We start from the raw sequence: 121,896 nt of genomic DNA on the forward strand, positions 1-121,896 counted from the left end.
CCCTTGGGTCATTTCTTCTTTCTGGCTATTAGAAATAGTGCTGTTGAAAATATCCACTTTCTGGTGTTTGAGTGGCTGTGTGTTTTCCTTCTCTTGGACATCTATGTAGGAGTGGAACTGATGGGTCATACGGTGATGCAGTGTTTAACCTCTTAGAGAGATGCCATGTTGTTTCCTGAAGTGGTTGTGCCACCTGGAGACGGGACAGGTCATGAGGGTTCTAGTCCACTGGGTGTGACATCTCTTTTAATTTGCTTAGAGAATAAGAGGTGGATGCTCCCCATGCTTGCCACCATTCTTATTTCTCTCTTATTTAAATCTGTGTGTGTGTGTGTGTGTACATGTGTGTGTGTACATGTGTTTGTGTGTGTGTGTGTATGTGTGTGTGTGTGTGTACATGTGTTTGTGTGTATATGTGTGTGTGCATATGTGTGTGTGCATGTGGGATCCACATGTATGTGGGAGGGGGTGCCTGTGCACATGTTTATGGAGGCCAGAGGCTAATCTGAGGCTCTGCCCACCTCAGTCTCTTATGTTTTGAGACAGTCTCTCACTGGCTTGGAACTCAGTCAAGTATGCTAGAATGGCTCATCAAGGAGCCCCAGAGATCTGCTTGTCTCCCTGTCCCTAGGGCTAGAGTTGCAAGCCATGTCCTCCACTCCCTGCTGTTATCTATGAGTTCTGGAAATCATAGTAAATTCATGCTCACAAGGCAAACACTTCACCAAGAGTGAGCTATTTCTCCAGACCCACGCCCTTTGCTTTCTGTCTTTTGTCATTGAGTTTATTCTTTTTTTAAACTTTTTTTATTAAATTTTTTAATTTATTTTACATACCAACCACAGTTTCCCCTCCCTCCTCTCCTCCTGCTTCCTCCCCCCACCTCCTTTCTACCTGCCCCCCATCCACTCCTCAGAAAGGGGAAGATCTCCCATGGGAGTCAACAAAGCATGGCATATCAAGTTGAGGCAGAACCAAGCCCCTCCCCTGCATCAAGGCTGATTGAGGCACTTCACCTTAGGGAATAGATTTCAAAAAGCCAGCTTGTGCTCCAGGGACAGATCCTGGACCTACTGCTAGGGACCCCACAAACAGACCAAGCTACAAAATTGTCACCCACATGAAAAGGGCCTAGGTCCCATGCAAGCTCCCTAGCTGTCAGTCTAGAGTTGGTGAGCTCCCATGAGCTCAGGTCAGCTGTCTCTGTGGATTTCCTATCATGAACTTGACCCCCCTTGCTCATGTAATTCCTCTTCTCTCTCTTCAGCAGGACCCCTGGAGCTCGGCCCAGTGCTTGGCTGTGGATCTCTGCGTCTGCTTCCATCAGTTGCTGGATGAAGGCTCTCTGATGACAATTATGGTAGTCACCAGTCTGATTACAGGAGAAGGCCAGTTCAGGCCCCATCTCTGCTATTGCTAGGACTCTTAGCTGGGTCCTCCTTGTGGATTCCTGGGAGTCTCCCTGGTACCAGGTTATTCTTAGGAGCACACACTTCAGACCACTTCTAGACAGCAAATGCAGTGTCAGGCTTGGCGGCACCTGCCTTTAGCCCCTTTATCCCAGTATTAGGGAGACAGAGGCAGAAGCATTTCTGTGAGTTTGGGGCCACTCTGATCTACACAATGAATTCCAGGGCAGCCAGGGCTACATAGTGAGACCCTGTTTCAAGTAACAACAATACCAACAACCCCCCTCCATGTGAATTGCCATTGTATTATATTTTTTAGTTTAATGACAAGGAAGAAAGTCTATCCATGTTCAGGACATATGCAAGCTTCTGAATTCTTCTCACCTACAGATGATCTAGTCTGAGTGAAGAACCCACAGATAAGGAGATCCGATTGCAGATACAGATCTAGAAGCCTAGACAGAGATCTTTGGGTTCTGCAAAATCTGTCTGCTCAAAATAAGATTACCAGTCAGTTTTTAGAAGGAGTTGGGGCTTCCTCATAGGCAGGCACCACCCTAAACTGCCCTGGTTTACTTCCCTGTGCCTCCTCCAGCATCCCTGTGATGCTGGGGAGATAGGATGTTCCCTGAGAGGAGCCTCAGCCATAAGTCAGTGAGCACCTCAGGGTCTCCCAGAATGCTAAACACTTCCCCACAGTGAGGGAAGGGGAACGAACCACCTATCTGGGTTCCAGGCTTCCAATCTGTTTCCTTTAAAACCAGCCAAGTTTGCACTCTATGGGAACCTCTTAAAGACAGTGGAGTTTATCCCATTGAAATTGAGTCTGTAAATGCAAAACATTAAGAAAACACGACGAATTGGTATTTGATATTCCTATATTTCAATATTCCTTTGATATTCCAATATGAAATTTAAACTGCTGGGGTTTTATGCATTCTTTGTCTTTCCTTTGATTCGGCTCAACTCACTGCTTTGAGTGGGTCCTGCTTTAATCACCCGACCATGTACGTACGTCTTGCCGGAGGAGGGGTTGGGTATAGCCATCTGGGCCCAGAAAACGACTGCCTTCTACATCTTCCTGCTGGGACCCGTCCGAGGCACCGGCAGGCCCCCAGGGAGAGGCAGACCCCCTGGCCTGGCTCCAGAGCAACCGCTTGAACCTCTACCTTAAATGTAAAGATTAACAGAAGAGTGCCTGCAGGTGCCAGGGGACAAGTTCCTAGGACATCTGATGAGCAGTTGATCTGGACTGTGCGGCATGCCAGCTGCCAGACTCTAAGCTGGACAAACAGAGAGACACCTGAGGGGAATGTGTCACTGGCTAGGCAGCCTTAGGCCTCCACGGAAGTGAACCTCCACGACCACGGTGACAAGGATGTCACAAGTGTGATGATGACGGCAGCGAAGGTCCACATCAATGAGCCACTTACTGTATGTCTGGCATGGTGCTGCCCCCTTAGAGGGACTGTCACTCACTGTATGTCTGGCATGCTGCTGTCCCCTTACTCACACAATCTCAGTCATGCATTTCTCCAAAGTGGGCTATTGAGCTCTGGACTTGGCACTTCCAGTTGGACTGGCCCAGGAGGGACAGACAGGCACTGAGGAGAGCCACCGGCAGAGCTGGGGAACGGTGCAGGGCGACGCCAAGGGGCGGCTGACTTTTGCAGGCAGCTGGCTGGCCTTGGGTAGGACCCTTGGGCTTTTGACTCAGGCACATCTTCCAAGGTTGATTTGGTCACTTTGCTGAAAGCAGGCCACACCCAGGGCAGCTCACACCCAGGATGCCAGATGAGGGTGATGCCTCAGATTACCAGTGGAGCTCTCCCTCTGCCAGTGAACATTCTGGACGCAAAACTCTGTTTCAGTCTAGTCAATAGTTTACAGCAGCCATGAGGAGGTGGGAGGACCGCAGTAGCCAGCAACAGCTTGCTGCTAGTGGCCCCACAAGCCTCGGCCACATGAGTGCAGGGAGCAATGACTCTCCAGCGACTCCCATTAGGGACAAATCCATGATGAGTACAGGCAGAGGTGTCATCACCCAGGACATATGCCTGGGTTGGAGCCCATGTACTTCAATAGCAAGTGACCCTGACAGAGGAGGTAGAGACACCTGGCTAGATGCCGGTAAACTCTGCTATAATTTGGAGTGTGTGTGTGTGTGTGTGTGTGTGTGTGTGTGTGTGTGTGTGTGTGAAGACCAGAGGTCAATATTGTCTTCCTTGGTTATCTACTTTATTTTTTTGAGAAAGGATCTTTCCAGCTAGACTGACAAGCCAGTGAGTTTCAGGCATCCTTCTGTGTCTGCCGCTCCAGTGCTGGGGTTACAGACTAGACCCTGACTTTTTACCTGGGTGTTGGGGATCCAAACTCAGGTCCTCATGCTTATGTGACAAACACTGTAGTGACTGACACACACACACACACACACACACACACGCACACGCACACGCACACGCACACGCACACACACATATGCACTCACACTGTTAAAAGACAGAGTCTTTCTCTGTAGCCCAGCCTTGCCTGGAACTCCATATAGCCCAGGCTGGCCACAAACTCAAAGCAATTTCTTTGCCTCAGCTCCCTGAATGAGATTACAGGCCTGACTCCCCAGGCCTGATTATAAATACTTTTATTAACCCCATTTTCTGTAGGGTCAGGGAAAAGAGTCGGAGGTGTCAGTCGGGGAACATACACGACCCTCACTCAGCAATATCTGCTTACCATGAACCATGTGTCCACTGTGGTGCCATTCAGGGAGAGGGGCAGATATAAATAACTATGCAGTCTCTGTTCCCAAGAGAGCTGTGTCAGCCGCACACTGCCACACCCCTGGCCCTGAGTGGTAGCTGCTGCCAAGAAGCCAAGCAGAGCAGGGAGAGAGATGGGATCTCCTGGCCCAGCCAAGATGGCCAGAGAAGCTTCCTCAGAAGGGGAACATCTGTTTGAGGTGTCATTTGCTGCACCTAAATTGGTTTATATAAAAGTCACTATCGATTGTTAAGGAAAAATTAGTAAGTGTCAGCAGAAGGATTGCCTGGATCCCTCCAGGCCTTTTGGTATCTTCCCAAGGCCACGGCAGACCCATAGGCCATGGTTTGAAGAGCCGAGCCACCCAGATGGATGCACTTTTTTCCTTTTTGGGGGGTATGGGGGTGCATATGTATGTCAGTCACTGTGTGTGCATTTGAAACCACAGGTTGACATCAGCTTCCTCAATCACTCCCCACCTCAGTTTTTAAGGCAGAATCTCTCACTGAACCTGGAACTCACCGATTTGGGTAGTGGGTCAGCAAGTCTCTTGGATCTTCTTATGATTCTAGAATTACAGGTGCATGCTGTCAATCTTGGATTTTTAGGTGGGTGCTGGGGATCCCAACTGAGGTCTTTACACGTGTACAGCAGGCACTTTACTGACTGAGCTACCTCCCAGGCCCAAGATGGGCAGGTCTTTGAGCATAAAGGAACACCATGGGCTTCATTGACCTAGCAGTCCTAAGTTCTACCAAGGGTCAGGAGAGCAGGAAGCCCAGTCTCCCAAAACCAAAGGCATCAGGGTTCCCCCCAAGAGGCTGCCATGGCCGTGCACAGGCCTCTCCTTTGAATAACAGAACAGGTGAGTGTTGGTCCTCACAGTTACTCAGCAAGCCCCGAGCCTCTGAGCCATTCCCTTACCCCCTCGAATTGATGTTTGGATTCTCCAAGACTCATACATGCTTCTGTCTTGATGCAAAGGAGGATGCAGCTCCATCACTGACCTGCCCACCCACAGCCCACAAATCTTAATGGCCTCTGCAATGAATCCTTTCCGGAAACCCTTTTGGTTGCCTTTACCCAAATCCACCAAAGACATTACTATACACAGCAACTATGCCTTTATTAACTATATATGACTCCTCAATCCTGGAGCTACAGAGAGGAAGGTATGCCCACAGACATGTAAATACCCATCAGGCTGTGTGGCTCCATCACTACCAGGACACCAGGTGTGTTACCAACAATGCTCTGCAAGCCACATTTTCCCTAAGGAATTGGTCTCAATAGCAAAGTTTAGATATTTAATAAACCATGTTGTAAACAGATGTGCTGTCATCTGGGCTTTGTTATTCTTAGCACAGGCCAAAGGTATTTTGTAGAATTCTTAAGGGGCCTGGGATTTTAGAATGGCAAATGAGCATTGGCTCCAACTGTGAGTGTATGAGGGTGTTGCACAGCCAGGTGTGAGGCTAATGTAAGCATATGAGTGTGGAGAAGAAGAGTTCCTACATTCACACCTACCGAGGAAGTTGGCCTGATGTTTGCTTTGAAGCCAAGCCCTCAATTATGACAGTACTTGCTGGCACCTCCTTCTGATAGAAACCTGTTTGATCTACACTGACAATCCATTGGCTGGCAGCACCACTTGGCAGTGATCTTGGCACATCCTCTGGATACCTTCTGGAAGCTTCCAGACCAGCATCCTTGGAGTCACCTGCACTTGCATGTTACAGAGATAGCTTTCCTCATGAGCTGACCTCTGTGGGCTTCAAAGATTATTTTGGAACTACCTTCTCTCGGCATTCACAGTAGAGAAGGGAGTGGGGGTTCAGCTCTGGCCTGGATGTTGGCTATCACTGGTTCTATAAAGGCTGGTTCTATCAATGGTTTGATCTTCTATGCGGGTCACTAAGAAACGCTGCACAAGCACCCAGAGAGTGTTTTGTTTCCCAGCATCTGTGTGCTCTCCCAAGTAGCACCCCCAACTTACCTCAGGAACTTTCGCTTTGCCAGTTTGGCTGTTTGGAACAAGAATCCTAGGGTTTGGAGACAAGGTGGGCAGGAGGCTTACTCAACATGAAGTTGCCACAAAACTTCATCTGACAAGCACAGTGTCGTCCAAGTACAACAAGGAGAGGCAGCTTACATGGAGGTGTGTGAGGAGTTTATCAGGAGCCTTAGCCATGGAACTGTGGAGGCCAAGAACTCCCACTATTTGAGGTCTGTGAGCTGAGAAGAGCTGTGATGTCATTAGGTCCCTGGCCAATGGCCTAGGAGCTAGGGCCAGGTGGGTTATATATGCTTTAGAAGATAAAGGCCTGAGAATGTGAGACTCCACTGCTTAAGTTCACAAGAAGGTAAATATCTCATCTCAATGAGTGGGAGAGGAGGAAGGAAGGAAAAAGAGAAGAGAGAGGGGAAGTGAGAGAGAGAAAGAAAGATAGCCTTTTTTCTTTCCTCTGACCTTCTGTCTGGACCCTCAGTGGATTGTATAGCACCTGCCCACACTGGTGAGGGCATATTTTCCTTCTCTACCCATGCACACAACAAGCTTCCAAAGACATCCTCCCAAAGAAAGACTTGCCCAAAAAGAATGTTGTGCCAGATACCTGGGTACCCTTAGCCCAGCCAAATAAATATGTGACATTAGCCATCACAGATGCTCACACTCTTCTGAGTAAGGAAAGAATGTATTAGAGTGTGGGTGGAGGTGATGTGTGTGTAGTGTATGCGAGTGTATTTGTGGGAGTGCAATGAGAACATGGTAATTGCCTTAGTTAGTGTTTCTATTGCTGTGAAGAGGCACCATGACCAGGGCAACTCTGATAAAAGAAAACATTTAATTGGGCAGGCTGACATCTTCAAATGTTTAGTCCATTATCAGCATGGTGAGACATGGTGGTGTACAAACAGACATGGTGCTGGAGAAGGAGCTCAGAGTCACACATTTTGACCTGCAGGCAACAGGAAGGGGTCTGAACTAGGCAAAACTTGAGCATAGGAGACCTCAAAGCCCACCCCCACAGTGATACACTTCCTCCAACAAGTCCACACCTACTCCAACAAACCACACTTCCTAATAATGCCACTCCCTATCAGCTTATGGGGGCCAATTACATTCATACTACCACAGTAATACCTGGCACTGAATGTGGGCTTGGGTGCTTATACATGTGTGGATGTGTTTCATGGTAGGTGGGAGGCTAGTATGTGCATATGGGTATGGAGGAAAAGAAAGAAGCTGGGACAGAGGGAACATGGCTGTTACATACTCTGATCCAGCCAGCCAGATGAAAGCTCAAATAGCAGCTCCCACTTTGTTTGGCCCCCACATTCCCCCAAAGCCTTTAAAAGGTTGAGAGCGTCTTAGCTACTGTCCTATTGCTGTGAAGAGACATGACCAAAGAAACTCTTTTAAAAAGCATCTAATTGGGATCTTTTTCACAATTTTAAACGGCTAGTCCATCAATAATTGTCATGGTGAGAATCAGATAGGCATGGCATTGGAGCAGTAGCTAAGAGCTTTATAGCCTGATCTTATCTGCAGGCAGGGGAGAGAGAGAGAAAAAAAGAAGAAGAAGAAGCAGAAGAAGCAGAAGAAGAAGAAGAAGCAGAAGAAGAAGAAGAAGAAGAAGCAGAAGAAGCAGAAGCAGAAGCAGAAGCAGAAGAAGAAGAAGAAGAGGAAGAGGAAGAGGAAGAGGAAGAGGAAGAGAAGAGATGGGGCCTGGCATGGGGTTTTGAAACTTCAAACTCCACCTCCAATAACATACCTCCTCTGACAAGGTCACACCTCCTAATCCCTCCCAAACAGTTCCACCAACCAGTGACACAGCATTCCAAATGTGTGAGCCTATGAGGGTTACTCTCATTCCAAACATGGGCAGAGGGGTGGAGGAGCAGCAAGTGGAGCTGGTGTATGAACTACCATGCCATCCAGATGTCCTCTCCTTAAATAGGCAAGACAGCTCACACTGTAGCCTGGGCGACTGTCCCCAGAGCCAAGGGCTCAAGGATGGAGCTGTGGCCTGTTCAGAGAAACACCTCTCCCCTCATGCCTGCACCTCCAGAGACAGTTGCTCAGGAGAGGAAATGGATCATCTCTCTTCTGAATGAGGAATGCTGGGGGCAGAGCCAGGCTTATCAGGCTGTAGGCTAACAGCTTCCACACTCAAGAGCCCAGGTTGAGCGGTACACCATCATTCAGAAGACAGCCTGGCCCAAACCAACTCGAGCACTGGACTCATCATTTACTTCCCTCTAGTCAGCGAGGGCCTGTGTCCTCCAGCCTCTCAAGTGTTTACCAGGCAGAGGGGGGAAAAATCAAATGTTCCTGGGAACAAATTTGGCTCAGGACAAGGCAGGGGTCCAGAGCCCTTGCTCCCAGGGTGATTTTAAAGCAAAGAGTACGCATCTGTGGCCATGTCTCATGGGCGGGCATGGGTAAGGACAATGGAAGGGCACAGAACCGAGAGGTGGGAGACCCTGGGGCCACCGTGCGACCACCCCATTCTACTTCCACTTTGACCTGCTTCCAATAGCCTGAGGCCTGTTCCTTCCATATGACTGTGACACAGATGAGAACAGTTAGTCAGCTCTTAGACAATCAATTTACCCTGTCTGGCTCAAAACCATCAAGGACTCTGGAACATAAAAAGACACATCCAGGGCTGGGGGCATCATACAGTTGGTAGAATGCCTGCCAAGTGTACAGTAGCCTGGGTTTGCTCTCCAGCACCCCATAAGCTGGATGTAGTGCTGCACACCTGTAATCCTAGCACTTGGGAGGTGGGATTAAGATGTCCAAGGTCAGGGCTGGTTAAGAGTGGTTAAGAGTAGGTGCTGCTCCTATGGATGACTCAAGTTCTGTCTTCAGTACTCACTCACAGAGGATGGCTTACTACTGTCTGTTACTCCAGCTCCAGGGGATCCAACTCCGGCCTCTACGAACATCTATACTTATGTGCACACTCACATCCATATACATAATTGAAAACATAAAAACAAAATCTTTTTTTTTTTACTCAAAGGTCATCCTCAGCTACATAGCAAACTTGGGTAACCTGAGACACTAGCTAAGAGAGAGAGAGAGAGAGAGAGAGAGAGAGAGAGAAAGAAAGAAAGAAAGAAAGAAAGAAAGAAAGAAAGAAAGAAAGAAAGAGGGGAGGGGAGGAGAAGGGAGAGGAGGGAAGGGAAGGATGGGCAGAAAGGAAGAACACCTAAAGGACTTGGGGTGTCGCTTCTTGAACAGAGTTTATGTCTAGCACACAGGAAGCCCGGGCGGTGTTCAGTCTCTGGCAGGTGTGGCGGCAGATGTCTGCAGTTGCAGCATTTTGGAAGTGGAGGTAGGGAGACAAGAAGTTCAAGGTCATCCTTGGCTACCTAGTGAGTTTAAGGCTAGTCTGGCCTATCTGAGACATTAATTCAAAAAAATAATAATAATAATACAGAATGTAATGGAAAGAGATACAGACAGTACAGGCTGGCAGGCAGCAGCCACGCTAAACGGGACACTCTGCTCTTAGGGACAAAAGAGCAGGCCAGGTGATCCAAGCAGTGTTTCCATTCCAACAGAGCCATAAAATGGAAAACAGATGGAAATGGGCTTCTCTGGGTGAAGAAGGGGGCACCCAGGGGTGCCCTGTGACATACTATGTTTCTACTACTGTGATAAAACACCATGATCAAAAGCAACTTGGGGGAGAAAGGATTTGTTTCCTTTTCCAGAGTGTAGTCAGTCCATCATCCAAGGAAGTCAGGGCAGGAACCTGGAGGCAGGAACTGATGCAGACAAAGGCCATTAAGTACCACCACTTACTGGCTTGCTCCCTATGGCTTGCTCAGCCTGCTTTCTTTTAGCACCCGGGACCACCAGTCCAGGGCTGGCACTATCCATATCCACAATGAGCTGGGTTCTCCTAAATCAATCTCAATTAAAACAAAACAAAACAAAACAAAACAAAAACCTTCCACAGGCTTGCCCATAGGTCAATCTGTGGTGGTATTGTGTTCCCAAAAATATCGTGTACCCTAATGAACTTATTTGGGGTCAGAGACAGAACAGCCACAATATTAAACATAGAGGATAGGCAGTGGTAGCACATGCCTTTAATCCTACAATTCAAGAGGCAGAAATCCATCTGTTCAAGGATACAGCCAAGCATGGTGACTCATGCCTTTACTCCCAGAAAGCGAGCCTTTAATCCCAGGGAGTGATGGTAGAAAGGAGAAAGATATATAAGGTGTGAAGACCAGAAACTAGAAGCATTTGGCTGGTTAAGCATTCAGGCTTTGGAGCAGCACAGTTCAGCGCAGCACAGTTCAGCTGAGATTCATTCTGGTTAAGGACTCAAAAGTTTCCAGTCTGAGAGGAAACAGGATCAGCTGAGGAACTGGCAAGGTGAGGTAGCTGTGGCTTGTTCTGCTTCTCTGATCTTCCAGCAGTCACCCCAATAACTGGCCTCAGGTTTGATTTTAATTAACAAGTCCTTTTTTTTTTTTTTTTTAAGATTTTATTTATTTATTGTATATGCAGGCTAATGTCTGCATGTATCCTTGCAGGCCAGAAGAGGGCACCAGATCTCATTACAGATGGTTGTGAGCCACCATGTGGTTACTGGGAATTGAACTCAGGACCTCTGGAAGAACAGCCAGTGTTCTTAACTGCTGAGCCATCTCTCCAGCCCCAATAAGTCCTTTTAAGATTCATGCTACACCAATCTGGTGAGGACATTTTCTCAGTTGAGGTTTTCCCTTCCCAAATGACTCTGGCTCATGTTGGCAAAACATCAGTGAACACACAAACACACACACACACACACACACACACACACACACACACACACACACACACACACACATCCTCAATACTTTTATCCATGCAGCCGCTGTAAGGCACCGTGTTCTGCATTTTGGAACTCTCTGGGCCTCTCTCCAGGACCCACATACTAGTCTGGAATCCCTGGGGCTGCAGTTCTGTCTTTCACAGGACAGTAGCAAACCCAGCCAGAACTAAAGGAGCCCTCCATTTGCTTGGATGGTGACAGGAGTCCCTGTGCTTCTAGGACACACTGCAATGCACCAGATGCTGTCCCATGATACCCCCACCACACACCCCTATTTCCAGAGTTAATTTCCTGATCTGTGAAGTCCCCGTAGTACTGGAGACTCAGGACTGGTATCATCTAATCTCCTCCAGTCTATAGCATGGACCCTGGGGTCACCACATGTCACAGACTACAAAGAGTGTCATCCCAAGATTCAGGCCCCATTAGACACTGTTACCCTATTACCCATCCTCCACCTCCCTGAAGGCCTGTCCTTGGGAAAATTAGAGACCTGTCCAGTGTGTTCCCACCTAGAGACCTGAGACCAGGAGGGACGCCCTAGTAAACAGCTGACCACGCTTTAGAATGTCTGCAAGGTGGTTAGGTCATAGTCACTTGAGATACATAGCACAGCTGACTCAAGAAGAATTCAGACCACAAAGACCTGAGAATGAGGCTCCATCCAACCCTGAACTCCAGCACTTAGGACCCCAAGGGGCTGCCCCTCTAGCAGGTCCCCCACCCTGTGCTGTGTACCACCCACCTACCTGCCTTTTGACAACCCCTAGAGCACTCACACCAAGTACTTACTACTCATGCACATCTAGCAATGCTGACCTCCCAATGCAAGACATGGAGATCATGAGAGGGAGTGGTCTTCTATGTGCACACAGAGTGACTGACCAGCAGAAGTCTTTGCATGTAAGAACTAGCTTTGTCACAGGGGCTGGATCAGATGCATGGGGACACCTCTGAGCTTAGCACCATTACCACCAAGACCTTGCTGAGGAAGTCATGTGCTAACAAATAATGAAGAGTCTCCATCTAGTTCAGAAGCCTTGGGCAGCCAAGAGAGGCCACTGAGGACCCAAAAACCTTCAGTGGGGTTCTGTCTGGCATGCTCAGCCTCATTCATAGTGACTCAATACATCACAGCCAAGAGTTTTGTCTGTAGGAAGCCAGCACAGTTGGATCCCCTGCATACAGAATGTCATCTGAAAGATTTAATGGTGGTTTCTGGAGCAGGGAGGGGCACAAGGAAGCCATGATGTCAAGTGCACCCGGATGGAGGATGTGTCTTGACTTCAGAAACAGAAAAAGACAGGAAGAAAAGAGAAAGACCAGCCATCTAGAAGAAAGAAAATATGGAGGTCTCCGCCCTGCCAGCCTGCAGACCTGTGGTTTCTATGCCCTTCCCTGGAGATGTGCTTTTTGAAGCTCCAAAGATGGACGTGTAGTGCAACTGCAAACTCTGAAAGTGTAAGGATGCACAAGTCCTATGAGCCACCCACCTCTCGGCTATTGTGGACCACTCATCCCTGGCACCACGTCTCACGTCCTTGCAGAGCCTTCCCACCACCACCAGGCCCTGCCCACATGTTCCTGAGGGAGGAGACACTAAAGGAAGTTCAAGGAATACCCCTACGTAGAGCACCCTCTCTGTGCCCCATGGTCTGCTACCTACTGTGTGGAGAAAGCTACATAAAGAAGGTGATTGAAGATGACTATGACACCCTGCTGCCCCTACATCGGCCTCTGTGAGGAAACAACGTGTGTGATGTCCTGCAGGCCCTTGCTAGAGCTCTGGTAGACTGTGACTGTATCCTACTCATTCCACCACCGAAGACACAGAGGCCGGGTGACGCTAAGTGTCAGGGACAGTCTGAATTAAGCCCCTCCCCCCGGAGCCTGTCCTTGCTCTCTGTCTCAGGTCCCCCTTTTCTCTACAACCCATGGATCACACAGACACCAGCAGAAACATCAGTTTCTCCCCAGAAATAATCCAGCCTGGCACTCCACACCCTCTGCTCATGTCTGCTCTACCTCCCACCTGACCACTCAGTCCACATTGCTTCATTTCTCCTGTAACGATCTTAAACCACACCATCATGGCCACGGTCACAGGAGGTTACGATGATTTACAGCCAGTTTGGCTATTGTAAAGTATAAACCAGAAAATGTCCTCCCCTGTTTAAAATCCCCCAGTGGCTTTCTATGACCACATCAACTCTTATAAAGGAAAGCATTTAATTGGGGCTGGCTTACAGTTCAGCAGTTTAGTCCATTGTCAGCATGGCAGGAAGCATGGTGGCATGCAGGCAGACATGGTGCTAGAAAGCTAGCTGAGAGTTGTACATCCAGATTGGCAGACAGCAGGAAGAGAGTGCCACATTGGGCCTAGCTTGAGCATCTGAGACCTCAAAACCCACCCCCACCCTCCCAGTGACACACTTCCTCCAACAACCCTACACCTATTCCAACAAGGCCACACTTCCTAATGGTGCCACTCCCTATGAGACTATGGAGGACATTTTCACTCAGACCACCAGAGATGCCCTTCTCCTCCACCAGCCAGCTCCTCATCTTGTTCACTTCCCCGGGCAAGATCACCACAATTGTCCCATCCAGTGCTACAGCTGTTTCCAGAGTGACCCCAAATCTTCATTCTTAAAAACCTTCACCAAAAATTAGAACCATGTCTTTTTCTCTGTCAAATATATAAGCCCTACCCTGAGTCACTGCTCACAGATACTGGGAACTGGTCGAGGTACTATTTTGTTCACTTTCATAGTCCTGAGGGTTCACACAGTCTGTGCTACACTGTAGATGTGTGGGTTGATGAATAGGAACAACCCTAAGTCCTCAGCCTGAGGTTTCCCTTGCTAACGGCACAAGGCTGGTGTCCTTTCTTATCACTGTGTCTTAACGGCTCCCCATGGAATCGAGTGGACCATTTTAATGGAATTTGGATTAAATAAACTATCAAATTCTTACCATGGGTTACTACTACTCATGAATAAAAAAGAACCAACCATTGATCCATATGAGAATGTGGGTGATCACAACGGAATTTTACAAAGTGGAAAATGCCCATGCCCAGGACTAACATGTTGTGTTGAGTCCATTGATTCGACATTCCCAAACGAGTCAAATTACAGGGATGGAGAAAAGAACAGCGGTCTCAGGGATTAGACATGGCGGGCGGGCGAGGCTGTGGAAAGGAAGCGCAAGGGAGCCCCTTCATCATGGCGGGAGGGTCTGCGTACTGGCAGTGGTTATGGGAATCTATACATGGGATAAAATGTCACAGAACTGTACACAAAGATACACCCAAAACGAAACCACATGGAGGCATGTGAGAACGTGTGAAATCCAAGACAGGATGCACTCCAGTTAATTATAGAGTATTGTGAGGGACAATGCTTTGGTTTCAGTGATGCGCCACAGTCACAGAGCTGTCACCCCCTGGGGGAGGCTGAGCGATGGATCCATGGCACCACTTTGTACTATTTTTGCAAGTTCTTACAAGTCTATAATCATTTCAAAAGAAAAAAAGAATCCACATACCACCCAGACTCAGAAACTGCCCCTACCTTCTTAACCTCTGTACTTGGACCACTAGGTGATTTCTACACCTCCATCCGTCATGCCCCCTTATGTCCCTGCTTCTCAATTAGGACACCTGCAGGTGACCAGGGCTGTGGGCCAGTGTTACACACTCCCATAGTCAGAAGGATCTAGCGCATACAGCCATGCCTCTCTGCACAGTTGGACGGGTACATGGGCATTAGGCACCCACACTCTTCCATTTGCAGAGAATTTCAAGGGAGGATCTGGTCTATTTCCAATGTAATCAGAGAGAATTTTTGAGAAAACCCCCATTGATTGGCTATTAGTCATAACCAAGCCTGAACCCCCAACTCTGGGTCTCAGAGTCAGTGGAGAAAATGGCCAGCTGGGAGTCCTACCTTGACTGTAGAGCTACCCTCAAAGATCCAGGGGAAATGGCATTTGATTGAAATGATTTGTCCTCCGTGGCTGGGACTTCCATCATCAGCTATGACAGAGAGGGTCCTGGTTTTAGTTATGGGCAGAAGCATTGCCAGTAATCACCGTATGCCGGCCCAGGATGGATGCTCGGGGAAGCCTGCTTGGCTTTGCGGCTCAGGGATGAGATGGCAAGTCTGGTTTGGGTTGGGTCCAGATTCAGATGGAGGAATCAAAAGAAGAAAATAACTCTCAGCTTGCAGCCACACAGCAAGCTGCAACTCTGCCTACCATCTAGCATAGCCATGTGGGCACAGTGCTGTCTTAACCCTTAGTAAGATCCTAAGCCTCACTTCTCTAGGCAAGCAAATGCTAGCAGACGTGACCGATGTGTTAGTAACCTTTGCGTCACTGGTACTGAGTATCTGGAATAAACAATTTGGGAGGAGGAGGGGAAGGATTTGTTTCAATTCATGGTTTTGGGGGGTTCATTTCAAGGTTGCTTGGCCCCCAGCACTTGGACAGAATGTCATGGCTGGAGGACCGTGTTCAGAGGAGGATCTCACCTCGCGGCAGATAAAAAGCAGAGAGAACAGGGTGCAAGAAGAGCTGGAGAAAATATACCCTCGAGGTCCCACACACAGCCACCTATCCCTCAAGCTAGGCCCCAGATCCTAAAGCTCCTATAAGACCCAAAACACCACCACAAGCTGATGACCAAGCTTTCAACACAGGAGCCCTTTAGAGGAGACACTTCATATCCAGGCAGTCACAGCAGTGATTCCAATAGCTTGGTCTGACAGAGAACACCCAAGTGGGCGAGGAGTCGGTGGGGCTGTCCTGGCTCTGCTGTGGCTCACTGCAGGCATTTTCTTCCCCACCCCTCAGGCCTCGGAGTTCTCAGCTTCAAGTGTCCTGACCTCTGAATGCCTCAGTTGGCCTCAACATTTTCCTACCCCAGAGTCTCCCAGCCATGGCACTGCTCGCCACACTCAAGGAGTTCTCCGTCTTGACGCAGCTGTGGTGTGTTCCCCAGGACTTCAAGCAGCAGACCTGGCTTCTCATTATTAGACACCTTGAGCAAAAATATCCCTAGACACATGTTTTCCAGATCCAGGACTCAACTGCACACCGACCAAGGGGGAACAAGATGCCAGCCCCAGGCCTGGAGTAGGGAGCCCCTGCTCCTCTGCCTTCAGACAGCCTTTTGTGTGGGCACCCACAGTAGGGCCCTCCCCTCCAGGATAACTATTCATCCAGAGCCTGCTTCATTTGGAATTATCTGAAAGCCTCCTTCTCTTCTATTGCACTGAAGGCAGGAGGAGGGCAACTCAACCCTGAGAAGGTGCTGCACCCCCACCCCCATACCTGCCCAGAACCCCAGCCTGACAACTGCAAAGAACAGGGTCCCGGATGGGGAGATGGAGACCTGCAGCCTCTCTGCTGAGTGTACCTTGGGCTCAGCGCCCTTATGCCATCTGGCCCTTCACTTGATAAACTTAGGCCCCTGATGGAATGTCACTGAAAAGCTTTACAGGTGGTTTGATTCTACCAGAGCTCCTGTATCCCCAATGATCCCCCCATCTACCTAAGATGATGGCTGCGGTAGTTTGAGTGTAATTGGTCCACAGAAGCTCATAGGGAGTGGCACTCTTAAGAGGTGTGGCCTTGTTGGAAGAAGTGGGTCACTGTGGGGGTGGGCTTTGAGGTCTCCATTGCTCAGGCTTTGCTCAGTGTGACCCTCAGACCATTCCCTGTTTCCTGCAAGATGTAGGACTTCCAGTTACTTCTCCAGCACCATGTCTGGCTGCATGCCTCCATGTTCCCCACCATGATGATAATGGACTGAACCTTTGAACTGTAAGTGAGCCACCCCAATTCAATGTTTTCCTTTATAAGAGTTGCCATGGCCATGATGTCTCTTGACAGCAATAGGAAACCCAGGACAATAGTCTAGAAAATCCCCTAGAAATAAGAATGAGCCCATACTACGGAAAGGGCCTCCTCTGAATTGACCACGTAGGCCCAGCCTGCCCTCTTCCATCTTTCTCAATGCATTGTCCCAAATGATGCCCACCACCACACTTCTCTGTCCCCCTTAGTCTCATGTGAGGGCTTTGCCTTGTTCACAGATGTGAACCCACCCATTCACCAGAAGGCTCCCACACAGGGGTGCATGTTTGCGGGATGAACACAGGCATGACAGAAGGCCTCTCGTGGAAGTGACTGAAGGAGACGGAGGTTACAAGAGGCCGCTCTCTAAGTCTTGAAGATCCCTGTGAGCTGGTACCATGACAATTTGAGCAGAAGATGACAGCAGAGATGTCACCCCTTGGTGCTGGGGCTTCAGGCCCATGGCACAAGAGAACCTTGGTGAATGCTAGTTGGCCATGTAACTAGGAGGTTGTATCAGTGGTTCTTGCTCATTGGCAGTCTTTGATCCCCAGTATGCTTCCTGCCTTCACCCCTCCATCCTCCTTCCTCTCTCCTCCCTCCTTCCCTTTTTCCTTTCTTCCATGGTTTTCAGAAAGGGAGAGACAGAGACAGAGAGAGGGGAGGGGACCATGTGAATTCATGTGAGAGTTAAGGCATGTGGAGGTCAGAGAAGAACCTCATGTCTCGGCTCTCACCTTTCCACCTCATTTAAGGCAGGGTCTCTTCACCACTGACTGTGTTAGCCAGGCTTCCTGGCCCTCATGCTTCCGGAGGCTCTCTTGTCTCCACCTCTCATTTCCCATGGGGACACTGAGATCACAAACATCTGAGCCACTGAACGTGGCTTTTCTTGGTTTCCAGAGATCTGAACTCAGGTCACCAGGCTTACGTGGCAAATGCTTTACTCACGGAACCATCCCTGGCCTGCTCCGCAAGTGTGTTTATCAACTCTTACGGAGATGTAACTGAATATATTAACCAATACATGAATGCAAACTTGAAGACTATTAAATATATTCCAATATATGTGCATGTCATACACTAGATGATTTCATTAACAGTGTTTTGGTTTTTCTCAGCAAGCCCTTATCACAGTGGTATAATTGTTGGGCAATCATCTGCCATAGTGGTCCCAAACTAAGTGGGACCCCTCTTTGGTCCACAGTTTGACATCGGGATCCCCAGGCTCTTCCAGCACTATGTTCCTTGGAATCATTAGGCCCCTGGTGTCTGGCCCTTTGCTGCATGAGTTTGTTTTGACCCCATCATGTCCCTGACCTCATCCCATGGCAGACCCCCGACTCTTATCTCCAAAGACCTTTGCCTGTGCTTCCTCCTAGCCTTTGCCTCTCCTGTCCCCTGTGCCTAGACCTCCCTTTCTATATTGACATGGTTGTTCCCCCAATTGCTTTGACTTCTCATTCAAATGTTCACTTGCTCACTGAGCACTCCATGGCCACCAAGACACTAACACTCATCCCTCTGCTCCAACTGCTGCTCTTTGGCACAGCACTGGGTTAGTTATCCAGAAACAAAATCCAGGATATCTCTAAAGGGGCTCCCTAGATGGGCCCATGCTACCATAGAAGGGCAAGAACTCTGTAGCCTACCATGGGAAAACACAGTACAAAGTTTAAAGCAGAGGGTGTGGGGAAAAACTTGGGGAGGGCTGACACATCTCTCAGATATTTCCTCTATTCCTCAGAAGAACCTGCTTCATGGGATTTCTTCCTCCACCACAGAAGGTTTGGAAAAACCCAAGTTCAAGTCCCAGAATGGGTTAGATGTATAACCAGGGTCAACAGTGTCTGACCTGTTCCAAAACAGAGACAACAAAAGTACAAGGCAGAGACTCAAACAATCTGGGGGTTGTGACACCTCTCCCAAGCCCACTCAGGGGTCTCTAAAGTCAGGACATTAGGAGCACTGGAAAGACCTAGGCAGCAGGGCCTGACGCTCTAGGGCTACAGGCAAGGTTTAACCCTGCCAACAGAAGCCCAAGGCCCTGCCCTCCCCCTGTTCCCAACCTTCCAAGCTGTCTGCTCCCATCAGGACAGAGCTTCTGACATACAAAACCCAGGCCCTGCCTAGGGCTGGTTTCGGGTTTCTCCAGCACAGTAAATCGGCGTGTTTTTATTTCTCCATCGGTAAACATCTTTCCATCTAATACGTTAACTGCTGCTCACACAGGGCTGTAAAAACAGAGGTCAGAACACAATACGATTATAGTCTTACTTCAATACATTCAACCCGTAATAAAATAAAATCTAACAAACGATCCCGAGGACCCGTTTAGGGGTTCTTTAAGAATTAATGTCTGTCATATGTAAGGGTTCTATTTGGGCATAATATTTTCCACAGCTGTCAAGAGCTATTTAAAAGGCAATATCCTTTTGCTGGCACTTGAGTTAGACTCTGTTTATGCCGTGGGGAGGGTTGTTAATTCTGCGATGTCTGACTCAGAGAGGTGTTTGATTACAGGAGGCCACCACCAACAGGGTGACATATGACATGGCTAGTGCAAGGTTGGGAGCAGGCCCTTGTGGCCATTGAAGTGTGCCTGTAGGGGTTGAAATGGGCACCAGGAGGTATTCTGGTTTCCAAGCTGGTGGGGTGGTAGCAAGAAGAACTGTGGCCTCAAATGAATGGGATGTGACCCAGCCATCCATGGGGTAATGACTGAAAATTCACTCTCCAACTGAAGGTCAGTTTCCCAATTAGGGTGTGGAGAACATGCTTTCTGTCTTACTAGGCAGGATTGCATCCCCCCTGCTGTTTGTAATGTTGAGGTCTTAACTCCAAACAATCATACCACAACTGCACTTAAAGAGGTTGTCAAAGCAAAGTGATTAGGGTTGTCTTAATACAATAAGATTGGTATCCTTTGTAAGAAGAGACCAGCAAACCTGGAGGTACTCACCTGCAGCACACAATGCAGGAAGCTGAGGAGGGGGGATCATGAGTTCAAGGCTGTATAGGAAAGCCCTGTTTCAAAGAGCAAAATAAATAGGGGCCTGGGAAGATTGTTCACTCAGTGATGTGCATGCTACTTAAGCATGAGGACTTGAGTTCAGATCCCCATAACCCTATATACTAAAGGTGAGCATGGTGGCGGCATGTCTGTAACCCCATCACTAGGGGTACAGAGACAGGCAGATCCTTAGGGCTTGCTGGCCAGGTTAGCTTAGCTCCAGATTCAGTGAGAGACCCTGCCTCAAAGAATAAAGTGGGAAACAATCCAGGAAGATACTCGGCACTGACCTCTGGTACACACACAACCAGACAAACATGTACATATACCCCACTACCACCACCATACACACAAACCAAACACAAGGAAGTGAGGAGGCTAGACACAGAGACACCAGAGAAGATCAATGACAACACAGAGAGAAGGTGGCCAATAAGAGAAGAAATTAACCTTGCTGTATCTTGATCCTTGACACCTAGTCTACTAGAATGCCAGCCTACCTGTAGTCCTTCGCTGCGGCAGCCTAGCTCTCTGGGCACAGGAAGTTTCAGGACTGTGTGGACTTCTCAGCATCACAGTTGGCCTGTGGCGGGCACTCCTCCCATGGCTGTGCTTGCATGGCAGGGAGAATGTTGTCATTAGCTTTAGCATCCCTGGGGACAATGCTCTTCCTGTCCTGATCAGCCAAGGAGACCACAGGTGATGTCCTTTCATTTGCCCTCAAAGTTGATACCTCTGTCCTTGTTCCCACCAGTGACATCCAGGTAATGTTTCACTCTCTCCCACTCCAATCCCTTGCATCTCAGAACAAACATTGTTGGCTCCACCAACCCAGGGGGACCCCAACCCAGCCCCCAGGCCACTCCCCTTCCTGCAAGCCTCTCTGTACAGTGGGTGTCACTGTCTCAGGAGAGGCAGAATCCATTCTCTTAGCCACAAACCTCAGAGACCTCCTGTCTCTCCTGCCCCACCCACACCCAGTTCGTTAGGCAATTCATTAGCATGCCCCTTCCCGTTGGCTCCATTCCCATCAGCCCAGAACCCCACGGTTTCCACTCTCTCCAAGGTGCCAAGCCGAGCACAGCCACAGCCTTTCGCCTGTGCTCTCACCTCTGCCTGAACTGCAAATATCTCTTGCAGGTGCTGGAGCATGGGTCTGCACTCAAGCTCAGCACCATGCAAAGCTCTGGAGGCCAAGGTCTGAAGTGGGGTTCCAGGACTAAAACCTGCGTCCACAAGGTTGGTTCCTTCCAGAAGCTCAAGAGCAGAGTGTTCATCCTTGCTTTCTCCAGCTTCCAGCAGCTGCCCACACCCCTTGGGTCATGGTCCCTGCCTCCGTATTCAGACCCTGTAGCATAGCGTCTTCCAGCCCTGACCCCATCTTTATCTTGTCACAGATGAGTTCCTCCCCAACCACACTGTCTCACTCATACCCAGCTCCCAGCCCTGTGGCCACCCAAGGAGGTCTGCCCTGGCCCCTACTCCATCTCTTGGCCTCTATTCCTCTGTGTGTCCAGCTCAGACCTGGACATTGCTAGGACCTCAGTTACTCCCCTGGTCCCCTCCTTAGGAACATGTCAGCTTCTGCTTCCCTCTCCACAAACTGTATACAGTAAGTACTTCATCTGTGCTTGTTATTGTGACTGACATGTGTTTCCGGGTGGAAACACACACACACACACACACACACACACACACACACACACACACACACACACACATCTCCGGAAGTTGTCAGTTGCAGGGTTACACAAAGCACAGAAGCATTTTGCTTGTGAAAACACTTTGGTGCAACTTTCGGACCCACAAAGATATTTTCACTGAACAAGTGTGAGTCTGACCGGGGACTGCCCAGTTCCACTGGCTTGTTTAGCTGCTCAGGGAAATAAATACAAATGGATCTGTGGACACCAGGAGATGAACTCCAACCAAACAAATGTGGCAGTCAGCAGTGCTACTCACCAGGGTGGCAGAATCTCAAACCAGACGACTTGACCTAACATGACTACCCTACAGCCTGAGGGTGGACAAGGCCTCAAGGTTCACTCCTCCCAGAAGGTAACAGGGCCCTCATCAGGAAAAGAAGCTCCCTAAAATCACATGACAACATTTTGTTAGCTTTCTTAACTATCTGACATTAGACACTAAGCACACACTAATAAAGTTTTTTAAAAGATCTATTTTTTATGTGTATAAATGATGTTTTGCCTGTACGAATATGTGTGTACCTCGTGTGTGCTGGTGCCGATGGAGGCCGGAAAAGGCATTTGATCCCTTTTGGAAAGGACTTACAGATAGGTGCAAGCCTCCATGTGGGTGCTGGGAACCAAACTCAGGTCTTCTGGAAGAGCAACCTGTGCTCCTAACTGCTGAGCCATCTCTCCAGCTCACACACTAATTCTTTAAGCAACATAGTCCCCATAACTTTCTAGGGGGTCCTTTCTGTTGATCTGATAGTGTTTTATTGTCAACTTGACAGGATCGAGACTCAGCGAAGAGAAACACCCCTGGGCTCACCTGTGGCAGATTATCTAAGCTGTGTTAGCCTCCGGGCAAAGCTTGTGCAGGATGTCTTGATCATACTGATAAGGAGAGATTGACCAGGATTTAGCATGGGATTCTGGACCAAACAGAGAAAGTGAGCCGGGCATCAGCATGCATCCATCACTCTCTGCCTTCTGATCCCTTCACCTACATCCTTCCCCCTCTGGCCACCTGGTTAATGCTCCTCTTCCAGGAAAGTATCTCCATATCACAGAAAGGTGTACCAAGCTTTTTCTTTTGGGCCACCAACCAGCTCCCAAATCATGACACGGAGTTCTGAATTAGTTCTGAATGCTGGGCCTTAGCTTAGGCTTGGTTCATTCTAGCTCTTTTAATGTAACCTGTTTCTCTTCATCTCCATTTTGCCTCAGGGCTTTTTACTTTCTTTCCTTCTGTACATCTTACTTACATTGTTGCTTCATCCATCTGGCTGCCTGGTGGCTGCCTGGTTTCTGGCCCCTGGAGTGTCCCTCTCCTCCTCATTCTCTCCTCCTTATTTTATAACTCTTGAGCCTAGAGTTTTCCTCCTACTTTTTCTCTCTGCCCACCAGTCCTGCCTATCCTCCTGCCTAGCTACTGGCTGTTCAGCTTTTTATTAAACCAACCGGGTGCCTTAGGCAGCCAAGATGAAATAAATGCAACACAAGCCAGTGTAACACATCTTTACATTGTTAGTAAAGGCAGCAGAAGCAAGTGTAACACACTTTCAGATAGAGTAATATTCCACGGCATAAACAATGTGATACATCTTTGCCTGGTTAAAATAATATCCCAGCACTCGGGAGGCAGAAGCAGGAGGATCTCTGTGAGTTCGAGGCCAGCCTGGGCTACAGAGTGAGTTCCAGGAAAGGCGCAAAGCTACACAGGGAAACTCTGTCTTGAAAAACCAAAATTTAATTAATTAATAATAATTATTATTAACAGAAGAGGCCAGTCCTCCCCATCCTCACACATGCCTGTGTTTGTTAGTCTCAGTACTAGGTCTATGAGGCCTGTTCTCAGCTCTCTGCAATATTGCTGGGAAGGCAGAGGTCAGGTGTCTCCTCATAGCATGTCCTCTGTGTCTGGCACATCTTCTACTGTGAACAAGAAAGAAAAGGTCCAGTACTGACTGGCATTTGTGCCCAAGGACACATCCTGGCTCCCTGTTACCTTACCTCCTTCACCCCACTAGAGCATCCTCAGCACATCTTGAATTTCTTCTACAACAGCCTCCATATCTGGAGGTAGTGGGTGGAGGATACCTCCATCTGGGAAGACCCAAGGATACAGGTTCTGGGAGACATCCTTCACATGAGTAGACATCTGGTCATCTTAGAGACTGGATGCTGACCCAGACAACCTCCTATGTATCATTGCAGAGAGGGGGGAAGCAGCCATCTGCAAACACATCCAGGACTCTCAAGTTAGCTGACAGAGGGAGGGGCTTAGAGTTAGCCCTGCACAGCTCACCCTCCAGCCCAGGCCAAGCTCCCTTCTGCCTGCACATCTCCTCCTGTCCACCACCCTACTTCTCAGATCTCACATAGGTGGGGTGCTGCTGATGAAGGGCCTTTCTAGTCATATCCTCCCATGCTGGGGCCAAATGACTGAGTCAGGAGCAAGTCCACAGTTACCAAAATCTTCAGTAACCAGTCAGTCTGTGTGTAAGGAGGAGATTACGTGTCAGTTGCTGAGCAACAAGAGCCTCCTCTCCCTCCCCAATGTCAATGCATCAGTGTCATGTACCACTATGAAACAGACATTACTGGTGTCATCTTGTCATTTTATTGTAATTATTTATTAAAGCATTCACAAATGTCACAGTACATGTAGCTTTCAGGGACAGCTGGTGAATACTTACCTCTCTAGACACCCAGGTTACCACCTCCCAGGCCAGAGTGTAGCATGTTTCCAGACTCCTGGTGACAATTTGGAGGCTTCTGTAAAGAGTGAGGTTTGGAGCCCAGGAGAGTTCAATGCGAGCCTGTTGTGGTAAAAGTAAAATTCCTGCCAGGTCACTCTGGCCACCAGGTACACAATGCCTCAAAAGAGGTAGGTCTAGAGGGAACAAGGACCAAGGGCTGTCATGCAGGCTGGTGAAATGAGGCTCTGAGAAGGAAGTGGACATGGCAGAGATGGGCCTTCCTCTTCCTTGAGAGGTGCAGTCCCCAGGGCTTGATGGCCTGCAGTGAGAGGGAACCCTTTCATGGAGCACCTGAGTGAGACAGAAAAGAAGAGGAGAATGAATTTAGGGACCCTTCGTTCAGAGCTCTGAGCTCCCCGCTATCAGCATACAATAACAGCATCTCCAGAGCCTGAGCAGGACCGGCTCCTGGGAAAAGGCCACTTGAGTAGGAGATGGCAGAGAAGCAGGCCGGGGAACGTTGCTATTGCCTTCAGTCCTGCCCAGTGTTCTGCAGGGATGGATGGGTGCTGTGGTCAAATGAAGTCTCAGTGTGCAGGGGTGGGTGAAGTGATGCCGCATCCATGCTTTGAACACAGAGGAGAGATAAGATCTTCTCCCCAGCCCTGAATCAAAGACTTAACACTTCTTCAGGATATAAGCCTCAATAGTGAGGCCCTGCCTCCCTCTCCCAGCTTCATCCCAAACTGTCTCCAGAGTCCCAGGCTCATGACCACATCTAAGGGACAACTTTTCTTGTCCAGGGTTCCATGACTTGAGGACACAGAAACCTTGAGATCTGCAAGGCCACCCCAAAGAGGCTCTCAGGCCCTGCACCAGTGAAGGTGAGCTCCAAAGAGACTTTGTCCAAGTGGGCAAGCCCAGGTGGCAATGGGGAATGTGGGGCTGGACTGGAAAGTCCTAGTGAGAATGCTAAGTGGGCAGATACAGCAGAGGCTGAACGTGGACTGGACCACTGATGTCCTGAGGACCCCATAACCAAGGGACCTACAGTGAGTGGCTTCAAACAGCAGAAGGTTCTCAACTCTGCAGCCCTAAAACCTAAAGTCAAAGTGTGGTCAGAACCATACTGAGGGGTGCTTAAGGAACCTGCATTTGACTCCCCCTATTTCTGGTGGCTCCCAGTAAACAATGGTGTTTGTTGCCTAGTGTCAGGCTAAGCCTAAGCCTGGTCTCCATGAGGGACATGGCCTTCACCTCACTGTGCCTTTTCACATGCTTCTAATTAGGACACCAGCCATTGAGTTTAGGGGTCACCTTGACCACATGACCTCATCACAGCTCTATTATGCCCACAGTGGTCCCATTTCAAAGAAGATAAGTACCTAGGGTTCAGATGTCAGGTTATCTTTTAGGGGTACTCAATCCAACCCAAGTCAGAAAAAGCCAGGAATGCTCAGTGAGGTCCCCAAGTCAGCACATTTGGTGGCATATCCCTGGCATTCACACTCAGTTTGTATTCTTACAGGGAAGAGGTCTGCCCTCCCCGTAGCTTCCCAAGACCATCTCACAGTGGTTCCCTGACTGTAAACCACGGCCCATTGGCTGTAAACTGTTTGTAAAGTCTTAAATAAACACAATGAACCTTCTGAAGCTAGTGAATCATCACTTACCCAGCAAACCCCACAGCCCCAAGATTCGAAAAACAAACCAGCAGGCAGAGCCAGCCACCCACAGAGGACCCCAGTGCGTAGTCAGGGCCCCTCCCATGATGACCTTGTCGGAACTAGACCAGAGGTGTAGCTACAGCCCAGGATACAAAGGGTCCAATTGTTATGGGATAATTCAAGTGAAAGGCTTTGCCCCATGATTGGACTGAGCCTACAGTCAGGCCCTTCTCTTTGCTATACTGGAAGCTGAGGTACCTTAGTTTCCCCATTTAGCTTCTAAGTCCATCCAAAAGAAAGCTTTCAAATGATGTCACTTTATAGCCAGAACCACAAAGGTCCAAGATCCAGGCTCTGGTTGAGGTTAGTTCAGTCATTCAGTGGTGGGCTTTTAATAGTGGCCCATAGCGTGTGTGTGTGTGTGTGTGTGTGTGTGTGTGTGTGTGTGTGTGTGTGTGATTTTATTTTTGGAAACAGCTTCTCTTTGTGCCTGGAGCTTGTCGCTTAGGCTAGGCTGTCTGATCAGTGTGTCCTAGGGTTCTTCCTGTCTCCCAGATTTTACGTGATGGGGATCTGAACTCAGGTCCTCATGCTTGTACGACTGGCGCTTTCCCCACTGAGCCGTCTTCCCAGCTCCTATGACTAGTATTTTAAAGTAGAAAACTTCCTATAAAATAGATTGGTGCCAACCGGGTGGCAGTGGCGCACGCCTTTAATCCCAGCACTTGGGAAGCAGAGCCAGGCAGATGTCTGAGTTCGAGGCCAGCCTGGTCTACAAATCGAGATCCAGGACAGGCACCAAAACTACACAGAGAAACCCTGTCTAGAAAAACCAAAAAAAAAAAAAAAAAAAAAAAAAAGGTGTCCTGCCTTCTAGACCCATACCTGGTGGTGGGTGGTGGCCATTACCTTCTGCAAGTCCAGGAACAGCTGGGCTGGGCTCAGTACCTGTTTCGTGAGGAGGTGTATAAGGCTCCCTTTCTCGGGTAGCCTCCTGTTCCTGGGCTGAGGGCCCCTTGTTCCCTCCTTGCTCTTTGCTGCCATTTCCCTCTCCTCTGCCTGAGAAGGGCAGTGACGTGGTCCTCATGCCCACATTTCACAAGTGGGTGGGCTGTCAAGGGGACCAAGTACTCCCAAAGAGCAGAGGGAAGGGAAAAACAGGCTGGAGAGCTAAGACTCCCTCTTACCAACCTTCACAAGAGACCACGTGGGTGGCTTTTCTAGTGTTGTGCTTCTAGAAGTTTCTTCCAAAGGTGGTGAAAACAATGGTTACATCAGCTCGCTGTGCAACCTCATTCCTTTATGTTCGCTGTCTCTGCTTTTAATTCACAAAGCAAGGTGTCACTGTGGTCCCCTCTGCCTCCTCCAAAGTCTAAAAGGATCAGAAGGCTGTAGGGAAGACAACGAGGCCATTCACCTGGTGGTCCCAGCAAGTTCTTCAGGCCTCCTTGAGAGCTGGAACCTGGCCTGTACCCCTAGCTGTGAGGCCTCTGGGAGTCATTCAGCTTCTAAGCCCATCAGTAAACAGCAGCTACTGCAGGGGGATGAGAGGATCAGCAGAAGACCAGGCATGACAAATGGTTCACATGCCGACAGCAGCTTTATTGTCATGGCTGTTTTTCCTGTTACTGCTGGCAGCAGATTGTTCTAGCCTCATCTCAGTCTCCCAGGCCCAGGGCTCCAATGTGGGTAGGTTGTGAGAGGCAGGCAGATTCTGTGAGTTACCAGCAGGGATCTGGGATGCAAGACTGGAAGCAGATGAAGGCCACCGGAGCCCCAGCCACAGTGCTGGACTCTGTAGACAACACAGGCAGGCGTGGCCCTGCCAGGACAGCCTGCAGCCAGCTCCACCCCTGAACAAGGGAGCTGAGCTATGGATACCTTGCTCCACAGCCTCCTAAAGGGTGGACTTCCCTGGCCCTCGTGGTTAGTGTGGGGAGCAGAGTTTGGTGTCTGCAGCTGAAGGAAGAACCAGAGCAGAAAACCACAGCTGCAGCTGCTGCATCCTGACAGCTGGCGGTGAACTGGGACATGATGGGGGTAACAGGACCTCACAAAGCACCAAGGGAGTCCGCTGACTCAGGCTTGTCTTTTCCACACTGGTATAATACACATTCGGGGCCCGAGGATATGGATCAGTGATGAAAGCCCTGGCTGTGCAAGTCAAAGGACCGGAGTTCAGCTCCCTAGAACCCATTTAAAGGCCTGGTAGGTGCAGCAGTCTGTCTGTAATTCCAGCCTCGGAACACGGAGACGGGTGAGTCCTGGGACGAGCTTGCTACCTAGCTCTAGATTTGACTGAGAAACCCTGCCTCGAAGAATAAGGTGGAAGAGTAACAGAGGAACAGTCTTGTCATCAACTTCAGGTCTCCGTACACATGTGCACGAACACCTCATCAACTCGCTGCAAACACACACACACACACACACACACACACACACACACACACACACACCACGCACGCACGCACGCACCTGAGATTGTCATGATATCATTATAAAATGGTGCTCCTTGCTTTATATGTTCTTCCATGGATCCTGAGCATTAGCTATGCACTGTCTACATTGCATGAGTGGGAAACTGAGGCCCAGTGCACTGTGTGACTCACTCTGGAAAATATGGAAGTAGCACACACTAGATAGGGGAACTTTGACAGCAAAGACCACAGAGGCCACCAAGAAGCTGCTCTAAGAGTTTTTACTCAGAGAGACAGATGGGAGTATCAGAGTTGTCCTGAGAGGGAGGGGGGATGGCCAAGACTTGCATGTTAGAGAGGCCACCATGGTGGCTGTGTAGTATAGGGATTGCAGAGGGTTGGTGTGGAACAGGAGAGCTGCAGGGCATCTGCCTCTGGTCTCCAGGGGAGAGAAGGTTGGCCGGGAGGAGGACCAAGCCTAGAGTTCAGATGAGGAAGAATTAGCAAGGACTTGGGGCTTCCTGAGGAGGGGACACATAAGATGAGGGAGTTGACAGACACGGCTTTGGGGGCTCTATCTGGGCACTTCGGGGGATGGGTGGCTTTTATAGAGCAGAGCTGTGACGCTGACTAGTTTTCGGTGCTTCTCTAAGGAGAGACGCTCCAGGGGTCTAGTACTGAGAAGGCTTCCTCTGCGCTGGAGACGTGAGCCTTGGTCACCAAGGCTGCAGGAAGAGAGGAGGCCACCTGGACATGAAGAGGGACAGGAGAGGAAGAGCAGAGCCAGGGATACAGCTAGGGGAACTCACTTCCAGGGCCAGGCAGAGAGGGAGCCTGTGTGGGAGACTGTGGTCCCCAGGCCCCAGTGAGAACCCTTCAGAAGGGACAAGCTAGAGAGAGTAGAACACTTGTTTCCTGACCCTTCCTGGACCTGGCTCTCACTGTAAATATATATTTAAAGATACATTTCTTGGAAACTGGGGAGATGATGGCCCAGGAGATGACTCTATCAATAAATCATCAGCCTCGCAAGTATAAGGGCCTGAGTTCTGTCCCCAGTTTGTGAATAAAATGTCAGGAGCAGTGGTGCATGCTTGTAACCCCCAAGATGGCGAGATGAGCAACAGAGACAGAGGTCTTTGTGAGTTCCATGACCAGCTAGCCTAACCTGCTTGCCAAAGCTCCAGGCCAACGAGAGACCCTGCCTCAAACAAAAAGTGGAAGGCTCATGAGAAATGGCGCCCAAGATTGTCTTCTGACCTCCATATGCACAAGCACACAGGTGTATATGTACACTCATGCGTACATGCAACATAGATGCACACATGTACATGCAATGTTCTTGGTCACTGACACACACAGGTAAGTTGCATGTTACTGTTGGTTTGCAGCTTGCAGAGTTTTTCCATAAGGATCAACCACGTGACCCTTATATAAGTAAAACTAAGTAGGTATAGGGGTCTGGACCCCTGGCTTCTGAAGCTTGCAGCAGCTGGGTAAAAAACTGAATTCATAGAAACTGCACAAGGCAAGGATGACAGCAATAATTTGAGTCCTCTCCTGACTCCCCACAGCTCTGCCTGGCTCTGGAGGCCAAGCAGGGTACTAATTGGTATCCTGAGGTTAAGCACTTTCCCAGAGCCCTGCTCTGCACCCCTCCTGTGGCCTCTCACACCCCTAAACACCAGGCTAGCAGGTTGCACCAAGAGCACATTTCTGCACAAAAACTGATTGGTTTCTGACAAATCCAGCTTGGCCTTTTTTTTAGCACCTACTCATCCCCAGGGGCTGGAAACCAGATACACAATGATTTGCTCCAGACCCACTGGGGGGCAGGGTCGGGGGTTTTTTGGAGGGAACTCCTCCTAGGGAAGGCCTGTAGATGTGATTAGCAGGTGAGGATTCCAGAGGCCAGGAAGTCAGGTGCTGTCAGCACCAGAAAGGCTGAGCTGGTGACCCACTTCCAGCTGGGAGACTAGGCAGGTCTCCCAGCAGGAGGCAGGATGGGTTTCCCGTCTAGAGTCAGATAGACTGCAGGAGAGGCCACTTTTGACTTGTGACTGCACAACCCTTTTCTCTCTACCTACCTGTCCCTGGGCAGTCATTTCCCTGTCTTCCTTACATCTTTCTCATCCTTTTTTTTTTTCTTTTTAGACTCTAGAGGAGGAAGGCACGAATGTTTTACAGCTTTGTCTAATAAATGAAAAAAAATCTGAAATTAGTGAATAGGAAGGACTTTATCTAAGACCACACTGAGTCAATATAACCATTGTCTTCACCACAATTTTCATCTCCAGACCACCATCCAGACCTCCAACACGGTTACCATCATCACCACCATCTTCACCATCACCACCGGTCACCACTGCTCTTATGATCAACATCATCACCACCATTATAATTACTTTTACTATTTTAATCACCACCAACATCACCACCTTCATTATCACCATTATTACCTTCATTATCCATCATCATCATCATCATCACTACTGCTACCACCACCACCACCATCACCGTCATCATTACCGCCACCACCATCCTAACCACTATCACCATCATCACCACTACCATAATCACTCCCTTTACCATCAACATCACCATTACCATCTTTATCACTATCACCATCACTGTCGCCACCACCATCTATTTACCGCTATCCAACCTTATTCCGAAAAGACTTATGCCATCTCAGTCTTGGGTCCCACAAACATCAGGTCTCCAGACTCGAGGAGTCTTCCTTCCATGCCCTGCTCGTCTCTGCATGTCTCTCTGCCGCATGCCACCTCTTCTTCCCCATCCTCCCACACCCTCTGCTCCTCACACCTAGACACTGCTTTCCAAACCCTTCGTGTCTACTTCTTCATCTTGCAGAGAGCATGGCTGCAATCAAAAGATCTTGAGGAGACATTTCAGTCCATGAGAGACAAGGGGGGGGCGGGGGGATGCTGCTTGCGTCTGAAGCCACTGCAGGACACGATGCTCTCCATCCCTCTCCGATTAGCAAGATGGTCACTCTCTCTCCTGGCACTTGGGTCTTCTCAGCTGGAAACGCCTTTGGGGAGAGGAGGTGACAGGTCACACTGGGGAGGATCCTCAGCTGGTTCTCTGTGGTGGGAAGAGAAGGAGACATTCACTGGCTTCCCTGAGAAAGGGGAAAGAAGCATTCTTTACAGTCCCCCACTAATGTGCTGGCCTGGAGCTCTGGGCTGTGCCCACACCGTCCTACTGAGGGAAGAGGGTTCTAGCTGCCAGGCCCTTGATAGCCATTCCTTCTGATTGCCTCTCCCTAGGGCCTTGTCATCGGGGTCAGACTGGCTCCTGCATGGGAGGCAATAGGGCCCAATACCCTCAGGGCCACGCTTACCACAGGGCACTTGCAGCCTTACATCTTCTTTTTGCCCTTCCCCTGCTACATCCCTAACTGTGTGCCACCACCCGCCCTCATTGACTGACCTAGTGCAAGTGGACACTCAGAAATATAGGACTCAACTTCACAAATGGGGTTAGGAATAAACGGGGAAACTCCGTTTGTGCATATCCTTGGGAGAAGTTTAAAAGCCTGCCCCCTCCTCTGCAAGCTTCCTCCCTGGGTAAAGAGAGGAGGGACAGAGATGACTTCAAGCCACCCAAGGGCCCCAGGGAGGGAGTCTAGTGCGCATGTCTCAGCCAAAGGCTGAATTATGCCTGGCAGAGCAAATCTGACAGCCTGGGCTGACTGCCTTTCCCACAGCTGCCTAATGAGGCCCTCTGCGTGGCTGCGGCTGCCAGAAGAGTGGCCAAGGTGATGATGACATCCAGGGGACCAATTTGGTCACTGAATGACTGACCCAGCCATTGTGCCTCATGGAGCAATTATTCCCCAGCCTGCCTGGCAGCTTAGGGCAGCTTTGGGGCTCATAGTTCCCCGGGGCAGGCCCTTTAGGAAGAATGAATCTGAAGCCATTCTAAAATAAATGGAGGCACCCCACTTTGGGATAGAGGTAGCTGGCCATGATACACAGTTGTCTATAAGACAGACCGTGCCATAGTCCTAGACCTGTTCATTTTACATTTGCCCTGCATAAGACCCTGGGCTGAGCTTAATAGTGTGTCTCCAGCTGTTGCTGGGTCCCCTCCATAGTGAGGCTTGTGAAGTTCAGGCGCAGTTCCAAAGTCACTTGTGACCACGTAGGACCAGATTCGTATGTGATTCCACAGCATCCGGCTCACCTCCCAAAACTCATGCTTCCTCCTTGTGTTGTGTGCACTCCACCCCAGGTCCCCTCTCCAGCCCACCGTCTGGCACAAGGGTAGGAGCTCAAAGCCAGTGGGTGGAGCTCAGCCCTGAGTGAGGAAGACCGGTGGAGGGGACTGCCAGAGAAGTTAAGGAGGAATGCAACAGTTTGATAACCATGGTGGGCCAGCTGAGGTTCTGAGTAAGGAGTGACCAGGGGCTGCATCGTAGAGTGGGAGAGGAGAGGGCAGCGTCAAATGGCACAAAAACCCTGGCAGATACCCAGGCTACGGCTGGCAGCCCGAAACCAAACAAAACCCAAACCAAACCAAACAAAAAACCCTGAAGATATATGACAGGAACCAGGCAGGTAGAAAGGAGCTGGTCCCAGAGCAGAGGCCAAGGCTGTGGCAGGGTGTGGATTTGCCCCAGTGTTGGTTCAAAGGCATCGGCCAACCTGCTTGGAGCAGAGCTGGCAAGTAAGGCTGTGAGCCACCCCTTCATTGCCTAGTGATCCACCATTCCAAAGCTGCAGGCCTTGGGACCATTCCTGACCTTCCCCCACCACCAGTTGGCATCTGTGCCCAGTGGACTTCCTGAGTCTGGGCTCTATGCAGGACTCCTCCCACACACACCCCGCCACATAGCCCAAGGGCCTGCCCAGCCTCAAGGACAACCCTCTTTTCAGGGTGATCCCAATTCTGTCTCTCTTTCCCCTTCCACCTCACACTAGAACTCATCCTTCCTTCCTCTCAAATGTTTGGGGACTGCGGAAACTTCTAAGGGGTACACGCTGTGCTCCAGCTGGCTCTTGTGGGCATCTAAGTAAGTCTTCACCCCTTTGGGGGAGTGGTGAGAGAAGAACCTGGAATCAGACTGCACGGAAGAAAGGCAAGGAGAGGATGCTCTCTGGAAGAGTCGACCACACTGGGGCTCGAAGGGTGAGTCGGAGTTTGGAAGATACAGAAGACAGAAGGAAGAAATAAAAAAATAAAAAAGTAAAAAAAAAAAAAAGTGAGAAGCATGAAAAGATGCAGCGTGTGTGGGCAATAACGAGAAGTAGGGAGGTGGAGGTGTGGGGAAGAGAAGGAAAGGTGAGATAGGGCGTCCCCAGGTACTAGAGCAAGAGGAAAGGAGGTTACAGTTCCTCTAACCAAGAGCTAACAGCAGGTCCCAAGTGGATGTCAGCTGCCCACTCCCTGATAACACCATGCCTTCAGCATGCTTGGTCCTCCAAAAACAAAGGCCTTGGCTAGAGATCCCTGGCTGGCCCAGCTTAGCCTTCCTCTGTCCCAGGGCTCAAGCCTGTCGGCCTATCACGGTCATCTTTTTCTGATTCATTCTCTCACTTGATCGTTATCCTCCGACCCTTCCAACGCTTCAGACAGCCCGTCCATTTAATTTTGTAAAACCAAACAGCACGCTGGTTCTCTCAGGATGCACGGCGAGCGTGATACGGTCTGTGGAATGTTTCTCAGAGCAGTGAAAAATTTAATTTTTCCCCCCAGCATCAAGATGTGTCAAACATAATTTATGCCTGGACATAATTCATCCCCAAAGATAAATATTGAAACCCAAGAGAGGAGAGGCAGCTGCAGAATTTGCTGGGGCAAAGGGGGCCGCAGAGTGGGTCCCTCTCCCATCCCGCCACTGACAAGGTGAAAAGCACAGAGGAAACCACAGAAAAGTCGCTTGCCTAGGGTCTGGCCTCAGTCTCCTAAAAATGCTGAGCGATTTATTTTTCTTTTCCTTCTTTTTGTTTTCTTTCTTTTTCTTTTTCTTCTTGTTCTTCTTCTTCTTTTTTTTTTTTTTACAGGCCTCTTTTGTGTCTGTGGACTGTTGCTCTGTCTTGCATAAAATCTCTTGCCATAGAAGTCTTCAATTAAAGTCACCTGCTGGTCTTTGTCAGTTGAACTTGATGCTGTCAAATCAGGCAGAGCTCCTTAAGCCAATACAAGTCATTACAGAGAGTGAATAAGAGCCACGGCAGGCAGGAGCCCTCTGTAATCAATTGATATCTTCCTTTGCTTGGGAGGGGGTGGGGGTCTCAGAGTCCTGCTCCCCGCCGCTGCCCCATCCCCTCCACGGGGGCCTGAACCCCTGGATCCAATTAGACCACAGCTCCGCGGGTCTGAGGGTGCGCTGAAAGGCCATCGGTAGGCGAGCCCATTAATAACTCGCCAGTGCCCTGCGTATTGTAATTGTCAGTCTGCAATTTACAGTAATCCTCCCATGCAAAAACCCAAGTCGCTGCAGCTGATTGGAAATTCATACGCCCGTTTGAAAGAGAAAAACACAAGCTGCATGGGTTAAAAGGCCACAGCGTGCAAGTGTGTGTGTTGAGTGACAGACATTTTAGTACTAGCCTGGGACCATATTTTAAAAGGTCACTGAAAACTCTTGGCTTGGGCTCTCTGACAAACAATGAACGTCCTGGGTATTTATTTGCCATCTCTTTGTTTTTACAGCATGCAGAATAAATGACTTAAATGACGTTGTGCGGGCCTGCATATTGTCATCACAGGTTACAAGTCATTATTAAACTCCGTCAAATCAAACCAAACCCGGTCAAGGCAATGAGACTAAGAGTTATTTGCATTCCTTCTGTCATAAAAAATCATATCCCCTTACTCAAGACTTTCAATTCGTTATTAAATGCAGCCACAAGAGTATTTCAGGTCTGGCAATATAAGCCTAGGGAAACCTTCTTGGTATAACTCAGTGTAACAGCTCAGACCGATCCCACTAAAAAGTCCCAGTTGAGCGTATCTGGGCATTCAATCAAGACATACATATTACTTTTAAATAAGATTAGCCTCTATATTTTGCTGCTTAAGTTAAAACTTTTCATGTCTTTTTCTGCTTTTATATAAACTCCAGCATAATTCTGTTTTAGCAAAATACTTCAAACAAATTAAAAACCTCAAGTCGAATGTGTCCTTAACAAAAAAAAAAAAAAAAAAAAAAAAAAAAACCCTTTCTTAATGGCATTGCAATGCGTTTGCTGACGTTAAAAACACTTTCTCATAGATGGATTTTTCCGCCCCCCCCCCCCCAGTTCCTCGCTTTCGCAATCACAACAGCACAGTATCCTCCTTGGCTCCTATGGCAGAGGGTTCAGCCAGTCACTTTCCACTGATCCACAGTATCCATTAAAACAAAACAAAAAATTGTCCTGTCCTATGACTGCAAGTAGGTTCTGTGTTAATTGGGAAACAAAGTGATCAGCAGGGTATTTGGGAGAGTATAAGGTGGAGATTTGGAGTCCAGTGGAGGCACTGTCCCTACAAAGGATGCTAGTTTAGGACATGGGTCTTAGTTTCGTTTCTGTGGATGTGATAAAATACCATGACAAAAGCAACTTAGGGAGGAAAGCTTTGGTTTAGCTTATAGCTCCAGGCTGCTGTCCATCGCTGAGGGGACACAGCAACTGGAACTCGACGGCCAATCACACGGCATTGGTAGGCAAGAAGCAGAGAGTAGTGACTTAATGAATGCATGCATGCCAGTGAACATCTGGCTTTCTCCACTGCTAGGGTCAGAACCCCACACCTAGGGAATGGTACCACCCAGAGTGGGGGAGACTTTCCACATTGATTAATTAAGATAATCCCTCAAAAACATTCTTAAAAGTCCTTCTCCTGGGTGATTCTAGATTGTGTCAAATTGATAAAAACAATTCTCACATACGAAGACCATGGGCTGTGGTGGCTTTCTGGTCTTGGAAGAGTGGAATGTGAAAGCTACATCCATTCCTAACCAAAAAACAATGGCTATGGCTGCTCTGAGGTATAAGGCTTAGGAAAGACAGCAAAGCTCCCAATGATTTCAGCCTGTTCACTGGGCACGGGGATCCAAAGAAAGAAAGCTGAGCAGTGGCCGTGGCACCTCTGCTGGTTCACATCGATTCACTGTGGTCAAGTCTATCTTGAGTTGACACAGATGGTGACAGGTCATCCTGGTATCTCCTGCCTGCCCAGGGTACATATTCGAACCCTAACATTTCACTGGGGCTGGCGATGACCCTCTTGTCAAACAGTTTGCAGCTCAGGTCCCTTCAGAAGTGAAGCTCACAGAGGTCAGCTTCACTCCACGATGCAGTAGGCGGATGGCAGGCAGGCCTTATCTGACACCCTGCTTGTGAGTATGAGTGGGGCCCAGGAAGGTGATGGCCACCATTGCTGTGGCAGGCCTACCCTCTACAGCAGAGGTGGAAGGGTACGAGTTGGTAATGAGGCGTTCCTGCTCAATGGACTGCAATTCATGGAGATAGAGATAACATAGGTAGACTGATGGAGAAGACTCTTGAAAAGCCAATCCAGACCTTCCTGAGAAGATAGCTATGAAGTTTGGGGACGGGGTGTTTGTGGGCAGGAAGCAGCCAGGTACTTGCATCTAAGAGATGATGGAAGCAACCAGCAGGGGTGGGTCGTGAATGAAGCCAGAGCCCAGGGGAATCCAACACTAGAGGGGAACCTTGAAAAAGCCTTGGAGTCTCTAGAAAAGACCCTAGCTAAGCTGTACTGTGACTCCAGAACAGAGAGAGTGTGAGCTAATATATGTGTCTTCTGAGCCACTAAGCATGGGGGCTTGTTATGGGCCACAGAAAATGAACATGCATGGCGTAATGAACTCCCAACTTCCTGAGCGGCTAGCACACTAAAGCTGTTTCCCAGCCTCATGTGTGGACTCCCTCCTCATATGGCAGTCTAAATATTACATTGCTTTAAGGCCTCTTGTTCTTAAAGACATTTATATAAATAATCCACTTCTTGATTTGGCTGTCACTGCATTCTCTAAAACAAATATCTTTTCCTTTTTAAAGGCCCCGAACAGGCAGCACACTTGACATCAGTATAAAATTCTCTTGTTAAGCCCACAAAAATTAGCACTTATGAGAAAAGCTGAACCTTTAAAAGAAACACCTGACCAAATATTTCATAAGAGCAATACACAGCAAAATCCACAGGGTGGATTCTCTGGATTTACAACCATCAAACTATATTAAAGTTAACAATATCAAGATTTATCCCCTATTAAGTGGAGTCTCGTTTTGGTAATAGCTCACATTTGGTCCCAGAGGATCTCAAATACCTTTGGCCCTTCACCGGTTACTCTGTCATGATTCATAGCAAGGTGCTCAAAGATGTTATGAGACTATGCTGCTATACTGGGGTGTGACGTACCTACCTGGAAATAAGAGTGGTGTGGACCAGCATACAGCATGTGGGGACACAATGCAGAAATGGCACCAGGATCTGGGCCATGCAGGAGAGGAAGGGCACTGAGGGGTAGCCCTCACAGGCTCATGTCCCAGTGGTGTCAAATGTTAGTGTCTGCCTGAGCCCTGTCTCTAAACAGTGCCATCAGAAAAGCTCAATACACAGAACAGATAGAATTGAGACAGCTGCACCACCTCCTCTCAGGTTAGTATCTACCTATAGCTGTCCCCGTTGGCTATACCATGAGGTCTTCGGGAAACTTCTAAAGGTAAGTGCTGGGGCTACATGCAGAGATTGCAGTTGTGTTGTGAATCACTGACTGGGTGGCAGCCTTCTTACATCTGGGAACCCAGAACTGCAAGAAAGCACAGCTTTTGATTGTAGCTTAGGAAGACACAGCCCATCCCCAGAGCTGTAGGAATGTGCGATTGCCCACACTGAAATCGCAACTTTTTTGGGGGGGGGGGAATGGAGAAATTAATTTCGAAGTGAGCAAGCACCTTTGAATAATTCTTCAAAAGTCATTTGGGTTTTGAGCTGGTGTTGCAGCTCAGTGGCAGAGCTCTTGCCTAGCATGCACAAGGCCCCAAACTCAAGCCCCAATCCTGCCAGAAAAATAAAGTCAGTTCTTTATTCTATGATACATGGCATCTTCAGAGTGTGTGCAGCCTTTCATTAAAAAAAAAAAGTGTTATAATATTTGTTCTTTTTTCTATGATAGAATACTTTGAGTACAAGACAGCCCACAGATAAAAGGTTCGTTCTGGCTCACAGTTCAAGCGTGCAGTCGAGCATAGCAGGAAGGAGCCTGAAGCAGCTGGTTATGTGGCGTCCATAGTCAAGAAACCGAAGACAAATGAATGTATGCTAGGGCTCAACTCGCTTCCCCTGTTTTATTCTGTCTGGACCCCTGTGATCAAGGAATGGTCCCACTCACAATTAAAATGGGTCTTAACCACATCAGTTGATGGAATTCCTTGCAGGCAGGCCTTCCAAATGATTCTGCATTCTGCCAAAATGGCAATTAATATCCATAAGCATAGTGAGCAGCCTCCTGAAAAGATGACTCCCATTGCAGTGGCATTAACTACTGTGTGAAGTCCTCTGTGTGAAGAACTGTTTACCCCTCAAAACACAGCATGTCTTCCTCCTTGTGTGGTGGTTTGAATAGGAATGGCCTCCATAGGCTTGTAGCTTTGAATGCTTGGTCATTAGGGATTGGTGCTACTTGAGAAAGGATGAGGTGTGGTCTTATTGGAAAAAGCAGGTCACCGGGCGTGGGCTTTGAGCTTTCAAATGCTCAAGCCAGGCCCACTGTCTCTCTCTCCCTACTGCCTTCAGGTCAGGATGTAGAAATCTCAGCTCCTTCTCCAGCACCATGTCTGGCTACATGCCACCATGCTTCCTGCCTTGCCGACAATACACTAAACATCTGAACCTGTAAGCCAGCCCCAATGAAATGTTTTCCTTTATGAGAGTTACCACGGTCAAGGTGTCTCTCCACAGCAATAGAACCCTAACTAAGACACCTTATTAGTCTTCTGGTACTGTACCCTGATCAGTCCTTACCAACTGTGAGTGTGCCTCCTGGGCCAACTTCACTGTCCAGACAAGGAGACAGAACCCCAAGAGGTCCAGAACCTAGCTGAAGAGTGGCAGAGCAGGGCTCCCCAGGCATGATGTCCATGTTCTCCATTGTTTCTCTATCTCTCTTTGGAGGGTTAAAGTTAAGGTGTCCTGGGACATGTGTGGGCCTCAGATATTCTAGATCCCTAGAGATGCCTGCTGGTTGTCAGCACCTCCCCTTTGTCAACACCAGTGGTCTCTGAGAGCTTCAGTTCTGGAGAGACTCCATCTTCTATTTATAAACCTGACCACAAACTGGCATTCTGGCTTATTGGAGAGACTGACTCAGCCCTTCATACCAGAATAGGTAAATATAATTGAGACACTAGCCAACAAGGGCTGTGGAGAAGGCTCTGTTAGTAAAGAGCTTGCCATGCAAATTAAGGACTTGAGTTGAATCCCCAGGACCCATGTAAAATGCTTAAGACCCCAGTGCTGAAGAAGTGGAGGCAGGGGCTTGCCGACCAGGCCACACTCAGCAAATTCCAGGTCTTGTGAGAGACCTTGTTTCAAAATAGGTAGACGGTGCCTGAAGAATGACGCCTAAGCTTTCCTTCTGGCCTCCATACACAAGCTCATGCACACACATGCTCATGCACACACATGCTCATGCACACACAAGCTCATGCACACACAAGCACACTCTGGCACAAACCTAACCACCAAACAAAATCCAAAGTGCCCTTACAGCCCTCAAGCAAAACTAAAGAAACAACAGAACACAGAAAGCTCACTCCTTTCCGTTAAGCCACTTGCCTCTACTGTGTGGGGCAGAACGGAGAGCTAGGAGCACAATACCTTGGAAGCCCAGGGAGCCAAGCCTGATGTCACCACAAGCTGCACAGAGCAGGCACCAACTTGGGATGTACCCACTTCACACATGTCCCCCACGGGACAGACCAAATCAAGTGTGAAGTTCGAAGCAGAGCCTGAGGGATGCAGCCTGCTTCAGGCCTGCTCCACTCATCCCGGTCAGCTCCTGCCCAGCTCAGTAGCTGTTTCATCAATACATCTGAGACCAATAGAAGCCTCTTGTGCTTGTCTGCTGCCCAGATCCATTCCCCCAAAGAATCCACAGCAAGAGAACAACAGCCCAGATGTTGCTACACAACAAGGTGGAGGCAAGAACGGGGATAACAGGAAAGCGAGAAGTGACTACCCATAGAACTGCTTTGTTCTCAGATGGTAATGTCTAGTGACTTGTCTATAGCACATTTTCCATAGGACATCACTGCCCGCGACAAGGTCAGGATCATGTTATTCACTGCCGTGTCTCCAGGGCTTTGAAGAAGTGAACTGAGCTGCTAGGCAGACAAAGTAAAAAGGAGAGACACCAGCTATAAGATGCAGTACTCAATCAGGCCAAAGCTTTAAGAGCCAAGAATTTTGAGACAGTTCTCTACCGGCTCCTCTCATTTCTAGACGTCAAAGTTGTGTCCAACTGGCCAGGAGGCCCTACTCTTCCCCAAGCCTGCAATGCATTGATACTTGGAAGGGTCCAGTCCTCACTTCCTTTAGCAAAAACATTGTTTAAAAAATTAGCAAGTTAACTGTACTGGTTGTCCTAATCCCCCTACGGTGCATCTCCTCAGGAACCATTCACACAGAGGGAATGGATACAACCGAACAAAAACACAGCATTTCAGCTGCGCACAGCTCAAAGCCTGGAATATGGACAGGGTGGGTGACACATTCTCTGCATCCCAGTGGATCGGCTATGTGATGAGACAGTGCCAGTGGGTGTAAGGTGTTCCCAGAGCAGTGGCCCCAGCTGAGGAGGGATTGAGTTCAGGAGGTAGCAGCATCCAGAGCTGCAGCTGGAGGTTGGGGTGGGATGGTGGGGTGTGAAGTCTCAGTTAGGGCTGGCAGTGCATACATGGGGCTCCTGGGAACTGAAGATTGGAACTAATGGGAAGACACCATCTCTCATTCTGAGCTGGGTCAGGTGCAGTTCCTCAAAGGGAAACAACCTTCATGGGGCATGGTTACAGTCTTTGTGACAACCAGGGGCCAACGTGGCAATGCAGGGAGACTGTTTTTTATATAGAACCTCTGCTTCATGATGGCTCACTGCACCAGAAATGGGTCCCCTTCTAGCTCAATTGCAGGGCACCTGGCCACTCTGTGGTGTCAAAGTACCAAGGTGGGGGGCCCAAACTACTTCAGAGCTGTTTGACCTTGCTTGGGCACATCCTGAACACTTCTCAGGATGCCACCGAGAGTGTAATTGCGAGGGTGTCTGTGGTCAAAGAAGCTAGAGAAATGCAGCCGTCTCTCGGGCTCAGTGCACTAAGGCGTAAATACAACCCGAAAAGCCCTGCAAAGAAAACTCTATTTCACCACAACCACCCAAATGTCACTCACAAAGCAGTACACTTTTAATTTATGCATATCACATCTGTGGACATCTCTAGAACCCACTCATCTCCACTCCACAGGGCAGATTTACACACCAAGAGAAGTGAGGCTGGAGGCAAGCCAAACTTCAAAACAAAGCCAAACAGGGGATGTTGAGTGTGAGCAACTCACCAAAATTAATTTCTTAGAAATGCCAGAAAACATTTGGAGATGTGAATAGCCCCACTTCACCAGCTAGTGCCTTCCTAGTTAGATTCTGCTCTTTGTATGCCAAACATCATCACCCCAACTTCTGCCACAAGAAGTTGACAGTTACCAGAAGCAGAATACATGTTGTTCGCTCTACAGGGCAAGAATGCCACCGTGGGCATCCTGTGCTTCTGCTGTGGGGTGACATGCATGCCTGTGTGTGTGTGTGTGTACACGTACCGAGTCTGCACTTTGCACCTGAAGCCAGCGCTGCTCACTCTCTAAGTGGAAGGGACCACTACCTTTACTCCTCCCCAGCTGTCAACCAACTTGTGCCTTTCCGCTTGCATTACTTAGCTCTGTGTCAGAATCCTTGACAGGTTTACTCTGCTGTTTTAGGGGATTCAGACCCAGGTGACACTTAGCACCATCTCAAGCTCACTGCTCCCTTCTCCAAGCCTCATCAGCCCATCCAGAGGGGCTGTTCTAATAACAGGCATCTGGGAAGGACTTACGGACACATGGAGCCTGATACGCAGGCTTTTGCAGAACCCTTCTTTACCCTACAGCCAGGCAAGCCAGCTGGCCACCCAGTGCAGAAGCCAAACCACCTGAAGTTGCCTTAGTGATTGTCAGGGAATAGAGTGTAGTGTGGACTTTAGCACAGGCCTGACACCTAGTCAGTCTCTGCATCTTACATCACTGGCCCACGAGCCCTTAGCTGAAGCCCTTGAAGCCAATGTAGTATCCTCTGTAGGACTGAAGAAGTCTGAGCAGCTCAGAGAATTTCCCGTGTATCACACATAGCCCGGCAGGTGAGAGAAGCCTATAGATGCTCACATTAGTGGGACGGAAGCTACTCACCTTCTCAGGTTTTATACCAATTCTAGACCTGAGAATTCAGAACCTGTATTCATGCACGTCCATATGCTCCAGAGGCAGGAATTGTGGCTTTTCTTTCTATCAGCAATAACTAGGTACAGTACAAAGATCTGTAGTGGATAGCCATCCCAGCTTTTGGCTGGCCTTTCCAACCTCCATTGAGGCTTCAGTAATGGTCACGCCCAGAAGGCAGGGCAGAGGAGGAAGCGGAAGACCAAGGATCGGAAAGAGCTCTCTCTCTTGGTTCCCGGACTCTGGACACTGGAGGTAGACCGAGCAGAGTTCTCCAGAGAACACCGCCGGACTGCACTATACCCTTGCCAGACCCTGTAACCCACCCCTTCATTTGTAAATACCCCACAAAATAAACCTCCCTTTTAACTACGTGGAGTGGCCTTAATAATTTCACCAATGAAGATCTGCCAAGGAGCAGCTACTGAGAAACCTTCCTAAAATGCTTATGATATTAACATCACTGGGTAGGTGACTCTCTAGGTGTCATGCACATAATGTACACGTAAGTGACTACTGGTTGACTGCACTTTATGAATTACAAGGAAACAAAAATAAGTAGGCAACCCTGACAGAATATTCTCAAATCTGAGTTTTTATTCAAACGAACACGTGAATGTATACTTAGAATGCTACCCTGTGAAAGTGGTAAGGGCATGCTAATTGCTGGTAAAATGTTCTAAGAAATCTGAAAGGAAACTACATCTCACCCACTTATCATCTCCTCCCAGCCTGGTGATCTTCCCTCATGTTACCAACTTTCAGAAATGTTAAAAGCTTAAACTAGTAAAATTTTCACTTAACCAACAATGCTGGAAATGTGTTATAAGGATTTGGAAGTGAACATTCTGTCCACTTTGTTTCAAAATAACCAACTTCAATAAGGAACATGTCAACTCTGTCATAGACAATCCGGGAGTTGGAACACATCAACCAGAATGATGGGAGTTCAGGAAAGCACACACTACTACACAGGTCTTTAAAAGACAACTGTGCCATTTCTTAGAACATGAAGCAGAACTTGAACACAATCTTATTAAAACATATAACTCATGAGCTTCCCTATGGGATGAAAACCTTCCAAGACCACTACTGCTTACCTGTTCATATTGCATTAAGTAACAACATTAAAACAAAAAAGAAAAAAGACACAAAGTGAACAGACCATAACTTTATTGGCTACAATTATTAAAAAGAAAAATGAAAACAACAAAAACCCCAACTAAGGTAAGTGTGATGCGTAAGGTGCTGACCGCAGGTCTGTCGTGACAGCCACGTGCACGAACTGTGTCTCTTTAAAATGCTGCAGCATGTGATGGCCATGGTTTATCGTCAGGGGAACTGCCAGTCTGACTTCACCTTAGCCATTGCCCTTTATTTACAGCAAGGCAGACGTGTTCTTTCCGTTCACCTCGACACTTTTGCTACAGAACCTGCAGCCGAGGTGAATTCTGGGGGCATCTGTAACATTTAAAATGTCTGTGGTTGTTCAAAGAAAAACAAACAAGAAAAAAAAATAGTGATTAAAATAATATGCGCAAATTAGTTTGAGGTGATCATTTTCCCTGCTAGTGGACAGCACACGGTCTCCATACCAGACACACAACTTTTACAATCATTTTAACTATCCTTGGTCTTAAACATATCTTTAAAATGTTTCATGTACAATATAAAATACAAAATTTATTGAGAAATAATTAAATTCCAGAAAAGTAATCAGCAGGTGGGAACTAGAGGTTCTTGGATGTTGTTAAATCAAGCACAGACGAGACACACAAAACCCGAATGCCCCTGCAGACATGCAATCAGCTAAGGACGAGAATGTAGGCTCAGCTCAGGTCTGTGAAATAAAGGAGCAAGGCCCTGGTTTGCTAGTGTAAGCTTGTGCAGAAGGATTAGATGCCTTCATTGAGCAAGGAATAGTTTTAAATCAACAGGCCCCTACAAGCAAACCGGGTGGTTGTGGAGTTTTGACTGTTCTCGGTGCTCAGCAGCCCTGACCAGTGGCTGCTGCTGAGTGACTGCACACAGGAACTGAACAGCAGAACAGGGCAGCCTAAGTCCCTGTTAATTACACAACACATCTGCATCTAAGGGCAGGCTACTGTCAAGAAAATAAAAACATCTGTATTTTAAAGGATAATTATAGGAGTGTTAGATAGAGGCCATTCTAAATTTAATCATTTCACATAATACAAACGAAAAGAAATGTAACCAAAACCGTTTAAAAGCATAATTAAGTATTCAGTCAACAAATTTCTGCCATGCTTTCACTTTACAAATAGAAAAAAAAAAAATGCCACAGTCAAAATACTATTTAAGTTGTGCAAGTGTGTAACACGCGCTGCAGGCATCACAGTATCTTTTCAAATTTGGAAATCAGAACTGCAGCAAGGCCCAACTGGGTCTCCTCCTCTGGATTAAACATGAGTCCTGGAAACCAGGTAGAGCATACCAAGCCCCACCCTTGCAGATGCAGCATGGACACAACAGAGACAGAGCACGCAGACAGCATGGCTGAGACTGCAAAGTGGGCCACAGAGGGCATCCCAATGCTGCAGCACACCGGTGAGCTCCCATGCAGCTGCAGGAGGACCCATGCAGCTGCTTCCTCCAGGGGACCTCCCCAGTCTTTCCAGGCGCTGACCATCTTCTCCCGCTTCTTTCTGCTGCACTGGCAGAGGCGGCCCCCACAGTCATCAAGCGAGGTGACACTGGGGAAACTCCACCACACAGAAGCGTTCCTGACCACGTGTCTAACTCATACTTTGTGTTCTTTCAACTTGGTCTCTGGGTGAATCACAGAATGCTTCAAACTGTGAGTCAAATTATCAGGTACTTTCATCCAACAAGAAAAAAAGTGAAAGCAGCCCAAGTCTGCTGTTGATAAAACATTCGGAATAATGGCAGGATATCTGAGCCCTGAGAATGGATGATCTAATCATATCCAACTCTGAACTTTTTAATATTAACAAAAAATACTCTCCTTATGGTTACAAAATATATTGAGGCATTTTTCTCCCACCAGGACTCGGAACTGTGAAACAATCTGATTTTGGTGCCAGGATGAAACAACACAGGTAAATGCATGAGTCACAATGCAGAGAATCAGGTAGTTTAGAAATCACCAGGACACTATGATAAGACAACAAACTCCACCTCCCTAAATCCCACCCCCTGACTGTCTGACTGTACACGTTACAGCTACAACATTCAAAAGATCACCTGGTTTGAACTTGCTAAGATGTCTTGCATTAAGGTTTGTGTGTGTGCATGGGGGAGAGGGGGTGTTTTAACTCAAACAGACAACTATAATCTCAAATCAGAATTAAATATTTAAAACAAGTCACCCAAATTAATTTCCTCAAAAACTCACTTAATAATTCAGATCCCAATTTAAAATCAGTGCCAACAAATGATCCTGGAGAAATTCACTATCCCCTTCACTTGAGGTTCCTTAGAAAGTGGGGCCAACAGCTTCTGTGTACACACACACACACACACACACACACACACACACACACACACAGAGTCTCTTTCGGGTGGACGGTGCACAGCAAAACAAATGAAATTAAACCCTAAGTGCAGCATTACATGAAGCATCAGCCTCAGAAGGATGTGTGGGAAGTCGGAGCCACCCTGGCTCAGCTTGCTGAGACTTCAAGCATAATAGGGCGAATTGCAGCAGACCTCCACTGTATGTTGGTGGGAGGGCATGACCAACCCATATAGCATTTTAAAAATGTAAATTAAGAGGTATTATAGTCACAGTGCAAAAAATTAAACTTCAAGCATGATACAGAAACATAGCACCAACTGGGAAAACGCACGCAAAGGAGGGAAACTGAGGCGTGTGAGTGAAGAGTGTCTACAGCCTGATCAAGAAGCTTCAGCAATGCCTAAAAAGCTTTAGTTCCTTTGATTCTGAGATGGAACTAATGACCCAGTTTCTCTAAGTGAGGGACTTGCAACCCAAGCATAAATGGCACAGCTTTGGGAATGCAGGCACCACGGTGGGCGGTCGGGATGTGGACAGGAGCAGGAGGAGATGTCCTGCTCTGCCCCTCTAAGTGAACCTCAGCTCCACTACAAACCTGCAGCGCCTCTAGGCATACCGCATCTCAGGGTCCCTTTGTCAGAGCAATAGCCGACTGGGCACGCAGTTCCTCCACTGGACGACCTGGCAGGAAGGTCTGAGGAAAACTGGGCACCTAGTCACATGTCCTGCCTATGATGGTGTTGGAAAAACCTGAACTGCTCACTCTGGCTTTTAGACTGTCTTCAGTGTCTGCACACGTGTGACGGAACTGCCACCTGCAGCCATTCTGCTGCAGGTCCTTGAGTGACCTGTGTCACCCCATCCCATCGAATGCAGAAGATAAAGGAAAAAGCAAAAGAATCTGTTCCCAAAAGACCCAAAAGGAAGAAAACCATCAAGTCTCTACTTAAGGCAAGAACCCTCTGTCTACAGCACTATGTGGCATCAGAAAACCTGGCCTTGACTCATCCACAGCCAACACTGACTCCAAACTGGCCCTTACTATAGTGCAACAGCTCCCGGGAGTCTGCTCTGCCCGACGACACTGCTGTGTCACAAACTGTTCACACTGCTGTGCTGGGCTCCACAACTGCTGCAGGACAGGCACTGGTGTGGAGGGACGCAAGGCCAGGACTCTACCCATATCTAGGGCTGCTAGAGGGTTAAGCTCCAGGGCCTCTTAACACCAAGCAAAGTCGACAGAAATTAATGCAAAATCCAAAACAACAACAAAAGAACCCGTCAGAATGATTTCCAAAACTTGCTAAATGCCGGCATTAAAGCACTCTTGTGATTTAAACAGAGCAGAAGTGGGGAAAGAAGACAAGATTGTGTTTGCGCAAAAAACTAAAACTACAATTAGTTCCAAAAAGTTTATACACATATTAAAAGTTTTATTCTGTTATCTATCTTGATATCAAACTTTAACTTCTGCCTTCAATTATTCTGCTCCGTGTCAACTCTGAATCATCCTCTGATGAGTCTCTGCGATCCTGGTTCACCGTCTTGCTGCCTGCGCATCTGGAGGCTTCAGCTGTTAGGAACCTGAGGCTGGTTAGCTTTGAGGCTGCGAAGGGCTCTTCTTGCTGCAGCAGACTTTGCGATCCTGTAGCTCCGGCCGACACCTTTAAATTTCCCCTTTCCCACCACTTCCACGGTGACTCTGACCTTCCCATCGTAAGTTCTCTCCGCTGGGCTGCAAAAAGCAGACAGTTTGAATTAGAAGTCAGAGGTATTTGTTATTATTGTCAGTCAGCACCTCCAGCCCTCCTGGGCTGAGCGTCCCTCTTCTGAGCTGACCGTGCGCGCCAGGCTTATTGTACACTGTCAACACAGGCGGCTCTTTCCTCCTTCATTCAGTTTTGCTTTATAAAAACAAAAAGGGAAAGAGCAGTCAATCAGACCAAAAATGGAAACTGGGTCATAGCACGTCCGTGCAGATGCTCTTGGAGTCAGTAGTTATGGTTTCTTGAGAACTCTTCTTTTTAGTTATAGTAGTTCTTCAGGTAAATTCTGTACTTACCTAAACTTGGCGGTTTCCGGTTCCATTTCAAGCAATTCTCTCACTGGAGAACGGGGCACATTTGCAGAAAACTTTTCTATAATCAAAATGAAAGATTCTATGTGACCAAAGCCCCGGCAGCATTCTAAATAGTGTTCCTACAGACTATGCCCAGGGAAATGAGCCAGCACTGTACCTATTAGCGGCCGCATCATCGGGTAGTACACCTGCCAGACCACCTCCAGAGACATCCCACTGTCCATATAAATGGCACCAGCCAGGGACTCAAAGATGTCCCCCATGGCCTTGGGGACTTCGATATCCTCTTCTTTCTCCTCATCCTCCTCGGATCTCCTAAGCTATTGAAGAGAAGTGACTTGTCAGAAAAAAGGCATTTTCAAAGGCTGTCCATCCATCCGTAGACTGGTTTTTCTCGGTTGACTTTTGACATTGAACAGGAGTATCTAGGACCCATGGCATGCCTGCTTCATGGCAGTGGGTATCCCCAAACCACCTCATCAAAAACAAAAAAGAAAAGAGACAAGTAACTGATGCCCAGCAAAGGAAAAAATACTTCTAAATTAAAACTGAATTTAGGTTTAACACAGAACTAGAAGCTAAATGTTTTCAAAATCACCTGTCACCAAAAAACTGCCCTGATGAGAACATCCTTCTCTCAGCATCCAGCAAGAGCAACAGTGCAGGGATGAGGGTGGAGACTGCCACTTTGGGGGCAAAGACATCCTTTCTGAAGCCCTTTCTCTCTAGGCTCCTGGCACAAAAACGTGCATACACTGTTACAGCAGAGCTGACACAGCGTCTACTTGAATCAGAGGAATAAAACCTTCCCTACGTAGAGGCCACAAGTCTGCAGGGCTGCACTCCTACCCGAGCAATAACTAAGTGCCTCTATAAGCCTATGTGTCCTACTCAGATTCACTAAATGTCTTTACTAAAACCTACTTAACTATCCCTTTAGAAGGGTCATCTAAAGAAACGAGCCATCTCAAGTAAAGTGTGTGATTGGCACAAGTCACCATGCCAGCTGGTCCCTAGAGCTGCACAGAACATCAAGTGAAAGATCTGACCCAGTGTGCGGCACCCCAGCATCTCTATGGACACTAAGTCTGGACACATTAGCAACAGAGTATCACCAAATGCTAATGCTGACTATATGAGGACCACATAAAAAGACAACTTTAATTTTTCTTTTGTTTACTTGTATCTTCTAAAAACAGCAACAAAGCACAAATTATTGTGGAAGAGAAGAAAAAGGGAAAGTTTTAATTTGTACACAAATTATTCAATATATTCAAATACTGGCTTTTACAAGATACTCCCTACTCATATTCCATGGCTCTGGGATATAAAGAAAATCTCAAGCCTGACAGGTTTAATTCCTTCTCTTTACAGCTAAGGAAGCTAAAGTCCAGAAAGCTAGAGACTTCCTTAAGAAAAAACAGCTCAGTGAGAAAAGCCAGATGGTGATATGTGCAGCAAGCATTGCTGCTTCTATACATGCTGATACAGACAAAGGGCAGTAAAAGAATGAAGAGAAACTAACAGAGCCAGTATGCCTCACTGGCATCCAAAGAGAACTTGAATTTTAGCACAGTCCGCAAACGTGGAGCTTAAGTATTTGTGAAGACCTCAACTAGGAGTTGGAAGTGTGTCTGCTGCTGCCTGCGCTCTGGCAGGGCCTGCTAACAGAGGCAAAGTGGAGAGCGTAAGCCCTGCCGTGGTTGCTACAGCTTCAACTCCAGACTCTCCGTGCCCACAGAGAGCTCAGAAACTCACGACTCTTGGACGGTTTGGGGCAACTGCAAGTGAGGCAGCAAAGTGAAAGGGGCGACAGCCAGCTGAGAGTAGAGCCCTAACTACCTAGGATGGAAGCTCCTTGGCCACTGGGTGCAGGGGGACAGGGCAGCTGAGCGGTATCCCTGCCTGCAGAGCAGACCCACTGCAGCATGCACATGTCTGAGCCAGGCAGCACTGAACAAGAGTTCCCATTTCAAACAATGCAAGTGTACATTTGTGAGGCTTATCTGAGATGTTACCACATATTTCTGACCCATTTAGAAAAGACAGGAACAGATCATCCTGTGATGTCAGAGAAGCGAAGGCCACTTTGGGGCATGGGAGGAGGCACACTTCTACAACTTTCTATGCCTGCTGTAGGAGCCTCACTGAAGTAACTGAAAACCCAGGCTCCTCGCCTGAATGACCACTTGGTCCATGGAGTGGGCAGCCAATTCTCAAAGGCCTACCTGAGTGAGGTAAGTCATTCTCAGTTCTGCTTGGAGATCATGTAGCACGTGGGCACCCTGGCCCTGGCCTGTAACTATCCCTCTGGACAGCCATGAGTCAGAGCTCGAACTACCCAAACTCACAGTTGGCTGCTTCCCTCAGCACTGAGTTCACAGTTTAAACAGCACTAACCTCAGAGTCCATCCCTTGCATCTCGTTCTTCTCAAGCTGAAACTGCACAAAGTCGTCAATGACATGGAAGAGCTCGGGAGAGACGGCTTTAAAGTACTTGTGGTAGTCATACTTCACAGCCAATGATGCAAAGATGGTGTTGTTGACCAGGGCAGAACGCAGGTCAGTCAGGACCCCTGGGGAATGCTGCCGTGGGTCTTCATAAAGGTGCTTGGTTATGAGGTAGTCCAAAATCGCATCTCCCAGGAATTCTAAGCGCTGGTAACAATCTGCGCAGAGATCCAAAGTGCAACGGTGAGCCTGCATGAGCACATGCACTTTCTGCACACTCTGTCTGCGTGGGAGCAGATGGAAAAGTTGCAGTCCTAGGCTCCTTTCGAGACTTCTACCGAGAAACATTTTCATTTACCTTCCTCAATGAAACTATTGGACACATAAATGCGCCTAGAAGTTAAATTTGAATGGCAACTGAAAGCTTACTTCTTATAGATAAATTGGGTCATATAATCTTCAAGTGCCCAAATAATATGCTTGTTTTGGAGGGGATAAAGCCACTTTCCAGATACAATCAAAGTCATAGCACCACTTTCCTTGGGCACTATATTAGCCAGACAGGCACTGGGCATCACTCTTGAGTCTCTAACACATGGAGGCATCTCAATAAAGCCGCACCTGGCACATATATCTTCTGTGCATTACCATCAAGGCAGCATGTCACTTACACTCTGCAATATGTGCTAGGTGGTGTAATTCCTTAACACTACAGTTATACAGTACATGTGAGATAACAGCAGGGCAAACATGACTCCTCAACTCTAACTAGACACACTGAACCGACATAAACCAAGAAGAGGAGTTGTGCTAGAGCGAAGCCCTCAGACAAAAAGGGCTGCTTCTCAGAAAGAAATAAGCTACCAGTCCTGACTAGCGCCCTGACTTCCTCAGAGCCATGAAAAGAAACCACGGAGCTGAGAAAAGTGAGGCTGTGACAGAGTGACCTGTTCTGGAGTACCCATTCGGTGAAGGCCAAAAGAGCCAAGCCGTGCTGGAATTCAGGCCTCAATTTCCAGCAATGTAGGGAACCCATGTGATTTCCACTCCACGCCAAAAAGCAGGCTTTAGTTCAGAACATTACTTTCAGGTTTATATTTTGTAAATGGCCTCAACCTACACAACTTTTACTATCCAAACTATAAGCCTTTTATTTTGCTTTGGTATGTTGGATATTCTTACATAAAAAGCAAAATAATTTTATGTGGGTCCACAAGCTGAAGCTAACTGGTTCTAGGGACTTACTGTCTTAGTTATTAGAAGATGACTAAATAAAGAAAGAGACAACTACAACACAACAGGAAGTAACAAGCCCTTCCTACAGGATAGTTCTGTTTAGTCTTCTTCTCTTTAGATTTCAGCAGACCAGAAGACAGGTGCCTTTTGTCTAGGAACAACAAAGAGACGTGGAAATACATCCTGACTATATGAGTAAATCAAGATGCTAAAGCAGCAATGACTAAGCCCAAGAAAGGTATTAGGTAGGAAAGAAGGGAAAGAACGAAACCCCTGGCCTTTGGTTTCGAATCACGCAGCACTGGAGACACCATGTGTGAGAAGATATAAAAGCCACACCCAACTGTCATAGTCACCCAGCGTTCCTACTCCTCAGTGATGGGAGCATAGAGAGTTCTGTTTCTATGACCTCCTCCCCGGCCATGCACACTGACGCTAAGACTGCATGCATGGATTTATTTGTGCACGGCCAGAGCAATGCACTACACAAAGTCTCCTCATTGGGCTCCTTACCAGTGATAGTGTTGTAGTGGTAGGAGGCATGTGTAAAAGCCTGCAGAAGGTAAGCCTTATTCTTGAATCTGTAGTTGATTTTCTTCTCAAAATTTTCAAACCCAGATATCAGGTGGTTCAGGGTTTTCTCTGCATCTGGATGGTCAAACATACACCTTGGTGGGATCTTCAGGCAGCCGTACTCCAAGTCTTTCCCAGCAGAGGAGCGTGGGCCAGTTGCAGCGGCAGCACAGCTCCCTAAAAGGCTCTTTTGTTGGCTGCTGAAGTTCTCCTGAGCAGGGTCCAGGGCCTTTTCCCGGCCGGTTCTTTTGATGACTGGGAGCACCTTCAGCCCCAGCGAGCAGAGGAAAAGCTGAGCAGCCCTCTCCCCGCAGCTGGTTAAGTAGCAGCCCAGCAGGGCCTCCACACAGTCTGCTATGCTTTTGTCGGCAATACACTGCTCTGTGTGCAAGTCGTAAGAAATGGACTGCTTCCCTGTGTCAACGCCACAGTTTTCTTCTGACGGATTCCAGAAACCTACCACAAAGTCATCCTCTTCCACGGCTTTGCTAGGATCCAGATAGCACATTGCATCCCAAGAGCTGTAGTCAAAATCCTCAAGGTCTGAGGAAAACGGCATACTGCCTAAGGAGGACTTTTTGGGCATTTTCCATTCATAAGCAGAATCAGAGGTTGAAAAAGGAGAAAGAGAAATTTTCTTCACAAAGGCTCCTGACCCCATTAACATGCTGTCTATAAACTGGATGTGCTCCTGATCATACTCCAGGAAGTCGTCTTCATCCTCAGCCTCCTCCTTGGGAGCCCTCCAAGTCAGCTCCTCCTCCTCCTCACAGTGCTCACCTAGTTTGCCATTAGCCAGCAAGCAGTCTTTTGTCTGAAACGGGGAACAGGAAAGGAGGAGAGACAGAGCTGCTGTTTTTAAAAGGGTTTGAAACTCAATAAAAGCAAGGGTTATGGATAATTTCAAATGACAACCACAAATACTAAAAGGCAACTTTAAAAAATCATGGCCATTTGTTTTCAATTAACATAAAATAAGTTATTTAATCATATAAACAAAGTCAAACATGCTCTTTGAATGTTCATTTTCTGAGTTACAAAATGACCTTTATCCAGTATAAATCTGTAAGTGAAGAATTCTGAACATGGATAAAGTTAAAGCTGATGTCCACCATGCAAAACGTCAACTGAGTGGCCTGGCCCTGCAAGGACGAGCCCTTGTGTGCCGATCAGAGGCCTTCCATTTAGCTGACAGAGTTTCAAAATATGGTAGCCTTTGAAATCAACAAAATGAAATTCCAGATGTAGAAAGAACATTATCTTTTCAACTATGAGCATAATATAAAAACAGACAAAATTATTTTTTTTAAAAAAAAAACCTTTACCATTAAAAACTACAGGATGGTTTTATAATAGTTTCTCTTTCGACTTCCACGTCAAATCAAAAAACACTTGCTACAATATAAATCCAAACTGCTTTGCTTAAAAAAAATGAATGTGACCACTAAAATAGGGGATGAATTTGTGAAATTATTTTCTCATCCTCTATTCTGAGCTGTGGTACTCAGGCCAACAGATCATAACAACAGACTGACAAAATAAAAAGAAAATTTAGACTAACATGAAACATAAGAATCCCATTTCTGTCAAAAAAAAAAAAAAAAAAAAACAAAACTTTGCTAATCCCAATTTCTTTGGCAAAAGCTTATTTGTGAATGACAACCTTAATAACGGGCTATGATTCAAAAGTGATGTAACCTTTTGGCAGTGCTAAAAAGATGCCCGATTTCTGCTATACTGTAAACACAAACTCACGCAGGCAGAGCCACCACCACTTTACTGGGGAGCAAACACAGGACAGTAAGCTTCAACTTTGATTGAGACAACTTTCTAGGGTATTCTGCCAAAACACTTTCAAACTAGTGCCCGAGGGTTGGTTTTTTTTTTTCACTATTTTTTTTTTTTTTTTTTTGAGCTGGGAATCGAACCCAGGGCCTTGCGCTTGCTAGGCAAGTGCTCTACCACTGAGCTAAATCCCCAACCGCCCAAAGGTTTTTAAAAGAGGCATATATTTCATTTTAAACTAGACTCAAGAGATAGAAACTCTGTATTTGTCTGACAAAAATAAAATAACAGTGAGTCTAGCTCTGTAATCACGTGTAGTCCACTGCTTTAAAGAATACACCAAAAAACCTTTTGAAAAATAAAGAACAGCAAACTCTCATATGGCCTGAAGGGATGGTTCAGAGACTAAGAACACTGGCTACTCTTCCAGAATTCAATTCCCAGCACCGACATGGCAGTGTACAATCATCTGTAACTCCAGTTCAGATGGTCCAATACCCTCTTCTGGCTTCCACAGGTACAAGCATCCAGGTACACACATACGCAGATAAAACACTCAGCAAGTGGCAAATCTCAGGAAACTCTGTCAGAACACAGTCCTCGCAGCTGCCCCCTGGTGGCCTTTGGGACAAGAAAAGGAAGCTGTGGCTGCTAATGAGAAGAACCTTAAGTCTCAGGCAAGACTTCTATTATTTACAGTCCACTACAACCTCCCGTTCGGTGATCTGTTGTCCAGTTTGCAAGAGGAAGCAGTCCCAAGCTAGCCCTGCACTGTGCGAGCTAACTGTGCTGAAGTGAATTCTTCCAGACACAGCCTGGAGATCACAGGTCACTTCAACAAATAGCTAAGGAGACACTGTAACATGAGAGTAACGGGGATCTGAGAAGGTTCTGATTTTATTTTTAAGTGGAAACATAACAAAATTTCATGCCTTTGGAAAAGAAGGTAACAGGAATTACCCTCTACTAAAATCAACACTATTTCTAAAGTCAGACAGCCTCCCAACACATGAAATATCTACTACACCGTAACCATACAGCAGAAAGAGAACAGCAACTTCTTCAGTCAACAAAAACAAAAGCTCCTTACTGAGCACTTACCATTTCATCCTTTTCCCATTTATCTGCGTTACTTTTATCTTGATTTACCACATAACCAGGAGGAAGCCAATTCACAGGAGGATCAAATATCGACACTACCATACGGCTGGGCAGCCCCTTCTTCTTGCCAAGGCGATATAGGTTACAGTTGCTGACCTTCGGCAAAAAGAGTCATAAACACTTACCCATAAATGGCCATGGCTGGAAAACACACATGCCATTACATTTTATGCCAATGTTCTCTGTACTGCACAAATGATCACAAAATATAAGGACTATACAGTTTTACTACCTATTTATAGCAACAACTCAAAATTAGCCTTTGGTGTCATCAAATAAATATTTAATACAAAATGGAGTCACAAAAACCTCATGTATACAAATTCCTTTGCTTATAAATGAGTCAAAGAGTTCAATTTCAAAGTTTAAAAGCACAGATTAGTAATATGAAATGCAAGATGGTAAATGGAGCTGAGAACAGAATATGTCAAGATGCTGTAACTCAAGATGTCATGATATTCTTATTAAGTAAGGGGAGGATATCATGTTCTAATTTTATATCTCTGGAATCTCAGCACCAATACAACTCCAGTCCCAACATTCTAAAACACTGATCTTTCGTTGTGGGTAGCATGTCAAGACACTGAAGTAAAGGTGCTAAAGAACATTTGTTGTACAGTATGTCATGGAGGCAGCTTTATTATCCTTCTTCCGGTCCACTTGCTTTTCCTAATGGCTCTACCACATCCCTAGTTTACTTAAAACACAACATTTCTGTCTAGTTTTCACTTGGGAGACTAGAGTCTAATACCATCAATCTCATTTCCAGTTTCTAAAAATGTACTATAATACTCCAGGAGCACTCTTCATATAACTCAAGTACTATACAGTCAGCAGTGGCTACAAAGTCTGGTAGAAAGCAGGCAAAGGGACAGAGAAGCAGTCCTTGCAAGGTGTACAGACTGGTAGACAGCTCTGCCTGGGACTACCACATGCCAAAGCACTTACCAGCTGTCTATAATGGAGCCAATGGACATAAATGCTGGTTTCCTTTTCCATGCTAGACAAGAGCATCCCAAGAGGAAAAGGGCAATAAGGGGCCCCAAAAGGGAAAACACTGCAAGTCAGAAGAAATGCTCAGGGGAATGGAACAATACAACTAAGGACCTGAGGCGAGGCAAAATTCAAGACAGAGAGACAGCAGGTGGCAATGAGAAAGATCACAGTGAGGGCCAGCTTGAGCAAGGACACAGGCTGTGCAGTGAACATGAGGCTTGTGTCAAGAATGGCAAGCAAGAGCCTGGTTGAGGTCTGTCTAGAAGAGCATCCTGAACACACCTTAACACCAGGCAAGAAATCCAGTCAAAGGGCTCTGAGCAGGTGAATGGATACAGTTTTGAAATGTTACAGTAATAGCTTTCTTGCTTAGTAGGGTCTAGTAGTCTTACTATTTGAAGCCTTCACAACTTAAATTTGAGCCTTCACGACTGTGATCTTCTTCCTGTAAGCAGCCCTGAGAGCTTCAGGACTGAATTCTAGTTTCTATACATACTTCCAGTCCCTATACCATAAGGTCTAAATGCCCAATCCCTGCCTGATGCCTCCCTCTGTCGGCATCACAACACCGCTACTGCTACTACCCATTACTTGCAAGCTGTCACAGTTGTCAGGGCATGTTTTGGTGGCCTGCCTTAAGCTCACTGGGAAGGCAGCCAGCAGGTATGTGGCCTCTAGTCTCAGATATACTCCTAAATATCTGGGAGTAGTGAATAACCTCACACAAGCTAATATCACTATCTGGGCATCAGTTTCTTCATCTGCAAAACGGTAGCACATCAAACTGTAAGAGGACGCAGAGGAGACAAGTGCTGTTTATAAGATGGTCACATGTCTGGTGCTCGAAGCAAGCTACCAAGACCGCGACAGGCAAGGGCCCATAGCTATACTGTTAGCTCGATCCCGGCTCTGCTCCCTACCACAATGTGTTTTCAGGCAAGTTACCCTCTCCTGCCTCGTTGTCCTTGCTTATCAAATAAAAACATGCATCTCTCTAGGTTCTAGGAAAACTTAGATTAATTAGAGAATTAGCATCTCTCTCTACCCTTATATACACATCCTATATAAAGGAGCTAGGGTAGAGAGAGTCTGGGAGAATAAGTAGTTTGTTGAACTAAAAAGATTGTTTCTGAATTACCACGCACCTCAGTCCCTTCCTTTCAGCCATTTTTGCTCTGCTTTGGCTTGGCTGTGCTCTGCAGTCCATACTACATCCTGTGGCACATTAGTCTCTTTAACTTCCATCTCCTTGCTCACACTTCCTCTCAAGTGTCCACAGCATGAGGTCCCTCATGCACAAGCTCCTCTGGGCCTCCTCTCCATCCTCTCTCAGCTAGTTCCCCGTCCCCACTGTCACTGCCTTTCTTTCCCTACTAAGTGCTACCACCACACTCTGAACATGCAGCTTTGTTTTGCACTATAAGGTTTCCCATGAACACCTTCTATGACTCACAAGTGACATTCTGTCCTACTTAATCTTAGGTCATTGGCAGCTTTGTAAATTGTCAGAGTTCTACTTTATACTTTATGACCATTTAAATATTTTACCTAATTACTGTTCTTCCACACTAAGCTTATAAACTAAGGCGAAAAATAAATCTCAGTGGGTAAGTGCTTGCTCTGCCAGCATGAACACCTGAGTTTAGATCCTTGGCACCAGAATACAAGCCAGGCCCAGTGGTGTTATCTATACCCAGTGCTGGGGGTGGGGCAGATCAGACGGGCAGATCCTAAGAGCTTGCTGGCTAGTTTAGCTGAATCAGGGAGCTCCAAGATCTGTGAAAGACCCCGCCTCAAAAAATAAGGTGCCCACTGATAGAAAACCCATGAGACAGACCTGCAGCCTGAACAGATGCACAAACAAGTGAGCATGCACAGATGTACATGTAAGAAAATAAAAAGACATTCCTCTTCCTCAGGACTATGGAACAATTGCTCAGAACCATCTACAGTGGATAAAGCCTGATGCTCTTCTCTTGCCTGCCTCCTTGAAATGTGGAAGAAGTGCAACTCCTGGAATGACTGCCTCTTACTCACGAGCACACACCTGTTCACTAAGCACTCTCCTAACCAAAGGCTTCAGTTGATGCTGAAACACAGGCTCCTGAACAGTAACCCTGCCAATTTCTACTCCCTCGGGATCTAAGAGTTCCATCCACTGGCATAGAGGTTTAGTTAAACTGAACTTCTATTAGTTGAGAAGGTTGTCAGCCAACCCCACAGCCTGACTGGATCATTGGTACACAGCCATTATGCCACCTACTGGGCGATGCCCCGTGGGCTTGTTGGCTCTAATATACTAGAACAAGCAGCAGCTGCATTGACTTGTAGACAAATCTACACAGGTAACTTGGCCCATTTTCAGGCATACTGAAGAAGCAACAGCTCAGAATAAGAATCACGCTTTACCTTTTTGCTTCTCATATATGAAAGGCGGCCCTCGTGAGCATCAGGGTAAGTGCAAAAGAGATATGTGGTGATAGCATGCTTTAAAAACGAGTCGCCAAGCATCTCAAGCCGCTCCAGGTTAAACCCATCGCTAGCATTTGACAGTGTCAAAGCCTGAAGAATCAGTCCAGGATTGGGGCCAAGAGTCCTTGAGGAGTACCCAACAGAAGGGCTCTGCTCAGAATCCATCCTGTCCTTGAGTGCTTTAACAGCATTCATCATGGCAGGCATCGTGGACACTGCGGGGCTTCCATCTGAGGTAGATGTGTTAGCGTTTCCATCAAAGTATTTATTACTCAGTAGAGTACATTCATTGCTGGGCTTGGGCTGGTTCTCATAATTGTATAAATTCTGAATGGGATATGAGGTAGTTGGTTGCACAGGTATTTCCTGCTTGAAGTAATTCAGCTGATTTCCTTGGCAAAAGTCTCTGTTAACTAAATCATAACTGCCATTGGCAAGATTTTTGTTGTAAGAAAGACCATTAACTGCTGTAAGATCTGTTGAAACTTCAATGTGGAGCTTCCCAGGTGACTCGGCGGCTAACCTTCTGCAGTTCACAGACATTTGGTCATAGTTCTCTAAGGAGGTTCTAGTAGCACCTTGATGTGCAGCAATTTCAGGGACTATAATTGTGCTGTGCTTACAGTAATTATCATTTTCAGCCAACGAGGAGTTACAAGTTGAGATGAAAGACTTGCTATCAATAGATTTTTTCCACCCGAAGTCTAAGTTAGGGTATCTGTAAAGATAGTTTCATAAGTTTCTATCGATTCTTCAGAAGGGTAAGTTCAGAACACCAGCATTTTGGGGTAAAAACAAACAAAGCAAGTAACTCTAAAAATTCTTCTACTTAAGAAGAAAAACACATTACCAAGCTTAAATGAACATGACTAGGGATTCTGCACATGTACAACCATAATGCAGAACAGTCTGCTCTTTGACCTCTGCTTATGCTCCCACAGCAGGGGGGATTGAGAGGATCCAAGATGGAGGTTCCTATAGGACCTGGAGCCAAAGACTTTCTGCTTAACCAAGTGAGCAGCTTCAAGCAACTTACAAACTCTGTCTGAGCCTCAACTTCTGCACTTGAAAATGTAGTCAATACATCCTACTCAGGACAGGCCACAGAACAGAATGAGTTAATAAAAACTATGTTGTTTAAACTAGTGTTTCATACTGAACCAAGTACTCAACTATTATAATGTGATTTAATGTTTAAGTTCTTTCAATCCCTAGAACCACCATCTATATGACCAAAGTTAATTTGAGTGATTAAGTTCTGGCATACAGAACTTTACTAACAGTGAAAAATGATAAAGAACAAATGGAGGCTGCTACTTTCAAATATGCAACTATTTTTGACTTACACTGCTTTCACCCTCCTTTCAACATCACCACTAAAGAAGAAATGATTGCTCTGTCTCAGGAGCTTGTCTCTCTCTAACTTGACAAGAACAAAGGGCTCAGTGACCTAGTTTGCTACTTAAGGGACAAGCAATACAGTTAATTTTCATGTTTTAAGTGTCCCCACACTTTCTTTTCCATCCTTTAGTAACTATAAGAAAAATACAGTTTTAACTTAACTCTATTTTGTTGCAAATTAAATTTCTGGACAGCAACACAGGCATACCTAAAATCTGCAGGAAGTGATCTGACTCCTACTCCAGCATCGCTGGCTGTCTGAGCTCTTAGCTCCTCTGCAGTCAAAAGGCAGTGAAGGCGATAAAGTATGCTGGGGAGACAGACTGCTTTTCTCCACAGTGATGCTGGGATTGGATGGATAGCACAGAGTTCTGGAACCAGTATCTTAAGAGTAAAGAAAAACACAGACTGATAAATATAAAGTACACATAAATAATAATCAAAAAACCAATTTCACTAAGGGATAATGATGAAAACCATAAATTCTATTACTATCTAACCTTAAAAAAGAATCCTTTAGACCTAAATTGGATTTATGAGGGTGACTCCGTGATGTATCAATGAACCAAGGTTAACAGCAAAACTCAATTCTTACCAACAAGGACGTTCAGAATAAATTCAATACCCTTGGTGACCTTTCAGAAATTCACAAGTCATTGTTATCTTGGGAATATATTATTGAGACTTTAAAAAAACTAGGTCATGTTTGAGTTGACTGCATTTATGTATATACATATATGTATTTAACAACTAATGAAAAAAGAGGGCATGAATTTGAAAGAGTAAGGAGGGGCATGCAGGAGTGTTTGGAGGGAGGAAAGAAGTGATAAATGATGTAATTATAATCACAAAAAATAAAAGAAACAATTTAAAAAACATTAGGTCATGCTAGTAGCAACTCATTACCTGTTTGTTCTGCAGACTTTCCCATTTGGCTTTCCTCTTTTCAGCACTGCTTAGGGGAAGTGCTTTCCCCTTCTGATTCAAATGCCGAGGTGTCAAAAGGTTAAGTCTATAAAAATTTCAGAGCAATTTTATCCAACAAGCAAACAACAGTACCCCCTCATAGTGACTAGACTTCAGCTTTGGTAGGCCTACAAGCTGCCTGAAGAGTTTATTCAGCAGTCCTCTCCTACCCAGGCAAGTATCTGTGCAAAGATCTCTTCATTTCAAAGTCTATGGGTAGGCAGAGGCACCCTGACCCTCAGAAAGCAACACCAGCCCCCAAACCCTGCAACCTAAATGTCATTTCTGCACCTCTTACCTGGAAGATGTGTGGTCGACATCCAGCAGTGGCTGGTTGAGATTGGTCAGGTCAAGGTTATACTTTGTTTTATAATATTCTGCAAAAGTTTCATACTCAGGGGAAGGAAATTTGCTGAGTGGGGTAAGATCAGTGTACACATCAGCAACATAAAATCGATGAGGCTGATCAAAATTGCGGTATCTAAAAATAAAGAAAATCAATCAAGTTGCCTTTTTATGTAAATCAACTATCCTCAAAGCACAATTGGTTTAATATAGAAACATATCATTAAGAATTCAAATGACAAGCTGGGTGGTGGTGGCACACCCCTTTAATCCCAGCACTCAGGAGGCAGAGCCAGGTGGATCTCTGTGAGTTTGAGGCCAGCCTGGTCTACAGAGCGAGTTCCAGGACAGGCTCCAAAGCTACACAAAGGAAACCCTACTGTGGATATCGCTCTGTATAAATAAAATGCTGTTTGGCCAGTGGCCAGGCAGGAAGTATAGGTGGGACAAGAGAGAAGAGAATTCTGGGAGGTAGAAGGCTGGGGTAGAGAGATACTGCCAGCCGCCGCCATGACAAGGAAGATGTAAGGTACTGGTAAGACACAAGCCACGTGGCAAAGTATAGATTAATAGAAATGGGCTGAATATAAGAACAAGAGCTAGACAATCACAGGCCTGAGCTAATGGCCAAAGAGTTTAAATAATATAAGTGTCTGTGTGTTTATTTTATAAGTGGGTTTTTGGACTAACAGGGCTTGGTGGGGGTTGGAGAGAAGATCTCCAGCTACAAAACCCCATCTCGGGGGGAAAAAAAGAATTCAAATGGCTAAATGTAAATAACATTAGTGAAAATTTAAATACCAAAAATATATTTCAAGAGTTTTGAGAATAAAACTTCATTTCTATTAAGTAAAAAAACAAGCCCTCCATTTTCCCTGCTTGTTCTTCTTCTAAATGACTTTCCTTTTACACTATGAAAAACTAAATAGCTCCTTAAAGTATCTCTTTCATCAATATGATCAAAAGAGGAAGCTTAGCAACATTTTATAGAGTAAATCCTTTGTAAACTACTGTTAAACACAAGGCATCTCTGGGCAGTGGTAGCACATACCTTTAATGCCAGCACCCAGGAGGCAGAGCCAGGAGGATCTCTGTGAGTTCGAGGCTAGCCTGGTCTACAGAGCAAGATCCAGGGCAGGCACCAAAACTACGAAGAGAAACACTGTCTCAAAACAAACAAACAAACAAAACACAAGGCACCTGATACACAAGCTGTATCGCATCACCTATGATAGTGATAGTCTAGTGAACTCTTTAAGCTGTGACTTTCAGATGAGGGTAAGGTGAAGGCAGAGGGCATGAAAATGCATGACTGTAAGTCAGAGTCAATCAACCAACACTCTTACTTCTTTGTAAAGTCTCTGGATTTCATCTACTGCCTAGAGACTACTATTCCCTATATTTTTGCCAAGTAAGAACGAGTGCTCTTGCCATCCTCGATAGGCTTACTAACAATAATCCTCTTGGAAAGCTTAAGGCGCAAACACTTCCCAATGAACTTCTCTCAGAAGACTTTGGAATTAAAGGGATAAAGACTTTTTAAAAAGCTATCAATATTATTTACAGAAGAAATAATAGTTTTCACAAAGTAAATCCTTTCACCTGCAAAGTTTTTGAGTTTTGTTTAAATGAAGTCACCGCCCACACCCACAGCCACAAGAGCAAGCACACCTTTTGCAGCAAGTACTGCTATTTTCCTTTCCATTGAAACACCTACCTTGGAATGATAACTGCATCTTGGTAATCTTCTAACTTAAAAACAAACGGTGTTTCTTTTGAATACTTAGTGCTGGGAATGCCTATACGAGCTTCAGACTTCTCAATATCCTCCATGAACGTAAAGTCAATGTCCAGAGTGCTAGAGTCATTAACTTAAGGAAGAAAAAGACACTTTAGCATGGGAAATATAACACAAATAAGATTCCTATGTAAGATGCACTAACGTGAGTCTCCAGCTGTCCAAGTAGAGAATTCATAGGATACACAATAAGCTAGTTACAGTCCAGCTACAATAAACCAACATGGAAAAGCAGGCTCCTTCTTACCAACATTAAGAGGTAGAACACAGTATGCTGACTCAGCGCCTGTAGGCTTAAACTCTAGGGCCGGTTTTTCAAGCCGAAGAATATGTGAGAATATATACTGGTGGAGTCTTGTAATCAGCTCAAGCATTTGCTGAGACAATGTGAAACCAGACTTCTTCAGCTCAATGGATATGGTGACCTCTCCAGAGCGTGTATACACAGGAAAATGAGGAATCTTAGCAAAAAGAAAAGCGAAGCACCCTTCAGTTAAGAGATATTGTACTGCACTCGTTTACTCAATCTCTGGGTTCCAAGTGGCACTTTCAACAGACATGGTGAAGGGTCTACCTGAGGTATAGGTTTGGCTGTCAGGATCCCAAAGCATCTTGTTGTGTCCTCAGGCGGGTAAAGCTTCCGTCGCCTGAAGTTGAGCTCATCAGGGAGCGGGGTAGTTAAGACCATCCCTATCACATACAGGTAACAAGGCTGATCGGGTCTGGGGTAACTCTCTCTCAAGCACTCTGGGATCTAGAGTTGGAAAGAAGAATTAAGCATCAAGCTCAAGTACAAACAGCCTTTGTTCTAGATGCTGGCAAGAAATGTACTTCTGGCTGTAGGATTTAAAACAAACAAACAAAAAAGCTCAGAAGGAACTCAGTGATAAGATTTCTGGGAAGTCAGAACTCTTCAGATTTGGGCTTTACAATGGCCTAAGTTTAACTATGTTGTAATACACTGCTCATTACAATATCAAAACTACGCAAAATGGTCTTTTAAAAAAAATTAGACCATTTGATCTATTTCTTTGACTGAAAAACACTTATTGCATAGGTTTTCCAACTAGTTACTTACCACAGAGTAAATTTATTTATTTATCAGAAAATAAAGGTAGACCAATTTTTAATATTTTGTATAATCCCATCAGCCAAAGATAACATTCAGATATACTGTATGACTTCTAAAACTATTTTATTAAAAGAACATTTTTTTCCACCATACAAATCACGTTGTCTTAGCACCAATGGGAAAAAAAAGAATTACATTTTCAGTACAAATGTAATCATTTAACATAGACTGAGTTGAGGTATATGTGCAAGAGAAGGGAAGAAAGGAAGAGAAAGGGGAGGGGAAAAGGGAGAGGGAGGAAGGCTTGAAAAGAGAAGGAATCTATTGTCTCAGCTACTACAATGGGACCATCTTTCACAAGTCATTGTTGCTTTTTAAAATGTGTTACCTCTATTTATTTGAGAGAACGTGTGTGTGTGTGTGTGTGTGTGTGTGTGTGTGTGTGTGTGTGTGTGTGTGATGACACATGTACCACACACGCTTGTGGCAATAGAGGACAGCCTGCCAGAGCCAGTTCTCTTCTACCAAGTAGGTCCTGGGGTTGAACTCAAGGCAATCAGTCCTGCTGAGCCAGCTTTATGGCTCTAGTGGAATTTTTTAACAGTTCTCATTAGGAGAGTGAATTACAATCAAATTACCTCAGATTTTCTGAGCTTTCAGTTTTAACAAACTGAGATTTGCTGGCACACTGCACTGGTAGTTCAGTTACACTTGTTATGCATTGGGGACACAGTCCTGATTATCAAAGAAGACACAATGGGTTGGTCAAGGAGGTGAGGCAGACACCATGTGTCTCAGGAGACATCACCAGTGGCATTTATTATAACAAATCTGTCCAATGGGAAAACTGAATATGAAGGGACAAAAGCTTTCCACAAAAATGGGTAACATTCAGGGTTTGAAAAAAGTATTGCTTTTAAATTTGAAAATACTTAGTTGGGGTACAGATATTTAAAGTAAAATCTGCAAAAAAAACAGAATAAGAACCACATGTTTAGGTAAAGATAAAACACAATGAAGATTTGTTTTTGTTTGGGAACCTTGTAAGCTAAAAATATTAATATTTGAAGGATCAACACTCCTGTCAAGCATGAGATGCTGATATCTGAGCTCTGCTTGGGCATCACAGGTCAAGCAGACTCACAGCACGGCCTCCTCCGCCTTCTGACGCATCTCCCATCACCTGCAGAACAGCCTTTCCATCTGCCTACTTCACCACGAAAGTTACGCTCTAAGCAGCAAGGGCTGCTAAGGCTAGACCCACACCACTAAAGTCAGTCAGTCAAAGAATGTCTTATTAAATGAAGTAAGCTCCTTCTAAGTAGAACTTAACAAATGACTCAAGTATCCTTTCGAAGGGCAAGACAAAAGCAAACAACAAGGCCAGCAACAGTTGAAGTCTAGTAAAGGAGGCTCTGGAGAGGCTGTGCATCAGAGAAATGAACTGAGACCCATAGTTGGGCCGAGTTACAAGGATCTGGGGAAACATCCGAGGGGAGCAATTTAGGATTTGACGTAGCAGAAAATAAAGTCAGAAAGGCTGATTTTGATTTAGTTCTAACCAATACTAACTGCTTTAGGGTAGCACTGCCTTCGCTTTGTGGATCCTGGTCTTCCTGGAACACTGGTCTCCTCTTCATCATGTAAGTCAAGCTCTTCTTCATATTTAACAGTCTCTTTCCCCACTGGCATCAAATGTTCATCCAATTCACCTAAGACATTTAAAAGAGCTTATATCAGCAACCTAAACTTTGCCTAGTAAGTAAATAACCCAAGACAGCCCTCTACTGAGGAAGCAAGTGAAAGAGTGATGACAAGTGAAGGCCTTTGCCTTTAAAAATGTAGAAGATGGCTCAGCAATTACGAGCAGAAGACCCGGGTTCAGTTCCCAGCACCCACATGGTAGCTCATCAACCATCTGTAATTACAGTTCCAGGGGATCTGATGCCTTCTGCTGTCCTCTACAGATACCAGGCACATACATGGCACAAATACACAAATGCAGGCAAAGCATGCATACACAATAAAATAAATCTTAAAAACAATGTAAAAGTGACAGCAGATGACACTATAGAGGACCTATCCTGACACTAGTATGTTCAGCATGGGCAAGCCTGCAAATTCTAAGATCCAACAAGAAAGTATCAGCAGGCCAGCCCCCAAACACCCCTTTTAAACGTAAGGCTTTTACTTTTTAAAGAATGATTTTCTTCACCAATACAGACTAACCTTTAGAGTCTAATAAACTATGTGGATGGCTCAGGATCCAAAAGTTAAAACATTCTTATGTATTATAAAAGGATCAATAACAGAACCAAAATGTGGCAGCTGTTTGTAGTGAAGCTGTAAAGTCAAGAGCCCCGCCCAGCACTATAGGGTCTGAATTACAGAAAACACATATTAAACCACCAAAGTGTAGCAAAAGCTGCAAGTCTCGGCCCTGACAAGCTCCAGAAACCTGCAGAGGCCTGTGTGTGCTTCTGTTGTATAATTCTGTCATTTTTTTTTTAGTTATATATGCTTTCAAACATGTTACCTACCAATTTTGTGCAGTTTTTCACAGCAAATGAGAGCTACCACTCTTTCAGCTAACCGTACACAGCCCATTGGTGGACCCTGAAAGCAACAACAGAACACTTCCAGACACAGTTGACCAACCCAATGAACAGCCTTGGAACCGCTGCCTGATACTGTTGATGCCCAACTTCCCAGAACGAAGTACTTTAGTTTGAAAATACCAACAAGTTTTCAAAAATTCTAGTTGTTTGTTGTTTGTTTTCTCTCCAAATTTTGGTGGTGCTAGGTGTGAAATCTAGGGTCTCACACAGATGAGGCAAGGGCTCTACCATCAAGCTACATCCCCATACTGAAATACCCATCTTTTAAAACCATAACCACTAAAAAATGAATTTAGTATTAGGATGTTATAATTTCAAGTAAATGTTCATTTTAATAAAATTATAAAGTATTATTTTCATTAGTCAACAAATATGCAACAAAAAGGTAAAGACATACTAGAATCTAACTATGATATATATTAATGTGGAACAGTTTTTCTGTGGACTTGAAATCACTCATTTCGGAACATCTGCAAATTAGTACTGGAACCAAGGAAAGGGCAGTAGTTTCCAAAAGGCAAATCTCAGCCAGAGCAGCTGAACTACATTTAATGAATTCTGTGTCACTACATGCAAAGCCACAGCCCACTGATTTCTCAAAAAGGTTCAAATTAGTAAGAGCCTAAAAGGAACTTCCAGGAGTCATCCGGTCAAGTTCTAAGAGTTTGCAGAGTGTAGTCTATAAAAACCTGAACATAGACCTGACTATGTGATGTACAAATCATTTTTCAGAGTATAGATGTTAAAACCAAATTTATAACTTGGATGTCTTAGAGAAGCTGGACAAGCCCTAATGGCATACTTCAATGCAAGTCATGTCATGTCTTTTTCTTAACTTACAACAATGGAGGCTCGAAGAGGTGAGTTAATCGGAAGATAAAGAGTTGAATAAAATGTACCATCAGGCAACTCTCGGGTTCTACATTTGGGAGCTAGATGCGTAAACGGATCACTTGGTAATCGAGCACAATATCTGTGAAGAAAAGAATTCTGAAGTTGAATCTACAAATGAGAAACTGATAGAAAATTGTCTCAACATTCAAAACATCTCCTGTTAGGCGGCCATTTGCATAGGAATGTTCTTTGTTGCTCCTTAACCTTGAACAGGACAGAACTAGGCACTGGAAATGTATGTGTGTTACTAGGAAACTATATTACACAATCTTACTTTAGTTAAAACTGAAACTTGCTTTTCAAAGGTCACCCTACACCTAGAGTTTATGACACTGCACAATACAATAGTACTCCGAGTTAGCAACAAGAGTGCATTACCAGTGTTGGTTTCTTAACCATCTTACACTTGCCAGCAGCCATGGCATGTGAGAGAAAGGTATCAGGATAGTCTAGGGTTGAATCAAGAGGGAACCAGAACCAGAAGCCCCATTGAGTGGTAGAATAATATGGTGGCAGAGCAGGAAGAAGGTCCAGAGAAAGCTGGTCCAAGGAAGACAGGTGTTGGGAGGGCCAGCAAACTCAAAGGGGAAGACCTGTGCAGCTAGGGTGCTCTGAAGACAAGAAAGGCCAGTGGATAGTAGGGCTGAGGACACACTGCACACCTGAGCACAGTGGATCAGATTTCTCACCACAGGAAGAGGGAAGTGCAAAGAAAAAAGGATATCTAGAATGAGCCACAGTAAAAATGGGGGCAGCAGAAGCAAAGGATGAAACATAATGCAGATATGAATGTGTGCACATGACATCCGTGAGTAAGCAGATTCCTGGTTTTGTTTACAAAGAGGCCTGGCAGTAGGACACCCCAGTGACTGCTGAGGGTACGGTTCATGCCCACAAGTCCATTTCCCAACACCATTATCATTCACTCTCCACTAACAGGAAACAGGACCCCACAGAAAACAGCCACAATTAAAACACAGGCAAAGAACGCATTCCACTTTAAATTTTTGCACTGTGCAGTGCTGAATTTTCCATTAGCCATCAAGTATAATTAAACTTCAGTAGAATTTACTTTTCCCCCGAGCTGTTAACATTGCTAAGAATTAAGAAGAACAGTTACAGGCCTATTTTATATACCAGGATAAATCTCATTTAAGAGCAAAACAAAGGGGCAAATGTAAGATTTAATTTACATTTTTACTTGAAAACTTTTAGACTTTAAAATGCTGTCAGAGTACTAGGGAATTCTTATCTGCCCTTCACCCAGAAAAATCATTCAAGTTTCACAAAAATATTCTTTGTAGTCAAAGCATGCAGCCCAGGATCAGAGGTCACACCAGGATGTCACATCTTTAGTTAGTATTTAAGTGGCGCTAGGAACACGTCCCGAACACGACAAGACCACAGAAGTGTTTTATTAAAGAGGATAGAGGTGACAGGCCTGCGTGAAACACACATGGGTGAGGAGATAAGGGGGAGAGAGAGAAAGATCTTTGATCTTTCCTTGATCTCAGTGACCTTGTTTTGCAACTTGAAAACTCAGTCTATCCTTTGGAGCCTGCCTCTCAACTTAAGTGTCCATGAGATTTTTCTCAAGATTAAACCCAGCTTATACATTTTTGGCTAATGTGTCCTGACGTGAAACTGTGTCTTCAAGCTGTCTTACTGTGGTCATTGTACCTTTATTTTTCTTGGTAGTGGCACTTGCCACTGGGTACAGTCTGCCAATGTCCTGTTGTAAAGCTGCCATTTATTCACCCATGGAGACAGACTACATGATACCTGCAAGTTTAGACTTCCACCTCCAACACTGACAAATGATTGACTCTCTCACCTGTTGATGTGTCCAATGGCAGTGTTGATTGTGACTCGTGGACCCCCGTCATCAGGCCTCAATACATACGGTGGGAAAACATCATCATCATCTACAACTGCATCGACGTCAGCCTCAGCACCATCCACTGACTTTGAACACTTGTTTCTTAAGATCTGAGCATTCACAAACAAGACAAGAGTGAGAACAAGTATCTTCTTTGCCACATGTTAGCTTTCTGCCTCTGTATCTACAGAGAAAACTCTCTATCCAGGCATGGTGGCACCTGCCTATAACCCAAGCATTCAGGAAGCTGAAGTACAATGACCATGGGTTCTAGACCAGCTAGGGCTACATAGTAACACCCTGCTCTTAAAAAACAAAACAAAACAAAAAAAAACCTTTTGATGTATGCTGTGTGACACAACCATCTTTCCTAATATACTTCAAAAATTCCAAAGCCATTTGTTGCAGCCAAGCTCTCCACAGAATCTTCCCAGCTCCAGCCATATGGAAACACACAGCACAAAGATTATATGGAACTGTGCATGTACACACAAAGGACACTGTCAGTCTCTTGTTGGTGACCAATATCTCATTACTCTCCTGCCACAACTCACTCCCTGGCCACCATGCTCTCCACACTTATAGCGCCCTTCCTCAGCCACACTTCTCAAATGAGCCACAGGACCTTCTGCACTGCTACTTGACTGGTGCATTCTAGGTTTCTGTGATCATCTCACCTCCCTTATATGTACACACTGCTGAAACTGCGCTCTGTTGAACCACCTTTTTCTCTTCCCATGCACACACATAAAAAGGAGACAGGTTAACTTTGTGATTGCACCTTTTCTATAGCTTTGTAGGTCTTAAGGTCTTCTTCGAAGCTCTTTATCTTGTCTGTATCTGCTAGCATCACATAATTAGAGATCGGGGCTCGCGCTCGTCCTTTAGACTGAACATATGATCGATACTCCGTGGGCAAATCAAAACGAACCACCAAGTTGCACTTGGGAATATCCACACCCTCTTCTACAACACTTGTTGCAATGAGCAGGTTAGTCTCATGTGCTCGAAATTTCCTAAGTACCTGAAAAAAATTCACCAAGAAAAGCAATTCTAAGAACTTTCCCAAAGAAAACATTAGAAAATCACTTCTGACATATTCCCTGGGCACACTACATCTCTAAGGTCAATCTAGGGAAGGTAACAATGTTTTAGAACCAGCAAGGCCACAGGCACATGCCCACTGGTCTTGATTTAATGACAGTACTTTTCACCAGACACCTTCAGACTTTCGGCTTCAGGCTTCCTCTTTACTGACCACAAACTATCTAACCAAGTAAGTGATGCAGTGAACCCCTCCTGGAGACCTGCTGCTACTCTGTCCTGCCACAGTGGCACCCATTGTCTGGGAGACTGTGTTGTGCCAACATCTCTGCAAAGATGGCAGAGCTGCATCACTAAACTCTCCAAGGGCACTTGGAATTAAGTCAGCAGCAGAGCTTTGCTTATTTCCTAGTACCTGAGAAACTTTTAATTTAAAGAAAACAAAACTGGTTTAAAAAAAGGGCAAATGTTTTCACACAGAATTTAAAATCACATTACCATCTGTGACGGCTAATACTGATTAGTCAACTTGATGAGACTTAGATCAGATCACTTAGGAGACAAACCCCTGGGCCTCTTTGTAAAAATCTTTTCAGAAAAGTTTAAGTGAGGTGAGAAGATCCACCTTAAATGCATGCATCATTTATGTGTTGGGGTCCAGGTCTCAACAAAAAGGAGACAGCAAGCTTGGCACAGGTTTCATCTATTTGTTTCCTTACTACAGATTCAACAGGACCAGCTGGCTCACACTCCGGTCATCATACCATCCCTGCCATAATAGAGTATACTCTCAAATCACGAAGCCTAATAAACCATTCCTTCCCCAAGTGGCTTGTGAGGATTTAGTCAGTTATAAGAAAAGTAACTACTATATTTCCCAACACAGCTAAGTTAAATAGCACATGCTGTTCTTCATCCAGAGACCTCACACTGGCTCTTCTACTTCCCAGACCTGGAATATGCTCAAATGCTAAGACCACGTGCCTGAAACGGAAATTAATCTGCTAATCTAAAGTGAAATAGAAAACAAACAAACAAATGGATCCTGTCTGCCAGCACACTTAGATTTTAGCATCTTTATATGAAGTTTCCTAGATAAGAAAATGAAGTAACTGCTGGGACTCTGCAGGAAGGTGTCCCGGCCCAGGTTTCTCAGCGTGTTAAGAAGCACTGCTGTCACGGTCACCTCCTCTTGCTTTCGGAACTCTGCTTCCATCTGTTTGCTGCGAGGCTGGTTCTTCCCAATGCCATGTCCAGTTATAAAGTTGCTGCTGATATAAGCCAGCTCTGGATCTTGCTTGCCAGCTTCCTTTATCAATCTAAGGATGTAAGACATATGTGGAGTTAAACACTTCCAAGGGACATAGTTTAACTTTTGGGTTTTCTTATTTTCATTTTTCTACTTGTATTATGCCCACACACAATGCCTGCTTGTCTGTCTGTGTACCGCATGTGTACAGTGCCCACAGAGGCCAGAAGAGGGCATCAGAATTCCTAAAACCAGAGTCAGACTGTTGTTAGCCACCCAATACAGCAACCAAACACTGGACCTCTGGAAAAGCAGTATGCACTCTTAACCACTGAGCCATCTCTCCAGACCCTCCAAATCTACTCCAAGGTCTCCTTTAAGACTCCTAGGAGTGCATGTCCAGAGGTTCTCCTTGTTCTTGTCTTGCTTGGGCCAACATCCCTAACCAAACAGTTGCTGTAGTTCCACTTCTGTTGCTGTGAGTTGGGGAGGAATGGGGCTATTTCAGCTTACAGTTCCAGGTCATAGTCCATCATTGAGGGAAGCTGGGGTATCAACTCAAGGCAGGAACTTGATGGGAATCCAGCTCACTCTTCCACACAGCATGACCTCTGACCAAGGTTGTGACCAAACGTATTTCACAACCAAAGACGTAGAGCAGGAACAGCAGAGGATGACGCTTGCTGGAAAGCTCACAAGCCAGCTTATACTCAGCTGGCTTTCTTATATAGCCTAGTTCCACCTGCTAGGGTGGGTACTATACAGTGCATTGGGCCTTCTTACATCAATTAACAAGCAAGGCAATCCCTCCCACCCCCCCAGACCAATTCCTCAATTGAGGTTCTCCTCTCAGATGACTCTAGGCTGTGTCAAGTTGACAACTTCAAGAACAACCCTGTCTTACCACACACATCTGGAGGGTGGGTATTTCATGACAAATGCAAGGCTAGCTCACACCGACAAGTCAAAGGGTCACTTTACTTCCAACCTCCGATTTAGTGACAATGACTTAACAAAATGGTGTCCCAGAAGAGGACCAAGCTAGTCAGAGAACCACAGCCCCACGAGAACCACATGTAAAGATGGCAGACTGCTCGACACACCTTTAGCATGCCTGGCTTCAATAGCTGCTGCTCACAAGCCTCTCCTCTGTGGAGGTCCTTGCAGAGCAGTGAGTGCAGAATCTAACCTCACATGCTCCTCCATAGGTATGACAGTGGCCCACCATGTTCATCTTACCAACAGCATGATCACTAAAAGCAGAGTTCTTAGGAAAGAAGGGCCATCAGTCAGATCCTCTTTTGGCCCCCGGGCCATGAGTTACAGAGTTTAGTCTGCAGAGTCCTGGGCTTCTCCACAGCTATGCTAAAGACTTCCCAGCACATTGTTATGAAGGAGCCCGAAGCTATGGCCCCCTTCCCACCTGCTCCTTGGCATTAACCTGTGGTGCCAGAAACCCAAAGGGGCCTTCTGACTACAACATGGAAAAGAGCTACAGAACGGATCGCATTACACAGAACGAAGGTTAACAGCCAGTGCTGCCATTACAGCTATTTGGAAATACCCACGTTCAAAGACTCAGCACAGGATAAACGGTTCCACACCTGACCTAAGTGACTCCACATGGTCCCTCTGAGATCATGCTATGTAGTATGAATCCCTAACGGAGAGTTGCGTTAAGTCAAACCATTCTTCTTTAATATATACACGAAACAGGCCAATATCAAAGAGCTGGCAAAATCAAAATGCAGTGGCCATGTAGAGTATCTTGTGCCCCCAGTCAGCAAAACCGGTCAAGCTAGCCAGAGTTTGTTCTAGGGTTCAATGACTTTAAACGTTTAGAATCAGAAGCTTCATGATCTCCCGTTCCAAGGTCTGTTTCATTATTGTGATGAATACCCTATGTCAGCGAGAAAGAACAGAATTCCATGAAAACAAGCAGCGTCCCTCAAAACCCCAAATCTGAAATAAATTACCTTAGAAATAACATGTACTGTTAGTTTTAGTTTACATAAATAAGCACCAATCTGAATGTAATGGGAGGTTTTAAAATGTACTTAAAGTTACTCCTAATTAAGAATATGCTTTGCCCAAATTACCAAGCTGGCAGGCTTCAATTAGCTGAGAAATGGAAATATTAACAGGAATTTATTTCTCCTTAATGATGCTGACATCCAATTGCAGAGATGAAGCAACAACACGCACATTAATAAAAATACCTTGTAAGCAATAATGTAATGTTGTGTATGTGTGCTGTTAACATTAAACAGAAAATGATTGCTCCGCTGGACTAATGTAGAGAATGCCTAATCATGTCCCAAGCCTAAGCCATGGGCTTCAAGGAAAATAAAAGAAGTGTCTACTATAAGCAATTAGCACAACTTCTTTAAGAATTATTGGCAGATGATGGAACAGGTAAGAAGGCCCTGTTCCTGTGGATATTGAAATGGAGTTGATAGCTATGTGCTGAGCTCCATAGTTCTCCCTGGATCCACAACATGAGAGCAGAGAGCCAGATTTTTCAAAAACCTCCCCAACTCACCAAAGACCTATATTTTTGTAAAATTCCATAAAAACAAACTACTAAGAAAATGAAATTTAAAAGCACTAAAATTCAACTGTATTATATTCAAGAAGCATAAAATTCTGTCAAGTTACTTCTCAGAGTGTCCACACATGTACTTTCAACCTCTCTTTTCAATTCAGGCAGAGAGTGTGCCACATGGTACCTTCCAGGGGGATTAAGATGGCATGACCAACACAGAGAGGTGTACATGTGAACTAGATTATGAAAACTGTTTTATGACCACACATGCTACATAATACAGACACAACAGAATGAACATGCTTACATACAAACATCTGAAATGTCTCCATGTACTTGAAGTACATCACAACACTTTCCTACTAGTGTCCCTTAAGCCTCATGCTATCTTGTCAATGTAAGCAAACCAAACCTCACTCCTCTATGATTCTGCCCAGCTCCTATCCTGACCCCCAACAGTCACAGGACAGTGCACTGTTTCTGTGTACATTCACATGGACTAACAGTAAGATGGAGGAGAGGTGTTACTAGATTTTATAGATACAGGTGTGTAGACTTTAAAATTAGCTAAGTTTATAAAATATGTGTATATGAAATGGTTTAAAGAGGAGAGGGGGTCCTTTGCAAAAGTGGCTGATTATGGCTATGGCAATAGACAATACAAGAACCTTGTAACTACACATACATATAACAACACATTAAAGTAATCTACAAAGCCCTATTATGATTAAGAGCAGTGATGACATATCTGTTAACCAAGTAAAGAAGTGCACAAAATGCAAATGCACGAAGGCGTGTAAAAGGAGTAAACAAGCTACCCACAAACAGCCCCTACTAGCCAGATTAGAACAACCGAGCAGCTGAATGAACAACCGTCTACTGGGTTATGACCCCAAATTTAGACTTGAGTCCACACTGAGCCAATACATACAAACAGAAAGGTAAGTAAATAGGACAAAGGAGTCAAGGATAACTCCAAACAATAGGCACATATACACTGCCTCCCCAGGAAGTGGAGGTTAATCATTCCCTCCTTCTGCAGACAATCTAGATGTGGAAATTTGCTTCCAAAGAAAGTGTAAATCAGAAAAGGATAAACACTTCACGGTAGGACAGCTGACCGACACTAAGAGGAGGCTAAACATCTCAATGACGGTTTTTGTTATGCCAGTCCCTAGTATGATATGACCAGAGAGGAGTACCATCTCTACAGTATTCTCTGAAATCCCCTACCCTAGTTTAACCCTAAGAACATCACCAGCCAGTCCAAATGGAGCAGCAGCATATGACATGCCCCACCAATATTCCTGACCCTCAAGACCATCAGAAATAAGGAAAGGCCAGACAAGGCTGGGGCGATACAAGGATGCTATATGATCCCTGGGGATGACAGGAAAGCTGAGGTGGTGACACACACCTGTATCGAACCAATTAGGAGGAAGAATCAAGGTCACCCTCAGCTATATAATGAGTTTGAAACCAGCCTGGACTAAATGAGATCCTGCCTCCCCAAAACAAAACAAAAGGAACAGGGGCAAGCATGTAACCCCAGCAAATGGCTAGGACAGAAGGGGCCCTAGTTTGAGGCTAATCTTAACTACATCTCAAAGACAGGGAAAATGGCAAAACTAAGACAAATCCAGGGGTGCAGCGCCTAGTACTGCACTAATGTTGGTTCCCTTGGTTGAGACACGGGTCTTGATCATAGGGAAACTGGTGAGCAAATACAGGACTCCATCCATCTGCTCATATTAGAACAAAACTTCTACTGTACCTTTATTTAGATGCCAGAGAGTCAACCTCAGACTGCTCTTCATTCATCCTAGAACACTAACTGCAGCCACATTTTATAAAAGCTGATCACAATTAATCTGATCCTTAAGTCAACAGGAAGTGGTTGATTTTTAGATAAATTTTTTCTGGCTAATAATTCTGCAATGAAAACTGACACATCTCTGCATAAAACACATGCAGATCCTAGCATGAGTTCTTTAAAAGCTCTTATAATTGGGGCAGAAAGAAGATAAACTCTCATTCTCTCCAAGCCCCAGAAAATGTTCACCTATGCCATCAGACACAGAGCAGGGAGTCTATCCACAGAGAGGCACCAAACAAACTATGCCAATGTTCAACACTTTTACCACTGAAATGCCTTTTCCTCAGTCTAAATACTATCTTCCCTACCCCCCCACATCAGTCACAGGCTCCCTGATCCTGACTTGCTTCTTGCTGAAAGTGCTCAGGGACACCTAGGAGCACCGTGATTGTAGAAAGGGAAGCTGGGAGCTGGGTATGAGGATTCTACAACTGTCTCTGCCATTGACTAGCAATTTAACTTCGAGCAAATCACTTTTCCTCCTGTGGCATTTTTAGAACTAAGCGGTTGGATTAGATGCTCAGTGAGGTCCCCTCCAATACTAACGTCCTGTTGAAATATAATTCCGTACCTCAAGTTATTTCAATTCATATCCATCAGGAGGCCTAGACTCAGTGACCAGCAAAATCACCCAATTGAAAACTGCCAGATGACTGCTATCCAATCCAATTTCCCATTACTCAAAAAATTTAAAACTCCTACCATTCAAGAAGTAGTTAAGGGGAAAAAAAAAAATCCCAACTACCTCAGAAAACAAAGCTTAATTTCTCCTTAGAGATGACTACTGAGATTGAACTTTGGCCAATTAATGGATCTCCCAGAAAAGTACAGCCTTAAGTACAAAAAAATAAGGACCCTCTTTAGGAAGGAAATGATAGAACTTCAATCAAAAACCCAAACCCACCATAGGTAAATGACCACCTGACACATAGTTAAAGCACAGTTCTGTGTCCAGGTCTATATTCAGGAGGTGGGGTGGGGGTACTGTATTAATTAATATAAACAGGGACTAACCATTATCTTAATTAATATTTTCAGAACTTTGTAACATTCTCTTCCAACTCAGAATGTTTTAATAAGCAGTCTATAAACCAAACTAAACTATGAATCTACCTCTAAATTCTCCCCAGTGCAACCTGGAAGATTGAACAATGGTCCTTCCCATGTTCTCAAACACAAAGGTCAATATAGAAAGCTTCTATATGACCTTAGAAGGCACAGATCTTCCCCAGCAAACAATCAGTTCTGTAAAAGCAGACATGTTGCTGCTTGTGTTCTGAAACTTAATTTGATTCTGGCACTATCAACCTGGAGATACATGATCAGATTCCAAAGTCTGAAAGGTTGTCTCCAAGAAAATGCTCCTAGTTTTCAGAAGCTAGTCACAAGCCCCAAGTAGGGTCCTCTTCAGAGTGGCCAAAGGGCCCAGGACACTGTTTACTGGTTTATGATACAAGTTAATATAAAGGATGCAGATGAATGGATGCACAAGGGAAGATTCGAGGAGGGGCACATGACTTCCACCCTAAGTCCACACCATGCAGGAACTTCAGTGATCCAGAAGCTCTCTCCCCTTATCTTCTGGGTTTGTGAAAGTGTTCTTATATAGCATGACTGGTTAAATCAGTGGCCATCAGTCATCAACTCAGCCCTCAGCCCCTTTTTCCCTCCCCAACCAGTGGGGAAGAGCTAACTCCCAATCTGGCCTAGATAGATCATTCCAGACCCATCCTCATTCTGAAGCCAACCAACTCTTTAGCATATAAAAGACACTTATTTTGAAGGGTCTAAGGACTTCAAGACCTGTATGCCCAGAAACCATTTCACAGTATCACCTTTGAGGTGAAAATTTTTAATTAAAAAAAAAAAATTCACCCTCAATACTCAGATAAAGTGTATCCTAGGAGCCTGTAAAGAGCTGTGTAAGAAATACTCAACACAGAGTCTAAATACAGTTAAACACTGATAGACAACTGAACTAAATCCAGCAACTGTACACAAAACAAGGTATGGTTTACTTCAACTCAATCTTTCTGTATGTTCTCTACTTTGAATTAGAATGAATTAGCAACCTTTAAAACAAAAATGTCAATTGTGTCAAAATTAGCCTTTAGAGAAAGTGACAGTAGGCATCCTCTTTGTTAATTCAGGACAGCATGACACACGACTTCTGGATGAGACCTTGCAAAAGTCAGAAACAGACCTGTCTATAGGCTCTTCAAGCCCTCTCAGCACTGCTTCCCCACACGACAGTTACCTGTTGAGGACAACTGCTGTGTACCTTCTTTCCACAAAGATAATTCCACATAAAATATTGGTAAATGGAGAAGGGAAATTTGTCTCTGGCTTTTCTTTTTCTTCAATTTCTTCATCGTCATCATCATCCTCAGAATCACTCCAGGACACATAGTTATCCTGATTCCTATTATTGTACCACTCCACACTTTCAAACTGCTGTCGCTCATAGGGCTTGTATTTGCGCAGGATCTCGAGCAGTTTCATGACTTTAGGAGTTACATACTTCAGGTCAAGTGAGGCAGGTGAGAAGTGCTCTTCACATAGTGCATGTATTTTCCTCAGCAAAGTGTCTGTAAACAATAAAAATTTCCTGTGCAGCTCCTCTTGCTCGTGTTTGATGTACTTCTGCAGTTCTCTTACCATCATCCCAGCTACTTTATCCGCACACCAGGGTCCCAAAACAACCAACACTGCCCGGCAGTCCGAGAGCATCTATGGGAAAAGTGAAGAAAGCCAAAAGCTAGATGATCAACACATCCTTTCAGACAGCTCAACTGGGGCTTCGGAGGTCCTAAAGTGCTCCTTCAAAACCTATTGACCCCAACAGGAACACAGAGATCAATTCCTTAACATTACAGGAACCGCTTAATGGTCTTCCCAACTTCCCTTTCACAGACCTATGCCTAGAACCAGCTCCTTTTCTCCCAGCAAAGATAATAAATAGCACCCAAAATATGCAACTGTATGAGATATTAAAAACCTGAACTTTGGATGCAGGATATTTGTCAGAAGTATAATTGCATCACCTGCTCCCTGTAAAGAGCCATGGAGTGCAGTAGCTCAGCAAAGACAAAAGCAATTTCCCTTCAATTGTATTCATGTTCCAGATTCCCTAGTCATTCATACATATGTTTTTCTATTATAATGAATATTAAAATGAAATGCTAGGAAGTATGGGTGAATTCTGGCCAGGCTAGCACCAGCACTTCCCTCTACAAAGGTTGGACAGTTCTATACCACTGTCCACTGTCCCCTCTGGGTTCATTGTAATGAAGCATTCAGTAAAATCCAGAATCTCATTTTGGAGCCTGTCCAGAGTAGCCCAACTTCTAACTTCTGCTGAGCTGAATAAAAATGCACAGCCAGGCTCTAATGGGGCAACTATCAGTTCTATATGCCAGTGAAGACAATGGATTGCAAATGGATTTAGCAAGATTCATAGGGTTAAAAAACCCAAACAAGGCTAGGCATAGTGGCACACACCTTTATCTCAGCACCCAGGAGACAAAGGCTGGTGGATCTCTTTGAGTCAGAGGTCAGACTAGTCTACTGAGTGAATTCAAGGACAACTAAAGATATATAATGTGACTCTGTCTCAAAAAACAACAACAAAACCAACAACAAACCAATCTGGACATTGCTATTTAAAAAAAAAATTAAAACATTATGCAAAATTCTGAGCCACATTTAAGAGGGTATTGATATTAAAAAAAAAAAAAAAAATTTCACTACAAAGCCCTAGAATGGTTACTAGTTGTCAAGCATCAATGCCATCAGGATCACTGGAAGGCCTTTTCAAAGTCAAGCCCCCTCTCTCCTCGACTCAATTCAGCAGCCCAGAAATGGGTCCCATACTTTTCACTTCTAACAAGCTGAAAGGCAGAGAGTGCTGTGGCTGCGGCTGCAGGTGTGGGCTATTCCTGTTACAAATGCTAGCAAACAGCAGAGAACTCAGAGCAAAAGTTCCAGCGGGAACTGACTCTTCTGACCAAAGCAAACCAAACCAAACCAAACTGGACTCACTTCTTAAACAAGCATGATCGGAACCCTTAGTCCTGCAGAGAAGGTTATAACATACAAATACAAGTGCCTGCCAAGCAAACCCAACCTTGACCATAAAGTGCGAGCTATCACATGTTCAAATGAAGAATGTCCGGAGCTAATAAGATAGTTTTAACTGAGATGTGTGGGAAACATCCTCAACAGAAGTATACCCTTATTGCAGTGCTCAATGGAGAGATTCTACACATACTTACTTGTTTGGAAATCAGAGTAGAATCTCTTTCCTTTGAATGTACAGATACATTACAGTCATTGATAAAATTAAGTGCTTCTTCTAATTCCATCAGCAGTCTTTCATAAAGCCCACTTCTGTCAGTAAATGGTCCACAATCTACCACAATCTCACACGGCTGAGAAGTGTATCTTTAAAATCAGAAACAAGTTGTCAATATCAGTGAAAATGCATAACTGCTTTTTAAAAAACAAGGAAAAGAAGATACTAAGAAAATATTCCAAAATGTTAGCAGTGTGGTAGAATTTTAGGTACTTATTTTAATTATTATTTTTCATATTTCTGAATTTCCCCACAGAAAATATACAGCCTTTTTTGTTTTTAAATAAGTATTATTTACAAGAGGTTTCCTAAAGGAAAAAGAAAAGAATGCAAGTTGAATTGTTACTACATCTCAAGTGTGCTGGGAGCTCTACTCTGACTTAACCCAAATGCAAGGAGGATGTAAAAAGAGATGAATGTCAACAATATTAGGTCATTCCATCAGAACAAGACCAACCACCACCTTCCCTGGAAGGTTCTGTCAGCTATAAAGTCTCTTGCCTTCCTCAAATGCCCTTTGCATCATCTTATAAAAATCCAATACAACACTGATTCATTTACCTCCTCTATCTTAGTTTGAGTTTATGTCTCTACTTAAGCAAAAAGGCAGACTCCCAACATGCCTTCTCTAGTGGCACTTGGCTATTCACTGAGTTAGGTGCAAGCAATCACTGCAAGGCTAAGGTTCTAAGAACTCTGTGAAGGGAGTTCACTAGAGTCCTAGAATTGGTTTTGTTTTGTAGGTTGACTGCCACCTCTTGCCCACTGAGGCAGAATGGAGAAGAAAAATGTTCAAAATACTCAATAATTATTTTCCGGAAACAGAAGTGATCAGCAGAGGTCAAAGAGGAGTGTTTATCATTAAATGTACAGCTTAACATATGGTTTGAAAACTTTTATTTTTAGTTATTTTTAATTATGTAAGATGTGTGTATCTCTATATGGGTATATACATGAGTGCAGATGCCCAAGGTTGCAACCTGAAATGAGTAGTGGGAACCAACTTAGGTCCTCTGGAAGAGCAGCAAGCACTCTGACTGCTGATCCATCTCTCCAGCCCCCATGTGAACTCCTTTAACCCGTGCGGATCTCACTGTGAAGAGTGTTTACTTATTAATGTTACTTGTTGTGGTGTCCGCATGGTAGAGGCAGGAATGAGTGCTATAGTATAGGAGGAGGAGGGTAACTTTGTGAAGTCAGTTCTCTCCCCCACCTTGATGAGGGCCAAGTGACAGCACCATGTCACTCATTCTGAAGGAGGGACAGGAGCTTGGAAGGGATAGGAGCCATGTATGTAACTCAGGCAGGCTTTATCTGCTGAGCCATTTCACTGACTCTGTTGATACTAATGTATTTTGTAAGGTACACTGCCAGCTTTCATTCACTCCTGGTGTCATTCCTTGGACCCACTGTGTCTTCCACAAATCATGACACCCAAACAGTACACAATACACTACAAGAATATGGATGATTTTTAGTGAGTGAACTACAATAAAGACACTTAATACATAGTTTCATTTTTCTTAACCTAAATGTCTTACGTGTCTTTTCTTGTTGTGAGATAAATTACCCTCACAGGAATAATGGGTTCATTTGAGCTCACAGTTCAAAGAACAGTCCATCATGGTTGGGATTTCAGTCAAGGCAGCAGAAGCTTAAAGCAGCTAGGTACTTTATCACAGCAACAGGAAAAGAAACAGAGACACCAAATCAGAACAGTAGACTATTCTGCTGTGAACTGAATGTTCTATTTACTTACAAATACACGTCCATACTCACAGTTTATTCCAGCTCACTGTAACCATTTCCCTACTAATTTATACAAGGCTTCTGTCTGAGTCTCTGCTGCTGCTGCTATCACAAACATCCTGACAAAAGGGACTGAAGTGGGAAGGGGTATTCTAGCTCAGTTTAGGGATAGTGTTCAAAACGCAGCAAAGTCAGAACAGCAGGAAGTTGAAGCAACTGTTCACATCACATCCACAGTCAAGAAACAGAGCACTGGATGCCCATTTTCTGCTCACTTCTCCTTTTTATTCAGTCCGGGACCCCACACCAGGAACGGTGCTGCCTCAGTCTTCCCACTTTGATCAACTCAATTAAGACAATCTGCCAGAGACTTGGCTGCCAGGTAATTCTAGATTCTGCCAAAATGGCAATTTTCACTAACTGCCACAGCTCCTTCCTATAAAGGTAAACGTATCGGTCAGGTTGTACGCATGTGTCTGCTTCCATGTTAATTAAGCTACAGAAGCTCAAAACTGTTAACTCCTCAACCAAGACAACTTACTAAGTACAAACAGCATCTTTTTCAGAAACCTGCAACCAATCTTCAAGACAATAAGCTGTTCTCCAATATTTTAAAGTACCCTGCTGAATTCCGAGACTCCTTCTTCAGTGTGCCCTGAGATGTCTAGATCAGAACAACAAAGCACGCATTGATGGTGTGCTCCTTACACGGAAGGTAAATGTCCTGACAGGAGTCCCCAGTCTAGCGACACGAGGGAACAGGAAGGGCTGGCTGACTTAGTTTGGGTGACTATTGCTGTGAAGAAACACCATGACCGAAAGCAATCATGGGGAAAGGGTTTATTTTGCTTACATTTCTGTATCACAATTCATCGTCGAAGAAGTCAGGACAGGAATTCAAGACAGCAACCTGGAGCCAGGAGCTGATGCATGGGCCACAGAGGGGTGCTGCTTACTGGATTGCCCCTCTGGCTCATTCAGCCTGCTTTTCTTATACAACCCAGGACTACAAGCACCCAGTGGTGGCACCTCCCACAATACGCTGGGCCCTCCCCCATCGATCACTAAGAAAATGCCTTACAGGCTTGTCTGTTTACAGCCCAATCTTCTTTCTGGAGACATTTTCTCAACTGAGGTTCCCTTCTCTCATAACTATAGCTTATGTCAAGCTGACATAAACTAGCCAGCCAGTCACCCCATACAATGCCATCACTGAAGATGGCAGCACCCCATCTGAGGCTCTCTGCAGAAACAAGGGCAGATGCCTGTGCTTGAAGATAACTAACTACTTAAAAAGACTTGTCAGTTTTGCTCATTCCTTTTAGCAGCCATTTGTTCACTGAAACAGGTACCAAATACAAGGTGCTCCAGAGGCTGTCAAAGGCCCCACACTGGTCAAACCAGACCTCTGCCAGCCAAGCCACTGAGCAGCACACACCTGTCTAAGACCACCAGGTCAGTCGCAGTCTCAGCATGGCTCTTCAGAATATTCTCCAGCTCCTGAATCTTGTCTTCCAACTCCTCTGGATCACATTTCCCATTTAAAATGGAAGCAGTCAGTCCCAAAATTCGAGGGCATGATGGACAACTTTCACAGAGCTAACATCATAAAAGACATAGACAGTAAGGACTTCCTCATGCAGACCACAGCAAGAGACACTGCCACATCCAAACACAGGCAAACCACTGGCAATTACTAATAGCCACTTCTGTGGAAACAGCAGTATTAATACTATAAATTACTATATTTTTGTTGCCGTTGTTTAAAGATATATTTCTCAAAAGGGCACATTTGGATATTCTAAAAATATGTCAATTGATATTACGATGTAGAAACATTATAGATTATAGATTAAATGAACACTGGTTTTAATCTGTACACTGGAATCAAGTTCCCAATACAGAAGACTAACACCACTGCCCTTTGACTTTTCTTTTCCCCCCGTAAATACAGCATATAAGGGTGGAGAGATGGCCCAACAATTAAGAGCACTGGTTACTCTTCCAAAGAACCCAGGTTCAATTCCCAGCATTTATACATTGGCTCACAACCATCTGTAATTCCGGTTTCAGAAAGACCTGACATCCTCTTCTGGCCTCTGAGAATACCAGGCACAAATGCCATACACAGACATACATGCAGGCAAACTCCTATATTTATAAAATTAAAATTTTTTAAATTTAAAACTGCATATATTCAATAACTTAATAATTTGACCATGAATTATTGAAGTTGATAAAGTCTAAAAACCTACCTTCATAATTTCTCGATAGGGGTGGTCTAGAATTGCAAGATGACACTCATCAAACACCAAAAGGTTAATGTCTGACAGTGATAAGTAACCATTTTTCAAAACATTCAAGGCGACATAGCAAGTCATAATGAGAACCTAAAATAAAACTGACATCAGTACACAAATGCCATTAACCTGCCTGGCTATACCTCTACCAGAGACCAGAGTCAGTATATGGAAGTGAAGATTATGAATGAAATCATGGGTCAAAATTAAAGCAAAAAATTTACATATGGAGAACATATATACAAACATTGGAACCAAGATGTAAACAATGAAAATATAGGGAAAGATTATGAGAAAAAAGTCCTTAGAAAGGGAGCCCACGTCCTTATGGTAAGTTACTAAATCGACTTCAGGTTTTCCCAGGCATAACTGACAGATGAGACCTGTCAATCTAGTCAAATCACAAAAGAATTTACACTGAGCTGACAGGGTTTTCTAAAGATTAAGTACTCTTTGTCCAGCCTATTGTTCTGTGGACAGGCTTTATTTAAGTGTGTCCATTCCAATATGTGAGAAATACTAGTAATTAGTAGGCTGTTGAATGTTAGTTACAAGCAGCCCTCAACTGCTGTGTATCTCCTAGCACCACACACAAGAAGCCCTTAGTACATGCTAGCTACGTGGGAACATGAAGGCAGGGGGAGCCTCTCTCAAAGACCAGAGGCCTCAACCAAGAAACTTTTGCAGTTGCAAAATACCTAACCCAAAAGAACATTTTCTTCAAATTCAAAATAAGTCCAGGTATTTGTGGTTTTCAAGCAAGTAAATAATGGCATTGGTCTCTTTTCTACCCTCTGAATGGCACTCACATTCAATTTATTGTTCCTACTGGTTTCAGATGAACCCACAGCAAGAGAAATTAGAAAGGGACTGGAAAGCATCATTTTCAAACTACCTCAGATAGCTAAGGCTAATCAAGTTAATCAAATCCAGGACTTGTATCTATACAGTGAAATATCCCTGCAGGTCTCACCTGGTGCTTAGTAAACTCTTGGCTCCATCTCTCTTTTGTCCAAGATGCATTTACTTCTAGGTTTGAGTACTCCCCAACCTTGAGATCTGAGTGAGTTCTGACAGCTGAAACTTGCTGAGCAACCTGGTTTGCTGGTCACAAAGATAACAGATAAATATGAACAATGGGCTCAATTGGCTTTCTGAACAGTTACAAAGATTATCAAGTTATACCTAGCCACCAATTTTTTGAATGGCTAATTTAAAAATCATAGTTCCAAGATCCTCTCTAAAAGTCACCGAGGAGCCCTGCTATTTTCTCTTCCATCACTTCCTCCAAACAACCTCATGCCTGCTTCACAACCGACTTCCTTCATCCTAAGACCTAACTCCTTTTCAGGTCAGAAGGGAACCAACTCTCCAGTCGCCTGTCTTGCTCTCCTCAATGAAACCATGTCAATCCACCAAGAAGTATTGTTCAACTCACAGAATTATGCTGAGACTGTCTTTACAAACAAAAGGGAGGTCATCTTGGGCTCACAGGTTGTGCTTTCATTTTGACAATCCCAAACATACATACATTTTTGAAGACATGAGACACTAAAGCTTTACTCAGTAGCTTTAAAGACACATGTAAGTTTCTAATACTCCAGCAAAAACAAAAGAAACAAAACAAAACAAAATCACATGTCAAGTAGGTTCCTAGCTCTAGTCATCCTGCTTTACCGAGTGAAAATACCTAGAATGAAAGTGATTTGAACCACTCAGCCATCTCCCTATGGCAAACCCCATTAAGAGGAATGCAGAGTCCGAGCAAATGAGAGAGATGGTAGAGAAATGAAACGGGACTTCGGCTAGCAGGGCTAAGCTCATGACTAGTCAATACCCAGAGATAGTCTGTTTAGATATGAAGGCTCATCCAATTCTCTCCTCACATTTAGTAAATGATGTTTGATTACCAGAGTTGACGAGAAACACGGTCCTTTTTGCATGTGGGTTGAGGTCGCCCCTGATCTGATGGGCCAGCTCTTTGGTGAGCAGGACTGCGATGAACGTCTTCCCTGAGCCGGTGTTCAAGCAGACAATGGTGTTATGGTCCAGAGCCGCTTCCAGGAGCTCAACCTGAAACATGGAAAAAGATCATACACTTCTTAACTAGGCACCACATTTAAGAACTGGCTTTTGTTTTAAATAGAGAAATGTCTCTGTTTTCTAAAATCTAAATCTGCAGACAACTTTACAAAAAGAAAACCACTGTCTTCACATTTATTCAAGAATAACAGGGGAGTAAAATGGTTGTTACACACAGCTGGGCTGCTGTAAACATACATTAAAATGGCACTAACAATTCAATTTAAGAATTATTTCTGCACATGTTAGTTCTCTAGAAGAACACATAGAACTGAACCTTCACTAGGTATGTTTCTACTAGCTCAGGGCTGAACACTTTCAAACCAACCTGCATTCCTACCCAGCTTATTAGTACTGATACACCCAAATGGATATAAAGGAACAGTGTGGATTGGGGCGGGGTGTGTGTGTGTGTGTGTGTGTGTGTGTGTGTGTGTAAAGAACTCACAAACAGAACCAACACAACAAATCAATTACCCAGCAGATGTTAGAACAGAAAAGGAAAATTAAGAACAAAAATGTTTTAAACAAGAAAATTAATCAGAAGAAGGAGCTTGAAAGGGTAAATGAGTTTTATAAGCTGTGTCAACTCTATACTAATTTCTTCCATTTTAGTGAAAAATGCTCCAGTATTAGTGGTTTCATTAGTACCTGGTATTTTCTTGGCGTATAAATGTTATCATGAATTGCTTCTTGTTGCCATGGCAGTCCAAAGAAAGGACCCATTGGTGAGGAAGCAGGGGTCATGAGCTGCAGGCCTGCCATGCTGAGGGGCTGCAAAGCAGGGCTTTTCATTCATCCAGTGTTTCTTTCATTGCATTTTGTTCTAGCACAGCTTACTACAAAAGGGAAAAAGAATACCATTACACAACCATGCAGTGTTAAAATCAAAGAAAGCACAGGAACAAGAGAGACATCAGACTACCGCTCCCGAGGGCCTTTTCATTCTTCCTGGGGTTGGTTCGGTCTCTCTAAAAGTCAAGCAGTCTATACTCAACCCGGCAATCCTGTACCTAGAAGCTTGTCTGAGGAATAAATCAGACAACTATACAAACAGAAACACATTGATTTGTATTGTTACAACACTGGAAAATAAGAAGGAGCTTTTAACTAGTAGAAAACCATAGTAACTACAGCTATGTAAAGGTACTGTCAAAGAATCTAAAGGAGCACTTTAAATCTATTCAGATTCTCATGTATCTACATTTATTGGCAAAGAGAAAAGTCCAGAATAAACCCTTAAAAGAAAATGTGTGCCAGATGTTAAACATATACATACATGTTAAGTATATAAATATACACATTATATTGTAAAATACAAACATAGATAAAAACATACTCTTTGTAAGTGCTCTAACATTATGTTGACAAAATAATGAGCCAACATACAGGCAGGCACTAAAGATGCAAACACCTGACCTGTTTACATCACTTTATTAAAAGGGGTGTTTTGCTTAGTTGACAATCTACAACTGCACCTTAGACATGTCTATTTAAGACCATCCTTAGACATGTCTATTTAAAATTATACCCTGATAAACTAAGTGTGTGACATTCCCTAATGGACATTCTTCCAAGTCATTTAGGCACTCTCCCATTGTCATACATTTTTCCAGAAGTAAAGTTGACTATGTAAGCTGGTGAAATAAAAATTCATCTTTTAAAAATTGTGTGTGTGTGTGTGTGTGTGTGTGTGTGTGTGTTTATGTGTATGCCAATATGTGCAAGTGTAGAGGCCACATGTCAACACTGGATGTCATCCTCCAGCACACTCTTTTTTGAGACAGACTCTTGCTGAAAGTGGAAATCGCCGTCAGCTACACTGGTGTTGTAGGCACTGTCCTCGGAGCATAACAGCCACCTTCTCACCAGAACAGCTGTGACTACTTGTAAGCCACCCCCAAAGCACACCTTGCTGAGTGCTGGCTTGCTTTCCCTCATAGGAGGAGCAGGTGAGGAGGGTCAATACTTACCTGAAATTCCAGCTGCTCCCCCTACATCTCCTGCCATCTGTATGGAATCCTGCTCTAATTGCACATGGCTTCATGGCCTCAGGAGGTCTAGGGTGGAAAATTAACAGAGAAGGGGGACTCCATCTATGGAGCTACAGGAAGCTGCCATCCATGCTGGGGTGAGAATTTCCAGAACTGTGGCTGCTTTACAGTCACCCACTCTCCTAAAAGTGACCCTTACTGACGCTCTGTAAGTGAGCCCAATAAACTCAAAGGTTTCCCCAAGTTGGACTTTGGTGGAGTTGTATTTTGGTTTGTCATTGGAGCCCTGGAGTGAAGAGACAGAGATCTCAAGACATTTGGCATAGTCTGCAGGATCCTAATAACTAGCTGGCCACCTATAGAGAGAGATCTGCCTATCTCTGCCTGCAATTACCACATACAGACAACCCATCCTACCCCCAGTTCGGATTACAGATAATCACCATGGCTTGTCCACACACCAACCAACATTATCATTCCTACTACGCTTTTCAAAGGAAGGAGACATGCAAGGGGTGACCAGAGCACCTTTGGAGAAACTATCAGGCCATTACTACCACTACCACCCACCACCAATACTGGATCAAAGAAACCATATTCCTCATGGGAAATAATCCACTCACTTTCTACTGGAATTAAAATCTAACATCCACTCCCTGCACCCCACACCTCACACATACAGCTCCAAGTTCCACAGCACACAGACCTTGAGCACCTCACCTGGAAGTCAAGTTCACCTAGCTTTTAAGGATCAAGAGGCCACCCTGAAGGCCTACCAACTAAGGCAGCACTTTCCTGAGCTTCCTGGCTCGCCAGCACTCTGTGATGCCTACTTCACAGCAAAGAAGACTGTAAGAGGCATGACAACACAACAGATCAACTGACCTCAGGACAGATCTCAAACTGATGGTTTTCACGATGAAACTGGCTACAGGAAGGTGATATCACACACATACAATGAACTGACTGTCACAGTCAGCTAATCTGCACAGCCACAACTCCTATGTTTCTGGTGTGGTGAGAACACTAAGAAGCCACACTCAGCAGACTCCACTATACAGTGCATACAGTATTATTATCAACTGTAGCCCACTGGCTATTATTAGTTCTCTAGAACTTCCTCCTCGTAACCGAAATGCTGTCCCCATCAATCAACATTTCCTCACTTCTCCCACCCCCTATACTTGTCACCTGTGCTCTCACTTTGTCAGAAGAACTCTGTTTACTAGACCCCACGTGGAAGAGAGATCGCAGTATTTGTCTTTCTAAGCCTGCTTGTTGCACTTAACATAATGGCCTCTCTATATAGTTAGGTTATCACATTTGTCAGCATTTCCTCCTTTATTGTAACACGAATTCTAATAGGTCTTATAATTAAAAAACCTGGAGCCACATATTGGGGCAAATGCTGAGAGATCAGAGAGACAAAGGAACAGGCCACCGCCACATCTCACCTCGCCAACTCTATGAATCCTGTTTGAAAGCCTCTGAGTCCTCACATCTTATATACCATTCTCCACCCAGCCATCTCTTCCTTCCTAGTGCTGAGATTAAAGGAGTGTGTGCTTCCCAAATACTGGGATTAAAGGTGTGTGACTCCCAAGTACTGGGATTAAAGGTGTGTGCCACCACTGCCTGGCTCTGTTTCTCTCCTGGACTGAGTCAATCTCATGTAGTCTAGGGTGGCTTTGAACTGACAGAGATCCATATGGATCTCTGCCTTCTGAGTGCTAGGATTAAAGGTGTGTGCCACCACTGCCTGCCTCTATGCTTATTCTAGAGGCTTGTTCTGTTCTCTGATCTTCAGGCAAATTTTATTAGGGCATACAATATATTACCACTTTATCAAGATCAAATATTCCTCTGTGTGTGTCTGTCTGTCTGTCTGTCTGTGTGTCCACTCTTGTTGACAGACTTAGGCTGTTTCCATATTTTAGCTCCTGTGAATATGCTACAATAAGCATATAAATACAGACATCAAGAATAAGCTTTAATGCTGACATATTAATAAAGAAATTACCAAAAAAAAAAAAAAATGAAAAAGCCTTTTACACTGCAGATAACAGGTATTAAAACACCCTGAAGGTGGTGGTATGTCAGAGGGTAGCTATATTCTCAGGAAATACTCTCTGAAGCATGTGTGGACAAAGGGTGATGTCTGGAAATTAGTCTCAAACAGTTCCTAAGCAGAAGCTAACTAATAAAGCAAGTGAGTAAATGGGTAGAACATGTATAGGTTATCCTATTCTAATTCTTGCCACATCAGTTCTTTATTTTCTGAAGAATATTCCTAGTGTCTCCATGTGTGTGCATGTGTGTGTGTGTGTGTGTGCACACGCGCGCCCACTCATGCACACACTCCCATCTGCTGACAGATGCAAGCACATATTCAGAATTGTGATTGTTGTGAACAATGATGCAACAAATATCCAAGTAAAGTTAAAGCTATTATCATTCAGAGATGTGATTTCACAAAGGACAGTACTGGGTCCTTTTTAAAAGTTCCTATTGTAATATAATATAAGTAAGTACTTCATTTCTTTTAGGGATGGCAGGTAACTCTGTGACTACTACTCAGTATTCACTTTGCACTTCTTTCCCAAATAAGAGCACTGCCCAACACTGTGTATTCTTAAATACACCAAAGCTGCCAAGGCTGTGTTTCAGACTTTCTAATACTTGCCAGTCACCTAGCTAGCCCTCAGCTCATGGCATACACCTCTCTTTGGACTAGGAACTGGTTCATGCCAATCCAATAACAAAAGGTTTGGATCTTTCAGTCATTGGCTGAAAAGCAACTCAAACATAGTTCAAGAAATACTAGCCCTGTCTGCTGCTGAAATCATCCGACAGCCATCAAAAAGATGTACTTTCAACAGCAACAGTAAAGAGACTTGATCCCTGTAACATCAATGAGCAGCTCAATCAAGCAACCTCAAAGCTCAGCCTAACAACATCTTTGCCAAAGACATGAGCCAAACAAATTCCCTCACTATCCAAATTAACGTGAGTTGAATTTTATGCAATTCTGAACAAATGACACTGTAAACCACCATTACTGTTTCTATAAAAGATCTAGATAGAAAAAAAGGAGAGAAAAGAATGGAAATAAAGGATGGAGGGAAGAAAGAAAAAAGGAAAGTCAGGGACAGACCAAAAAGAAAGTTATCAGACTAGAAACCTGAGGTCCAGGAGGTCCTGCGGCCAGATCACAAGCCAAGAGCTTTGTTTACAGCCCAACATTAGAGTCCAGCACCACTCACGCGAGACCAGGATGACCTCCATCTGGAGCTTCCCTGACATCTGAAGGTTAGTCATTCGCTCCTCATTTGTCCTTATAAACATGGCTTAAACTTTCTGTTATCAGTGAATCTTCTTAAAACTGCTAATGTATTCTTTTAGAACTTTCAAGCCCTTGTTATTCTTGCTTTAAAATGACTGATTAGACTGTGTGACCTGGAGTACAGGAGCTCTATTTCCTTTTATCCTATTACCCACTGTCCTAAACCACAGTTGGGACACAATGAACAAACTAAGCAGTCTGTAGAAAGCCAAGTCAGCTGAGTGGCCCGAGCAGCTTTTGTCTCTGACTTTCCCAACATAACCATTTTACACACATGCACCAACGCAGACTCTCCTTCTCCCTCTCTTCCCCTCTCTTCTTCCTGGAACACAGGCTCCCTCAGAACAAGATATGGCTCCATTTTTCTGTATATATTAAATCTGTTCTCATGTTTCGTGTGTGTGTGTGTGTGTGTGTGTGTGTATGTGTGTGTGTGTGTGTAAAACTGAGTCAGAGATTCATGAATTGCCACACAATAGTATACAGAACACAATCATGGGCAAGTCAATGTATTTTCTTTTTCTTCTTTTTTTTGGGGGGGGGGGGGGTTTCTCTGTGCAGCTTTGCACCTTTCCTGGAACTCGCTTTGTAGCCCAGGCTGGCCTCAAACTCACAGAGATCTGCCTGCTTCTGCCTCCCAAGTACTGGGATTAAAGGCGTGTGCCACCACTGCCCAGCTAAGTCAATGTATTTTTATTTGGTTTGGAAATAAACTGCTACCATTCCTGATGGTGGATAGGATTTTACAAGGAATTATAACCCTTCCAGTTATATTTTCCATAAGGTCATAATATTTGAATTAATTTTTCACTCATTTTATGTATGGTGGCTGGCCCCAGTAAAACACTTTCTATCTAAGGAAAGCAAACTCACGATCAAAACATCAATTGGTAACCTAATCCTGTAATAACAGAAAAAAAAAAAAAAAAACAACCTATAATTTTGCCAATTTTTACTTTCTTTGGTGTATTTTAGTAGACTTTTTTTTTTAACTTAGCCATAAGTGAAAGGCTGAGAATCTGATCATATATAAGCATTTGAGTCTCATGGATGAACCACATTAATTTCTTCAGGAGAGCCAAAAGATAAACCCTGAGTGACTATTTTCAATGACAAGTTTTAATTTTTTTGTTAAATCATCTACACTCATGGAACTGGCAAAGCTGGGTGCCAGCTTCTAGAGGTTATGCACCTAGCAGTATTGAGTGAGACTGGGATACAGTGCAGGGCAGAGCACTTACCTAATACAAAGCCAGGCCTTGATTCAATACCCAACACCACCAAAACAAAAGCCAAACACACACAGAGAAGGACGTAATAAAACACAGTTGTAAGCCCTCATCCTCTTTCCAGACAACAACCCAGATTTACCGTGTTAATGTCTGCGCCCTCTGTGCTGCTGCGGTCTGAACTGCATTCTGACATTGTGATAGCTTACTGGGAAACCACAGCATGCCCACGCTTCTGCTCTAAAACAAATGCAGAGACAGTCAAGTATAAGATTCCTGCAAACCCAATGCACACAGCAGAGTCCCAATCAGACAAGAGCCCGAGGAGCCGAATAACAGGCCATTATATTGTATCGGCTTTTAAACAAAAGACATTTGGGATATTTTTAGAATGCCAAGTCTTCTTCTAAAACAAAGAACAGAGAGTGAGCAGCAATCAGTCAAGACTGACTTATAGAGAGAAAAAACTACAGCCAAGCTCCAGGAAGGATTTCAAAAATATCTGTAACTCAATGTTAAAGATCATGCTTTATATATTAAAGAGAAACAAAAAAGTAATAATGCATTACTTCTTAGATTCCCATTTATAAAAAACAAATAAAGGTCACCAGAAGAGATACTTGGCTGAGAAATCCAAATAACCTATTGTAAACCTTTAGTGTGTGCATGAATCCCACAGTAATTCCAATTTAACAAATGAAATTAAAAACAAGCTCCAAGGACTATTAAATCACTTTTCATCAAATTGGTTTAGAAGACAATTCAAGACTAGAATTGACAATGATAGTGTTGGGAAGAAATTTAAATATAGGATGCCTTTCCTAAATGATTATTATATTTCAAAAACAAAGAAAGCATAAGGAATTGATATGAAAAGCTTAATGTAATCAACAAACACTGATCTTAGCTATGACACTGGGCTTGAGCTCATTAGTTTACACCATCTGTACTGCCATCATGCAGGTAAATCCTCATTTTGTACACTTTTTTTTTTTCTAGCTGTTAATAAATCAGACTAGGGCCAGGCAGTGGTGGCACACACCTTTAATCCCAGCATTCTTGAGGCAGAGGCAGGTGGATCTCTAAGTTCAAGGTTACCCTGGTCTACAGAGTGAGTTCCAGGACAGCCAGGCCAGTTTCAGAGAGAAACCTTGTCTTGAAAAAACAAACAACAACAACAACAACAACAACAAACCAGACTGGGACGACCTTGACACTACTTTAATATATACATATTTACCTCGAAATGCTGAGTCTAAGTTCTTTCAGAGTTTCCAAGTCTGTATTTATGCATACCCTAGGTAACCTAAAAGCAATCAGAAAGAGTATTTTAGAAGAGACAGCTCATTTAAAAAAAAAAAAAAAAGTTAAGAAATTGACTATTTAACAAATTAGCTACTTGATAATTTTTTATACTTAACATCAGGATAAAATCCTTTATAAAATTATCTACTAAAAGGCAAGAAAACAATACATGACTGAACTAGCTGCCTGTTAAAATCAGTATTACATTCTAATACAAACATAAACAAGAAGCAAGCTTTTTATGTGATCCAGTTAGATACAAGGGAAGACTCTTGGCACAGCACACCAATTTCCCTAGTAAAATCTGCCTGTAAGTCTCCTTAAGGAACACTATGACAATCTACAGTACCGCATGTCTTCCTACCTCCCGGCATCTCTATCTTCTAAGGCTACCTCATCCTTGATTGAGTTTTTAATCACATTATATACACCAGCCAGTAAGATGCAAAGACCATGCATACCAACACGGGTGGTCGGAACAGTCCATGAAAGAAGTTGTGTGAGGGATTTCTGAGAGCTGGTGAGAAACTCCAAGTAAACAACAGTAATCTCTGCTCCTCCATAACATGGGTGCTCTTGGGTGTGCCTCTCCCAGGTACACCAGAGTTCACTTTACATTATTCATTACAACTGGCTATTGTTATTTGTTTAGCTTCCTCTATGGGGAAAGAAAACAAACAAACATGTTTTTGCTACCTGTGACTTGTCCTTGTGGTTGAACACCTTACTCATGTAATGCTTCTTAACCCTCAGAGTATAAACTATCTGATGCTCTGAATAAAGTTGCCTATCACATAAGACTTCAGTCCTCATTTATTAGCTCCATTCTCCCAGGTCCCACCACCTCTAGAGTTGGTAAACAATGTTTCAGACCTGCCTGTTTCTAGCAATGCTCTAACCAAAGTCAAGTCAACCAGTATAGGATTATCTGGTTATCTAGTACATCACCAGACAATAAGTATACACATAGAAAGCCCATCTGGCAAGTATAGGACAGTGACTTACATTGGTAATAAAAAGTTAAGTCATTATCTAATTTTAATTGATGATAATATATTACAAATCTGCGAAATCCTATTTCATGGGCCCCTTTAAGATAAGCTCCAAATTATACTAGGTTTTAATACAAAAAAAAACAAAAAACAAAAAACAAAAAAAACAAAAACAAAAAAAAACCCTCCCATTAACACCCAACTACAGAGATGGGTGCAATTAGAGACAGACAGCTCTTCCATTCCTAGTATGAATTTTCAAAGCAAGTTTAACAGAATCTCAGAGATCCTGCCACTACTAACTTTACACATTTATGTCACACTAACCCTACTCTTGAGCTCCTAATTAATGTACAACTTCTATAAAGCTCCTGGTAAACAAGAACGGGACTCAGCATGAACACTATGGCATTAACATGCAGTCAAATTTGTTAGCACTGAAATGTGCCCAGCAACAGAGATCCTATGGGGGATCCAAACACCTACAGCAAGCTAGCCTAGATGACCCAGAGTCAGCTCAGGAGCCCAAGTGATAGCTTGAGATGATCACTTGGCATGGGGTGAAGAGAATTAGAGTTTTTATAAATCAACCTGTTGAAATCAGAAGAAATCCCTTTTCCTTTGTTTTTCAGAATTCTCTTCTCCTTCCCCTTCAGTGTACGGAAACTTAAGCCTCTAGTTCCCTCACTACAAAAGGTTACCTCCAGAGCCTAAGCGGCATCTCTGAAATAGTACCAGGCAGAGAACCACCAGTTTCTTGGGAGGAGACAGGCCTAATTTGTCACCTGATTCCCATTTATATAACTGACCTCTCGTCATCAAGCCAGAACACCAGAAAGTTTATCTCCAAAGAAAAGTCTTCCACCTGTGGTCTGTCAGCCATGAGCACTTGGGTCACTTGTTGACTGTAGGCCCTAAAACACATAATCAGCTATACTATGCCAGACATAAAACATACAGCAAGAGGCCAGAGTCTTGTTTGGGGTAGTGTGGCTCAGGGTATATATTCTCTTCTTCCTTTCCTATTGGTCACATAGGTCCTGTTATATAACACCTGTTTTCAACTCCAACAAGTTTCCCACAAAAGAATGCCAAATGCCTTGTAACAAACCAAGTTTGCTCACAGGAGTCGCCACTGCCCCTGCCTTGCTACAGATTTGGAGCTATCTCAACATCCATTCTTAGGACCCTCTTGCTTCCAGTTTCTGCATTTGGATTTATAGACACCACTTAAGGACATAAGGATCAACATTCTTCCTGTCTTCATAGTTGGTCTTGCTGAACACCTGTCTAGTTTAATGTTGCTCAATAATGAAACTGTTTTTCTTTTTCTTCTACCTCTGTGCAGAGAATTTCTGTTTTGAAAGACTTCTTTAATTATGTTTCTCCAACATGGAGACATTTTAAACACAGCCCAATTCTCAAGCGAAATTCATGCCAAATAACAAATTTCATTTCTTGGAACTTCGAGAAACTCTAAAACATGTTCCTCAAGAGCAAAGGGAGAAAGGTTTAAAAATAAAAACGGAACAAAGTAGGTCAACACTTGCCACGTTAAAAAGGAACTCACACATCCAATGGTCAGTGTTCATTAAACCCCCTCCCAAATCCCTTCCTCTTCAAAGTTAGTCAGGACAATGTCCCAGCTGTCCTTAGCAAGGCCCCAAGTCAAGCGGTGGTTCTTGCCTCTTCATACTAATGTATCAGCCATCTTCACAGCAGGCACCATGAACATGAATGATGTAGAAAGTAGTCTTTCTTTTCTTTTTGGTATCTGAATCATGCAAGGGACACATCAGATAGGTCAAGGTGTATGCATACCAAGTACCACTACCCCTCTACTACTGTTTCCTGGCCCAAAGAGCAGGAACATATATGAGAATAAAATGAGATCTTAAGCTTGGTAAAGTAAACAAAGGAACTATATATACTTCTTAATCTAAATTTTAAAGAATTCTTCAAGAAAAACCTAATATACACTTAAGATTCAACACAGAAAATACAACCTTGTGCATAACATAAAGCACAAGATTTTACATAGTATTTTTAGCCAGATTAACCCCAAGAACACACAAATTCACAAAGGAGATCGAAACATACCATCTTCAAACATGCCACTGTGGCCCAGAGATGTTGGTTTGTCTTTGGGCTTTGGGGGGGGGGGGGCGCCACCCAGCTCCCAAATAAATCACACACAGAGGCTTATTCTTATAATTATGAATGCCTGGCCTTAGCTTGGTTTGTTTCTTGCCAGCTTTCCTTAACTTTAACTTATCCCACCTACCTTTTGCCTCTGATCTTTTCCCACTCTCTTACTTCTGTAAATCTTACCCTTACTCTGTGGCTTGCTGTGTAGCTGTGTGGCTGGCCCTTGGAGTCCTCCTCCTTCTCTGGCTACTTCTTCCTTTTCCCCCCAGATTTCTCCTTCTATTTATTCTCCCTGCCTGCCAGCCCCACCTATCCTTTCTCCTGTCTTGCTATTGGCCATTCAGTTCTTTATTAGACCATCAGGTGTTTTAGACAGGCACAGTAACACAGCTTTACAGAGTTAAACAAAAGCAACATAAACAAAAGTAATACATTTTAAAATAATATTATACAACACCAAGATTATTTTGAGTTCAAGGCATTAGGGAGCAAAAGATTCAGCAAAAGGTCTCTCCTTCACCTTTCTACCAAAAACTAAGTTATAAATCCCTCCAGCCTGCTCCAAAGGGAAGAGATCAAGGCCTATACTAGAGACAGAGATGGCCCTGTGATCGTCTGGATGAACAAACTTTACTAAACAACTCTTAGCCTCTACTAGTACCTTCTAGGTACTTCTAGACAGCTGCTACAATTCCCCAGCCCTAAAGGTCCAAGCCTCCTTTCCTGTTATGTCACATTTTATCACATTTAGCTATGACTGTAAATAAACCAGGCTGGCTGGCCAGTGAGCTCTGGTGAGCTGTCTGATCTGCCCCTTTTAGCTTGGAGCTTACATGTGGGCATGGCCACACCCAGCTTTTCTGTGGTTGTTAGGGATCAGAACTCAGGTCCTCATGCAGGCCCAGCTAGGGTTCTTACCCAGGAGCCAACTCCCCAACCCCATTTAGTTTTTTTTATTATTTAATTTTTTCTTCTTTACTTTCATTTTATGTCTACTCTATTCTACCTGCATGTATGTCTGTGCACCACATACATACAGTGCCCATGGAGGTCAGAAAAGGACATCAGACAACTCCTGAAACTGGAGTTACAAACAGCTGTGAGGTGCCAAGTGGGTGCTGGGAATTGAACCTAGATCCTCTGAAAGAGCAGCTAGTGCTGAGTCCTCTGAGCCATCTCTGCAGCTCCACCCACAAGGCCACTAACTGGACCAGGAGCTTTGTGATTTGGTTACACTGGCCTGTATCCACTTTCTGGTGCTGGGATTAAATATGGGTGCCTCCTCTTTCGGCTTTTTTGTTTGGATACTGGATAAGTATTTTTACCTGCTGAGCTGTCTTCCTAGTTCCTGGCTGCTATTCTTAACCACCCATGTAGTACCTCATTGCAGAAGAAAATTTAGTGAAAATGTTTTCAGTGGTTTATTTAATAATAAACATAATACTTATTGTTGTGTTTATGTGGACTACCAGGCCTGGCTCTGTGCAACATAATGTATTATGCTTAGATTTTCATTATATTGTCCCAAATAAAGTTTAACATAAGTAAAATGCCATTTTTAACAAGTTCAACCCAGCAAAACTGTCCACATGAAAGTATCCCTAGTCTCCAGCTAACTGTCTGCTTCTTTGGAGCCCTTCTCAGAAAAATGACAGCATGGCCCCCAAAAAGCACAGACGCCCTCCCTCCATGTCTTTCCAATTGCCCTTATGACACTTACTCTGCAGTTTTGTTTGGAGAGGTAAATAGCTAACACACCACTAGCTTTCAGGCTTGCACTTGATTCTCCATACCTTGCTCTTAACACTGTGCAAGAAACACTATGATTTTATCTGTTCCGTATCTATCTTCTTCTAATCCATTACATCAAAGGATAGCTATGTGGAAAAAGAACTGCCAAAGTATGTACACACACATACATACATACATACACACACACACACACACACACACACACACACACAGAGAGAGAGAGAGAGAGAGAGAGAGAGAGAGAGAGAGAGAGAGAACTTAAGAAGGGGTTAATTTTGCAAAGTAAATCTAAGTGAATACTATATGAAGTTGTTTAATAAATATGAAAAGACAGCAAAGCTCTAGGCAAGGGTAAAGCTGTGTAGCGCCTGGCCATCTGCCCTCCTCGAAACACAGCCAATCACCACTCCCTATCACTCACCATTCACACAGCTCATGCCAGCTTTCTCTAAGAGTCTGTCACCAACCCCATGTGTGGGCTATGTAAACATCCAATCAGGATCTGTTCCTGCCATGCCTCCCAAAAGCTCAAGATCTCTGAAGAGAAAGAGAACTTTATCCTCACTTACAATCCTACTAGCTACCACTGCCCATTGCTTAATTTGCTCATGTATTAACCTACTGTAAATTCCAAACTATGTCTGGAATGCAGGAAAGCAATATTCATAATTCACTGTTATTTATTAATTCTAAGAATGAACTATGGCTCTAGTACTTCCTGCATTTTGTAATCCACACATTCAGCAAGCAGCACTGGAGAGGCTGGTGCAGGAGGATTTCAAGTTCAAGGCCAGTCTAAGGACACAGGGAGATCTTGTGTAAAGATTAGAACTTGGGATTTTAAACCCCCTTTTAATATTTAGTTATACAGTACTCTATCCTGAAGAAATGGGCAGCATCAACACAGTGGCATATCAAGTGTAATAAAGTATGAGCATGACCATGGACAGGCTTCTCAATGTCTACACGCTGTTGGCTATCTAGAATGTAGCAAAGCGTGGAGTCTGTCAGATTCTCAGTCAGCAACACCAAACTGCAGTAGAGGAGACAGAATGTCTGTCTCTAAGATGCTGCCAACCCACCCAAGGCTTTCTCTAGTGTTCAACCTTACTCCCAAGGCCTCCATCCTGGACACTCTTCCCAGAAGGTCTCGGTTCCATCATCCCCATGTTTTTAGTCGCCAATTGTAAAGTAGGACAAGGGCAATCTACCCAGATCTTATTTTTAATGTACTATCTCAGTCTGAAATGGAGAAGTCTCTAGATTATGGTGTTTAAGAGATTACTGACTGTAAGGTCTCTGATGGATCTAGTATACTTGATCTCGAGACTAGTGAAAAACAAAAACAAAAACAAAACACAGCAGTCCAGGCTGACTTGCCCTTAATGACAAACCAAGTTATAGAACGTGAGCTTTGGTGTTCTGAGGCAGAATCTCACTAGGTAACCCCAAGCTGGCTTTGACTTCATGATCCTCCTACCTCTCAAGTGGTGGAATTTCAGGTATGTGCTGCTGTCATCTCAGCTTGGCAGTAGGTATTTATTTATTTGTTATTGTTTTGTTTCAAGGCAGGGTTTCTCTGTGTAGCCCTGACTGTCCTAGAACTAGTTCTGTAGACCAGGCTGGCCTCCAACTCACAGAGATTTACCTGCCTCTGCCTCTGCCTCCCGAGTGCTGAGATTAAAGGCATGGGACACCCCTGCCTGGCTGACCATAGGTTTTTAAAACATGTCTTAGTTTCCACTATCAGTTAAGTTTCAAACACATCTGTCCTGAGGATATTCAGAATTTTGTTCCTGTTTTAGCCCATTACTTGTTTATGAGTAGCCATAGCCTAACTCAAATGTCTACAGATGGAAGGGCTTGCCTATCTCTCCTATTACATTATATAAAATTATAAATATAGATGCATATGGGGGGGGGTGTGAGTCATATATTCCATCAAACCAGAAGTTTAAAAGCCAAACTGGTCTACATCAGGTCAAACAGCATATAGAAAGGTTATGCCAGCTTAAAGTACTATCACAGAGACATTTAAGACCTGGCACCACTGTCACAGAGATCCAACTAACCAGAAAACCATCTTTGCGGCAAGGCCCTACTGCTGATGAAAACACCTACACAACTAACTCATTGAACACAGAGAAGTCAAGCTGGTGCCTACACAGAGCTCTCAGCCCTCTGTGCTAGCATGCTAGCATCTTTGGTACAGGAAGGTATTCTGCATGCTATTAAAGGAGAAATGTAAGCACCAACTTGGTTACAAACCTTTTGATACACAATGGTGTCCTGCCTGCAAATTATGCTGGTGTGATAGTGGTAAAAGGCTTGCAGGAATAACCAACCACTAACTGATTTGACTTAAGGCCCACTCCACAAGCTGGAACCCATGCCCAACACTGCTTGGGTAAGCAAGAATCTGAGACTAGATAGGCCAGGGCCCAAATACTAAAACCAATACTACTGTTCTACTAAGGAACATATCAATAAATGACTACTACTGAGACTCTGCTATACTTATAGATCAGCGCCTTGCTCATCTATCATTAATTAGAAAAGCTTTCTCCTGAAGCAGATGGGAACAAATATAGAGACCTAGACAATATGCAAAGAGTAGAAGAGAGACTTTGGAACACTTAGCCTTAAACAGGACGTCTCCATTAAATCCCTCCCCTCAGGGCTCAGGGAATCCTTTGGAAGAAAAGGCCGAGAGAGTAACAGAGCCAGAAAGGCGGAGGACACCAAGGAAGCAAGGCCTTCAAAATCAACATGCTCGACGCACATATGAACTCACAGAGACTGAGGTGGCATGCACAGGACCTGCACGGGTCTGCACCAGACGGGGTCCTAGAGCTGAAAGCAGAAGTAGATAAATGCCCCATTCCTAACCCAGAAGCTATCTCCAACAGATAACCACGTGCAAATGAGAGCCACTTTTCTCCAAGGGGGTCTCAGGGGAGAAACAAACTACTCTTAAGGGCAGCTGATGCCCAGAAATAAATGGCCAACACAAAATGAACTCAATGTTATCTTTAGAGGGTCCTTGTCTCATAACTCAGGGCTTTTAAAGAATTTTTTATCTTTTAAAAGTTTTTATTTTATTGTTCTCTTTTTACCCTACAGGTCATTTGGTATATATTATGATGTCCAATTGAGTATTTTTATGAAATTCTTGAGTATGTGAGCAAGTGTGTCTCAGTGTCTATATCTGCTTCTTGTGCCTTCTCTTGGGTTCTTTTCTTTCTGTCTTTTTTGTCCTATTCCAATGTGTTAGTGTTTGTTTTGTCTTATTATAATAATTATCCCTTAGAAACCTGTATGTTTTATAATTAGAGACAGAAAGGGGGTAGATCTAGACGGGAGGGCAGATAAGGAGGAACTGGGAGAAATTGAGGGAGGGAAAACTGTAATCAAAATATATTATGTGAGGGAAAAAAATTCATTTTCAATAAAAAGGAAAAAAGAAAATATGCAAAAATTATATATGTACATATGCACATATATTTACATAATTTTAATCATTCCCTTTCCTTCCCTCCTACTCCTCCCACGCCCCTACTCCCTCTCACATTGATAGCTTTTTTCTTTGAATATTACTAATACTTATATATGCACATAGAATATATAAGTACAAAAAAAAGAAAATTCATCTATGAAAATGCTGTGCACAAGCCCACTTTTTTGGACTGCCTTCCATTATGAAACTGGATATGTATTTCAGTATTAGTAACATGGAAGTCATGGCATAATCTAGTTACACAAAGAATATAGCAAAATATTCTCTAAAGTACATATCTGAAGAAAAATAGTACCATCTAAATTTTATCAAAAGTAAGAAATAGGCCAGAACTGGGCAGCAAACTGTTTACTGACAGCTTCCAGGGACCAAGAGCTTACTGAGGAGAATACAGAGATTCAGAGGCCGCCAGATACCCAGTGTATCTCAGTGATAAGCTACAAGAGTTAGTGTTAAACCCTGGTCCTCCAACACTGAACATTAGCTCCTAAACACTCCTAAACATTCCTAAACATTATGATGGTAGAGTTTGAAATGGACGAAGCCCACAGTATTACTAAGATGTCACAGGTGAGTGAAGCTGTGCAGCAAGATGTGGGAAAGGAGAGAGACCATAGGCTTGTCCATGTTTACCTTACCATCCCTCAGCTTTGCTCTTCCCAACAGAAGACAGAAAGTCTGACTTCAAAATATCTCCAAGTGCTAGATAACTCTACTGTCTTACTTTTTCCTTCAAATAGTTAATGAATGAATGAATAAGTAGTTACGAATTTAACTCTTAAGCAAATAACTTTCTTCTATCACCTCAAAGGTCAATTTTCAGCCAGGCTGGGACTTGAAGGCAAAGCATCAGGCAAATGCTCTACTACTGAGCTTCTGCCTCAACCCAAAGATCACATCTTTAAACTAGCATTCTGCTCTCATTATTTGGATTAAGTGTATTTTTTTTAATTCTGAACTGATTGTCTTGTTTTATAACCCCCAAGAGAATATTTTTCAAATGTGTTTTTAAAAATCTTCATCACATACACTCATCTGTCACTAAAAAAGTAAGTTGGGATTAGCCAGCTCAACAATAAAAATGTCACCAGTACCAAACAATCTCCAAGTACTACAGCAACTCTCTTCCATGATTCCAGATAGCTCTCGCAGTCTGCAGTGCTCACGCATGCACAGCTCATGCACAAGTGGAGATGAAGCCAAGGGCATGATCTGTCCATTATCAGGGGAGTCAAGATCCTTTTCAAAAGCCTGACGATGCCAGCAGGGTTCCTCCTCACAACCCTGTTAACTTTCCAAAACCTTCAAAAAGTTTTATAAAGACAGACATCTACTTACTCAGCAAAACCAAGTACTCCTTTACACAAGTGCTGTGTGTGGCAGTGACAACACATGTGTGCTTAATCCTTGGTACTATAAACCTCAGCATAACTAAGAACATCTCATGTTACCATGCAGCTTCCGTGTCTCAGGAACCAAGCTTCAGCAGGTGACCAAACTGAAGCTCCAGGCCTAAAAGCTACCTGGGCATCTTCATGTCCTGTCAGTTTAGTCACTGACTTGGAGCATCTCAGTGGGTATTAGACCAGGAGTACCAACAATTCACCAGCCATTTTAGAGAGATGAGAAAGTCACTGGACCAATTTCCCATTTCCCTAGCTACACCTCAAACATACACTTTTCTCTCTATGATCTTTTATTTATCAGGTCCAAACCACCACACAAGCAGTCCTACTTTTTCCCCCACCACACACTCCTGAAGGCCAGCAAAAATAGCACTGCTTGCAAAGTCCTGACTGCTTCTAGTGCTCCAGAGGGTACACTCCTCAATGAACTTACCTGCCACCAGTCAAAGCCTGCATGCTACAAGGGACACTTCAACTCCAGTGGAGATGACATCACCAGAACCACACATGCCTTCTTACCAAGGCTTGTTGACTGTGCCTTGTGCTTTTGACTGTGTTTCTCTATCACCTACATAGGTCAACACTGTCTCCATACATTGACAATGTTCTTTGTGAGAGAATCTAATCAAGAAAAGTCTGCTGCTCCTAGCTAACTGGTACATTTCCTTCATCAATCGATGGCAACTATAATTAGCCCTAGTTCCTCTTTCACTTTGGCAAATTCAAACAAAACAAAAAAGTAAAAAGCACTTTAGTTACAGGTAAGCTGTGACTTTGCTTGAAGCTCTTTATATAATTCTCCCATCCATAAACTATTCTACACCTGCACTATTATTTCATAGTTCTCTAAAACACCTTTTTATTATCATAAGGACGTCCTGCATCCTTTCTCAAAGAACATACTATTACACAAATGCTCATCTCTGCACAGAATTTCTGAAAACTAGAGTCTCTTAAGAAATGTTGGTAATCATCAAAGAATCAGGAAAGAAGGTCCGGGCAGCACAGACTAAAGAGGTAGAATACTACCGAAACACTCTGACCTCCAGAGAGTCCGGCCTAGCTTGAAGATACTGCAAAGAAAACTGTAAATAAAAGCCAGCACAACACACACATATCTGTTGGCTTTGAGGATGAGCTAAACTCTTGAATGCTCAAATAGCAGATCCTAAGGTAAACAAAATAATCACGGGCTCCAACTTTCTATTTGTACAAGGTACACAGAAACCTTAGCAGCCCCTTCCTCTGGCTCCATTAGGGCATAAGAGCCTGCTGATCCACTAAACAAATGTGATAAGAATCCCTGTTTGCTCTACTGTGATAAGAACCAAGATACTAAAAATCAGTAACCCCTGGACTAGGAGAAGATTCTAGTCCTTTATTGACTCAGAGGAACTTAAGGAAAGTAAGAATCTGGAAGAAAGCTGAGCCTAGTGTTTTTGATCTAATGATCAACAAGCAAGACCACTTTGGGGTATATGCCCAGAAGAAGAAATGACAGCAGGCCCTGATCAGAGCCATTCATATCCATGCTCACAGCACCAACTACTCTCAAAGATGTCACCCACAGACGGCTGGAAAAGCAGAACAGGACATACACAGGTGCTCCTCCATTGTCGATGGCCCTAGAAACCCACTTCTAAGTTGAAAACAGAGAACTGGGGAAAAATGTGTACTTAGCATATCAAACTTTCTAACACAACGACAAAGCACAGTGTACAGTATCATTGGTTATCCCTCATGATCACATAGCTGACTAGAACAGGAAAAAGAATCAAAAATTCAAAATTTAAAGAAGTTTCTACTGTAATTGCACATTTTCACATAGCTTAAAGCTAAAAACTGTCAAGTCAAACCATTATAAGCTAGGGACCATCTATACATACAAACAATATCAGCCTTTCAAAGTGACAAAGCTGATGCATGCATGACATGAAGCCACAAGGTACTATGTTGGTGTGATATACCAGCTCAAAGACAAATACTGAATGACTATACTTACATGGGGTTCCTAGCATAGCCAAACTCAAACAGAAGGAGAAGAGAAAATGGTGGTTACTTAGGAATGAAGGCCAGAACGTGCAGTTAGTGTTTAGGTGGGGAAAGTGTCCCAGTGAGAGAAGATGTCTGGACATGGATAATGGCAATAACTGCAAAATGTCAATGCAACTGCACTGTACACTTAATGGCTAAAGCTTCGATCATGTGTATTCTGTCACATTTTAAAACACTTGGAAACATTCAGATGAGCAGAGGTCACCTGAACATTCAGTTTGACAGAGCTTCCCTCACTCCACCTGTATTAGCCGAGGATATAACACACTTCATGCAGACTGCCTAAAATCCATTTGGACAGCACACTTTGAGGAGTAGGCACGCTGGCATTCTGGAACCAAACCACGAATCAGTCAAGGCTCGGGCAGACAGAAGTAATCATCACTGAGTCTCACTTCCCTAGTGTGTAAAATCAAGAAGGAGGTCACTACACCAACACACCAAGAATTCAATGAGAATGTGTGAAAAGAACCTGACACATCTTGGCACATATTGATGAGATTTACCAAATGTGCTCCTTACCTGCCACACATAAGTACGTGCAGGCTACAGAGAGGGAATACTTAGAGCACATCCACCTCCTCAAGTGACGTCACTGTCTCACATGTCAGGCAGCAGCAAAGAGTAAGACATGGCAATGCTAGAACGCTATGCTATAGGTTATCATCCCTGGAAAGCAGAACAACACCTAAATACGACTCCTTATCCCACCACAAAATCACTGTCCAATCAGAACCAAGAGTCAGGCCTGGCGGGGCCCGCTGTAATTCCAGGACCAGAGAGGCTGAGTGAGGCAGAAGCCTCCTGAGTTCAAGAAAGACAGAAATAAGCCACACCAAAACATCTTCTAAACCCAAGACGAGAAAGCTCAGCAACTGGGAGAGAGCCTAGCTATGCAATTCCTGCCCAGAGAAGCTGCCATAATGCAGCATTCAACAAGTAAATAATTCAGGGAAGTAAAGACAACCCTTACTAAAGTAGTTGTAAGGTCCTTTACCACCCAACTGAAACCAAACCGGTTATCTTTTGGAGTCATTCACAAACTTAGGCTACTAAAAGCAACCCTTGGTGCTGACAGTTCTAATAAATACACTCTCCGTTCATGAGCATGTGCACTTATATTACACACTGCATGTGCCACAGGGAGCCTCAAAGACACTTGGCACAACAGTTGATTCCAGAACTCAGTTTCCGAAGGTATCAGTAATATCAAAAACTACTGCACAAGCCTCACCCAGAATTCATCTTTTAATAAATTTTTGAGCTCAATGGAAATTTTACTTAGAAAGTTTAATTTTTTTTTTTTTTTACAATGTGGTCACAATGGAAATTTTACTTAGAAAGTTTAATATTTATACCAATAAATTTCCAACTTCGTGAATGCATTTTATAGCAAGTGTCATATTTCCCAAGTTGCTAAACTTTGGCCCTTTTTCTACTGACTGATGGTGCGGCTCCTCAGAAAATCGACAAATCAGGACTGCAAAGATTCAGAAACTCAGGCAGGGGCGAGCTCCCACGTAATTCTCTTTCATCAGATGGAGGTTTTCAACACTTGATCATCACAATACCTATGACATCACATATGAGTAACTTAACCATTTAACTACAACTCTCCTCACCAAAGCAAGGGCTATAGATCAAAAAGACTCCCCAATCATCTGTTTAAGCAAATCTTCAGGACACTGGCGCTGTCCTGCAGGCAAAATCACAAGGGCAGCTCAGCTCTGCTAGGCAACCCACTCGGATGTGCTAGCCTGAAAGGCACACCGATCTGTCCAAAGAAAGCCCGTTCGCAGGGTCCAGGCACAGTGACCTGAGAGGAGAGGGGCCAAAAAGATGGCCTCGGCCACCCGCCCCCTGGGGCCAGCCCTGGTCACCTGCCAATAAACATCCAACAATCCCTCCCAGGGCTCCAGCCATCACCTCGCCGGAGGCCTTGTCCCTATCCTGGTCCTCTGAGGTGTTCACGGGTCCCGCGCCATTCGGCAGGCCCGGGTCGCTCCCGGGGACGCCGGCCCGCGTGTGCACCTCCGATCTTCGCCCGGGCTTCGAACGCCGAACAGGACCTGTCAAAGCCCGCTCCTCCCAGGGCCGGGGCGCGGAGAGGTCCCGGCTCTGAGTCGCGGGGTGCCGAGGTCCGCGTGGACCGTCACCCGCCCGGGCTCGGCGTCGCGGCCTGCTCCCGGCGCCCGCGCGGGCCTCGCACAAGAGGCGGCCCGGGCATTGCAGTCCCCCCCAGGCCCGGACACAAAGCGGCCCAGGGGGAGCCCGCCTCACCTGCAGCACTGGGCGCCGCGGGCCTTCCAGAACCATCGGACCCCGCTCCGGCGCGCGCGTCACAGCCCAGGCCTCCCGGTGCCGCCCGGCGCCGCCGCCGCCGCCGCCGCCATTTCCTGCCGCTCGCCGTCGCCTCGTTCCCGCTGTCAGGTTACTCCATTCACCTGGGCCCGGAGCCGCCCGCGCCTCACCGCGCCGCGCCCCGACCCCTCCCGCCCACGCCTGCGGAGACTGCGCAGCGCCCTGCTCGCCCGCAGCCCGCGCTCGGCCCGCGGCGACGGCGCACAGCGGCTTGGAGAATCCCACCGGCGTCGCGCCGCCGCTCCGCGCCCCCTCACTCGCTCGCTCGCTGGCCCCGCGGCCGCATGAAAGACGTCCTGTGATTGGACGGAGTGCGGAGGTGAAAGGTTAATCCCGGTACCCCAGCCATTCAGGAGCTAGGAAACAGCGGGCTCGGGCCGAGACGGCGTCTGCGGCCCAATGCGAAGACCAGGCTGTGTATGTAACGCAGTCGGGCGGGCAGCGGGACTTCTGGCCCCCGCCGCCTCCGCCGCCGCGGGCTACGCAGTCTGGGCTTAGTCTAGAAGAGCCTCCCAGCTCTGGGGACTGCCCCTCGTTGATGGTGGCGCCGTCACGGATCCATCATTGCCCATCTGCAAGCCCTTCTGCTCGGCCTTTTGGGTCCCCAGAACTGGGCCCTGTGGCCAGTCCTGGAGGCCAACTTGGACAACCAGAAAATGCCCTCGGTGCGCAGAGGCTTGTTGGTTTTATAGGTCGGAGCCTTCTGCCGCGCCTCCTTGCTCACAGTTCGAAGGAGTAAAGAGGCTGACTTAAAGAAAACCGTCTTAGTGCAGGACACTCCCCCACCTCCCATGTGGGCCTCTCTTCCAGAAGATTCCCCCCATAGACTGCTGTACTCCAGGTGCGGGATAGATGGTACTAGCACCTGGCTTCTCTCTGCCCCTGGAAGCGTTTAGTCGCAGCTGTCCCGATGCACTGCATTCAACACGGTGGCCACCAGTCCCACGTGGTTACTGTTGCCTCTCTGAATTAAGGTGGAGGTATGATTTGCTCATCTTTATACTTACAAGTTGAAGTGGTTTATTTATTAGAATAAAAACTAGTGTCGTTTGTTTTATTTATTTATTTTTTTATCACTGTTATTTTGAAACCAGGTCTCACTGTGTCAACCAAGGCTGGCCTGGAACTAGGAGGCCTAACTTTAAAAAGATCTGTTGTTCATTCATTTATTTGTGTGTCTGTGAGTATATGTGAGATGCCTGGCTTGGAGCTATAGGATCCTCATGATTTCACAGCAAATGCTCCTAACCTCCGAGCCAGTTCTCCAGCCTCCCGTTTATTTCTCTGATGTGAGCACTAGAAATTTTTAGGCTTCATTGGCTAGCATTGAATTTAAGGCTTACAGGCCTGTGTACCTTATGTGCTTCCCATTTTAACAGAGGGAAAAAACCCGGAGTAACCTCCAATAATTCTGCAGCTAGGATATGAACAACTGAGATTTAAATCTTATGCTGTTTTCCGAGCTGGTATGTTCATTCAGTCCTGTGCTCAAATTTTGGTCATGTGTTTATTAGCTTGACCATTAACCTGAACATCATGGGTAAATTAGGAAATGAAATGGTTTTGGCTGACCACATTTAAAAAATGATGTTTCTTAATAAAAATTTAATAAGGGTTGGGGATTTGGCTCAGTGGTAGAGTGCTTGCCTAGCAAGCGCAAGGCCCTGGGTTCGATCCTCAGCTAAAAAAAAATTAATTAAAAAGAAAGAAAGAGAGAGAGAGAGAGAGAGAGAAAGAAAGAAAGAAAGAAAGAAAGAAAGAAAGAGCGCACGCACGCACTGTGGGCAATAGCTCTCCCCAGAGAAGAATTAGAGGGTTTTTGAAAGTGGTCCTTTATAAGCAGAATGAAATCTGATAAAAGTGAAGGGCTGCACTGAGGTATACTGGCAGCAGAATGGGTAGAACTGATGTTCTTCCTGTTTTCCTTCCATAGTCTCTCAGGACCACCTCAAAAGCCAGTAGGATGGCTCACCTGGATTGCAAGCCTGACAACCTGAGTTCAAATCCCGGGACCCACCTAAAGGTAGAAAGAGAGAACTGATTCCTCAGAGTTTCCCTCTTACCTCCATACACATTGTTGTATCTTCCACCCAACACACACATCACAAAAACAAAGATTTTTTTTTAAGCCAACTGGGCTTGTCTACTAGCAGATGTTTCTGATTTTATTGGTTTTTTTTTTTTTTGTTTTGTTTTGTTTTAATAACTGGAGAGCATGGTGGTCCATCTGTCTTTTTTTTTTTTTTTTTTGGTTTTTCAAGACAGAATTTCTCTGTAGCTTTGTGCCTTTCCTGGATCTCGCTCTGTAAACCAGGCTGGCCTCAAACTCACAGAGATCCGCCTGGCTCTGCCTCCCAAGTGCTGGGATTAAAGGTGTGAACCACCACTGCCCGGCCCATCTGTCTTTCAAATAAAAAAAAAAGAGCTACATGCCAAGGCCCGTGTGTGTGTGTGTGTGTGTGTGTGTGTGTGTGTGTGTGTGTATCCACAAAGGGTCATCTTTGCTAATGCAGTTGGACAGTGTCCTGCTCTCAGGAACATTGCCTTTCAGAAACAGCTGCAAAAGAGACCCCTCCTACCTGGCCACTCAACTCACACACTGATCACTTGGAAAGACCCTCACCAACAAACAGCCAATCAAAATGCACCAATTTCTCCCCATAATTCAGCCTTCTAGTTCTCATATATAGCCTCCCTTTTCAACAAGTTTTAAAACATCAATATTTGGAACTAATCTTCCAGAATTGTGAATTCAGGGCTACTGGTCATTGAACCCAGGGCCTCATGCATACTAGGCAAGTGCTCTCTATATATCCTGCTCAGTTTGGGGGTTTTAGGGTTGACCCATAATAATCTTTAGGTTTTTTAATATTCAGGATTTTAGCATTTGAGAGGCATCTTTCAGGATTACGATCAGCAGAGCAATGAAAAATAAACCATAGGGCCGGGCGGTGGTGGTGCACACCTTGAATCCCAGCGCTTGGGAGGCAGAGGCAGGCAGACTGAGTTCGAGGCCAGCCTGGTCTACAAAGTGAGTTCCAGGACAGCCAGGATTGTTACACAGAGAAACACAGTTGAAAAACAAAGACAACAAACAAACAAAACCGAGTAAAGAAGGGTCTGTCCCCTACATACATTCTCATGCCCCAACAGCAAACCATTGTTTCTTGTTCATTCTTCAAACTTGCCTTCACAAACAAGCCAAGGTACTTATTTATTCCCTGTCTTCTTCATTTACAACAACCCTGGCATGTGATACACATTTACTATATCTTGTTTTTAATATAATATATACAAATACAGGACATATCTATAGCAATGTGGAAGAACTCCTGGTTTGCCAGCATTCACCAGTCTTTTGCAATTCAACACTGATCCATTTAGACTTCATCCAGTGTATGGGGTGAGGCATGATTCCAAATGACCCCCACCCCAGACACCTACACAACTGCCCATTTACTAGCCATTTGTAGAATATCTGGGTTCTGAAATTCTCCATGTCAGTGGTCCATCTGTCCACACTCCAGTTGCTGGTTTGTTTTCAATATGGAGCTATCAAATCTTGTAAGGGATAGAGTTTCACATTTTGTTTGGCTCTCCAGGAATCTCAGCTGCTATGTCAAACCACACTAAACAATGGTACAATACCACATGCAATGCATTTTCTGTGAGCTAACTTTTCTTTTCCCTCAGAAATTCATGAGTCCACATTGATACAAAAAAGAATAAGTAACTGAGGATGAGCAAAAGCTCTTCCTTACCACGGAGTAATTTTAGAAGGAGGAGTGGGGCGGCAATGATCACCATTTGGCAATTTGTTTACTAAATCTGGTGGATAAATGTTGAACAAGGCATGAGAGATCCTCACACAGATTCAAAGCATGCCCTGTGAACTCTTCTTTGAAAAGTGATAACTTTACAGAAGAGCCGCCTAGCAGATGCCATCTCACCCAGATAAAGTCAGCTGTCATGGGAGGGGACCACAGACACACCCACTAGAGTCACATCAATGTCTAAGTGTCAAGTTAGAAGTACAGACATGGCAGGGGTTCATAGGGAAAATGCCCCTTTGGAGAGTGGCAGAGTGCATGCAGACCCTGATCTTCATTATTATGCAGTGTGGGCAGAGCACAGATGTGTGTACCTCATGCCCAAAGTCCCAGCGGGACAGTGTTGGCTTTGGCCAGCAGCCAGATGTGCAGCAAACAGCCACAGCCCAAGATGGGTGGGTGGACAACACACACTGCTACATGCTTATATTACCCTGTCTGGTTTCCTAATTTTTCTTAATGTAAGTCTATCAAAGAAAACCCTGTGTAACATTTTAGGGACTGTGCATGCCAAGGGCCAAGATCTGTCCATGGGGAGCCATGGAAACAGCCTTGCCTCCCAGGAATGTACATGTTGGCCCAAGGGCTTGTCTCCCCAGAGTCCTGATTAGTCCAGCTCAGCCAAAGGTCAGCTTTGCCACCAAAAAGGAAGGGTATGAACTCCAGGGTCTTTCAGATCCATCTTCTGCCAGCGATGACCACAGTACCACACTGGTAGTGTTTCTGGGAAAAAAAAATGCATTTCCTAAATGCATTATAGGGCCACCAGACAGACCCAAATTGAAGAGTAGTCAAAATTCTTAACAACCAAAGAAGGACTTCAGAATGGTTTCAGAGGGGTGGCGAGATGGCATAGCAGGTAAGAGTCCTTGCAACTAACCCTGACAACCTAAGTTCAATCCCAGGACATGATCTGATCTCCATGTGTGCATTCACACACACAGACATGAGCAAATATCAGATGTAAATGATAGGAATAATTTTTAAATGGTTTCAGAATAAAGACGACTGAAGATGAGTAAAAACTAAATAAAATACATGAACCTTTCCTTTCCTAAAAACGGTCTAGGTCTGGCAAGGACGAGCAGACTGGGAGATGAAAGGCGTAGGGCTGATCTTTGCACTTTCCTGCCATCACTGTGGAATTATTTTCAAATAAAAAGTGAAAAAAGAAGGAAAAGTAAACCTATAAAAAAGACTTAAGTTACCCATAGAAGAGCTACTTAAACTCTTATGAGCTTGCCAAGGTCACTGCATATAAGGCTGATATATGAAAGATATATGAAAATAATTGAATTTCTATGTTCTAGTAATAAATAATAGATATTTCATTTTAAGTGTCTCAAAATGCTCTCTCTCTCTCTCTCTCTCTCTCTCTCTCTCTCTCTCTCTCTCTCTCTGTGTGTGTGTGTGTGTGTGTGTGTGTGTGTGTGTGTGTGTGTGATTCTTTATTGTTCCCTAGCATATAATCATAAAAAATCTCTGGAACCTTCAAAAGGATGTCTTTGTATGCTAATGAGGTAACTGACAGCTGGTAGTCCCTAAGTACCTTCAGGATGGGCACTGCCAGAAGGATGGAACTTCCAGCCTCTGGGGAGGAGAGAAGGGTCAAGGTGAAGTTGATCACCAGTAGCCAATGCCCAGCACCTATGCACTGAAGCCTCCATAAAAATGTAAAAGGTTTTGAAGGCTTCAAGACAGAGCCATACGGAGGTTCCTGGTGAGTGACATGTCTTGAGAGGGAATGGAAGGTCCACGTCCCCTTTCCTATACCTTACACTATAAATCTCTTCATCTATCTTCTGTAATACCCTTTATAATAAGCCAGCAAACCCATCCCCTGCATTCTGAGAGCTGCTCTAAAGGGTTTGTAAGAACCAATCTGTAATTGGTTGCTGAGCAACAGCCTTATTCTTGATATCTGCAGGTGATGGGGAAGTCTTGCATCAAATGCTTCTACCAAGCAGATAATGTGAGTAACGAACAGGATTAGAGGCAGGCCCTGGCAGCTACTGAAGAACTGCTTGCTTGCTGGCAAACTCCACACCCTTGGAAATCACAAGTCTAATGATGGCTACAGTGTGAAAGTACAAATCAGTTTGTTTGTCTAAAGCACCCAAAGCTAAAAAGTACTTGAGATAAATCTAACAAGTATGTTAGAGTTCTATGCTGAAATTAGAAAACATTGATAAGGGAAACTTAAGGCAAAATAAACAGAAAGGTATGCCATGTTCATGGAGCAGAGAGACTCAGTATTACAGAAAAGTCAGTTCCCTCCACCCATCCATAAACACCTGAGGCAGATGGGAGAGCTGGCCCTGAGGTCCTAAGAGCAGGAGAGCTATCCCTGGCCCTCATCAGCTGCAGCACTTGGGAGACTCAGGAGAGTGGACCCTATGCCACACCTGGACAACACAGCATTGCTGACCCTGAAGGTATAGGTGTGGGAGAACTGCCCCTGAGGACATGAAAGCAGGAGAACTGGCCCCACCCCTTGCTCATCTCAGTAAAGGGTGAACTAGCCTGGGCCATTCAGGAGAGCTTACCCTGGTGGTGAGGACAAGGGAGAGCTGATGGGCTGACCAACCCTGTAACTACCCAGGCCCAGAACCAGGGTTATGAGTTGGCCCACCCCAATATCCACTCGATCTGCAATCTAGTGGAACATGTGAAGGGGCCGGTCCTGTAGACTCAAAGCTGAAGGATTTCCACAACACAGGACAACAGCGGGATAACCCAGAGGAGTTCCAGTGAGGACCTGGCATGGACAGTGTAGCTGAAACCAGAGGCCTTGGACCAGACCAATGACTCTCTGCAATGAGCATTTGCAAGTAAAGCTCTATGGACAAAAGGGTTTACTGCACGACTTGCTGCTTCCATAACAAAATTGATTTTTTTTTCCCTTCTTTCTCTTTTTTCTTTTTTTTTTTCTCTTAAATTTTATTTATTTTGGTGGGGAGCTTACAAGGGCAGAGGGTGGATATGAAGGGACAGGGAAATGAATGGGATGGAGTTCCATGATGTGAAAGACACAAAGAATAAATAAAAGAAAGTTTAAAAAGAAAAGGAATGTCAGTTCTCTCCAAACTACTGTTAGATTATAATCAATTCCAATATCCCAACAGCCTGAATGTGCCATACTTTGATGACATCAGCTTCTTCGGCCTTCCAACGTTGATTGAAGACCAAGGGCTCTTCAGGAATCCTCCCAGACTTCAGAACCAAATCTGGACTTCCAGGCATTCAGACTCATGGATGGAGCAGCTCCCGGGTTTGTAGCCTCACAACGCAGACAGCCATTGCTGGACTACCAACCCTGTATCATATAATTCGGTGCTTCTCAACCTTCCTAATGCTGCGACCCTTTAATACAGTTCCTCATGTTGTGATCCCCCAACCATAACATTACGTCATTGCTACTTCATAACTGTAATTTTGTTACTGTTATGAATCATAATGTAAATACCTGATGTGCAGGATATCTGATATGTAACCCCCAAAGGAGCTGTGACTCACAGGTTATGAACCACTGATTTAAGCCAACCTTATAATGAAGGCCCTTCTAGTGTATATTCATTCTTTCAGTTCTGTTCCTCTAGAGAACTCTAATATAGATAGCTAATTGCTCTGGCAGCAACTGTTGGAATTTCTTTGACATCTTTAACAAAAACAACATTTGGCATTTTGAACGAATTCTTTATACCCCCCTCCAGCCATCCATATGTTTATCCTTTTATCAAGAGGATTCCTTGTTAATGACACAGCTTTAGAATGTCTTGGTGGTAGCATTTCAGCAACAGGGTCGAGGCCCTCACCAGCAAGGAGCAAAGGCTGGACCACTGCCAGAAGGTGCTGTCTACGCTAGGGGTGGGTCATCACCACTTACTCATTCTAGGAAATGCCATCCCAGACCTGCCCAGGGGTTAGTTAATTCTAGAACCAAGTGACAAGTAGAGTTAGCTACCACAGTATCTAATATGCAAAAAAAAACTTGCATCTGTACAAAACCCAGCAGAATGTATCATAGACAAAACAAACAAACAAACAACAAAAGAATATCATTTCCAACTAAGACAGCACAGCAAAATAATTATAGACTTGGGTTAGACAACTGTAGCCAAAATTTTAATTGATCAAGTGTCTCCAAATTTAAAAGCCATCGGCTTTTCTCTGTGCTACCTCTCTAGTCTTTACCCTTGTTAGAATTCCTAGCTACATGACCACACATGTACTGTCCAGTAGCCAGGCAAGATGCTTAGGCATCCCAGGGCCTTAGGTCCTATGTAACCCATGCGCTGCACAATCTCAGGGGTCCCTGAGATCAAGTGAGGATTGGTGATTGGTACAAGTCACTCAGTGTTTCATCAAGCAAAAGAATGAGGGCCGGGGCTGGGGGCAGGCTATAGTCTGAGGACGAGGTAAGAAGTCTCTGGTAGCTGGCTGTTCTGCTCTCTGATCTTTCAGCTTTCAACCTCAATATCTGACTCTGGATTTTTATTGTTAAGACTAATTAGGATTGCGCTTCATCCTTCCTTGCTGGGCATCCTCATTTCTTCAGGAAATTGTAGTGGGAAAGCTGTAGAAGGCTAGGCCAAGACAGTGTGAGTCTTCTTCTGAGGCAGCCTAGACAGTAGGCTTACTCACCATTAGAAGAATCCTTTCTAACAGGGAGAGACACTGCTTGGTGCCAAGGCATCCAAGTACATAGAGATGCTTGTCTAGCTGTCACACTGGGAACATTGAACACATCACTTCAGTAAGCTGGTATCTTCCAGCATCATCAGGGTACCAGACAGGACTGAGCCAAACCAGACTTCTCCCAATACCACAAACACTGCAAGAGCCCTGAACACATTGTCCTGTATACGGCACTGGGAATGGGGATGGCATGGCACTAAAGGACCAACACGTCAAGCGCTTTTTGCTTCCATTACAAAGTATGGTTTGAATGATCGATTTTAGGGAGTTCTTACCCCAGATACGCCCAGACCCAGTCTAGGGTCCCAGTTAAACTCTCCTCAGATAATTATCTCCTCACAGATGTCGTCTGGATTCTTTCCACTATCTAAAGGGACTAGACAGATCTTTTTTAGGAAACAACCACATACAACATGGCACCTGTGGTATAAATGCTATTACCCCACGTGCACACACATGTGCATGCACACCTACACACACCTCAAACTCTAGGGCTTTCTCTGGTCACCACAGATAGGCCATTCTTCAGCCCAGAAAGCCTGGAGGATCCAGCACAAGGGGCTTCCATGCTGTCTTCATGCAGCCTTCTTTGCTAGGCCATGGTTATTTATTAAGCAGTGCAATGTTATTCATTAAACGGAGCTGTTTACCATGTGAGAAAAGTCACAAGGTACAACAAAACCCACTATAAGCGTTTATTAAAGGAAGGGAACAGAAGGGATGTGCTTAGGCCTATGGGAATGATCATGCAGGAAAAAAAGGGCGGAGGGATAAGTGGGACCCACTTTTATAGGTTCCACCCACATATGTGCATATGGGCTTCTGTAGCTACGCTGCACATGTGCATAGATTATGTGATCACAGTGCACACAGATTATGTGACTGTGAAGCACATGAATTACATAGGACCTAAGGCCCTGGGATGACTAAGCATCTTGCCTGGCTACTGGACAGTACATGTGCAGTCATGTAGTTGGGAGAGTGGCTAGGAATTCTAACAAGGGTAAATACTAAAGAGGTAGCACAGAGAAAAGCCAATGGCCATCTAGAAAACCCAAGGCTGCCAGGGATGTTTCCATGATCTGTTATGGCAGTGGCACAGCAATATCCAGGTGTTGTTGAATATTATTTTAAGGTGTGTTACTTTTGTTTATGTTGCATTTGTTAAGCTGCGTTACTGTGCCTGTCTAATAAAGAACTGAACGGCCAATAGCAAGGCAGGAGAAAGGATAGGTGGGGCTGGCAGGCAGAGAGGATAAATAGAAGGGAAAATCTGAAAGAATTTTCCAGCCACCCAGCTACACAGCAAGCCATGGATTAAGAGTAAGATTTACAGAAGTAAGAGAACAGGAAAAGCCCAGAGGCAAAAGACAGGCAAGATAATTAAAGTTAAGGAAAATTGGCAAGAAACAAGCCAAGCTAAGGCTGGACATTCATAAGTAAGAACAAGCTTCTGTGTATTTATGTAGGAGCTGGTGGTAGGGCCCCAAAGGAACAAACAACAACAACCAACAACATCCAGGAATGAAGACTAGTGAGTGGGAAAAGGGTTGAGTTCCAGGAAAAAAGGAGCTTTAATAAGGCCATTTTATTGAGGCTCCAGTCGCTTCCATGTGGCCCTCTTGGCTCACATAGTTGGGTTGTGGCAAGGCCAATAAGAACGAGCTTGGGAAAGCTGAAGTTGGTCCCTGAAATCCAGATCTGACTGCTGGGCCGGGGCACTAGGCGCTCGTGTGGTCTCCTTCCCTAGGGAGAACAGAACTTCATACCTGCACCTGGTAGCCAACTTTTTCCATGGGGGGGTGTGTGTCTGCAAGGCCTTACCAGGATCGGCCTCAACCTCTTGGGGTCACATTGCTTGGGGGCCACCTGAAGGGGCTCTGAAAGCACATTAATGCTCCAGGAAATTCCTCAGATTTTCATGCCAGCTCTGAACCTTCATTGCCACTCATTTATTTCTTCTAATCTTTGCCTCTTGTGGGACGATGCAGCATCCACCATAAAACGTTGGAGTTCTGGCTTGGGTGTTCCACAGCCTGGCACCTGGGAGAGTGCCCAGCACACGTCAGGTATGCTCCTCATGCCTCTCTCCTCTCCCCGGAAGCTTCCTGTGCTCCATCAGAGGAGAAGTAGGCCCAATCCTGACTGCTAGAACCTAGGCAAATACCACCAGGATGCTTGCTGCTGGTCCAAATTATAATTCTTATTATCCATTCCCTGAAAAGTTCATGCACTGAAGGCATGGCCCTCAGAGCAAACAGTGATCACATATGTTTTTGGAATATGGTTGGATCATGAGGGCTCTAACTTCGTCAATGGATTCATCTATGGGTCTACTTGGTGGCATTATGAGGAAGTATGGAAATGTCAGGAGGTAGAACTTCACTGGGGAAATTAGGTCACTGAGGTTGTGCCTTTGAGAAGTATGTCTGTGCCATGCCTCCCCACCCTCTCACCCCTACCCCCCCCACCCCTGCTTCCTGTTCACCACGAAGTGAAGTGCTTTGCCCTGTCACATGATTTCTGCCATGACGCTCAGACTCACTTCAGGTCACAGGAATGGGGCCATCCAACTAGAGACTGATGCTTCCAGGACTGTAAACATAAATCATCCTGTGCTGGTCTGAATAACAAGGGCCTCATAGGCTCATGTGTATGGATGCTTGGTCTTCAGTCAGTGGAACTGTTTGTCAAGGATTAGGAGGTGTGGCCCTGCTGGAGGAGGCGTGTCACTGGGAGTGGTGAGTTTTGAGCTTTCCAAAGTCCATACCATTCCCAGTTAGCTCTCTCTGTCTCATGCTAATGGATCAATCTGGGATGTAAGATCTCAGCTACTGCTTTAATGATGTACCTACCTGCTGCCATGCTCCCTGCCGAGATGGTCATGGACTCACCCTCTAAACTGTGAGCCCCAAATATACTCCTCCTTTTCTGAGTTGCTTTGACTGTGGTATCTTTCCATCAATAGAAAGGTAGTAAGACAAACCTTTATGTCGTTCTCACAGGTGTTTGTCAAAGCAGTGAGAAGCTGACAACACACCAACCTTTCACTGTCACTCACTCAAGCAGCCAGAGAACAGTTTCCTTCCACCGTGGTAGCTGTGGCCAGTGCCTTCACCCAGAGAAGGAGACAAAGGAAGACATGGGTGTGGTCCTTCGTGGACACCTGCTGCTCCCTCCACTCTACATTGTGGAGCAGGGATGAGCTGTCTAAACATGCAGTCTCCATTTTGGACCATGGGGATGGGAACCACAGTATAGGGAGACACAGCCACAAGAGAGCCAAGAGTGGCCGGAAGGACAGGTCGGTTAATAGATGAATCAAGCCTGAAGGCCTCTACAGATGAAAGTGAAAATAAACTTCATTTTCCCTTCTTTTTCTGCATGTATGTGTACTGCATGTACACGTACATGTGTGTGTGCCTGCAATGTGGAGGCCAGAAGATGACATCGGGTCACAATCTTCCACTATTGTTCTCCATCTTATCACAGTCTCTCAGTGAACCCCGAGCTCACTGACTGGCTAGACTGGCTGGCCATTGAGCTCTGGAGATACTGCTATCATTGCCCATGCCCCCACCCTTGGTCACCTAAGATCATCAGAAAATACAAACATTTATATTACAATTCATAACGGTAGCGAATTTACAGTTATGAAGTAGCAACAAAATAATTGTGTGGTTGGGGGGGTCACCACAACCTGAGGAACTGTATTAAAGGGTTGCAGCATTAAGAAGGGTGAGAACCGCTGCTCTAGATCATAAAGTAGACTAAAAAAGGGGGGGGGCAGGGAATGCAGACCTCCTAGCAGTCTGTCTCTGAGCTATAGAGCTTACCACTGTGCCAATCCCTTGTGTCAAGGGTTCCAAATCTGAGGACTGGAATAATGAGAGAAAGCACACACATACACACACACACACACACACACACACACACACACACACACACCCCACAATTGAATCTGTATGGCACA

At 44.9% G+C, this 121,896-nt stretch overlaps 2 protein-coding genes across 5 annotated transcripts; one reads left to right on the forward strand and one right to left on the reverse strand.

Annotated features, from left to right (window-relative positions):
* Window positions 1-44,024: 44,024 nt before the first annotated feature.
* Window positions 44,025-109,678, reverse strand: Dicer1 (dicer 1, ribonuclease III). Of its 4 annotated transcripts, none has more exons than XM_036206257.1 (29): window positions 109,315-109,678; window positions 95,100-95,165; window positions 94,002-94,094; window positions 87,945-88,132; window positions 87,122-87,284; window positions 86,185-86,315; window positions 85,167-85,301; window positions 84,350-84,510; window positions 81,083-81,251; window positions 79,066-79,538; window positions 72,325-72,457; window positions 70,876-71,118; window positions 70,050-70,204; window positions 68,162-68,294; window positions 67,244-67,319; window positions 66,276-66,415; window positions 64,206-64,385; window positions 63,879-64,092; window positions 63,551-63,704; window positions 61,787-61,969; window positions 61,429-61,534; window positions 60,731-60,906; window positions 59,059-59,839; window positions 55,594-55,749; window positions 52,648-53,521; window positions 50,848-51,116; window positions 48,605-48,767; window positions 48,430-48,505; window positions 44,025-48,102 (listed from the first exon to the last, which is right to left on the reverse strand). In XM_036206257.1, exons 4-29 carry the CDS (start codon window positions 88,086-88,088, stop codon window positions 47,937-47,939), a joined length of 5,754 nt encoding a protein of 1,917 aa, XP_036062150.1. In that variant the 5' UTR covers window positions 88,089-88,132; window positions 94,002-94,094; window positions 95,100-95,165; window positions 109,315-109,678; the 3' UTR covers window positions 44,025-47,936. The 4 variants fall into 4 exon arrangements, with proteins under 4 accessions (XP_036062150.1, XP_036062149.1, XP_036062151.1 ...); XM_036206256.1 differs by having other exon boundaries at window positions 94,002-94,099; XM_036206258.1 differs by lacking the exon at window positions 94,002-94,094.
* LOC118595298 (methyl-CpG-binding domain protein 6-like) lies at window positions 104,093-116,414 on the forward strand. Its single transcript, XM_036205655.1, has 7 exons — window positions 104,093-104,143; window positions 108,497-108,554; window positions 108,998-110,375; window positions 111,329-111,418; window positions 114,688-115,312; window positions 115,945-116,056; window positions 116,351-116,414. The coding sequence occupies exons 1-3, from the start codon at window positions 104,093-104,095 to the stop codon at window positions 109,681-109,683; spliced, it is 795 nt and encodes a 264-aa protein (XP_036061548.1). The 3' UTR covers window positions 109,684-110,375; window positions 111,329-111,418; window positions 114,688-115,312; window positions 115,945-116,056; window positions 116,351-116,414.
* Window positions 116,415-121,896: the final 5,482 nt, after the last annotated feature.

This window comes from Onychomys torridus, chromosome 14 (assembly GCF_903995425.1).
Source record: "Onychomys torridus chromosome 14, mOncTor1.1, whole genome shotgun sequence".
Lineage (NCBI taxonomy): Eukaryota > Metazoa > Chordata > Mammalia > Rodentia > Cricetidae > Onychomys > Onychomys torridus.

Excerpts from the sequence above, each read along its gene's own strand:
- Dicer1 (XM_036206258.1), bottom strand. The coding sequence starts at position 88,088 with ATGAAAAGCCCTGCTTTGCAGCCCCTCAGCATGGCAGGCCTGCAGCTC. Across the intron at positions 81,252-84,349 it reads GACCTGGTGGTCTTAGACAG|ATACACTTCTCAGCCGTGTG; the intron begins GTGTGTGCTGCT and ends CTGATTTTAAAG. Across the intron at positions 72,458-79,065 it reads ACAGCAGTTGTCCTCAACAG|ATTGATAAAGGAAGCTGGCA; the intron begins GTAACTGTCGTG and ends TTACATCCTTAG.
- LOC118595298 (XM_036205655.1), top strand. The coding sequence starts at position 104,093 with ATGGTAGAGTTTGAAATGGACGAAGCCCACAGTATTACTAAGATGTCA. Across the intron at positions 104,144-108,496 it reads GTATTACTAAGATGTCACAG|AAAATCGACAAATCAGGACT; the intron begins GTGAGTGAAGCT and ends GCGGCTCCTCAG. Across the intron at positions 108,555-108,997 it reads AGGCAGGGGCGAGCTCCCAC|GTGTTCACGGGTCCCGCGCC; the intron begins GTAATTCTCTTT and ends TGGTCCTCTGAG.